Here is a 112083-nt window from a genome sequence, read left to right on the forward strand (position 1 = left end):
GGCAGTAGAAATAGCTTTCTAACTGGAGTCTGCTTCACATCTAGCATCCCGGCCAACTTGTTTAGACCCCTCCCCTGCACACTTTGCACCGCTGGCTCAGTCAGTGACCCCAGACGCTGAGCCCCCTGACAGCCCCTACCTTCACATGGACCTTGAGGTGAACATCATGGGACATCAGGGCGCTACCGCAGGCAGGCTGTGTGGAAATTATGACTCTTCTGCCCACTCTACCCATGCACCAACTTGCCCAGCCACAGGACAGAGATGCCATCATGCCAGCCCTTTGGTAGGATGAACCACTTCTCTAAAGTGTGCTGATCTACCCACCCCTGATAATTCTGAGTCCTGCCTGTCCCAAGTGCCAAGCTCCACCACCATCCACTCGGTGGGCTCCCACACAAAGCCGTTCAAGTGGTGTACTGTTGAGCTGGACAGTGTCTGCCGGCCGCTGCTGCTGGATACTGCTGCCTTCAAGTTGCTGCTTAATGAATAAACAGTTAGACGGCTCTCTCCACGACAACCAATTAAAGCAGGAGCAGAGGAGCTCTATGGTTATGGACGGACTAAAATTGGCATGGTGGGCACTCCCACTATACTTGCCAACCCTCCCGAATTTTCCGGGAGACTCCCGAAATTCAGCGCCTCTCCCAAAAACCTCCCGGGACAAATATTCTACCGATTTTCAGCCGGAGCTGGAGGCCACGCCCTCTCCAGCTCCATGCGGACCTGAGTAAGGACAGCCTTTTTTCACATCCGCTTTCCCACGATATAAACAGCGTGCCTGCCCAATCACGTTATTCCATACGAGGCGTCCGGCATACCGCCGATGAGCATGGTGCAGATGGAGAAGTTCTTCTCGGCGTCCGTGTTGGCGCAAACGTTGCCAAAGCCGACGCTGGTCAGGCTGCTGAGGGTGAAGTAGAGGGCGGCGATGTACGAGCTGCGCACCGACAGGCCGCCGACCGTGTTGTTGACGTAGGGCATCTCCAGGCGTTTGCCCAGCTCATGGAGCCATCCTTGGGGAAGAGACGTGAGGACAACAGGGTGACAAGAACTAAATCATCCAGACTAGAGATAAATTGTATTATTATGTTTATCTTACCTAAAAATAAATATATTTATTAATTTAAAAAAAGAAAACTAAATACATTTTTACTATATTTTGCTAAAAACATCAAAATTAATTGTATTTTTATTTGTATTTTTTCGGACTCCTTATTACATCCAGCCATAGAATTATACATTAAAATAAATATATTTGAAATAATTAATTTTAAAGGATCATAATAATTAATTTAAAATGACCATATTTAATTATCAAAATAATTGCTTGTTTATCAACAACTTTAGCATTTTATTTATTACATTTTGAAGCTCTAGGAAGCCAAGTTATGTTATATTCCTTAAGATTTATTTATGCAAGTTTGAAGTATCAATTATCTAAACACAGTTTTGTGTGCATATTTTTAGGATGTATATATATATATATATATATATATATATATATATATATATATATATATATATATATACATATATATATGAAATACTTGACTTGGTGAATTCTAGCTGTAAATATACTCCTCCCCTCTTAACCACGCCCCCAACCAAGCCCGAAATCGGAGGTCCCAAGGTTGGCAAGTATGACTCCCACCATCTCCGTGCGCTATAGCCCCAGAGCCCTCCCAGCATGCATTCACCCTCCAAGTATCTCGACACGGTGCTAACCTCCTGGGCTTTGGCCTCTTCTGCACGCTGGGTAGATAATACAGGCTCCAACATACTGATTGTGTTTACGCCATGGCTGCACTGTTCACCGGGCTAGGCCACATCACTGCTTTCAACCACCAGCCGCTCATTGAACCGGCCGTTTCCCCTGTCATTCAACCTCTGCAGTGTCTGCCCGTCGCCCTGCGTGATGACATCACGACAGAGCTGCAAAAGATGCTGGACGCGGCCGTCATCAAGCGAGTCAACACCTAACCCCGGATCTCTAATCTGGTGGTGGCACGGAGGAAAGATGGTGGCCTGCGTCCTTGCATCGACCTCCAGCAGGCAAACAGTGCGGTCATCCCGGACAAATACCCACCCTCTTCCCACGTCAGAAGAACTGTCTGCGAAATTCCACGGCTCTACAGTTTTCTCCAAACTGGACGTCCGCCAAAGCTACTTACAGATTCCACTACACCCAGACAGCTGCAAGCTCACAGCTTTTGTGACTCATTTGAGTGTGTTCCAATACACATGCATACCCTTTGGCCCCTAGCTGTTTTCAAAAAAATATTTCCACAATTTTTGCAGCCATCCCAGGTGTAGTGGTGTACTTGGACGACATTGTAGTGCACGGTGCATCGCCTGCTGTGCATGATGACCGCCTCTCCAATGTACTCCAGGTTCTCGCACACCACCATGAATGGTGAAAAATGTGCATTTGCTGCACCCGCCATTGAGTTTGTGGGGTTCCGTCTGACCGCTGCTGATCTGAGCCCCCCGAGTTCTCCTCCCCCGCACAACTCTCATCATTCCTGGGCATGACCGCATCCTACATGCGCTTCTTTCCCCGTTATTCTGACACCACCGCACCAGTCCGTGCCCTCTTCAAACAGGATGCGCCTTGGGACTGAAGACCCACATGCTCAGCTGCTGTTTAATTCACAGCTCACCTCTTACCCCGCGCTTTCCCACTTTTATTTACAGTGCCCCATGTTTGTGACCTGTGATGCCTCCAACACTGTAGTCGGTGCGGCCCTGTCTCAACTGCAGCAGAGGACTGAGCGGCCAGTGGCGTTTGCGTCAAAGGCACTCACTGCACATGATGTTCCTTAAATCAGTGTTTTTCAACCACTGTGCCGCGTCACACTAGTGTGCCGTGAGATACAGTCTGGTGTGCCGTGGGTGATTATCTAAATTCACCTATTTGGGTTAAAAAAGTATGTTTTGCAAACCAGTAATTATAGTCTGCAAATGATGTGTTGTTGTTGAGTGTCGGTGCTGTCTAGAGCTCGGCAGAGTAACCGTGTAATACTCTTCCATATCAGTAGGTGGCAGCCGGTTGCTAATTGCTTTGTAGATGTCGGAAACAGCGGGAGGCAGTTTGAAGGTAAAAAGGTGTCTAATGCTTAAACCAAAAATAAACAAACAGGTGAGTGCCCCTAAGAAAAGGCATTGAAGCTTAGGGAAGGCTATGCAGAACGAAACTAAAACTGAACTGGCTACAAAGTAAACAAAAACAGAATGCTGGACGACAGCAAAGACTTACTGCGGAGCAAAGACAGCGTCCACAATGTACATCCGAACATGACATGACAATCAACAATGTCCCCACAAAGAAGGATAAAAACAACTGTTCTTGATTGCTAAAACAAAGTAGATGCGGGAAATATCGCTCAAAGGAAGACATGAAACTACTACAGGAAAATACCAAAAAAAAGAGGGAAAGCCACCAAAATAGGAGCGCATGACGAGAACTAAAACACTACACACAGGAAAACAGCAAAAAACTACAAATAAGTCAGGGCGTGATGTGACAGGTGGTGACAGTACACCTACTTTGAGACAAGAGCTATATTGATGCATGCTTGGTTATGGTTTAAAGTCATATCCAACAATTGCGACAACGACTTTTTACTGTCAACTGAGTTTCTTTTTTTAGTGATTTCTGCTGGTGGTGTGCCTCCAAATTTTTTCAACGCAGAAAATGTGCCTTGGCTCAAAAAAGGTTGAAAAACACTGCCTTAAAGGGGTCATATTATAATTTTTTTCTACATTTAAAACACTTTCTTGTGGTCTATATAACATGTAATATTGGTTCTTTGTCAAAATTTTGCGTAGATTAAGAGGTGGCAACTTGTCCAGGGTGCACCCTGCCTTCTGCTCGAGTGCAGTTGGGATAAACCCCCACCCCCCCAAAAAAGCACTTCGGGTAAATTTCTACCATATCTTCATGGACTGTGACGGTGACGTCACAACTGGGAAAAACGTCAAAATTACAGCAAATTCCGAACGGCTCGTTTGAAGGAAGTATATAGGAAGGCAGGATTGTTTTAAAATTATTTTCATCATGCCTCCATAGTTTGATTTAAAATTTTTGAGGCTTATGTAGCTCCCAAATACACAAAAACAGGTACCAGGATGTAAGAAAAGTTGGTTTTGCATAATAGGCTCCCTTTGATGTAACTTTTTAAAAATGTCTAAAACACTTAAATCATAACTTTAATCAAATCACAGCCGAGAGACACTCTTGTCATTTGGCAAGACTATGCCCTCCTGGAATATGTAAAGCAGGGGTGTTCAAAGTGTGGCCAAGGGGCCATTAGTGCTTATTTTATGGACATTGTAGAAAAAAATAAACAAAAAACAACATAAACATTGAAAAATAGTGCAAAAAGGCATAATGTAATGGGAAATTGATGAAATAAATAAATAATTAATAAAGACACATATATTTTTCTTTAAATATATTATTTTGTCTTTTTATTATCCTATTTCATTGCAAATAACATGATGATGTCAGCAACTCCCACCCCTGTGTTGTCTTTTGTAGTTTTTACCCCCCAAAAATTTAAATCCCAATCGAACATCAAGTTTCCAAATCGTGCAGCCCTGCAAGCAGACAACCTTTATAGCTTTTAAACGTCAGTAAGCCTACCTCTATAAACTTGGGAGAAAAAACTAAGTAGTTTACAATGTCTGACAAGCTGACCTGAAATTATTGGAATAAATAATTTGGTATGAAATAACATAACAGCTTTTGATTTGTTATACTGCTGATATACTGCTGCTCTAGTGCACTACTATTAGTACTATTAGTCATTACATCACAGAGAAATGTTTACTTTATGTAATAATAGTAACATTTCACAAGTAAACATTTAATAATAATAATAATAATGGATTAGATTTTATATGGATCTTCTCTAATATATTTTTAAGACATTTCATGGTCGTACTTGTGACTCTTTACCAGATTTTGACAGAATTTAGGATTTTTTAAGGCTTTACAAATTACCGGAATTCAGACTACAACTTTTTAAGATGTTGTGATTACCCTGGGCTGACAGGCTTTATACCAGGGCTGTCCAAAGTGCGACCCACAGCTTGAGTTTTGTTGGCCCACACAATATTGTCAGGATAAAATCAAACAAAAAAGTAAAACAAATTTTTCTTTAAAAAGACTACAGTATGTAATAAGGGAAAAAAACATGTTGATACTAAAAGCTAATAATAACACGCTTTGTAAATTGTAACACGAAGATGACACAAAGTTAGTTTTTAAACATTATTTTACAAAACAATAACATTAAAATGGCCACTGCATGCTTTGACTTTTCAGTATGCGGCCCTCAGTTCAAAAAGCTTAGACATCCCTGCTTTAGACAAATCTAAGACAAAGTAAGTATTTAGTCACGAACACATAGAAAAAAATATCAAATATATTAATAATGGAATGTTATGACTGTAATATTGTATTCATTTATTTTTGTGTGTAGTTGTTATGGCTACCATTGGCTTTGTTAAACATTTAAAATATATTCTTCTCGTAAATATGATATTTAAATGACATGATGCTGTGAAAAGGAAAATATATTCTTGCCATGTATATGATCTACATATAACAATGTGTGAGAGCGTGTGTGTGGAGCAGGAATGTGCTGAACTGCACAACACACAAACGCGCACACACACATTGTTTGTTGGTGTGTAGGAAGAGGAGCACGTCTGCTGGTGAGTTCTCATATTTATAATTGGTTTATTTAGCAAATAAATGATATTTCAATTTTAGATCTGTTTAAGGTTGTTTTAAAATGTAAAGTGTTTCTCTTAATATTTGATGCAGATATACGTTTGACCATGAAAACATGACTTATGCCACACACACGTACACACACACACACACACACACACATACATACACACACACACACACACACACACACACACACACACACACACACACACACACACACACACACACACACACACACACACACGGCTGCTAATGGTGCCTGGCGGGTGATGATTTGTTCCAGATGGTTAAACAATTATGGCAGTGATAGTGGGGTGAAAGGTCAGCTGGGACTAATGAAGCTAATCGTTTTCATGAAGACATCAGGACAGTCTTTGTCCTTATAAAGCTTTCAGGGGTCTAAAATGATCTTTAGTGTAAAGCACTGGTGGTGTCATGTACATAATTATAATGTAAAATTAAATTATGTATACAATGTGTCTCTTTTAAAGTTGATAATTAGGTTTAAAAAATATAATAAATTATTTTAAAAAAAGAATTCAAATTAAATAGATGTAAAAAAAAATGTTAAAAATAAAACAAACATTAACTTACTATATGTATGTATTATATCTACATTCAAATGTATTGTTTAAAATATAGAATTGTATAATTTATAGATTTCTAAACATGTCCAGACTATATTTTTTGTCGTTTGATATTTAATACATGATAATAATCACACACAGCCAGCCAGCGTGACTTTTGACATGAAAACATTTGATGACTTTGCGGCGTCTTTGGGCCTTGTCGGCGCCGAAATAGCTCCGCCTCTACCAGAGGGGCGGTGTGTACATGGCGTGCATTATGACATCACTGCGGCGAGGGAGCGCTGAAAAACATTGGGTTCAAACGATGAAGGCGGTCCGTAACGTTGCGGTCCGACAGTTTTGGAGGCTGAGGGGGGCGCTGGAGGACTGCGGTGATAGGGCGGTGATAGGGCGGTAATAGTGTGGCGATAACGTGGTAGTAACGGGCTGCCGGGGGGGGGGCACAGCCAGCCATTGCAGGGTCCCGCCACCATCGAGCGGGTGGGCGGGCCTGGACGTTATCAGTATGTTGCAGAGGGTCACATGACCGCTGACTTTGATTGCTGCTGCAGCCGCACAAAGAGCGCCGCCTTTATCAGCAAACCGCACGCTTTTTAAAAAGCACAAATCCACCTGTCATCTGATTGGACCGCATAAACTCTTTCCACCAAAAACTCTTCCAGTGTCCCTGCCCAAGGGCCCGCAGCCAGGACCAGGACATGTGAGCGGCGTCCCGTGAAGAGTAGCCATCACCGACCTTCAGGTGAGAATGTTTTCGGGATGTAAGCATTTGTGTGGTTGCCGGGACGACGGCAGCAGCGACATCCCAGCTTCTGCATGTAAAACGCCTCTTTCAAGTTTGTCTGCACCTGAGGGGGACGATGCGGCTCTAAATGGTCATGATGGAGTACAACAACCCCCGTCCCCTGGGGAGGCTCAGCTGTGCGTCTGTCACGCTCTCTTACCTTCTCCTTCCAGCTGCTGAGGAAATCATCTGCTGTCAGGACCGGTCTGGATCAGGAAGTGAATCCGAGGACCAGCCATGCTATCCACCGCCGTGCAGATCCTGGCATTTGCCCTGGCTGTACTGGGCGTGGTGGGTGCCACCGTGGCCACGCTGCTTCCCAACTGGCAGGTGAGCATCAAGGTGTGGTCCAGCATGGTGGCCCCCATGTGGCACACACGGGGGCTGTGGATGGACTGCGTGTGGTACAGTGCCGGAGTCTTCAGCTGCACCATGAAGAACTCCCTCCTGTCCCTGCCCCCTTACCTGCAGACCACCAGGGCTGCCATGGTCCTGTCTTGCATTGTGGCGGTCTTTGGACTGTGCCTGGCCTCTCTGGGCCTCAAGTGCACTCGCTGGGGGGGAAGCCATCAGGCCAAGGGGCACACGGCTATCGCTGCGGGGGCCTGCTTCATCCTGGCCAGTGCACTCTGCATAGGCCCCGCCTCCTGGTTCACCTCGGAGGTCGTTGCCGCCTTCCTGAGCACCGACTTGCCCGACGGCAGCAAATACCAGCCGGGGGGGGCGCTCTGCGTCACCTTCGTCTCTGCCGGCTTCCTTCTGGCTGGGGGGGTTATCTTCTGCCTGTCCTGTCCGGGGCAAGGATCGGTCCAGCTGGACTACCCGTCCCCTGTGGACCCAGACAGATTTATTCTGACCCGAGAGAAGCGGCGCCGTCCAAAAACAACTGACATGACAGACATGACAGCACAGAAGAAGACCTATGTCTTTCTCTCCAAAGTGTCTCCCAAAGACCTGAAGGACAGTTACACCCTGCAGGAGTACGTCTGACCCACACCAAAGTCCTCCGGGACTTTCATGTTTTTTATGACAGAGACAAAAAACTGTGTGAGACGATTAAAGTTGCCTTCTATCCAGTCCTGACATGACAACAATCCCGAAAGCCATCCCGATCCCACAGCCTGCACATCCACATCCACATCCACTCCGTCTTTTCCTGAAGGCCCGGGAGGACACCAGCGAGGCGGCGCAGCGTGGAGGACGCTAATGATGCTATTTGCTTTCCATTATCTTCCGACACGCCTCTGTGCACACACACTCACACACACACACACACACACACACACACACACACACACACACACACACACACACACACACACACACGAGCATCAGTGAATGTTCCAGAGGACGTCTGAATGGGCGTTTTTTTTTCAGCTGAGCAGTCAATCACGCTGTCTCTCAGGAAACGACAATTTCAAAGCTAATTTTTTACTTTCGTGTTTGTCTCGTGCAGATATTTCACATAAATGTTCAAACATGTTTAAAGCTGAAAGAAAAATCTTGTTGATCAATTTAACAATGAAAACGAATGTGCTTCCTCTTTAAAGTCATTATGTTGTGCAATATCAACGACCTGCTTTAAACGCTGAAAAGTGATGACGTCATAGTTCAGCAAAAAGATGGCAAATAAATCATTGACCTCTCTTCCATGAGGAATACTTTCCTCCAGTTGAAACTCAAGCTGGGTGCTGCCCCCTGCAGGTAAGATACAGTCACTACGTCCATAAAACAATACAAAACAAGATGTTTCATATAATTAGAATGACTGTGTGTTATTATTTTAATGATGAGATGAAGCTTTCCATCCATCCATCCATCCATCTTCTTCCGCTTATCCGAGGTCGGGTCGCGGGGGCAGCAGCCTAAGCAGGGAAGCCCAGACTTCCCTCTCCCCAGCCACTTCGTCCAGCTCCTCCCGGTGGATCCCGAGGCGTTCCCAGGCCAGCTGGGAGACATAGTCTTCCCAACGTGTCCTGGGTCTTCCCCGTGGCCTCCTACCGGTCGGACGTGCCCGAAACACCTCCCGAGGGAGGCGTTCGGGTGGCATCCTGACCAGATGCCCGAACCACCTCATCTGGCTCCTCTCGATATGGAGGAGCAGCGGCTTTACTTTGAGCTCCCCCCGGATGGCAGAGCTTCTCACCCTATCTCTAAGGGAGAGCCCCGCCACCCGGCGGAGGAAACTCATTTCGGCCGCTTGTACCCGTGATCTTGTCCTTTCGGTCATGACCCAAAGCTCATGACCATAGGTGAGGATGGGAACGTAGATCGACCGGTAAATCGAGAGCTTTGCCTTCTGGCTCAGCTCCTTCTTCACCACAACGGATCGATACAGCGTCCGCATTACTGAAGATGCCGCACCGATCCGCCTGTCGATCTCACGATCCACTCTTCCCTCACTCGTGAACAAGACTCCGAGGTACTTGAACTCCTCCACTTGGGGCAAGATCTCCTCCCTAACCCGGAGATGGCACTCCACCCTTTTCCGGGCGAGAACCATGGACTCGGATTTGGAGGTGCTGATTCTAAGTTTAAATAAGTGGGTTGCAATCATTTGACCGAGAGGAACATCTGGGCACTTCCTGGTTTCAGGCAATGCTCGAGAGCCCACGCCACTGTTTATTTACCTGAATCAGTGCGATTTAGCTGTATTTTGAAAGGTTGAGAGGCAAGTATATAAGCGATCATAAAAAATAAAAAAAATAAATAAATGGGATGGAATTAAGCAATAATCAGTGAAAGATGATGTTGGACTTATTCGTGCATCTCTAGGTAACATATTTGATTGACATAAGTGGCGTGTTGCTGCGATCATAATGCGAATGAGAAAAAGGATACCTTTGTTTGCAGTTGATTTCCTGCTACAAATATTAGTCTGACATCTACAATTCATGTCTGCAGTTGTTTTTATGGTGTGAAGTTCATATTTTGTCTCATTATTTCGCTATATGTCACTGGTGTTCAGTAATGTTTGCTAGCGATATCAAGATTCAGTAAATGCTGTTGAGCCTATGAGAGATTTATTCATGTAATTCAGAGGTCCCCAAACTACAACCCGCGGGCCAGATACGGCCCGCCAGCGTCCAAAATCCAGGCTGCAGGAAGTCCATCCATCCATTTTCTACCGCTTGTCCCTTTTGGGGTCGCGGGGGGTGCTGGAGCCTATCTCAGCTGCATCCTGGCGGAAGGCGGGTTACACCCTGGACAAGTCGCCACCTCATCGCAGGGCCAACACAGATAGACAGACAACATTCACACTCACATTCACACACTAGGGTCAATTTAGTGTTGCCAATCAACCTATGCCCAGGTGCATGTCTTTGGAGGTGGGAGGAAGCCGGAGTACCTGGAGGGAACCCACGCAGTCACGAAGATGAAAAAAAAAATATATATATATATATATTTATTTATTTTTTATTTTTTATTTTTTTTCAATTATTATTTTTTTTTTTTCAATTTGTCTTTTTTTTTTTTTTAATCTGTCCTTTTTAATCCACTTTCTACCGCTTGTTACTCTCAGTGTCTCCTAGCGGCTCAGGCAAATCATATTGTCTATAAATGCATTTTCCCATCGATAACGTGACAACATTGCGCTTGTGCCGGAGTGTCGGGCGAGCGCGCGGCAAGTGCATGCTCTTGCAGTGAATTAGTGTGCGAGGCCCGGCCTCCGGCCAAATTGTTTTAACCCAATGCAGCCCCCGAGTCAAAAAGTTTGGCGACCCCTGATCTAATTTATCAATACTATTAAGAATATTTTCGTTAAGCTAATGAAGGCACTACAATGTGGTCATCCGTGTCGAATAAAGCACTTGGCTTTCCTGCACAACAACAACTGAGCTGTTAGTTTCTGTTATGAAAATAGACTAAAATATGGTGAATCGCAGCAACAATCACAGTATTTATTTCTAGGACTTAACATGACGTGAGTTTATTTGCATAACCAGGTCTTTGTAGTTATATTGAGGCTTAGCGACCACAAAAGAACAAAAAACTAATGCGATCTCTTGTCCTTTTCTCATGTAGAGTTCTGCTCTCAAACACTACTAATATAGAAGAGAATAAACTTGTTTGGATCACAGAAATGTTCTCAAACAAATCAAATGTTCAAAAAAACATTTTACAAAGTGATCACTGCAGTATTCCACAAGATGATGAAAGTGATATTTTAAGAGCCATTTCCTTCCACGCACTTTTGTTTACGTTTATTCCATGACTTTAACTTTATGACCCTCTTCTGTCTGACTTTATGAAAGCTCTTTCCTATCTCTCTATTTGAACGATTGGAACACCCAAGAACAGAACAGCAGTACAGCATTTTTTGCTCAAACTCTACACTCACTCTCACTTTGTTTTAATGCTACGCTCAAGCTGCTTGACCATCAAGTGAATTAAGTCGTGAAAAAGAAAAACAGACATGACGCCATATACAACCCAGCAATAACGTCACATCCGTTTTTCTTCTTCGCGGCTTAATTAACAGGAAGGTCAAGCCGCATGAGCGTTGCATTAAAACAAAGTAAGAGTGAGTGTGGAGTTTGAACAGAAAACGCTGTATTGCTGTTCTGTTCTTGGGTGTTCCAATCATTCAAATAGAGAGACTGGAAAGAGCTTTCAAAGGATCCTGAAAAAAGTGGTTCATAAAATTAATAAAGTCATGGAATAAAGGAAAGTGCGTCAAAGGAAATGGCTCTTTTAAAATACCTCTTTCATCTTGAGGAATACAATCGGACCATGGTTGTGTCTGCATCGATCATTTTGTAAAATGGTTTTTTGAACATTTGATTTGTCTGTGAAACTTTCTGTGATGCAATCGAGTTTATTGTGTTTGAGAGCAGAACTAAACATAAGAAAAGGACAAGCGATCACATTAGTTTGTGTTATTTTGTGGTTCCTATGCCTAAATATAACTACGGTTGTGCAAATAAACTAACGTCAAATCCTAGTAATAAATATTGTGATTGTTGGTCCAATCCACCACATTTTCATTGTCACTTTTCATAACATAAACTAAAAGCTTAGTTGTTGTTGTTGTTGTGCAGGAAAGCCAAGTGCTTTATTCAACAAGGATCACTACATTATAACGTCTTTAGTGGTATTTGTTGGCATCAACAAAATATCCTTAATAGTATTGATAAATTAGATGATTACATCTCTCGTAGGCTCAACAGCATATACTGAATCTTGATATTGTTGCAAACATTGCTGAACAACAAGTACATTTATAGCTAAATAATTAGACAAAATATGAACTTTACGTCATAAAAACAACTGCAGACATGAATTGTAGATGACAGACTAATGTTTGTAGCAGTAAATGAACTGCAAACAATATCCTTTTTGTCATTAGTGTCACGATCACAGCAGCCCGGTACTCTTATGTCAGTCAAATGTTACTTAGCAATGCACGAAAAAGTCCAACTTTGTCTTTCACGGATTAATGCTTCATTTTTTGGACCCCTCGGATGTAAAGACATGATGTGCCTCCTATCTTTTCTTCTCTAAATACCGTGAGTGTCAAATCAAGTGAGGTCGTAGCGAGCGGGAACTATTGGTGATGATAAATGTATTAAATGTTAAAAAATATTTTTCTTAAGAGTGTAAAAATCCACCTCATCCCATTTTAAATAATTTTTTCATGGTTGCCTATATATATTTGCCTTTCAAAATATGCCCAAATCCGTAGTGATGCAAGTAAATAAACAGTAGCGTAATGGGACTCTAGACCTTCGCTTGAAAGCCGGAAGTGCCTCTCGGTCACATGATTGCAACCCAGCAATTGTTTGTTATTTATAACTGCTCATTTAGCCACGTTAACTCAACTGCATTTCAGTGTGAAACAACTAAGAACATTAGCCTGCTGCTATGCTAAACTACGCGAATGCATAACTGGCTTTTTGTTGGGCTGAAAAGATGTCAACTGTCAAGAATCTGTCAACATGAGGACATGAGAGCTAATTACCTCTTTAAAATAATCATGCTAGAAGCTTCCATGACCTCCCGTCTTGTCCACTGTTGCGTGACATCAGTGGAAGAACATTTACGAAAAGCATAGAGTGACAATAGAGTGGATCCAAGATGGCGCCGTGAACGGTCTTACCTGCGGGAGCAGCATCTAAAAAGAATATAAACTTGCGAAAATGGCTCGTGTATGTTTGAAAAGAAACCTACGTTTCCCTATAGTCTCTAGTTCTTTTTGTGCTTCATTTGGTTGGACTTTGGAGGCTGTTCCTTTGAACTACGTCGTCGTCTTCTGGCTGGAAAAGAAAAGGTGTGGCGAGGAAAAGGCGGAAAACGCTACAACCGGGGCCTCAAACCTGCTAATTGAGAACTGCCATGACTGTTACATCGGTGAGGACAGCATGAAAATGTGTCTCATGAATGAAGAAGACTTTCCTTCCCTGCCAGTAACACCGGAGAAGCCTCCCACCAAAAAAGAAAAAGATGGAATGGACAATAGCGACATTGTCGCTAAACGCCAGCTCAGACAAGCTGAAGAAGTTGATCCAGGCCAACACCACTCAGATTGCCAGCGTGAGAGTTAAAGTGGAACAAGTCTGCAAACAAGTGAACGAGGTTATGGGGAGAGTTTCTGGACTGGAACTGGCTGTGGAGGGGGATAAGAAACTAATCAGTGAACTTCAAGAACGCATCACCGAGATGGAGAGATATTCAAGGCGATGGAACCTGAGACTGCATGGTGTGGCCGAGCATGTGGAGGACAGACATGTACGTGAAGAGGTTATCCGAGTTTGCCAGGCTCTGCTGCTGAACGGCTCCCAAATGTTAGAGACACCGTGCACCGCGTTGGAGTGAAGAAGCCAAAAGGTAACAGGTGTGTTTTACTGCAGTTTTCCTCCCGGGTGCACAGAGCTGCAGTCTGGGCCGCTACAAAGAATTTCTCTTCGCCGAGGATCTCTGTAAAGACGACAAAGAAGCAAGAATGAAGTTATGGCCACTGGTGGATGAAGCTCGCAAGGCAGGGACAATTGTCTACTTTGTAGGTGGTCGAGCATTTATTGACAAAAAAGAAATCCTGTGTCCTGTCTGAAGATACACCTTTCAGACATGAACTTACTCCTGACTTTATTTTGTTAAGAGGATGGATGGATGGATGGATGGATGGATAGATGGAGTTACAACGAGCCAGTTTTTGCCCCTTTTGAATATTAATATGATGTTGTTCCCCTAGCATCTAATTGCTAAACGCAAAGCATTTTCTAATTCATTTTGTTTAACCTTGTCTTTATCTATAGTTTCTCTCAACGCCAGGGGGTTAAGGCAGAACTTGAAGCGCAAAGCTTTATTTTTATTTCTTAAAACAATGTAAAACAGATTTATGTTTTCTACAGGAGACACATAGTATGTATGATGATGTAAAGTTTTGGAGATCTCAATGGGGTAATGAGATATATTGCTCTCATGCATCACAGCATTCTGGTGGAGTTGGCACACTTATAAACAATATGACAGGGGTTTTATTGCATCATAGTGACTATGATAAAAATGATCATTATATTTGCCAGGTTTTTGACATTCAGAAAACTAACTTTATAGTTGTTAACATTTATGGATATAACTCAGTGCCTGACAATAATATTTTATTTAGTGAGGTGTAAAATAGGATTCTACATTGGCTTGCCAAATTTCCAAATGCTTATACTGTATACTTGTAGGAGGTGATTTCAACACTGTCCTCGACAATTCACTTGATAGATGACCACCAGCTTCTCAAAATAGTGTCAGCTCAAATCTAAAACTACTAATGCAAAGGCTTGGTGTAATTGATGCCTGGAGATCTAAAAATCCTGATAAGACATCTTTTACCAGGTCCAATAATTCAAGCTCAAGAAAATCCAGAATAGACATGTAGTTAATTTCTAATGCAATGCAAGACAATGTTACTGCTAAAATTATCTCCACTTATTTGGCTGATCATAAGGCTATACAGATTCACATATCTCTACATCAGTTTCACAATTGTCCAAATAACTCATAATGGAAACTCAATAGTTTGGTTTTATGTAATGAAGCAGTTAAAATGAGGATTAAAGAACTAATACATTTTGGGGGGAATAAAGCCAAGACCCAAAATATTTATGGTAGTAATTGGGAACTCCTTAAATATGAGGTAGGTAAATTTATTAGAAAATATTGCAGTAATCTAGCTGAGAAAAAGCAATCTGAGAAAGAAAATGTGCTTTCCATCATTACGGCATTATCGTCTATATGTCCAGATAATAGGTCAGCAGAAGAAAAAGAAAGGCTCTTAGAAAATCAAAGTAGATTAGACAAAAGGTATCCATCAAAAGCAGAAGGAGCCTTTGTAAGATCTAGGAGACAATGGTTGGCGGAAGGTGAACAAAATTCTGCGTATTTCTTTCGATTAGAAAAATTGCAGGCTCAAAATAGCACCATTGATCAACTGAAGATAAATAAATGATAAATGGGTTGTACTTGTATAGCGCTTTTCTACCTTCAAGGTACTCAAAGCGCTTTGACACTACTTCCACATTTACCCATTCACACACACATTCACACACTGATGGCGGGAGCTGCCATGCAAGGCGCTAACCAGCACCCATCAGGAGCAAGGGTGAAGTGTCTTGCTCAGGACACAACGGACATGACGAGGTTGGTACTAAGTGGGGATTGAACCAGGGACCCTCGGGTCACGCACGGCCATTCTTCCACTGCGCCACGCCGTCATAAACTATATGGTTTGCAATGATGCAAACCAGATTGCAAATAATTCTTCTCAATTTCACAAAAAATTATACAATAGTCAATACCATGAAAGTGATGCTGTTTCGTTTATGGATACCTTAACTAAAACTAAATCAATCAGCACAGCTGACCAAGAATTCTGTCACCGTCCAATCTGTCTCAATTAATAGCTTCAAATATAACAAATCTCCTGGGGTGGATGGTATTACATCTGTATTCTATAAAATATTTTCAGAGGAGCTCGCTCCCATCTTACGAGAAGTATTCTGTAAAAGTTATGATAAAGGTGTCCTTCCTCCAACTTTAACACTACCTTACCCTTATACCCAAACCAAACAAAGATTTGCTAGTCATTGATAATTGGCATCCAATTATCCTTCTAAACAATGACTATAAGATTGTAGCTTTTATCAGTTTAAAACTGGTTCTGGAGGACATAATTGACGATACACAGTCAGGATTTATGAGAGGGAGGCACATATCGAATAATATCAGGCTTGTACTGGACATACTGGATTACCCAGAGGTCATTAATGATGAAGGCTTCCTTCTTTTCTTGGACTTCTACAAAGCTTTTGATTTGATCTAACATGAATTTATCTTCAAGACACTTGACTAATTTGGCTTTGGCTATTTTTTCTTCAAAACAATTAAGACTTTGTACTGTAATGGTAATAGCTCAAAAAAGTTAAACAAAAATAAAAGGTACATCTCCAAGGTTGGACTTAAAACATGAGATACGGCAAGGCTGTCCTATTTTTCCATATTTATTTTTGTTAGCCACCCAATTGTTATCCGTTCATGTAAAAACTAGTCATTTAAAAGGGATCTCCATATTAGACAGAGAAATAACTTCAGCCAACTGGCTGACAACACCACACTCTTTTTGAAGGACTCTTCTCAAATTCCTCTTGCCTTAGATGTGATTTGTGTATTCTCTTTGGCTTCTGGTCTCCATTTAAATGGAGCTGAGATAGGCTCCAGCGACCCCAAAAAGGGACAAGCGGTAGAAAATGGATGGATGGAAGTGTGAACTAATGGCTGTGAAAAGATGTGAAATGCTGTCTATATGTAAAATTCCAATTAAGGTGAGTATTAATTACCTATGAATAATTGTTACTAAAAATCAGAGTTCTAGATCGGTTTTGAACTTTACTCCAATTGTAGAAAAAAACAAGACAAGATTTGACCAATGGCTGCAAAGAGATTTATCCTTAAAAGGCAGACCATTACTTTCCAAACAGAAGGTATCTCTAGGTTTACGTATGCGGCTATTTATTTCGATGTAAACCAAAAAAATTGTAAGACTATTGACAAAATACTTGTTGACTCTATTTGGAAAAACAAGATTCATTATATTAAGAAATCTGTTCTAATGAACAATTACAGTCAGGGTGGTCATAATTTTTTTAATAGATTTTACTACACTTAACAGCACCTTCAAGATTAATTGGATAATACATTATTTGAGAGATCCTACCTCAATTTGGAACTTCATTTCTCATCATGTATTTTATAATCTTGGGAGGTCTAAAATTTTTGTTATTGTGTAACTACAATATTGATAGGATTCCTGTTATGCTTTCAAACTTCCACAAACAAGCCCTTCTGGCATTGTCTCTTCTCTGTAAACACAATTTCTCACCTACAAAATACTTCATTTGGAACAAGAGATATATGTCACAAAACAAAATCACTTTTCCTCAACAATTGGTTCAAGAATGGTATTATTTTGGTGAGTCAGCTTTTCAATAAGGAAGGTTAATTACCAATCATTTCTCAACCATTTTAAGGTCCCTGTGTCTCCCTAACAATTTGCCATTGTATTAGATGCCATTCCAACAGGTGTTATGTTGTAAAGGAGTTATTCAATTCCTCTTTCTGCTGTAACAATTGTGAATGATCCACTTGACACTCCTGTGGGGAAACTTTGTTTTGATCAGAAAAATAACAGAAACATCTGCAGCTTATTCCAAAATGATTGTGTGTCTGTCTGTCTCCTATGTAATTGTGCTCTGGAATAATGTTGTGAATGACATCTGCTGGGTCAAACCGTGGTCTCTTCCTAACAGGTATTTACTTACAAAGTCAAAGAGATTTTTTTCAAAATCATTCATGGTTATTACCATGTAAAGACTGTGATTTGTGATGTTACCTGCACCTTATGTAACATGCATTCAGAGACTGTTTACCACCTGTTTGGACTTGTGAAAGCACTCGATCACTATGGCAAGGCATCTGTCGTTTCATCTTGGACAACATTTATGACAAATTTGTGCTTTGGCTTAAAGACGTGCTATTTGAATTTACACAGTATGAGAAAATGTTACCTTTGCAACCTCATTATACTATTGGCTAAGTTTTATATTAATAAATGTAAGGTTCTCAATACCCAACCTCTTTTTTTGTGCCTTTAAAAAAAGAGAACTTTACTTTAAAACACTATCTACCTCTAGCAACCAAAAAGCTGTGAAAACTATGATGCTATGATTCAAATTTAAACTATTTAGAGAACTTGTGTGAGCCTATAACTTTACACATTACTACATATATATATTTTACATTCTACTAGAATTACATTATTGAATTAACAAACACTCACTATGACTCTTTATGTTCTGCTTGTTTAAAAAGTCTTAAGTCCAGCCCATGAGATTATTACTTAGGTTATAATGGTGTCACAGATGGTGAATTAAAATGTGAGGTTGAATCGTATTAAAAGCATATGAAAAGTTAATGAATTCAAGCCTGGCGGGTACAACACCAATTTCTCTCCTGGTGTTTAAAAAGCAAATGAAGCAAAGTGAGTCTGTGTTGAAGTTTTACTGTATCAGCAACATCATATATGAGCAACATCATATGAGGTTTGGAAAATTACATTCTAAAAATACGTTAATTTTAAGATTCTCATACATTAATTTGTAATTTCCCGTATGGCAACGCTGACCAAGGTACCAATAGCTGAGAGGAAAAGTGGGTTCAATTGGTCTGGTGGTGGGAGCCATCTTGATTGAATCCTCAAAATTACCCAATGTGCACAAACACGACATGTCCCCTTCTAATCAGCTTATTTAAAGTACACTATTCACAAATTCTAAAGAATTTGATGAGGTGGTGACTTGTCCAGGGTGTACACCGTCTTCCGCCCGAATGCAGCTGGGATAGGCTACATCCACCCCCACGACCTCGAGAGTGACAAGCGGTAGAAAATGGATGAATGGATGGATAATTAAACCCAAAAGCATTTTTGTTTATGAGGATCTTGTCAGTTGCCAGCACTTATTTGATTGTACAGAATGCAGCTAACAGCAAGCTTCACAAGCATGTATTGATATTCATGTATTCAATTAACATGAGTCAAATGACACGTGTCCAGTGTCCCCGCTTTGTCTGAGGGTCCCTGAAAGCACCAAACGTTCTCAGTTCAACTGGGCTGCGTTCCAACACGCTCACTTTAGTGCCCCTGTTACTTGGACTTAAAAAGCGACTCCAAGTCCTGCAGGTCAGACCCCGCCGCCCTGTCCGACTTTGGGATAGGCGGGAAGAAGGAGGCCATCTTGCATCTGAACTCAGACATCTGAAAGACAAAACATTTCAACATTGATTTTCCTTCCTTTTGCAATTTTCCATTTGGAAGTAGAACACGTACGCTGTGAACATCCAGAAGTTTCCACACGGTGAAGCTGAGCAGCCCCACGCCACACCAGGCGTACATAGAACCTCTGCCAAGAGCCCGCAAGGCAAGTGCTGCGCCGCTCTCAGGAAGTGTCGCTGTAACGCCCTGCAGTCAACACACACACTCAGTTAATATTAATAACTAGGGATGTCCGATAATGGCTATTTGCTGATATCCGATATTCCGATATTGTCCAACTCTTTAATTACCGATACCGATATCAACCGATACCGATATCAACCGATATATACCGGTACAGTCTTGGAATTAACACATTATTATGCCTAATTTGGACCTTATCTTCACCAGGTATGGTGAAGATAAAATAAAATAAGATGAATAAATTAAAAACATTTTCTTGAATAAAAAAGAAATTAAAACAATATAAAAACAGTTACATAGAAACTAGTAATTAATGAAAATTAGTAAAATTAACTATTAAAGGTTAGTACTATTAGTAGACCAGCAGCACGCACAATCATGTGTGCTTACGGACTGTATCCCTTGCAGACTGTATTGATATATATTGATATATAATGTAGGAACCAGAATATTAATAACAGAAAGAAAAAACCCTTTTGTGCGAATGAGTGTGAATGAGTGTAAATGGGGTAGGGAGGTTTTTTGGGTTGGTGCACTAATTGTATCTTGTGTTTTTTAGTGTATCTTGTGTTTTTTAGTGAAGTGAAGTGAAGTGAATTACATTTATATAGCGCTTTTCTCTAGTAACTCAAAGCACTTTTACACAGTGAAACCCAATATCTAAGTTACATTTAAACCAGTGTGGGTGGCACTGGGAGCAGGCGGGTAAAGTGTCTTGCCCAAGGACACAACGGCAGCGACTAGGATGGCGGAAGCGGGGATCGAACCTGGAACCTTCAAGCTGCAGGCACGGCCACTCTAACCACCGAGCCATACCATTTATGTTGATTTAATAAAAAATAAAAAAATAAAAAAATAAAAAAACATCTACCGTATTTTCCGCACTATAAGGCGCACCGGATTATTAGCCGCACCTTCTATGAATTACATATTTCATAATTTTGTCCACCAATAAGCCGCCCCGGACTATAAGCCGCGCCTACGCTGCGCTAAAGTGAATGTCAAAAAAACGCTGCGCTAAAGTGAATGTCAAAAAAACAGTCAGATAGTTCAGTCAAACTTTAATAATATATTGAAAACCAGCGTTCTAACAACTCTGTCCCAAAATGTACGCAAATGTGCAATCACAAACATAGTAAAATTCAAAATGGTGTAGAGCAATAGTAACATAATGTTGCTCGAACGTTAATGTCACAACACACAAAATAAACATAGCGCTCACCTTCTGAAGTTATTCTTCATTCGTAAATCCTTCGAATTCTTCGTCTTCGGTGTCCGAATTGAAAAGTTGCGCAAGCGTGGTATCCAAAATGGCCGGTTCCGTCTCGTAGAAGTCATCGGGAGTCAGTGTCGCTGTTGTTCTGTGAATCCTGCCTTCCGGAAAGCTCGGACCACAGTTGTGACCGAAATATCTGCCCAAGCATTTACGATCCACTGGCAAATGTTGGCGTATGTCGTCCGAGGCTGTCTGCCCGTCTTAGTGAAGGTGTGTTCGCCTTCGGAGCTGTGTGAAAAAAGCCACCCGGCCTCTTCGCGTAAACTTCCCTTAACCACTCGCTCATCTTTTCTTCATCCATCCATCCCTTCGAGTTAGCTTTTATGATGACGCCGGCTGGAAAGGTCTCTTTTGGCAAGGTCTTCCTTTTGAATATCACCATGGGAGGAAGTTTCTGGCCATTAGCATGGCAAGCTAGAACCACAGTGAAGGATGACTTCTCTTTCCCTGTGGTGCGAATATTCACCGTACGTGCTCCCGTTCCACAGTGCGGTTCAGTTGCTGTGAAATACGGTAGTAATCCGTGTGCGGATGGAGAGATTGCGTCTTTTTATGAACCGGATCGCTTAGTAGGAGCCATTTTGTGGTCTTTACAGATGTAAACAGGAAATGAAACGTACGGTGATATCCGCGCGTTTTTTCTTCTTCTTCCGGGGGCGGGTAGAAGAAGAAGCGCTTCCTGTTCTATGGGGGCGGGTGCTTTCCTTGGCGGTTGCTTGCGTAGAAGAAGAAGCGCTTCCTGTTCTACCGGGAAAAAAGATGGCGGCTGTTTACCGAAGTTGCGAGATCGAAACTTTATGAAAATTAATCGTAATAAAGCGCACCGGGTTATAAGGCGCACTGTCAGCTTTTGAGAAAAATTGTGGTTTTTAGGTGCGCCTTATAGTGCGAAAATACGGTAGATAAAAAAAACAAAAAACGATAACAATAATTTCCGATATTACATTTTAACGCATTTATCGCCAATAAAATTGGCAGGCCGATATTATCGGACATCTCTATTAATAATAGATCAAAAGTCAAGAGCCACATTAAACAGTTACATTTAATTACATTAAATAATGTCCATTCACATTCTAAATTAAACGCCTCGAGACAAAACAACATACACATTAAAACATTAATCACATTTATGAAAACCAAAAAAAAAGCACAAGTGTCCTAATGATGGAGAAAAGTTCTAAAATGTATTTGCGTAGCTGGTTGACTATTTCTACAATTTCACCGTCACACTGTAAACGGAAGTGACCTTGTCAAAGCAGGAAGTGGGTGGATATCAAAGCTGCAGTTTGCATGGGCAACCTTGTTGGAAGCAATGACAAACGTTTACCTTATTGAACCAGTCGGGGTTTTTCTTCTTGGCCAGCGCCAGAGTGGAGCCAAAGCCCGCGATGAGCCCCAAAGACGCCACCGTGCTCAAAAAGGCTGCACCTGCACACCGGAAGCACCAAATAATTATTTCCACACTTAGGCCAGCACATCTTGCCTTAACAGGTCAGTTTAGATAAGACACTACGTGTGTGTCGTTGATTTCTTCTTTAGATGACAGCGACATTGTCGTGACCTCCACACACAAAACGCCTCAACAACGAGCGAAAGCGGCTTGCATGTGTCTTTATTTGAACAAAAACACTTGTTAAAGGCTTACCTTTAATCATCTGCACTTTGTTGGTGTCATCATTTTGAGACACTTCAACGATGTCTTCGTCCGCTGGTAACATGTCCTGTTGTACCGTCCGTGTCACATGACCGGGCAGAAACAAGACCTCGGAAGGAAATACCATTGTGGTTTTATCACGACCGGAATTTGATGTTACGCACATATTTTTTCGTTTTTCATGCAAAAGATAAAATTGTAATGACAATTCACGTTAAATTAACCGGGAGGTTCTAATAGTATTGTTTATATGCCATTAATGTCAGCGTGTCTACGCCGTAATGGATCAAATATCGTCTGTTACAGCCAGTCTCACAATTAGGTTTTGGGAAGAAGAAAGAAAAAAGTATCCTAAAGCTGTTACATTAATATGTCCCCAGTCTCGTACTTTAACAAAACAGCACATTTTTGGTATGATAATTCGTGATCTAATTTGATAGTTAACGTTGTTTTGTGTCAAATGTACTGTTAAAAAAGGCTGAGGTTAATTAATGCTTTAAGAGTCCGATGTTGGTTTCTACCTGTAATTTAACATTAGGGTGTTTTGTAAGCATTTTGTTTTAGTTTTGTAACCTTTTTGTGCATTCGACGTCACCAAGTCACGTGAGTGTAAAGAGCCTTGTGATTGGTGAAACTGCCGCGACTCTCTTAAAAGGACAGTACAAGCTTCGCTCCTATTGGTTCACAGCGTTCCGGCGCCAAAGTTCCAATAAAAAGACGAGCGGCAAACTGAAGCCGATTCATTCTGTGTCCTTCGTGTGTCTTTGTGGTAGTTTAGAACGTCTGCATTATTTTATAACTATTTGCTTTTAAACTCATCTAGTCATTTTAATTGTCGAAATGCAGTCTGCTCGCTCGCCTCTTTCCGTCCGCAACGAGAACAAGCTGAGCGGTGACGTCAGCAACATGTCGCTGGATAAAGAAAACACGGTGAGCGCCAACAAACATCTATGATTGTCGTTCAAGCGTTCAAAGTTAGTCTTCTAAACGTATATTTTGTCTTGCAGCCTCCGAGCCTGAACACTGCGCGTATCTTGGCGTCGAAAACCGCGCGCAAAATATTCTCCGAGACTCCGGTAAGTGAGGTCAAAGGTTATTAAAGCCTCAAACGTTTGACCGCTTTGTTGCCTCCAAAATGTGTTTTATGGGGCAAACGTACGAAGCCGCGCGTTAACTTTTCTATTGTGTGTTGACGCGCTCCGCCACTTGAAGCCAGCCGTTGTAGCTTAGCATGTTTGATGCTAGCGCTACTTGCTAACTTGATGTGACGTCACCGTCCATGTTAATACACGTGCAGATTAGACAGTGAAGCCAGGAGGTCAATGAAATTAAGAAAAGGTGAGCATCATGGATTTTGTCTTGTCCCACAGAGCCAAGGCGTGAAGAAGAGTGGCGGCAAGGAGGCAGAGCCTCTGCTCAAGGACAACCCCCGCCGCTTTGTCATCTTCCCCATCCAGTACCATGACATCTGGCGCATGTACAAGAAGGCAGAGGCATCTTTCTGGACTGCAGAAGAGGTAAAGATGGCCGCCTGCTGTGTTTGTGTGAGTACTGTTGCATGATGGGATGTTGTGTGTGCAGGTGGACCTGTCCAAGGACCTGCAGCACTGGGACACTCTGAAGGAAGACGAGAAGTTCTTCATCTCTCATGTGTTGGCCTTCTTCGCCGCCAGCGACGGCATCGTCAACGAGAACCTGGTAAGTGCGTCACGTGTATGCCGGGCGTGCAGCTTTCCCACAGCATGGTGAGCGTCCACTGATGTGCCTGTGTCCGCCAGGTGGAGCGCTTCACGCAGGAAGTGCAGGTGACGGAGGCGCGCTGTTTCTACGGTTTCCAGATCGCCATGGAGAACATCCACTCTGAGATGTACAGCCTCCTCATTGACACCTACATCAAAGACCCCAAAGAAAGGTGAGAGACCCTGGCGTTCCCTCGCTTCGCCGTGCGCTCTGCAGCGTGATCCGAGCGTGTGTTCGATCCCCACAGAGAGTACCTCTTCAACGCCATCGAGACAATGCCGTGCGTCAAGAAGAAGGCCGACTGGGCGATCAACTGGATCGGCAACAAGAACGCCAGCTTTGGTAAGAGCGGGCGCCATGTGGCCGCCGTCCTCGTCTTGTGCCTTACTGAACGCTCACCAGCTGACCTCTGGTGCGTGTCTCTCCTCCAGGTGAGCGCGTGGTGGCCTTCGCCGCCGTGGAAGGGATCTTTTTCTCCGGGTCCTTCGCCGCCATTTTCTGGCTAAAGAAACGCGGCCTGATGCCCGGCCTGACCTTCTCTAACGAGCTCATCAGCAGAGACGAGGTGAGACTCCGCCCACTGAGGCGCCTCGGCGGGCTGAGGGTGCCAGCTGACCATCCGATGGTGTGTTTCAGGGTCTCCACTGCGACTTTGCTTGTCTGATGTTCAAGCACCTGCTCAACAAGCCTTCCGTCGACACTGTGACCTCCATCATCAGGAACGCCGTAGCGATCGAACAGGTGAGGTCACCCTGCTGACAACCCGGCATCATCGCCGCTCGGCTGAAGCCCTCTTCTGTGCTCAGGAGTTCCTGACTCAGGCGCTGCCCGTCAAACTCATCGGGATGAACTGTGACCTGATGAAGCGTTACATCGAGTTCGTCGCCGACAGGCTCATGATGGAGCTCGGCCTGGACAAGGTAACCTTTGATGACGCCAGGCGAGGGCGGAACGTGGCTGTGTGATGATGAGAAGCGCAGGGGTACGGACCTCAGCCGCTCATGGGGGCTGAGTGTTGCCGCATTCGCTCCTCCAGAAGACATGTGGTCTACTGGAGGACGGGCGGCGACACGAAACAGACGCTTGTCTGAACGCTCGCCCAGGCTCCGCCCCCAACTCTCGCTCTACTTCTCCAACCTTTTCACGCTCACTTTCTGTGTGTGTCTGTAGATGTATCGTGTGGAGAACCCCTTTGACTTCATGGAAAACATCTCACTGGAGGGAAAGACCAACTTCTTTGAGAAGCGTGTTGGCGAGTATCAGAGGATGGGTGTCATGGCCGCCACCACCTTCAACACCTTCACGTTGGATGCTGACTTCTGACCACGCCCACTTTTCTGCAGCTTATGGACTGTGTCCTTTTCTTTTATTGTAATTTGTAAATATCTTTTCTAATAAAATGTATTTATGTTTTAGGTAAATGTATATACCTTGGTAATGGATTGACAACTTTTTTTTTTAACATTTTAAGTTTATATGCTGTAGTGTCATGTGTAATAAAAATTGTCATCTTCTGATCATCATGTGCTGTTTTGAATATCAATTATGTCATAATAGACCGCTCCCAAGTCACATGACGGTAGTGACGTAGACGGAAGTAAAGTCGCAGGACACAGCAGCGAGCTAACATGTCGATTTCTCAAGCGAGACAAACGTTTTTAAAGCCGGTGAGTAAGTTCGTGTTTCAATGTTTACATGTACAGAGTGGAATATAATGTCATTTATTTTCGCACTTTTAATTCACTGAAGTGCGATTTGCGCTCGGTATTTTCTCTACAATTGCGTAACCGATAGACCATATTCCGAGTTAGAACATGTTAATAATTGCAATAAAACCTGTTTCAAAATAATCCTGACCTAAGTATATTTAACTCTAAAACAGGGATGTCCACAGTGCAGCTCGTTTTTCCACACTAAACACTTGCGCCGTGTATAAATAAAACAAACACTATCCATAATCTTTTTAGACAAACTTCAATGATCCACAAGGTAAATTGTTCCACACAGTAGCTCAGTTACAAAGGCTGGAAATGATAAAACAGGTATAAACTAGACAAAAGTACCGTAGTAGCAATATAAAATATAACTTATGTAATATTTAAATATTATATATACAGTATATGATATATTTGTATATAATATATAACAATTACCATGTACAATATTACAGTATATGTAACAGCTGCAGCACACTGAGCGAAAGTTTTGCGAGCAAAGAAAATTAGGCAGATCACTACATTTGTACACATTTTCTGCAAGATATGGTAAGCGAAAGCCTCAGTGTTTAGTTGTAACAATATTAGTGAAGAATAGTCAGAAAAAAATTTAAAATATCTCAGAGGGGTTTGATTAGAGAGTACACTATTTGCTTTGTTATCTATAACAAAGTTAAGTTGTGGATATTTTGTATCGACAGTTTAGCATATATTGATTGACGTAGTTTAGTTTATTTCTTTGGCCAGTGATCAACAAAATAAACAAACAGTTTTACATAAACAAACAGTTGTATACATTCATAAGTTGAAAATGTTGCAGACCGAAAGGATTTAGGCTGAAGTTCAATCAATCAATGTTTATTTATATAGCCCTAAATCACAAGGGTCTCAAAGGGCTGCACAAGCCACAACGACATCCTCGGTACGGAGCCCACATAAGGGCAAGGAAAAACTCACCCCAGTAGGACGTCGATGTGAATGACTATGAGAAACCTTGGAGAGGACCGCATATGTGGGTAACCCCCCCCCCCACACTCTAGGGGAGACCGAATGCAATGGATGTCGAGTGGGTCTGACATAATATTGTGAGAGTCCAGTCCATAGTGGATCCAAGGTAATAATAAGAGTCCAGTCCATAGTGAGGTCAGCAGGAAACCATCCCGAGCGGAGACGGGTCAGCAGCACAGAGATGTTCCCAACAGATGCACAGGCAAGCGGTCCACCCCGGGTCCCGACTCTGGACAGCCAGCACTTCATCCATGGCCACCGGATCTGTGTGTCTCCCCCTCCACAAGGGAGAGGGGGGAGCAGAGGAAAAAGGAAAAGAAACGGCAGATCAACTGGTCTAAAAAAGGGGGGCTATTTAAAGGCTAGAGTATACAAATGAGTTTTAAGATGGGACTTAAATGCTTCTACTGAGGTAGCATCTCTAACTGTTACCGGGAGGGCATTCCATAGTACTGGAGCCCCAATAGAAAACACTCTATAGCCCGCAGACTTTTTTTGGGCTCTGGGAATCACTAATAAGCCGGAGTTATTTGAACGCAGATTTCTTGCCAGAACGTATGGTACAATACAATCAGCAAGATAGGCTGGAGCTAGACCGTGTAGTATTTTATACTTAAGTAGTAAAACCTTAAAGTCACATCTTAAGTGCACAGGAAGCCAGTGCAGGTGAGCCAGTATAGGCGTAATATGATCAAACTTTCTTGTTCTTGTCAAAAGTCTAGCAGCCGCATTTTGTACCAACTGTAATCTTTTAATGCTAGACATAGGGAGACCCGAAAATAATACGTTACAGTAGTCGAGACGAGACGTAACGAACGCGTGAATAATGATCTCAGCGTCGCTAGTGGATAAAATAGAACACATTTTAGCGATATTACGGAGATGAAAGAAGGCCGTTTTAGTAACACTCTTAATGTGTGACTCAAACGAGAGAGTTGGGTCGAAGATAATACCCAGATTTTTTACAGAGCCGCCTTGTGTAATTGTTTGGTTGTCAAATGTTAAGGTGGTATTATTAAATAAATGTCGGTGTCTAGCAGGACCGATAATCAGCATTTCCGTTTTCTTAGCGTTGAGTTGCAAGAAGTTAGCAGACATCCATTGTTTAATTTGTTTGTGTTTGTTGAACACTTATGGCGCCTAACCCTATAAACAATGTCAAATACAAGATGGGCTTCCAAAAACTATGAAATTTCCTTTGCACAACATATTATAAATACACCTTGTACACAACATAAACACTTTTCAATTATATACACAGTAAAGACATGTGACATATCCTTGTACACATGTTAGTTAAACCTTTGTACCAATTATATACTATATACATATATAGTATATAATTGGTAATTATATACATATATACTATATACTTCCATTATTATTTACATCCCACATTTAGTTTGTAATTAACATTGATCATAGTATTAACTACTGTGTTGATTCAAGAGTGATATATTTTCCCAAGACATTGGTCTTAAAGTGTTTTTTAAATGTGTGAATGTGAGTGTGAATGTTGTCTGTCTATCTGTGTTGGCCCTGCGATGAGGTGGCGACTTGTCCAGGGTGTACCCCGCCTTCCGCCCGATTGTAGCTGAGATAGGCTCCAGCGCCCCCCGCGACCCCAAAGGGAATAAGCCGTAGAAAATGGATGGATGGATGAATGGAACTGGAACATTTTAAGGAATCATCCAAGCTGTTCCACAGATGAACCCCCCTGACAGAAACACATCTACTTTTTAAGCTCGTTCTTATGTTTGCTTTCTGAAAGAAAGCTGAACCTCTGAGGTCATAGGGACTCTCCCTAGGTTTGAATACACAAAATGTATTGAAGTGGCCACTACAACTTTATTTTTTTGTATGCAGCTCTTGATGGAAAAAGTTTGAACACCACTAGTCTAAAGTAAGTGTACTCTGTTGATGCCACAGATGGTTCCGTTCAGCTGGACCATCCAGGGTGGACTTGTTCCTGGCGAGATGGTTCTGATCCAAGGGTCGCTTCCGTCAGGTGCAGACAGGTTAGGACCGTGTTAGTTTTCTCGCAACTCTTCCTTTCTCATGCTGCTGGTCCTGCAGGTTCCAAGTGGACTTGACGTGCGGCAGCAGCGTGGCTCCAAGGGCCGACGTGGCTTTCCACATGAACCCCAGACTGAATAAGGGTTGCGTGGTGTGCAACACGCTGCACCAGGAGCGATGGGGTCAAGAAGAAATCCTTCCTCACATGCCCTTCACGACCGGCCAGTCCTTCGAGTTAGTCCTGCTTGTCCTAAAGGACCGCTTCAAGGTGGACCACGTTCTCGCTAGCCATGCTGAGATAAGGACAAATGTCAATGTGTTGTGTCCTTCAGGTGGCAGTAAACGGAGCACACCTGTTGGACTATGAACATCGACTTGAGCTGGAGCTCGTGGACACGCTGGCTGTTTCTGGAAAGGTCAAAGTTGATGCCGTGGCCGTCATGCTGCACGCTGTAAGTGGTCGGCTGTGAGTCACTACAACTTGTGTGATTGGATAAAGATCAGCGTGTGGTTTGTTGTTTGCAGTCAACATCTTTCTCGACTGCAGATGCTCCGACCAATCAGCACGCAGCACTCGGTGTAAGCTCGGCCTATTACTAAAGACGTTAGCATTAGCATGTAGCTTTGCTGACTTGTTTTTGTCTTACAGTCGATGGTCGTCTTGTCAGGTGACATGGTGCGTTGTCTCGGCCCACATCACTGCCATAACTTCAAGTACATCTGGTCTTCCACCATTGGGCGACTCATTTATTTTTAATATGGATATTAATTATTGCACTAGGTAGAACCTTTCAGTGTGTGTGTGTGTGTGTGTGTGTGTCTGTGCGCAGTGTGTTCCATTCAAAGGGGAGCTGGTGGGCGGTTTCAGTGAGGGGCGCAGCATCGCTATCAGAGGACAAGCCAATCAGAAGGCAAAGCGGTAATAGCTCCACCCTTTACAGACCATGTGACACGTGTTGTCACTATTACAACACAACTTGTGTTGCAGCTTTGCCATCAACCTGCGAGTGAGCGACAGCGAAGACATCGCACTGCACCTCAACCCTCGTTTCAAAGAGGAAGTGTTTGTCCGAAACTCTTTCCTGTCTGGTTGCTGGGGTGACGAGGAGCGCAAGCTTGCCTCCTTCCCATTTGGACCGGGACAGTACTTTGAGGTCAGTCACTTGACCTTATCTACAACTTTCCGACACTTAAAGTCTAACTGCACTTTTTTTAGGAATTTGTTAATATCGTTCACAATCATTATGAGAGACAAAAACATGTCCTTTTTTTTTTTTAAACGATTTAAATAATGAACAATGCTTGAAAGGTCCGGCTAATCGGAGTCACTGTTGTACCCTTTAAAACAACTTCAAAACCCTGCAGCAACGTTTTATATACACACTACAAGTCTATATATAATGTAATAACAGACACGTTCAAAACAATATGTAATATTTACCATATTTTGTACTCCGGCTTCCTCCCACCGCCAAAAACATGCACCTGGGGATAGGTAATACCATCCATCCATCTTCTTCCTCTTATCCGAGGTCGGGTCGCGGGGGCAGCAGCCTAAGCAGGGAAGCCCAGACTTCCCTCTCCCCAGCCATTTCGTCCAGCTCTTCCCGGGGGATCCCGAGGCGTTCCCAGGCCAGCCGGGAGACATAGTCTTCCCAACGTGTCCTGGGTCTTCCCCGTGGCCTCCTACCGGTCGGACGTGCCCTAAACACCTCCCAAGGGAGGCGATCGGGTGGCATCCTGACCAGATGCCCGAACTACCTCATCTGGCTCCTCTCGATGTGGAGGAGCAGCGGCTTTACTTTGAGCTCCCCCCAGATGACAGAGCTTCTCACCCTATCTCTAAGGGAGAGCCCTGCCACCCGGCGGAGGAAACTCATTTCGGCCGCTTGTACCCGTGATCTTGTCCTTTCGGTCATAACCCAAAGCTCATGACCATAGGTGAGGATGGGAACGTAGATCGACCGGTAAATTGAGAGCTTTGCCTTCCAGCTCAGCTCCTTCTTCACCACAACGGATCGATACTGAAGAAGCCGCACCGATCCGCCTGTCAATCTCACGATCCACTCTTCCCTCACTCGTGAACAAGACTCCGAGGTACTTGAACTCCTCCACTTGGGGCAGGGTCTCCTCCCCAACCCGGAGATGGCACTCCACCCTTTTCCGGGCGAGAACCATGGACTCGGACTTGGAGGTGCTGATTCTCATCCCAGTCGCTTCACACTCGGCTGCGAACCGATCCAGCGAGAGCTGAAGATCCTGGCCAGATGAAGCCATCAGGACCACATCATCTGCAAAAAGCAGAGACCTAATCCTGCAGCCACCAAACCGGATCCCTTCAACGCCCTGACTGCGCCTAGAAATTCTGTCCATAAAAGTTATGAACAGAATCGGTGACAAAGGGCAGCCTTGGCGGAGTCCAACCCTCACTGGAAACGTGTCCGACTTAGGGTCCGGGATAGGTAATAATCAATAGGTAATATCAGGTAATAATCAAATGTAAATAATCAAATGTAGATACTTTTTCTTATGCTTTCTGATCTCTCTCTCTCTCCATAACTTGCTGTACATATCCTGCTAAGTCAGACCTACACTGTTTCAATGTCCATTTCTTTGTTGTCAATTGTTGATGACTGAAGTGATGATAACCCCCCCCCCCCCCCCCACCCCGGATTGTAAATAATGTAAATAACTCAATGTATATACTCTGATGATTATCTTGTGTGATGACTGTATTCTGCTGATAGTATATATCAAGTTGAAAAACTTATTCGGGTGTTACTATTTAGTGGTCAATTGTACGGAATATGTACTGTACTGTGCAATCTACTAATAAAGGTCTCAATCAATCCATGAAAAGGTTGATTGGCAACACTAAATGGTCCCTAGTGTGTGAATGTGAGTGTGAATGTTGTCTGTCTGTCTGTGTTGGCCCTGTGATGAGGTGGCGACTTGTCCAGGGTGTGCCCCGCCTTCCGCCCAGAATGCAGCTGAGATAGGCTCCAGCACCCCCCTCAACCCCAAAAGGGACAAGCGGTAGAAAATGGATGGATGGATGATCATTTTAATAATTTCCAGGAATTTCTTCGGGGCATTAATTTCTGTTTCCATAGCAGCGCATGTCTGACTTCTGACAACTTGTGTTCCTACTTCCGTAATCAAACACGACTGTTTTCTAATCATGACAAGCTTATACTTTCAAAGCTTAGTATACTGCTGCTTATAGAAGCAAGCATGAAAGAAGAGTTGTTTGAACAGACAGAAACCCAGTAAGGTGAAAGCGATTTTGACGCTATAAATGTGAAACTTGGAGACGAGCTATTTCGACATAAATGGATTGTGTACCCAAAATCAAGAGGAAATGTCCCCGCCCAGCTGGACTAGACAAACCACTGTCCATTGAGTGAGTAACTTAAATATCGATCATGATACACGCAGCACGTCATGCGTGTTATTACAACTACAGTTCATACGCTGTCTGGCTAGCTCAGCTGTGTACAAACAAAACATGAAATGTGTGCCAATACTTCAGATACTGTAATGGTTGTTCATGTGTTTCAGTCAGTACAAACTGGCTCGTATCGCAGTGTTTTACATTACAAACTTAAACGCGTTTCGTGTTGTTGTAGAAGCTAGCTTATCTCGTAGTTAGCTTTTATGGCTTATACCGAAGCATGTTGATGTGTTTTGTTAGAAAAAGAGTTCCTTGGTAACCTGACTCTCGCCAGATCCTTGTCATTCGCTGAGCTCCACACAAGAATCTGGGAGTTCTCAATAGGAGATGTATTTCAGAAGGCTTGTATGTGATTGGATAAACCACTTGTCCGTTATCTTGAATGACGTGCTACTTCAACCACTCACATTAAAATCAACCTGTGACGCTGATGAGAGCGACGCTGGGAAATCCAAACCTGGTCGGAAGAAGAGCCAAAACATCCTTGCCACCAATAAATGCCTTCAAAACCGTTCTGTTCATCTTTTAAATAATATTTGATCGATGTCGCAAAACAGTTGCAATAGCAGAATCAATGTCAGCACACGACTCCTCGCTGCGCGCTGCCATTGTTTAAATCAAACAGTCGCTTCGGCACTACGTCACATCTATGAAATCCCGCCCGACGATCCTGATTGGTTCATTATTTTTTGCTATTTTAAAGGAGATTGCAATGCCTTCGAGCCCAGATCCTTGTGTGGAGCTCAGCAAACTACAAGGATCTGGCGAGACATGTTGGTTCCTCGGTGTTCGCTCTTACAATAGCAATGTCGCTACAGCTTGGTTAGTATTCAGGTTAGACATAAATGAAGTATTGTTGGTTTTTGAATGCATTTTTTAATTGATTTAGTGGTAGAATTTATTTCTCCCATTAGCTGCATTGCTAGCTACCTACAATGAGCTGATTATGTTAAAGTGAAAAAAACAAAAACATTTTGTCTTATTGTCTCTACAAATTCCAAAAAAAGGCAGTTCCCTTTAAGTGTAGAGCCATGTCATAACCTTTGGGTATCATTCTGATTAACACTGATATGTCACTAAGAGTATTAACTCATGCTCACTTTATCTTTGCACACATTTTCTTATTAAGATGTACTACATTGAATATAAGCACAGCCTACGAAGCTAAATTCCTTGTGTTACACATACTTGGCACATAAAGCCGATTGTTTTTTTCATAGATCATTATCGTCTCCGATGCACAGCAGTTTCTTGTCGCCGTCAATGGGATCCACCAAGTGGCTTACAAACATCGAATCCAGGACCTGCGATGCATCACAGAGCTGGAAGTGATCGGCGATGTCAAACTGATAGATGCCAGGCTTATGTGACACCAGTATGCCTACATGCTAACAAGCTCACATTCCGCTAAAGATATCAAAAAGCCATCAGTTATGTCATTCCATTACCAAGAAAGATACATTTACCTAAAACATAAATACATTTTATTAGAAAAGATATTTACAAATTACAATAAAAGGACACAGTCCATAAGCTACAGAAAAGTGGGCGTGGTCAGAAGTCAGCATCCAGCGTGAAGGTGTTGTCGGTGGTGGCGGCCATGACACCCATTCTCTGATACTCGCCAACACGCTTCTCAAAGAAGTTGGTCTTTCCCTCCAGTGAGATGTTTTCCATGAAGTCGAAGGGGTTCTCCACACGATACATCTACAGACACACACAGAAAGTGAGCGTGAAAAGGTTGGAGAAGTAGAGCGAGAGTTGGGGGCGGAGCCTGGGCGAGCGTTCAGACAAGCGTCTGTTTCGTGTCGCCGCCCGTCCTCCAGTAGACCACATGTCTTCTGGAGGAGCGAATGCGGCAACACTCAGCCCCCATGAGCGGCTGAGGTCCGTACCCCTGCGCTTCTCATCATCACACAGCCACATTCCGCCCCCGCTTGGCATCATCAAAGGTTACCTTGTCCAGGCCGAGCTCCATCATGAGCCTGTCGGCGACGAACTCGATGTAACGCTTCATCAGGTCACAGTTCATCCCGATGAGTTTGACGGGCAGCGCCTGAGTCAGGAACTCCTGAACACAGAAGAGGGCTTCAGCTGAGCGGCGACAAGGCCGGGTTGTCAGCAGGGTGACCTCACCTGTTCGATCGCTACGGCGTTCCTGATGATGGAGGTCACAGTGTCGACGGAAGGCTTGTTGAGCAGGTGCTTGAACATCAGACAAGCAAAGTCGCAGTGGAGACCCTGAAACACACCCTCAGGTGGTCAGTTGGCACCCTCAGCACGCCGAGGCGCCTCAGTGGGCGGAGTATCACCTCGTCTCTGCTGATGAGCTCGTTAGAGAAGGTCAGGCCGGGCATCAGGCCGCGTTTCTTTAGCCAGAAAATGGCGGCGAAGGACCCGGAGAAAAAGATCCCTTCCACGGCGGCGAAGGCCACCACGCGCTCACCTGGAGGAGAGACACGCACCAGAGGTCAGCTGGTGAGCGTTCAGTAAGGCACAAGACGAGGACGGCGGCCACATGGCGCCCGCTCTTACCAAAGCTGGCGTTCTTGTTGCCGATCCAGTTGATCGCCCAGTCGGCCTTCTTCTTGATGCACGGCATTGTCTCGATGGCGTTGAAGAGGTACTCTCTGTGGGGATCGAACACACGCTCGGATCACGCTGCAGAGCGCACGGCGAAGCGAGGGAACGCCAGGGTCTCTCACCTTTCTTTGGGGTCTTTGATGTAGGTGTCAATGAGGAGGCTGTACATCTCAGAGTGGATGTTCTCCATGGCGATCTGGAAACCGTAGAAACAGCGCGCCTCCGTCACCTGCACTTCCTGCATGAAGCGCTCCACCTGGCGGACACAGGCACATCAGTGGACGCTCACCACGCTGTGGGAAAGCTGCACGCCCGGCGTACACGTGACGCACTTACCAGGTTCTCGTTGACGATGCCGTCGCTGGCGGCGAAGAAGGCCAACACATGAGAGATGAAGAACTTCTCGTCTTCCTTCAGAGTGTCCCAGTGCTGCAGGTCCTTGGACAGGTCCACCTGCACGCACAACATCCCATCATGCAACAGTACTCACACACGCAGCAGGCGGCCATCTTTACCTCTTCTGCAGTCCAGAAAGATGCCTCTGCCTTCTTGTACATGCGCCAGATGTCATGGTACTGGATGGGGAAGATGACAAAGCGGCGGGGGTTGTCCTTGAGCAGAGGCTCTGCCTCCTTGCCGCCACTCTTCTTCACGCCTTGGCTCTGTGGGACAACAAGACAAAATCCATGATGCTCACCTTTTCTTAATTTCATTGACCTCCTGGCTTCACTGTCTAATCTGCACGTGTATTTACATGGACAGTGACGTCACATCAAGTTAGCAAGTAGCGCTAGCATCAAACATGCTAAGCTACAACCGCTGGCTTCAAGTGGCGGAGCGCGCCAACACACAATAGAAAAGTTAACGCGCGGCTTCGTACGTTTGCCCCATAAAAGACATTTTGGTGGCAACAAAGCGATCAAACGTTTGAGGCTTTAATAACCTTTGACCTCACTTACCGGAGTCTCGGCGAATATTTTGCGCGCGGTTTTCGACGCCAAGATACGCGCAGTGTTCAGGCTCGGAGGCTGCAAGACAAAATATACGTTTAGAAGACTAACTTTGAACGCTTGAACGACAATTATAGATGTTTGTTGGCGCTCACCGTGTTTTCTTTATCCAGCGACATGTTGCTGACGTCACCGCTCAGCTTGTTCTCGTTGCGGACGGAAAGAGGCGAGCGAGCAGACTGCATTTCGACAATTAAAATGACTAGATGAGTTTAAAAGTAAATAGTTATAAAATAATGCAGACGTTCTCAACGACAGCGCAGACACGGGACGAGCACAGAGTGAAGTGGCTTTTGTTTGCCGCTCGTCTTTTTATTGGAAGTTTGGCGCGGAACGCTGTGGACCAATAGGAGCGAAGCTTGTACAGTCCTTTTAAGAGAGTCGCGGCAGTTTCACCAATCACAAAGCTCTTTACACTCACGTGACTTGGTGACGTCGACTGCACAAAAGGTTACAAAACTACAAAAAGAGAAAACCCTTTAATGTTGAATTGATGGATTGTTTCCAAAGATACAGTTATGTTTTACGGTTTATAATTTATGCTCCGATTTTGGCATTGTACTGCTCTTTTTGCTTAATATTAAAGCATATAAAACGTTTTAAATTAGCATCGTCCACTTTTAAATTGTCAACTGATCAAAAAGGTTTTGCAGTCGTACATCTAAATAACATTATATAAAAAGCTTAAATGTGCCTATGTTAGTAGTTCCAGTACTCATCTCAGCCACAGAAGACGCGACTCATTCTTCTTCTTTTTTGGTTTAATGGCGGTTTGCTTATAGTGTGCATTACCGCCACCTTCTGATATGGAGTGTGGACCGAGATGGAACCCTACTCTATGTTCTTTTATTTAACCCAGTCTATTTTTTAATGTATGTAATGCTTTGTATCGTATTATGTGTTGTGAAAACCTTCTCTTTCACTAACTTATTTTCCAGTATTTCCCTTTTTCTATTGTATTTCCTACACTGTATTAAAACATGCCCTACACTTTCTATCTGATGACAATAGTCACACAGCCTGTATAATGTTTCCCTATCAATTTAACTGAACTATTTAGTGTGTGTATGTATGTCTTAATCTCATTCTCGTAATATTGTCTTCTTCTTTCCAGAGGTGGGACCAAGTCATTGTTTTGCAAGTCACAAGTAAGTCTCAAGTCTTTGCCCTCAAGTCCGAGTCAAGTCCCGAGTCAAGACAGGCAAGCCCCGAGTCAAGTCCGAAGTCAAGACTGGAAAGTCTCAAGTCAAGTCCTAAGTCCTGCATTTTGAGTTTCGAGTCCTTTCAAGTCCTTTTAACCACAGACTAATATATTAACACAGATTGTGTATGCTTTTCAAACGCTGTGTTTATTTATTAAAACAAGTGCATTTTAAATTGCAGGAAAGAAAATTGTGCTGACATTGCACTTTATAATAGCACTATTAACCAGTCATTTTAAACATTAACTCATTCCTTTACAGAACAAATACATTGAAAAATAAAGTGCAAATGTACTTATTTGTACAAAAGTGTTAACATTGAAAAAACATGACATATACGTGAACATAACAAAAAAGTTGTACTTTTTATATGTCAGGGCCCTATGCTGCATTGCATTTGCAAAAGACCAAATTAGCCAAGAGTCTGTCAGTCATTTGTGCACGATGGGGGCGTAGTATGATGCCACCATGGCTGAAAACTCGCTCCACTGGAGCACTGGAGGCAGGCACTGCCAAGACTCTCATGGCCACTCGGAACAGTGAAGGAAGAGTCTTCATGTTCAATGCCCAGAACAAAAGGGGGGGAGAGTTTTTTTGGGTTGGTGCACTACTTGTAAGTGTATCTTGTGTTTTTTATGTTGATTTAATTTGAAAAAAAAAAAAAAAAAAAAAAAAAAAATCTTGTGCGGCCCGATACCAATCGATCCACGGACCAGTACCGGGCCGCGGCCCGGTGGTTGGGGACCACTGAGGTAAACAACCAACAGTATGTCAGAAAGCTAGCTAAAACGGTACACATATTCATAATATAGTATACATTTTAACTGACCTTTATTTGACTATTTTTGTCTTTTTTTTAGGTGGCTAAAATACGTGGTGCTGCTGACCGCCGTCTAACGTTACGTGTGATATATTGACTAACTTAACCCTGCTTAAAAAAAATCACTGAACAAAAAGTATGAATAAGGTAGTGAACTGCAACAGATTCCCGTGTTTGCAATAACGTTATAACGTTAGCAGTGAGTTTACAGCCTCACTGATTTAACTACACAGCAAATAAAAGTCACGTTACTTAGCCAATAAACGTTATCTTACATTCAAAACTTACCGTTCTTTGTGCAACTTCAAATGCCAGACGAAGTTGGAAGTTGTTGCCTCTCCATCAGTAATTTTCGAACCGCATGTGTTGCATACTGCAAACCGTTTTGTGTTGACCACCTCGTAATTTTTATACCCAAACGAAATTATTTTAGGCATCATTTTTTGTTCACTGGCGTGTGGTTTGGACATGTCTTCTTCGTTGGTTGTCCTGCAATTTGATTGGATGAATGCTGTGTGATGAAAACAAAGTAGATCTAATTTGATTGGCTGTTGTACTGAGAGCACACCAGCTGACACACGCAACGCTGATAGAAAAAGTACACAATGAAAAATACGGAGCGCTCCCGAATAACTTTTTCATCTTTGGGTTTTGGGGAAAGTAGCAAGTCATGTCAAGTCATGTCAATTCAAAAGGCTCAAGTCCAAGTGAAGTCACAAGTCATTGATGTTAAAGTCTAAGTCGAGTTGCAAGTCTTTTTACATTTTGTCAAGTCGAGTCTAAAGTCATCAAATTCATGACTCGAGTCTGACTCGAGTCCAAGTCATGTGACTCGAGTCCACACCTCTGCTTCTTTCCTATTTATATTCCCTCCTCTCATACCAAAGACTATAAAAATGGGACACATTACCTCCCTGCTTGGAACTCAGCATCAAGGTTGGTTGATTTGCTGTACTTCTGTTGCCTGTTTCCTTATGATGCAGCCACCATAGCTGCTGTGTGATTCCATCCACAGTTATGTGACACCCACAAAAAGTTGTTATTGTGTATTTATATAATTTGTTTCAATAATATTCATGTGAATGAGAAGTAATGGTGACACTAGGATCTCAACAGATGTCTAAACAACAGCTAACTACTGACAGTAGGGGGCAGTGTAGGTCTGTTTCACCGTGGGAGTCTCCTGTACACTGACGTACTTCCGCCCAAACTTCACAATCCTGTGGAATTTGGGAAAGCGACAACACGTTTCAATTTGTGATCCTTGTGTCCATATTGCAGGTTAGTAATGACCTTAAATCAGCTATATTTGAAACACAAATAATTTAGTGATAAAGTGCAGTCACTGAGCTTTAGTTTGATGTGAGGATGATGACGGTTGGTGTTCGTTTTGGGACATTGTGATGTAGTGCAAGGATAACTATAAGCTGTAACCAGGTACCCAAGCCGGGACCTGTAACAGTTACAATACTTGATCTTTCATTGCTTTCACTTTGTCCATATTCATGCTCCCCTCCACACCTTCCACATCTCATCTTATCATGGCACACACTAGCTATGTGCCCATTGCATTGGCACTTGAAACAACGTACTGGGTGTGGTACGTAAGGTCTAACGTAGGGGTCGGCAACCCAAAATGTTAAAAGAACCATATTGGACCAAAAATACTGAAACAAAGAAATCTGTCTGGAGCCGCAAACAATTGCAACCAGTGATCGGACACCAACCGCCCCAGCCCCGTGGTGTCCAAGACAGCCAGACTAATACAGAGGACACGACCAAAAAAAAACCTTCACCATGTATCTCTCCAGTAGTAGCCTGTGCGAAACAGAGACAGAAAAATATAACCGCTGAATTGCCATCATCAGACCCACTGAATGCGAAAAATGAACTAGTTGCAAGACTAATTGGGAGAAAAGCGCTAATTCAATGTCACCTGAATGGGCTAGCTGTGAATGCTTTGTTGGATACTGGGGCCCAAGTGAGTATGATCGACCGGGCGTGGAAAGACAAACACTTCCCTCATCTTGTGACCCGGCCGCTCACTGAACTGATGAAAGAAGAGGATGAGCTGGGAGTCTATGCAGTGAATGGAGACCTCATCCCATTTGATGGTTGGGTAGCAGTAACAGTAAACCTACCTGGTAATGAAGACCCTAACCTGTTGATCAGTGTCCTGTTCCTCGTGAGTAGCATGGCTTTGGAGAGACCGCTGCTTGGTTTTAATGTCATGGAGGAGCTCATCCGGGGGCAACCAGAGAAACTCATCCCAACATTGATTACCTTACTCTGCGGGGCCATCTCCATCACAATTGACAAAGCAGAGGCCATAGTGAGCTGTGTATCCATCACAACACCCAGCATGCAACACGGACGCCTGAGGCTAGGCCAACATGACATGGTCATCCCTGCTGGTCAGGTTTCATGGATAAAGTGCAAAGTCCCACCCAGCATGAGTCCATCTACTAGCCCTCTCTTGTTTGAGCCAGACGAGTGCAGCGTGCCACTAGAACAACTTGATGTGGGTGAAGGCTTGCTCGAAATACAGAACCAGAAGCGACCATATGTGACGGTGCCAGTTGGGAACAATACTAAGCATGACATCACTCTACCTCGAAAGACTGCCCTGGGAAATGTTCAGACAATAGCAAAAGTATTTGAAACATACTCACCTGACAACACTGAAACGGACTGGTTGGGGGTCGACGTGAAGATAAACAGTGTCACCACTTCATCGGCTGATGAAAGTCCATCCTTGTGGGACCCCCCAGTTAATATCACCTACCTAGAAGAGAAACAGCAAGAGACAGTAAAGAAGATGCTGTACGAAGAATCGGCAGCTTTTTCACGAAACAGCGACGATATCGGCTGTATTCCAAGTTTGGAGATGGCGATCAATCTCAAAGACGATATTCCTGTTCAGAGAGCGTACTCTACCATCCCAAAGCCATTGCTCAAAGAGGTCAAAGAACACATCCAGGATCTCCTGGCCAAGGGGTGGAAAGTGAAATCCACATCCTCCTACTCGGCACCAATGGTGTGTGTTCGGAAAAAGGATGGAACTATGCGCCTCTGCGTAGACTACCGCCTTCTCAACCAGAAGACCGTTCCAGACCGACATCCGTTACCCCGTATCCAGGACCTAACAGACTCCCTTGGTGGCTATTCCTGGTTTAGTATATTGGACCAGGGAAAAGCCTACCACCAGGGGTTTGTGGAGCAGAGGTCCAGACACCTGACGGCCTTTGTCACACCCTGGGGGCTGTACGAGTGGGTACGTATCCCATTCGGCCTCACTAACGCACCCGCAGCCTTCCAGCGGAGCATGGAGGAGATGCTAGGCCCCTTGAGGGACGAGCACTGCATCCCCTACCTCGACGATGTCCTATGCTACGCAAGGTCATTTCAAGAACACGTGGAGACAGTACGCAAGGTCCTTAAAGCGCTCCAACAACATGGTGTGAAACTGAAGCCTGAGAAATGCGAACTGTTTCGTCGAGAAGTCCGGTATGTGGGGAGGCTGGTGTCAGCCAAGGGAGTCAGAATTGACCCAAAGGATCTGGAGGTAGTGGTGTCCCTTAAGACCAAGACTCCACAGACAGTGGGAGACATGAGACGCCTTCTTGGATTCCTACGTTACTACAGATCGTACATCCAGGACTTCTCGCGGATTGCCAGACCTCTTTATGAACTACTGCAAGTAAAGCCTGAGATGCAAGAGTCCCTGACACGCAAAGGGAAGTCCAAAGGACCGCAGCTATCCTCCAGAACTCCTGTAGAGTGGACAAGAGAACATCAGATGACACTTGAGCGACTCGTGGACATGCTCACAAGCCCTATCCCGACTTCAACCAGCCGTTCGTGCTGCATACCGATGCGTCCGAGCAGGGGCTCGGAGCGATCCTGTACCAGCAGCAAGAGGGGAAGTTGAGGGCCATTGGGTATGGTTCGAGAACATTAACCCCTGCAGAGAGAAACTACAACCTACACAGTGGGAAGTTGGAGTTTCTCGCATTGAAACGGGCAGTGTGTGAGAAGTTCAGGGACTACCTGTATTAAGCCCCTCACTTCACGATATATACAGACAATAACCCGCTCACCTACATCATGAGCAGTGCCAAGCTAAATGCCGTGGGGCATCGATGGGTAGGGGAACTGTCTGATTTCCGTTTTGATGTGAAGTATCGCCCAGGCAAGGTAAACATCGATGCAGATACGCTGTCACGGATCCCGCTAGACATTGATAGATATATGTCCGCTTGCACTGAGGAGTTAACCCAAGATGTGGTGTGTGCAACGTAGGAGGGAAACAGAGCGGCTCAGAGGAAAGATGTTGCCTGGATCGCTGCCCTACACATCTCCTCTCTGAACACCAGACAGCAGCTACCTGCACTCCTGCCAACGATAAGCCATGATGAGCTGGTGAGAGCACAGCGAGAAGACCCGGCTATTGGAGAGATTGTGAAGTTCAAGGAGACAAGTACAGCACTAACTGATGAGATGCGGAAATCAGTCAATGTACAGTCTAGAAAGCTCTTACATGAGTGGAGTAAGCTACACTTGGAGAATGAACTCCTGTACAGACGGACTGATTCCAGACAGCAGCTTGTCCTACCTGCAAAATACAGACCTGTGGCATTGAAACATCTTCATGATGAGATGGGACATGTTGGTACGGAGAGAGTGCTCAACCTGGCTAGAGAACGGTTCTACTGGCCCTATATGAAGAGGAAGATTGAGGGCTATGTTACCAGGAGGTGCCCATGCATCAAACAGAAGAAACCTGTCGCTCACATGCGGGCTCCTATGGGCAGTATAACGACAAGCTTCCCTCTAGAACTCGTCTGCATTGACTACCTACACCTTGAGACTAGCAAGGGAGGTTATCAATACATCCTGGTTGTAATTGACCACTTCACGCGATTTGCACAAGCGTACGCTACGAAGAACAAGTCAGGTCATACTGCAGCAGAACGCATATATAACGACTTTGTCCCACGTTTTGGTTATCCGGCCAAGCTGCACCACGACCAGGGCCGTGAGTTTGAGAACAAACTGTTTCGGACATTGCAGAAACTCTCAGGAGTTGGACATTCCAGAACGTCACCATATCACCCACAAGGCAACCCAGCAGAGAGGTTTAACCGCACCTTATTGCAAATGCTGAGAACGCTGGCAGACCGAGAAAAGGAGCGCTGGAAAGACCATCTACCACAAATGGTACATGCGTACAACTGTACCCGGCATGAGGCCACTGGCTACTTGCCACATTATCTGCTCTTTGGCCATCACCAACGCCTACCAGTCGATTTGTTATTTGGGTTGATGGAAGAAACAGACCCAGTCACACCGAAAGGGTATGCACAGAAGTGGGCGAAGAGAATGTCCGAGGCTTATCACATTGCAAGCGAGAACAGCAAACAGTCAAGTGCCAGAGGCAAGTCATATTACGACCAAAAGATGAAAGGATCTGCCCTGCAACCTGGAGACAGAGTGCTCGTGAGGAACCTCAGTGAACGAGGAGGTCCTGGAAAGCTAAGGTCGTATTGGGAAAGAGCCATATACCTAGTCAAAGAACAGGTATCAGAAAACCCTGTGTACGTTGTGTATCAAGAAAGTGGAGACAAGCAGAAAACAAGAACCCTGCATCGTAATCTGTTGTTGCCTGTGAGTGACCTACCTGTCGAAACTCTTCCTGGTCCAGTGAACTCAGCACCTGCGGGAAGACAGAGAAAAAGATGTTCAAGAGCTAGTGATGCAGAGCAACAGATGCTTGACAGTGACAACTCGGAGGATTCAGAGGATGAACAGAACACTGGACGCTATTGGCTAAGACTGCCTTTGAATAGGACAGAACGGAGAGACTCAGTCCATGAACCGACTTCAAGTCGAAGACAATCAGATAATGAACCTGTAATGGAGGGAATACTGAGTGAAGAAGAATTCGTACCTGGTAGACTCCAACAACCTGTGAGGGAAGAAAGACACCTACCTGATCCAGTGGGAGTACCTGGAAGGAAATACCAAGGACAACTACAAGAACAAAATGATGAAGAATACATGCCTGATCGAGTTCCATCACCTGCAAGAGAAGAACTGTGGCAATCAGAAGGAACAAATGATGATGAACACTTACCGCTAAACAGTGATGTCAGAAGATCGACCAGAGAGAGAAGACCACGACACATATTTACATATGATACACTTGGTCAGCCAACAGTAAACACAGTTGAGGCATACATACTATTATGGGGTACACCCTACCATATTCCACTAGCATACCCACCTGCACCTTACATGCCACAAACATGTAGTCCATACTTTGCACCCATTCATTGATTTCGAGTTTTGAAGAAACATTTGTATTGAATATTTTGAGACTGTCAGGAGCCATTTTTATTTTGTCGGGGAATGTGTGACACCCACAAAAAGTTGTTATTGTGTATTTATATAATTTGTTTCAATAATATTCATGTGAATGAGAAGTAATGGTGACACTAGGATCTCAACAGATGTCTAAACAACAGCTAACTACTGACAGTAGGGGGCAGTGTAGGTCTGTTTCACCGTGGGAGTCTCCTGTACACTGACGTACTTCCGCCCAAACTTCACAATCCTGTGGAATTTGGGAAAGCGACAACACGTTTCAATTTGTGATCCTTGTGTCCATATTGCAGGTTAGTAATGACCTTAAATCAGCTATATTTGAAACACAAATAATTTAGTGATAAAGTGCAGTCACTGAGCTTTAGTTTGATGTGAGGATGATGACGGTTGGTGTTCGTTTTGGGACATTGTGATGTAGTGCAAGGATAACTATAAGCTGTAACCAGGTACCCAAGCCGGGACCTGTAACAGTTTCTTGGGGGCTCGTCCGGGATCGGCGCCACCTACAGGCCAAGGTTGGAAGCTGATCCACTACAATAGATGACATCGAGAGCTTTGCGGCCGCTGCAATTGATGAATGCTGTGGAAGGAGGACAGGTGTGAGCATCACGGTGATTGTTTGACAGAAGTAGAGACTGTGTCGACTTGCTGGACTGTGTGTGTCTGACGTGAGGAAGAGGAACAATGGCTGACGGAGAAAGGAAGAGATTAATGTGGGACATTAAGAAGAGCCTGTTCTGCCTGTCACCAAACAACCTCTTTGACATTGCCAACAACGTGGGCCCAGTGCCAGGAGAAGAACAGCCAAAACTGGAGAAAGAAGATCACGAGGGTTGCTTTAATCACATCTGTGAGTTTATTTATAGCGAGCATCACATTAACAAAGAAGACGAAGGTATGACAGATTTGTTGCTTCTGAAAGATGTTGTTGATGCTGCATTGCAGTCTCAAAAAGTGGTAAAATTTGTAAAACCTGTTGAAAGTAATACCGTTGATGCTGATGCTAGTGTTCATGTGGGGCCAACTTATTCTACTCAGGCAGTGGTAACCAGTGCAGCCAGGCCTGCTCAGTCAAATGACTCCATTAACACTACTACTGTAAATACATACCATGTTACCCCAATCAGTGATAACATTGATACTGCTATGCCTGATTCAGTTGGTGCCGCACAAAATGTTGAGCTACAAAGAATGTTATTAAGCTATGCGGAGCTTGGGGAAAAACTTAAACAATATATTGACACACCTACCACACAGTCACTCACCTCACAACATTCACTCACACCACCAGCGGTACGGAACAAAGATTCATACACACCACACATTTCATCACACCACACACTCGCTACCAACTTGGACACAATACTCACCAGCCAGAAGAGAAGGTGGTCTCCCTCCGAGAACTCTCTTATCTTCACCGAAGAGAATTCAAAATTCAAGGGGATCAAATTGGCGATAACACATCAGACATTACATACGGTAATGTGTGCCGACAGATTGATGAGGGAATACAAGAGGGTTTCAGTGACCCTGACATTGTCAGGTCTGTGCTCAGGATTATTAAACCTGGCAGTTTCAAGGATATGTTGAGTAACAAAGATGATGTGACTGTGGAGGAACTGAAAGGGTTTTTGCAGTCCCACCTCAGAGAAAAGGATATCACTGAACTGTTTCAAGAGTTGATGTGTGCGAAACAGAATGACAATGAAACACCGCAGCAGTTCCTTTACAGAGTAATTGGCCTCAAACAGAAGATACTGTTTACATCACGCCTTCCGGATGCAAACATCAAGTACAGCAAAGAGACTGTCCAAGACATTTTCTTACACACAGTGTATCAGGGGCTGGTACACAGACACAATGACATCCGCCGGGAGTTAAAACCCCTCCTCTCAGACAACAATGTGAAAGATGAGGTGATCCTTAAGCATGTGATGAGAATAACCACTGAAGAGAGTGAGAGGCAACGGAGGTTGGGCTCAACACCCCGCCAAAGCCAAACTAAAGCCCACAGTGCACAACTCGAGGCAAATGCAGCACAAGCCCAAGGTGCTAAGCAGCAGAATGTTGAACAGGCAGTTGGAATGGACATTATTCAACAGCTGTCAGCAAAGATTGAGGCACTTACCAAAGTGGTTGACTCACTAAAACAACCAACACAGGTACAACCACCAGAACAGTCGTGTCAATGTCCGCAGAGGAAATCGACGACTGCTGGGAGAGAGAGGACTAGTGGCTGTCCTAAGTGTGTGGAGCAGGGCCTGTCACTTTGTCGCCATTGCTTCATCTGTGGTGAAGAAGGTCACAGGGCTGTGGGGTGTCTAAAAAGACAGAAGAACCAGGGAAACTGGAGCCGGTCACTGCAAGGGGGCAACCAGTGATCGGACACCAACCGCCCCAGCCCCGTGGTGTCCAAGACAGCCAGACTAATACAGAGGACACGACCAAAAAAAAACCTTCACCATGTATCTCTCCAGTAGTAGCCTGTGCGAAACAGAGACAGAAAAATATAACCGCTGAATTGCCATCATCAGACCCACTGAATGCGAAAAATGAACTAGTTGCAAGACTAATTGGGAGAAAAGCGCTAATTCAATGTCACCTGAATGGGCTAGCTGTGAATGCTTTGTTGGATACTGGGGCCCAAGTGAGTATGATCGACCGGGCGTGGAAAGACAAACACTTCCCTCATCTTGTGACCCGGCCGCTCACTGAACTGATGAAAGAAGAGGATGAGCTGGGAGTCTATGCAGTGAATGGAGACCTCATCCCATTTGATGGTTGGGTAGCAGTAACAGTAAACCTACCTGGTAATGAAGACCCTAACCTGTTGATCAGTGTCCTGTTCCTCGTGAGTAGCATGGCTTTGGAGAGACCGCTGCTTGGTTTTAATGTCATGGAGGAGCTCATCCGGGGGCAACCAGAGAAACTCATCCCAACATTGATTACCTTACTCTGCGGGGCCATCTCCATCACAATTGACAAAGCAGAGGCCATAGTGAGCTGTGTATCCATCACAACACCCAGCATGCAACACGGACGCCTGAGGCTAGGCCAACATGACATGGTCATCCCTGCTGGTCAGGTTTCATGGATAAAGTGCAAAGTCCCACCCAGCATGAGTCCATCTACTAGCCCTCTCTTGTTTGAGCCAGACGAGTGCAGCGTGCCACTAGAACAACTTGATGTGGGTGAAGGCTTGCTCGAAATACAGAACCAGAAGCGACCATATGTGACGGTGCCAGTTGGGAACAATACTAAGCATGACATCACTCTACCTCGAAAGACTGCCCTGGGAAATGTTCAGACAATAGCAAAAGTATTTGAAACATACTCACCTGACAACACTGAAACGGACTGGTTGGGGGTCGACGTGAAGATAAACAGTGTCACCACTTCATCGGCTGATGAAAGTCCATCCTTGTGGGACCCCCCAGTTAATATCACCTACCTAGAAGAGAAACAGCAAGAGACAGTAAAGAAGATGCTGTACGAAGAATCGGCAGCTTTTTCACGAAACAGCGACGATATCGGCTGTATTCCAAGTTTGGAGATGGCGATCAATCTCAAAGACGATATTCCTGTTCAGAGAGCGTACTCTACCATCCCAAAGCCATTGCTCAAAGAGGTCAAAGAACACATCCAGGATCTCCTGGCCAAGGGGTGGAAAGTGAAATCCACATCCTCCTACTCGGCACCAATGGTGTGTGTTCGGAAAAAGGATGGAACTATGCGCCTCTGCGTAGACTACCGCCTTCTCAACCAGAAGACCGTTCCAGACCGACATCCGTTACCCCGTATCCAGGACCTAACAGACTCCCTTGGTGGCTATTCCTGGTTTAGTATATTGGACCAGGGAAAAGCCTACCACCAGGGGTTTGTGGAGCAGAGGTCCAGACACCTGACGGCCTTTGTCACACCCTGGGGGCTGTACGAGTGGGTACGTATCCCATTCGGCCTCACTAACGCACCCGCAGCCTTCCAGCGGAGCATGGAGGAGATGCTAGGCCCCTTGAGGGACGAGCACTGCATCCCCTACCTCGACGATGTCCTATGCTACGCAAGGTCATTTCAAGAACACGTGGAGACAGTACGCAAGGTCCTTAAAGCGCTCCAACAACATGGTGTGAAACTGAAGCCTGAGAAATGCGAACTGTTTCGTCGAGAAGTCCGGTATGTGGGGAGGCTGGTGTCAGCCAAGGGAGTCAGAATTGACCCAAAGGATCTGGAGGTAGTGGTGTCCCTTAAGACCAAGACTCCACAGACAGTGGGAGACATGAGACGCCTTCTTGGATTCCTACGTTACTACAGATCGTACATCCAGGACTTCTCGCGGATTGCCAGACCTCTTTATGAACTACTGCAAGTAAAGCCTGAGATGCAAGAGTCCCTGACACGCAAAGGGAAGTCCAAAGGACCGCAGCTATCCTCCAGAACTCCTGTAGAGTGGACAAGAGAACATCAGATGACACTTGAGCGACTCGTGGACATGCTCACAAGCCCTATCCCGACTTCAACCAGCCGTTCGTGCTGCATACCGATGCGTCCGAGCAGGGGCTCGGAGCGATCCTGTACCAGCAGCAAGAGGGGAAGTTGAGGGCCATTGGGTATGGTTCGAGAACATTAACCCCTGCAGAGAGAAACTACAACCTACACAGTGGGAAGTTGGAGTTTCTCGCATTGAAACGGGCAGTGTGTGAGAAGTTCAGGGACTACCTGTATTAAGCCCCTCACTTCACGATATATACAGACAATAACCCGCTCACCTACATCATGAGCAGTGCCAAGCTAAATGCCGTGGGGCATCGATGGGTAGGGGAACTGTCTGATTTCCGTTTTGATGTGAAGTATCGCCCAGGCAAGGTAAACATCGATGCAGATACGCTGTCACGGATCCCGCTAGACATTGATAGATATATGTCCGCTTGCACTGAGGAGTTAACCCAAGATGTGGTGTGTGCAACGTAGGAGGGAAACAGAGCGGCTCAGAGGAAAGATGTTGCCTGGATCGCTGCCCTACACATCTCCTCTCTGAACACCAGACAGCAGCTACCTGCACTCCTGCCAACGATAAGCCATGATGAGCTGGTGAGAGCACAGCGAGAAGACCCGGCTATTGGAGAGATTGTGAAGTTCAAGGAGACAAGTACAGCACTAACTGATGAGATGCGGAAATCAGTCAATGTACAGTCTAGAAAGCTCTTACATGAGTGGAGTAAGCTACACTTGGAGAATGAACTCCTGTACAGACGGACTGATTCCAGACAGCAGCTTGTCCTACCTGCAAAATACAGACCTGTGGCATTGAAACATCTTCATGATGAGATGGGACATGTTGGTACGGAGAGAGTGCTCAACCTGGCTAGAGAACGGTTCTACTGGCCCTATATGAAGAGGAAGATTGAGGGCTATGTTACCAGGAGGTGCCCATGCATCAAACAGAAGAAACCTGTCGCTCACATGCGGGCTCCTATGGGCAGTATAACGACAAGCTTCCCTCTAGAACTCGTCTGCATTGACTACCTACACCTTGAGACTAGCAAGGGAGGTTATCAATACATCCTGGTTGTAATTGACCACTTCACGCGATTTGCACAAGCGTACGCTACGAAGAACAAGTCAGGTCATACTGCAGCAGAACGCATATATAACGACTTTGTCCCACGTTTTGGTTATCCGGCCAAGCTGCACCACGACCAGGGCCGTGAGTTTGAGAACAAACTGTTTCGGACATTGCAGAAACTCTCAGGAGTTGGACATTCCAGAACGTCACCATATCACCCACAAGGCAACCCAGCAGAGAGGTTTAACCGCACCTTATTGCAAATGCTGAGAACGCTGGCAGACCGAGAAAAGGAGCGCTGGAAAGACCATCTACCACAAATGGTACATGCGTACAACTGTACCCGGCATGAGGCCACTGGCTACTTGCCACATTATCTGCTCTTTGGCCATCACCAACGCCTACCAGTCGATTTGTTATTTGGGTTGATGGAAGAAACAGACCCAGTCACACCGAAAGGGTATGCACAGAAGTGGGCGAAGAGAATGTCCGAGGCTTATCACATTGCAAGCGAGAACAGCAAACAGTCAAGTGCCAGAGGCAAGTCATATTACGACCAAAAGATGAAAGGATCTGCCCTGCAACCTGGAGACAGAGTGCTCGTGAGGAACCTCAGTGAACGAGGAGGTCCTGGAAAGCTAAGGTCGTATTGGGAAAGAGCCATATACCTAGTCAAAGAACAGGTATCAGAAAACCCTGTGTACGTTGTGTATCAAGAAAGTGGAGACAAGCAGAAAACAAGAACCCTGCATCGTAATCTGTTGTTGCCTGTGAGTGACCTACCTGTCGAAACTCTTCCTGGTCCAGTGAACTCAGCACCTGCGGGAAGACAGAGAAAAAGATGTTCAAGAGCTAGTGATGCAGAGCAACAGATGCTTGACAGTGACAACTCGGAGGATTCAGAGGATGAACAGAACACTGGACGCTATTGGCTAAGACTGCCTTTGAATAGGACAGAACGGAGAGACTCAGTCCATGAACCGACTTCAAGTCGAAGACAATCAGATAATGAACCTGTAATGGAGGGAATACTGAGTGAAGAAGAATTCGTACCTGGTAGACTCCAACAACCTGTGAGGGAAGAAAGACACCTACCTGATCCAGTGGGAGTACCTGGAAGGAAATACCAAGGACAACTACAAGAACAAAATGATGAAGAATACATGCCTGATCGAGTTCCATCACCTGCAAGAGAAGAACTGTGGCAATCAGAAGGAACAAATGATGATGAACACTTACCGCTAAACAGTGATGTCAGAAGATCGACCAGAGAGAGAAGACCACGACACATATTTACATATGATACACTTGGTCAGCCAACAGTAAACACAGTTGAGGCATACATACTATTATGGGGTACACCCTACCATATTCCACTAGCATACCCACCTGCACCTTACATGCCACAAACATGTAGTCCATACTTTGCACCCATTCATTGATTTCGAGTTTTGAAGAAACATTTGTATTGAATATTTTGAGACTGTCAGGAGCCATTTTTATTTTGTCGGGGAATGTGTGACACCCACAAAAAGTTGTTATTGTGTATTTATATAATTTGTTTCAATAATATTCATGTGAATGAGAAGTAATGGTGACACTAGGATCTCAACAGATGTCTAAACAACAGCTAACTACTGACAGTAGGGGGCAGTGTAGGTCTGTTTCACCGTGGGAGTCTCCTGTACACTGACGTACTTCCGCCCAAACTTCACAATCCTGTGGAATTTGGGAAAGCGACAACACGTTTCAATTTGTGATCCTTGTGTCCATATTGCAGGTTAGTAATGACCTTAAATCAGCTATATTTGAAACACAAATAATTTAGTGATAAAGTGCAGTCACTGAGCTTTAGTTTGATGTGAGGATGATGACGGTTGGTGTTCGTTTTGGGACATTGTGATGTAGTGCAAGGATAACTATAAGCTGTAACCAGGTACCCAAGCCGGGACCTGTAACAGTTACAATACTTGATCTTTCATTGCTTTCACTTTGTCCATATTCATGCTCCCCTCCACACCTTCCACATCTCATCTTATCATGGCACACACTAGCTATGTGCCCATTGCATTGGCACTTGAAACAACGTACTGGGTGTGGTACGTAAGGTCTAACGTAGGGGTCGGCAACCCAAAATGTTAAAAGAACCATATTGGACCAAAAATACTGAAACAAAGAAATCTGTCTGGAGCCGCAAACAATTCAAAGCCTTATATAAGTGTTATAATGAAGGCAACACATGATGTAAGTGCCTATATTAGACTACTATCAAAATGAATAAATTAAATACACAGTGGACATAAGTAAAGGAAATTAAATGAACTCAAATATACCTACAAATGAGGCACAATGATGCAATATGTACATACAGCTAGCCTAAATAGCATGTTAGCATTGATTAGATTGCAGTCATGCAGCGATCAAATATGCCTGATTAGCACTCCAGCAAATCAATAAAATCAACAAAGCTCACCCTTGTGCATTCACGCACAGTATAAAATGAGACAAAGAAGGAGTGGCATAAAACACGTCTTTCTGTGGCAGCGTTGGGGAAAGTTCTACATGTAAACAAACTACGATGAGTTCAAAGATCGCAGAAATTAGTAGGACAAAACGGTGCATCAGTGAAGTATGTTTAATATAAACAGTGGGATTTTTAACAATTAGGAAGGTTTGTGTCATGTTAGTCCTGCTACAGAAAATATATTAAAACACATTCTATATATATATATATATATATGTATATATATCCATCCATCCATTTTCTACCGCTTATTCCCTTTGGTATCGCGGGGGGCGCTGGAGCCTATCTCAGCTACAATCGGGCGGAAGGCGGGGTACACCCTGGACAAGTCGCCACCTCATCGCAGGGCCAACACAGATAGACAGACAACATTCACATTCACATCCACACACTAGGGCCAATTTAGTGTTGCCAATCAACTTATCCCCAGGTGCATGTCTTTGGAAGTGGGAGGAAGCCGGAGTACCCGGAGGGAACCCACGCAGTCACGGGGAGGAGATGCAAACTCCACACAGAAAGATCCCGAGCCCGGGATTGAACCCAAGACTATATATATAATTTTATTGTTTATCTTTTTTCATTTTCACACATTTCTGAAAGAGGTCCATGGAGCCACTAGGGCGGCACTAAAGAGCCGCAGGTCGCTGACCCCTGGTGTAATGTAATAGCTTAAAAACCCGGTGGTCTTGTGGTTAGAGTGTCCACCCTGAGATCGGTAGGTCGTGAGTTCAAACCCCGGCCGAGTCATACCAAAGACTATAATAACAGGACCCGTTACCTCCCTGCTTGGCACTCAGCATCAAGGGTTGGAATTGGGGGTTTAATCACCAAAAGGATTCCCAAGCGTGGCCACCAATGCTGCTCACTGATCCCCTCACCTCCCAGGCGGTGGAACAAGGGGATGGGTCAAATGCAGAGGGTAATTTCACCACACCTATAGTGTGTGTGTGACTATCAGTGGTACTTTAACAAGTACAGATTCGCTCTCTTGTCTTTTCTCCGTTTCTAAATGCCATCAATGTCTTCATCATTGTGACAGTTGCCCCTTTTATTTATTTTTTCAAATCTTCAAAATTTTCTCCTCTTGGGATTCCTGTCACGACTCATCTAGTCCCCTTTTGTGCAGTCGCATTTCTTTTTTCTTTTGATCTCCATTTTTATATTTAATCAACAGGCTTCCGTCCCTTAGCACTTTCGCCATCTCCACCTCTCCAATGTCCTTCTTTAAGCCCTTAACCAGTGCCATCAAGCTAATATCGTTCATGTCTCTATGTGACTTAAATGTATATATAATCTTGCAATTTCATCATCTTCGTGCACTCGTTTAGCACTCGACTTTCCTTCATTGCCTCCTCTACACTTCTTTCCTCTCTCTCCTCTCCATGTCCATACCTTCCTCATACATGACGTCACTATCCGCTTCCATCTCGATCCAGTCACAAATCCGATTGTGCGAACCGCCAATAAGATTCAAACAATCGATACTCTCACAGTCAGCCATCGATCCTCGGTCCACTTCCTGTTATTCGCGACTGCAACCGGAAGCTGGTAAAGACGCCAACTCTGACTCCTCACGTCTTTGTTTTCTTATGAATGTCGGTCAGTAAGGCATGTGGGCGTGGCCTTGTCGGCATACAACGGCAATAGTCGTCTCCAATTGGTCACACCCCCTCAGTGCTCCTTCCCGATTGGCTGAGCGCTGTTACCAGGCCGCTGGTCGAGCAACGCTGACGTGTGACGTCACACGTACGCTGTCGTCGAGCGGAAGTTAAAAAGAAACAATTTTACCTTTGCAACCTCATTATACTTTTGGCTATGTTTTATATTCATAAATGTAAGTTTCTCAATACCCGACCTGTTTTTTGTGCCTTTAAAAAAGATTTAGAACTCAACATTAAAACACTCTCTAGCCGCTAACAACCAAAAATGGTTGTTAGAGGTTTAGATGATGCTCTATTCCAAATTTAAGTTATTTACTGAGATTGAGTGAGCCTATGGCTTTGCACTTTGTTTATTATATATATATATATTCCGCATTTTAGTTACATAGAATTTACAACCCACTGGCGCTGTTTTGTACTTTTTTTGTACTTACTTTGATTATTATTTTCAACTGTTTGTAAATGTTGACATTTATAAATAAAGGTTTATACAAAAAAAAAAAACTTCATGACACGATTAAACATTCATTCTTAAAAAAAAAAAAAAAAAAAAAAAAAAGTTAAAAAGAAACAAAACAAGTATTACAATTAACGACGTTAACAAATATTTCTACAAAACTGCATCATATTTTAAATTACACACAAAATAAAATGAACTAAAAAAAAATAAAAAATACAAACGGTCATGAATAATAACGTGTTTTTCTCGTACATTTTATTATAAAAAGACATATTCTTCATCACTTACAGGCAAATGTACTTATATTTAAGAATAACATGAGGTATTTTTCTCCCTGGCTATACTTAATCAACAGATATTTATGAAATAATAGTAGTAGGTAGTATCACAGTGAGAATATCAATGTTCTCGAGTCACTAGATGCAGAAAGACAATAAACAGTAATATACATCATGTATGTACATTGTTCACAAGCTAGCAAAACGCTCAGGCTTTGGCACAGAAATCAAAGGTGTGCTAAAGATGGAAAGATGAATTGAACATCAGCATACATATACTGTATGTACACATACATGGTCTTACAAAAACAAGTTTAAAAATGTAGTGCAATGACACCTTTATTGTTTGTTTGTGTCCGTGAATAAATAGCAGCCATCTTGTCATCCTCCAACAAGTTGCTGTTAAAAAAATCCTGAGCGAGGTGAGAAAAGTGATTGTTGTTGGGTTTTTTTTTTTATCGTTACAAGACCTCAATGAACAATTAGACAAGCTAACAGTAGCACACTGGTAAGTTTGTCCTTTCGTTAGCTCGCGGAAGAGCTACCGTTAGCAGAAAGTAGAAAAGTTAGCGTGTAATGATGCTAACGTTATCCTGTCTAAGCTAAGAGGTGATAAGTTGACTTTGGAAGTAAACGCTCATTTTAGAGTAGAAAAGAGGCGGGTCTGATTGTGTCCAGTGGCTACACCGCCATCTTTTAGTTTGTAGTCAAAAGGGCGGAGCCTCTGTCTTGACCTTTGTTGACCTCGACGGGCCAGGAGGTTGCCCTCTTTGCGCTGGTGTGTCTGCGCGTGTGTTTGGTCAGGTGGTCGCTGCGCATGAAGCGGCGCTCACACACGCTGCAGACAAATTTCTTCTCGCCCGTGTGCGTCCTGCGGTGGCGAGACAGTTCGTCGGAGCGAGCAAACTTCTTGTCGCAGCCTTCCCAGCGACAACTGAACGGCTTCTCCCCTGCGGGGGAAACAACTGTTAGCTCGCTGCTAACGGCTAGGTTGGGAAACAACAACTTGGCAACGCCCCTACCTGTGTGCGTGCGCAGGTGAGCCTTGAGGTGCGAGCTCTTGAAGTACGTCTTCTTGCATCCTGGGAAGTCACACATGTAGTTTCGTCTGCGGGAGAAGTCCAACGTAGCGACCCCGCTGGCACCTGACGGCACGTACACGGGAGCGGGGGCCAGGGGGAGGAGCTTGGTGTTGCCCAGCGTCATGACAGTCTGGGGGCTCGTCGGCGGGTGCGATACGGGCGGCACCACTAACATGACGGCACCCGGCAAGGCCGAGCTCACCAGTAATGGCTGAGACAGGATGGACCGGGCGCCGCCTGGAACCAAGGCCGAGATCAATCTCGGCCGCCCGCTGAGAGGGAAGACCTGACACAGGAGAGGTGAGGCCGCAGGGTGCGGCGAGGAAGATACTGATGTGGGAAGAAGAGGCGGTGCTTGCTTCCCGCGCTCACTGTCTGGACTTTGTGTGGGCAGGACAGGGGCAGGGAACGGCAGCGTCTGAGCACTCAGACTGTCAGCCGTGTGGCGAATGACGCTGGTCGCCATCGCTCTGGCAGCCACCGCCACGTCAAGTGGAAGCGTTGAAGTCACAACGGCATCTTTGGAGGCGCTGCGGGCGGAGCAGGCCTCGGCGAAGCTCGGACTTTGAGGCGGCGTCATGCACTGCAAGTATGGATCACATGATCAGTCCTGTTGATCGACGCTTGTTAGCTTAACACAGTCTCACCAGTGAGGACAGCGCCACCAGGTCCTTGGACGAGTCCCCGCTTTCCGAGTGCGGAGCCATCGAGTCACACGAGTCAGACATCGGCGTCAGTGGGCGGGGCTCAGGCGACCGCTGACCCCAGAAACTCATGCTGACAAGCGCCTCGGCCGCTTCCAGGTCCTGGACGCACGAGGGCGCCACCTGCTGGACAAAAAGCTCCATGTCTTCACTGGTTACTGGTTGGGTGACTAGGGCCGTTGCTAGGAATTCTTGGCCCCCTAAAAGAATATCAGTGCGGGCCCCTCTACCCCATTCATTGCCACCTTCAATGTTCTTGTTTTGCCAGTGTTGTTGATGCTGCCTGGTGTAATATAAATGATAAATGATAAATGGGTTGTACTTGTATAGCGCTTTTCTACCTTCAAGGTACTCAAAGCGCTTTGACACTACTTCCACATTTACCCATTCACACACACATTCACACACTGATGGAGGGAGCTGCCATACAAGGCGCTAACCAGCACCCATCAGGAGCAAGGGTGAAGTGTCTTGCTCAGGACATGACGAGGTTGGTACTAGGTGGGGATTGAACCAGCGACCCTTGGGTTGCGCACGGCCACTCTCCCACTGCCCAATATGTTTCCCTTTTTACAATTACAGACTTAACAAGTCAGAATATTATTATGTAAATTTGCTGATGACGTCTTTAAAGTCCAATTGTCGGCTTAGCTGACTTTCATTTGTCCGCCTAGCAAGGCTATTTAACCTCTCTTGGCTTGTTGTGGATCTGAGATAGTTCTTAACAGGTAATGTTATAATATGAAAGTAAGTGTAAACTGTCCCAAATTCTTAAATAGTCTTTTTTGTACTTTGTTGTTGTCAGCTATTACGGTGTCATTTATTTTGCAAACAACAAATCTTTGAACATTTAACTTTTTGGTGCTTAAGCTATTGAAATGTCCCACTGATAACACATTTTTACAAGACCACATTGAACACATAATTATAACATAACTGACCAAGGGTAATTATCCAGTAATTATTACTGTTTATTTCACGGAGTAGAACTTGAATACGTCATAATACAATTCAATGCAGCCTCTGATGGGCGCATACTGGAGCAGTGTCAAACAGTGATATGTGTGAAACACACTCACACTGTTGCTCTACAATAAACTGGCAACTTTCTTTTCTTTTAATTAACTGGCGAGTTGTAAAGAGTATATCTCGGTCAAATGACAGCTAACGTAGGCTTCAGAGTCCAGCGTACGTCCTGTCAAAGGTAATGTTACAGATTTTAAATGAACAAGTAGGCTCTTTGTTTCAGCCCTCGGTAGTTGACTCTCTCACCAAAACGTTTTTGAGGTCCTGGACCCCTGCTGTGATGCTCCCACCCCTGGCCTCCTGCTCAAATCTTTTCAGGTGTTCGGACTTGAGGATTTTGGGGGACATCCTAACTAGGGCTGGACGATATGAACCAAAAGTCTTATCCCGATATATTTTGGCTGAATATTAATATGATACATATTGCAATATGTCTTCCGGGAAGTGAATTTAGACAAAATCAAACCCAAATATGTGTGACAAGTTTTTTTATTGAAACAAACACTTAACGAGTAATTTTCTGGATGCATAGATATCATGCACATAAAATATTAAAGCCTTGAGAATGATATAAGAATAGTAAAGTACAATCTTCAATCTTATTTTACACATACTTTAATCTATGCTCAAATAATCAGCTAACAAAAAACACAAAATATAAAATAAAGTCCCATGCCTTAAGAGGACATTTTAAACATCAGCAGCAACTTGAAAGTAATTTACCTTCATCAATAGTTTGATTTAACTCAACATTTTAAAAGACCCTTAAAAATTGAAGCCAGGAACACCAAGCTGTGTGACAGGTGACAATATTGCGACTGCAGCTCAACACCTTTTCAGATTGTTCATACATTTGCTTTGGCAGTGCTTCTTCAGCAAAGTAGTTGTGACAAGGAAGCTCATATAATTTATTTTTATTTTCTGGCAGCTTCTAAATCCGTTTTTTCGTTGCGTTGTAATTGGGAACACGATGAGGATCAACATGTTTTTAAGTGGGGCCAATGGGGTTACTGACATAATTAAAATTGGAATACCGTATGACTTGTGGCTTTGTTTTTATTCGAATTAATTCGTGTGAATATATATTTACGACGGCCCCCAACGTTCAGTATTAAGCTCCGCCCCTTTATTGTCCTTCAACAATTACACGCAGAGTGGGAGTGGCTAGCGAACAACAGGAAGTCACATTTAAGGTGAAACGAGTTCATCCTTTAATAATCTAGACATTATATGAATACGCTCGTTGACGTCATTGATGCTGCTATATATTCCTTTGACCTAATTAATTATAAGGCATGTTGACGTCAAAGCTTTCAGAGCGTCAACATGTTGAATGGCGATGATGATGACGACGGAGCAGCGCTAGCACGCGAGGCAATGAGTTCACGTGACCTCAGATGAACTAGCCAGCCGAGCGCGAGACAACAATCGAGGACGTCTGGACCTGAGCGGCTCGGCACACAGGACTCACCTGGCGGGAGATGAGCATGGCGGGAAGCCGAGCGTGCCACCGGAGGAGGATAGACGCGGGACAGCAGCCGAGGTTTCGCGGCAAGCTTCAGCTCAGGCGCCAAAAAAAAAAACAAGACGACGACAAAAAAAAAAACAAGAAAGTGAGCGGCGGAAAGACACAGCCAATCGCGCGCAAAGGTGTAGCGGGCCTCGGCCGATAGGAGGCGAGGCGGTGCGTCATCGCGACATGCCGACACGCCATTGGCCGGCGGCCGGGGCGTACGTCTGTCGGGGGCGGGGCCAAGGAGTCAGCGGTGTCAGAGTAAACCCACTGAACCCGGTGAACTCTGCGCGTGCACGGCTAGAGGAGACGGGACACGCGCGCTGGCTGCTTGCACAAAATACTTAGATCTTTTATAACTGTATGTACATCATACTGTCAATATTACTACATAATATAGTACTACCATTACATGTAATTTAAACATTAACAACCATACAACAGAAAGGATAAGATCCCACACCTAACTGTCACTGCCCACTCGTGTGTGTGTGTGGAGGTAGTAAACAAGCCTTCGTTGTCAAAGTACAGGGGGATCAGAGTAGGGGTGAGGCTCCTTTGTTGTCACTGGAAGTAAACAAAAGTGTCCATCACAGTCCAGGTGACACATCTTCCTGTTGAGGGGGACAGACAAAGAAACAAGTTCATTCTTTGCCACTTCCTGTGGCGAGGGGCCATGAGGCGCTGTCTGCCTGTGTGACTGACAGGAGGTGGCCTCAGTTTACCCGCGCATGTGCAGGCTGCAGAGAAGTCAACACTTGCATTCACGCTCACACAAAAGGACAAAGCCAGAATTACAGGAGGGGGCAGGTGCTCGGGTCCCAGTTCACGGAGGTCGTCAGGAAGAGGTTTGGATGTGTGTGACCAATCAGCTGTCACAATGGATTCTAGCCTAGCTTAGCTTAGCAATAATGATGGTGGTTTACTGCAAGATTTGCATAGTATAGTTAGCAGTTCTCACAGAAAGAACATCAGCACACACACAAATTCAGCAGTAGAGTGAACTGTCTGTTGCCATGGCTACCGTCACTTTATTAAAAGGCTCCATGAGGTAACGTAATGCGAGTCAAACGAGGTGTCTTTGTTCAGGCTGCAGTGTCCTCATTTGGCCGGCTGAGGTCTTTTCAGGAAACACTCGCATGTTGCCACTGTTGCTAGGCAACAGTGTTGGTCTGTTGCCATGGTGATACTACACCGCGGCATTACCTCACATGACCCTGTGCCGCATTCACAAGTTTCCTTCCTCTGAGCCGTGACTTCCTGGTTGTGGGGGCGCTTCCGCCCGAGTGTTGACCAGGTGGCGTCTTTCTGCCGAGGAGGCGCCGCTCTACACTCAGCACTTCCTGATATAGGTGGGCGAGGCTAACCTGCAGCAAGAAGCTGAAGAGCTTCAGGAGCCACACAAAGGAGCGCGGAAGTGTCGCCTCCACCGCCGAATAATGACTGCCACAATTCCTGTTGACGACACCACCTGATCAGGACAACCGCAGCTTCATGTTAGTATCAGGAGGCCGGGCGGGGGCTTACCGGGGGTCGCAAGGCCTGAGGGGCAGGTGCCAGTACGTCAAGTTAACAGGCGTCAGCATTTCCTGTGACTGGGTGACAGCAGCTTTCAGTGTGTTACGATGCAGACTGGGGCCATCAGCGCCGTCCTCGTCCCCCCAACAGAACTTAAATGTGGACGAAGCAGCAGTGGGGGCGTGGCTGGGCTGAGATGACAACTTCTGGAAACACATCTGGAGCTGCTCCGCTACTCCTGCAGAAACATGCATACGTGACCTTTATGAGGTTCTTTGTTGACGTGCTAAAAAACATTTTGCGTCTTACTTTTCTTTTTTGCCACCACACGTTTGTACTTCCTGCTGGTGCTCGTGCAAAGGGGTGTGGCCTTCCACTGCTTCCTGTTGGACATACAAAACAAGATAATCGTAAGGACTGAGGCGGCAACGGATCAAAAAACACTGTTCGGATCGTATCACGGTTTTGAGTCACGGATCAAATAATTTTTGGGATCAGCACAAAAGAGAGAAGACCAGACAAATAAGACTGTCGTCCTCTTTTATTTTGTAAAACCCTTTTGTCCATTAAATACTAGCAATATTCCACTCAAAATGTCCAATAAGGGCATTTAAATGACATGAAAACAACTTAAAGTGCAATATAGGGCCGACTACCATTTTCTTTTTAACATGAACCATGAATTTAAAAAAACAATTTAAAAGTGGGCAGCACGGTGGGAGAGGGGTTAGTGCGTCTGCCTCACAATACGAAGGTCCTGAGTAGTCGTGAGTTCAATCCCGGCCTCGGGATCTTTCTGTGTGGAGTTTGCATGTTCTTCCCGTGACTGCGTGGGTTCCCTCCGGGTACTCCGGCTTCCTCCCACCTCCAAAGACATGCACCTGGGGATAGGTTGATTGGCAACACTAAATTGGCCCTAGTGTGTATATGTGAGTGTGAATGTTGTCTGTCTATCTGTGTTGGCCCTGCGATGAGGTGGCGACTTGTCCAGGGTGTACCCCGCCTTCCGCCCAATTGTAGCTGAGATAGGCTCCAGCGCCCCCCGTGACCCCGAAGGGAATAAGCGGTAGAAAATGGATGGATGGATGGATTTTAAAAGTGCACTTTAAGGAATGGATTGAAAGCTAGCGTATGTACACATCATTGAAAAATAAAAATGTACCTGAATTTATCATATTCAACTATTTTTCAGAAAAATAAAGTAGTCCAAATTGTCTGGGTAGAGTGTAGACCTATTTGCAGCCACTACATTATGTCCCCTGCTGTAGAAAACACCCTCTGTAGAAAGCACCCAAAAGCAAGGCACAGCAAGATATAATTTTGCCATCATGCGAGCGTATTTACAGTTGTGACTGGGATATTAGTATTGGGTCTATCTAACTTCCACTCAGCCACTGCTTTTGTCAGTGCCTGGAGCAGATGTGTGCCTGGGCATGTCTGCAGCAAGGGGCTCCCTTACCCCTCACTCCGCAGTCATGTAGTGAGCAGTGAAAGGTACAAAGCTTTCCATTGCCCTGTAAGTCCACCAGTCTGTGACGAGCGCAATTCTTGTCTTTTCCTGCTCATAAAGACTTTGCATGATTGTGCCAATGAAGTGGGTTCACGACGGAATTTCATAACATGACTTAAGAACATTCAGCATATATTTAAACCCGTCCTCTTGCACAACAAAATATGGCATCATGTCTTTAGCCTTTGTTATAGCTTTAGCCCGGTCGGATGCTATGGCAAAGGGCTGCTTAAACACTGTGCCGATTTGCAGCTGTTCAACAGCCAGGGTGATGTCGCTTCAAATGTGTTGCCACACTCGCTGTTTTCCCAGTCTCATACGACTTTCTCATGCCACAATGCCTACGTATTGTAGCTGTTTTGTCCACCAACCTACGCCCATCATCACTGTTTTTCACAGGAACACCAAAATGCTCCCATACATGTGATTTAAATGATAAATGGGTTGTACTTGTATAGCGCTTTTCTACCTTCAAGGTACTCAAAGCGCTTTGACACTACTTCCACATTTACCCATTCACACACACATTCACACACTGATGGAGGGAGCTGCCATGCAAGGCGCTAACCAGCACCCATCAGGAGCAAGGGTGAAGTGTCTTGCTCAGGACACAACGGACATGACGAGGTTGGTACTAGGTGGGGATTGAACCAGGGACCCTCGGGTCGCGCACGGCCATTCTTCCACTGCACCACATTATTTATTTATTTAAATGATGAAGGTTTCTCCAGTTCCTCCGTTTGCCATGACTACCACTGCGTTTGATTATTAGTAGGTGTGGCTTGAACACGCAGCCTTGACGTGAACACGCACAACCTTTTTTTCGTCAACCAATCCGCTGACCACGTGCGAACCGAACACTGGAGAGGCATCCGTACGGATCAACGATGATCCGTTGCATCACTAATAAAAACAAAAACAATGTTAAAGTCGCTCACGTGACAAGGCCTCGTCTCACCTGGCGGCGTCCTGTTGTTGCGTGTGCTCAGCTCGGAGCAGAGCAGCGTTCAGCAGCCGGTACCACCGCCTCAGGTTGAAGTGGTCATGTGACACGCCTCCTTCAGCCGTGAGGTTGGTTTCTTTGATGCTAGCGTCGTTTGATAACTCCCTGAAGGGTGCAGAAAAGTCAGCGTGTTAAATGACGCAAATAAAAAGTGTTTAGCGGAGGAAACAGGAAATGGAATCACCACTCTGTGCGGTCGTCCAGGCCGAAGACAAGCTTCATGGTGACGATGATGAGGACGGCGGCCTGGACATCGTACTGAGGCAGCGTAAAGCGGCGCGAGGGATCCAACGTATGCAGCGCCGTCTTCGCCAAGTCGACACGCTCCATCAGAACACACACCCATGGGTGGAGCTCATCTGGGGAGAGGGGTTTATGTTGACAAGTGAGATGCTGTTGCTACAATTAAGTGATGTAACACTTTTTTAAGTAAGCACGTTAGCCCTAGCGCAGATGTACCAGGCAGGTTGGCGTCTCTCAGGTAGCGCAGACTGAGCACCGCTGGATGCAACAGGTCCCGTCGGCTAATTGGAGGAAAAGCAGGAAGTTGCAGGAAGCGTGCGAGTGCCTCCGCCTCCTTGTGCAGACATTGGTGTGAGGGGACACCCTGCAAGGAGATGAGGGGCCATCAGGATAACAGCGACAGACGCAGGAAGTAAAGAAAACACGCAGCTGCAGACCTGGACTCTGAAGATGAGCGCATCTGGGCCATAGAGCTGCATCTCCTCAGGAAGGTCCTCGTAAGCATTGATGTATGGCACGTGTCCTTCGCTCACTAGCCTGGAGACATCATCAACACTTTCTTAATGTTCCAGAACCTTCGGGGGCTCACGTGGCATTACCTGAGGAGGTCGCCGAGTGTCAGCGCCTGGCGACTCCAGACTAACGCCAAGTGGATCAGAGCCAAAGTCTTGCTCATGCTCATGTGGCCGCGTTGTGGCCTCAGGCGAGACGTCAGGTAGGCGGCGCCGTCCAGCGAGCATGTTGAACTATCTCTGCAACTATCTGTGGATTTGAAGGTCAGACTTTACTTTGGTGTTACATTAAAGTTCAGGCGGCTCAGACTTTTGTGCAGACCTGTAGTGTTGGGCGGATCTGTCTCGCCGTCGGTCTCGCTGGCAGACAGGATGGACGACGCGGCAGCGCTTTCCGAGTCAGACGTCGTGGCTCGCTAAAGATTAAAGGTGAAACGTCAACGATGAAGCCTGCTGTTCATGTGACGTGGAAGTCGCCTCATCACCTTCAACTTGGCTCTCCTGACGGGATTGTTGGTGTAAGCCAGCTGGCTTGTCTGCAGGAAGCGCCGCCACAGTGGCCACAACACCTCGTCCTTAAATAGCGGAGCCACGCCAAGCTCCAGCAGTGCACTCGCTTGCTTCCTCAGGATAAACTGGAAGGCTTCACATGTCATCCACTGACGACCTCTCTCTGGATACACACATGCACGCCAAACATGGATAGCAGTCAGAGAGCTGCCGGTCAATGTGGCATTCAAAGCATCACATGACCACAAGGTACTGACCATGCGTATTCGCACGGCTCCCTCGGCGGATGGTGACGACACGGGACGATCCCGACGCCGGGGCCACAATTAAGTCCACCTCCCGGGTTTTCTGAGCAAAAAACAGATCGGATGAGCAGAGCGACACTGCCCTCTGATGGACAACAAAACACACTGCAGTTATTTTATTTGCGTGTAAGCTCACACAACATGTCCTCATGCACTCATTCAGCATCACCCAATCCCTCCACCTTTTTGGACAATAAAATGCCTTATTTTGCGGCACCTTTTTAAAAAAAGTTTTGGAAAGTTTTTCCTCGGAAGAACGCTTAGTCTTGAAATATTATTCAGTGTTTTCATATATTTTTTTCATAGCAGACTGTCATAAATGTGGGTTTGGCGCTTCTGGTTCACCCTCGCTCATTAACAAATAATAGATGTGTGTCAGTGTAGCATAACTGTAGGTCGGCTTCACGACACACATCATACGCGCTGGTTTGCCTGAGAATAGGACGTACCAAAAATTATCTGTGATGCACTTTAGCCACTAGAAGTACATATTAAAAAAGTGAAAGAGAAGTGTATTTTGCGTCATGCATTTATTCGCTAATCCAATACAAGTTGTCCGAAAGGTTTCGCCGTGCAACTGAGAGCAGATTTTCGCCACCACAAGCCCATGGAGACTATTACCACAGCATGCAGAAAACCTCCAGAAGTATGCAACCCAACATTTATTACATGGAACGTTGTAGAAATAAAATAAACGAAAAAACCGTAAACATTTTAAATTAGAGCAAAAATGCATAACACAATGAGAAAAGGCTGTAATGTTTACACTATAGAGGAAAAGGACAAAGATGTCTTCAAAATATGTTTTATCCTTTTTTATTTTCCTATTACATTACAAATGACCATGATGTCACATCACAGTATTGAAAGAATATTATTAACAGTATTGTCTGTTTTATTGACATTAATGCTTTACAACACTGCTGTTCTATTTAGTATGTAAAGTAGTTGACTGTTATTTACTTTCATATTATAAGCGCATACAGTGCCCTCCAAAAGTATTGGAACAGTGAGGCGAATTCCTTTATTTTTGTTGTAGACTGAAAAGATTTGGGTTTGACATCAAAAGATGAATATGAGACAAGAGATCAACATTTCAGCTTTCATTTCCAGGTATTTACATCTGGATCTGATACACAACTTAGAAGATAGCATAATGGAACACAACATTTTTAGGTGAGCAAAAGTATTGGAACATATAAACTTAAAAAAGATAACAGTGAATCAGACTTAATATTTAGTTGCAAATCCTTTGCTTTCAATAAGTGCATCAAGCCTGTGAGCCATTGACATCATCAAACTTTTGCATTCTTCATTTGTGATGCTTTTCCAGGCTTTCACCGCAGCCTCTTTCAGTTGTTGTTTGTTTTGGGGGGTTACTCCCTTCAGTCTCCTCTTCAGCAGGTAAAATGCATGCTCTATTGGGTTTAAGTCTGGAGACTGACTGGGCCAGTCTAAAACCTTCCACTTCTTGCCCCTGATCAACTTCTTTGTTGTTTTGGTCGTTATCTTGCTGCATGATGAAGGATCTCCCAATCAGCATCTTTCTTTAAATTAGCAGACAAAATGTTTGTGTAGACTTCTGAGTTCATTTTGCTGCTGCCATCATGTGTTACATCATCAATGAAGATGACGTCCCAGAAGAAGCCATGCAAGTCCAAGCCATGACATGATATTTCACAGATAAGCTTGTATGTTTGGGATCATGAGAAGGTCCTTTCTTTCTCCAAACGTTAACCTTTCCATCACTTTGGAAGAAGTTAATCTTTATCTCATCATTCCATAAAACTTTTTCCCAGAATTGTTGAGGCTCATCTCTGTACCTTTTGGCAAATTCCAGCCTGGCCTCCCTGTTCTTCTTGTTAACGAGTGGGTTGCATCTTCTGCTGTAGCCTCTGTACTTCTGTTCATGAAGTCTTCTGCCAACATTAGATTGTGATACCTTCACTCCTGCCCTCTGGAGGTTGTTGCTGATGTCACGAACAGTTGTTCTTTATAGCTCTCACAATGTTTCTGTCATTAACTCCTGATGTTTTCCTTGGTCTACGTGTTCCACGTCTGTTGCTTAGTACACCAGTGGTTTCTTTCTTCTTCAGGACATTTCAAATGGTTGGCTATGGCCAATGTTTGTGCAATGGCTCTGATTGATTGTCCATTTTCTCTCAGATTCACAATTGCTTCTTTTTCACCCATAGACAGCTCTCTGGTTTCATGTTGGTTCCATCTCTAAATGCAGTCTGCACAGGCAAAACCTATCCTACCCAATCTGAAACTGAGCTCAGACATTCAATGCTATTTATTATATGAATAATCAATGTAATTTGGAGACACCTGGGCAACAAAACACACCTGTCATTCACATGTTCCAATACTTTTGCTCTCCTGAAAAATGGGTAGGTTCAAGCAAAAAGGTGCTATCTTCCAAGTTGTGAATCAGATCCAGATGTAAATACCTGGAAATAAAAGCTAAAATGTTGATCTCTTGTCCCATATTCATTTTTTGATGTCAAACCCAAATGTTTTCATTCTACAACAAAAATAAAGGAATTGGACTCACTGTTCCAATACTTTTGGAGGGCACTGTAAATGTTTGTATTAATACTGGGAGATTATAGAACACCACCATTTAAATTCTGTGCAAAAAGATGTTGAACCACAGTGATTTAAACACTTGACAATTTCAAACACTTTTCAATAAATTAATTATTCCCATTAAAAATACATATTAAGTATTGGTCGTATCGTCATTGACGGAGCATTTCCATCTCTCAGTTAGTAGTAGAGCAAATAAAACAGCACCTGTTGTCTGCCTTATCATTTCTGTGTCCTTTACATTACCACACAACATAATCTGTCAATGGGCCTCACGTCGCTTTACTGCTACATATTCCATTTGCTGCCACTTTTTATAACTGTGACTGTGATGCAGGTGTGTTATTTTATGGGTGGGATGGATGGATTTTATTTTTAAGGCCTAACTTTACGGCTGTTGTATGCCGAGGTTGGTCGAGTATTGCCAAGCGGACCCAAAGAGTTGCAGTTGCCTGGAGTTGTTAATAACCAATGCATAGTTTGCAAAACACACACCACCAAGAATGTTTAATTGTCCACTGTTTGGTCTGTCATCCACAAGTTGCAGACATTCTCCACGCATGTTTTATGGTTAAAAAGTGCTTGTTGTTCATAAACTTTACGAACTGTTAAGAGTGATCTTCAGTAATTTTTGTTGGTAAACGAGAGCGGATGAGAGACAAGAAACGTGGGTGGGCAATGCGTTTGGTGTGCAACTTTAAACGCTGCTTAAAGTTGGTACATAAATTAGGATTTTCTAAATCATAAGCAATTGTTTTTATCTGTTACAGACCCCAAACACAAGGATAGAAAAGCATCAGGCATTGAGCTGTTTTGATCATTATGTGTATGGTGCGCAACGATCATGTCAGCGCAGCACACTAGACACGTTGCGAGCTTGAGGTGATTTTTTAAAAATGTAGATAATGGCTGCTGTTTTATTAGCTTGGTAGACCTCCTGCTACAATTGTGTCAAAGCAGTTTATCCATCCATCCATCCATCTTCTTCCGCTTATCCGAGGTCGGGTCGCGGGGGAAGCAGCCTAAGCAGGGAAGCCCAGACTTCCCTCTCCCCAGCCACTTCGTCCAGCTCTTCCCGGGGGATCCCGAGGCGTTCCCAGGCCGGTCGGACGTGCCCTAAACACCTCCCGAGGGAGGCGATCGGGTGGCATCCTGACCAGATGCCCGAACCACCTCATCTGGCTCCTCTCGATGTGGAGGAGCAGCGGCTTTACTTTGAGCTCCACCCGGATGACAGAGCTTCTCACCCTATCTCTAAGGGAGAGCCCTGCCACCCGGCGGAGGAAACTCATTTCGGTCGCTTGTACCCGTGATCTTGTCCTTTCGGTCATAACCCAAAGCTCATGACCATAGGTGAGGATGGGAACGTAGATCGACCGGTAAATTGAGAGCTTTGCCTTCCGGCTCAGCTCCTTCTTCACCACAACGGATCGATACAGCGTCCGCATTACTGAAGATGCCGCACCGATCCGCCTGTCGATCTCACGATCCACTCTTCCCTCACTCGTGAACAAGACTCCGAGGTACTTGAACTCCTCCACTTGGGTCAGGGTCTCCTCCCCAACCCGAAGATGGCATTCCACCCTTTTCCGGGCGAGAACCATGGACTCGGACTTGGAGGTGCTGATTCTCATTCCAGTCGCTTCACACTCGGCTGCGAACCGATCCAGCGAGAGCTGAAGATCCTGGCCAGATGAAGCCATCAGGACCACATCATCTGCAAAAAGCAGAGACCTAATCCTGCAGCCACCAAACCAGATCCCCTCAACGCCTTGACTGCGCCTAGAAATTCTGTCCATAAAAGTTATGAACAGAATCGGTGACAAAGGGCAGCCTTGGCGGAGTCCAACACTCACTGGAAACGTGTCCGACTTACTGCCGGCAATGCGGACCAAGCTCTGACACTGATCATACAGGGAGCGGACCGCCAAAATCAGACAGTCCGATACCCCATACTCTCTGAGCACTCCCCACAGGACTTCCCGAGGGACACGGTCGAATGCCTTCTCCAAGTCCACAAAACACATGTAGACTGGTTGGGCAAACTCCCATGCACCCTCAAGGACCCTGCCGAGTGTATAGAGCTGGTCCACAGTTCCACGACCAGGACGAAAACCACACTGTTCCTCCTGAATCCGAGGTTCGACTATCCGGCGTAGCCTCCTCTCTAGTACACCTGAATAGACCTTACCGGGAAGGCTGAGGAGTGTGATCCCACGATAGTTAGAACATACCCTCCGGTTCCCCTTCTTAAAGAGAGTAACCACCACCCCGGTCTGCCAATCCAGAGGTACCGCCCCCGATGTCCACGCGATGCTGCAGAGTCTTGTCAACCAAGACAGCCCCACAGCATCCAGAGCCTTAAGGAACTCCGGGCGGATCTCATCCACCCCCGGGGCCTTGCCACCGAGGAGCTTTTTAACTACCTCAGCAACCTCAGCCCCAGAAATAGAAGAGCCCACCACAGATTCCCCAGGCACTGCTTCCTCATAGGAAGACGTGTTGGTGGGATTGAGGAGGTCTTCGAAGTATTCCCTCCACCGATCCACAACATCCGCAGTCGAGGTCAGCAGAACACCATCCTCACCATACACGGTGTTGATAGTGCACTGCTTCCCCTTCCTGAGGCGGCGGATGGTGGTCCAGAATCGCTTCGAAGCCGTCCGGAAGTCGTTTTCCATGGCCTCCCCGAACTCCTCCCATGTCCGAATTTTTGCCTCCGCAACCGCTGAAGCCGCACACCGCTTGGCCTGTCGGTACCTGCCCGCTGCCTCAGGAGTCCTATGAGCCAAAAGAACCCGATAGGACTCCTTCTTCAGCTTGACGGCATCCCTCACCGCCGGTGTCCACCAACGGGTTCTAGGATTACCGCCACGACAGGCACCAACTACCTTGCGGCCACAGCTCCAATCAGCTGCCTCGACAATAGAGGCGCGGAACATGGTCCACTCGGACTCAATGTCCAGCCCCTCCCTCGTGACATGTTCAAAGTTCTTCCGAAGGTGGGAATTGAAACTCTCTCTGACAGGAGACTCTGCCAGACGTTCCCAGCAAACCCTCACAATGCGTTTGGGCCTGCCAGGTCTGTCCGGCATCCTCCCCCACCATCGCAGCCAACTCACCACCAGGTGGTGATCGGTTGAAAGCTCCGCCCCTCTCTTCACCCGAGTGTCCAAAACATGAGGCCGCAAATCCGATGACACAACTACAAAGTCGATCATGGAACTGCGGCTTAGGGCGTCCTGGTGCCAAGTGCACATATGGACACCCTTATGTTCGAACATGGTGTTCATTATGGACAATCTGTGACGGGCACAAAAGTCCAATAACAGAACACCACTCGGGTTCAGATCCGGGCGGCCATTCTTCCCAATCACGCCTCTCCAGGTTTCACTGTCGCTGCCAACATGAGCATTGAAGTCCCCCAGTAGAATGAGGGAATCACCCGGGGGAGCACTCTCAAGTACTCCCTCGAGCGAATCCAAAAAGGGTGGGTATGTACTTCTTATTGTACTTATTCTTGTTTTATAGCGGGGCACTCAGCTTTAAAGGTGCATTACCACCACCGACTGTTAGTGTGAACCAAATTTGCTGCTTAGTACCCCTTTGAGAGTAACCTCCTTCTGTCCATGTCTCCTAACTTCCTCTCTTAGTTTTCTCCTTTCTGTATTGTATTTTCCATAATGAATGATTGCATGTTCCACTGACTCTACCTCATTGCAGCTGTTACATAATTATGTTGGGTGTTTGTTAATAAAGTGCTGTGTCTTATTCAGTCTGGTGTGTGTGTGTGTGTGTGTGTGTGTGTGTGTGTGTGTGTGTGTGTGTGTGTGAGAGAGAGCTGGGACCCATAGGAACCTTACGCTGGTATTCACCCTCTCAATCCTGAACAATATTTCATATTAATCACATTAAATATATATTGTCTGCTTTGCAACATAACATTTTTAATATAGCTTAACATTGACCTTGAGTCAGAGCAGACCATCACCTTTTTTTAGCTGTGACTTTTCTACCCACTATAGAGCTGGTGTGATTGGCAAACGCTCAACTATAAACACTGCCAAATAGTTTATTGCTCTTTCTTTAACTGAAATTCAGAGCCTTGGTACAGCAAAAGCAAAGCATGTACTTCTTGTAGTTGGATCTTTCGATCCGTCCGTAAATATTGGAGTAAAACTGTATTTTGTAATCAAACATTCTTCGGCCATCACTGCCACACTTGTACACAGGCCTTGACCTTTTCGCTTTTGCTGAGGCCATATATCCACTGGGAACCAGTGGGAGCCACAGATAACAACCATGGAGGAGTCACTGTTAAAGGTCCTGATAAAGAGAACTGCATTTGTGTAAAGCTGTTGCTATTTTCCTGTCCCTTCATGCAAAACAATATGTTTTAGTTCCCTCACTCTCACAGCACAGTAACTTCATCCTTCTTGTTGGGTGCTGCATTTCATAGTGACCTCCGAGACAAACCCAGTCCTGCATAGTCAATTGTTTATTTCTCAACTGCAATAGCTCTCTCCCCCATCTGTACATGTAGTGTAGAAAGAGTAGTCCTGAAAGCTCCACAACACAGTCTCGGTGCTTGTGTCTGAACTGGTTCCAATTTCTTTACCACACTTTTTGCTGCTGACCCATGTTTAAATACATCCATTCTCTAAAATCACCCTTGCCATAGCTATATAAAACCACACATCTCATCACATTTAATATTGTTTTACACCTGGAAAAGATGCTGGCAACACGTGCATTCCATGTTAGTCTAGCGTTCATCCACATTCCCAAAAACTTAAACTTGTTTACTCGTTCCTTTACCTGGCCATACAATGTAACAGAAGAAAGGACTCTACTTTTCCGCGTGAACACTATTGTTTTTGTCTTCCACACTAAAAACTTAAAATCCCACCGAAATGACCATTTTCCCACCATACTTAATGCCTCTTGAATTTTATTTGTGATATGAATTGGCCCTAGTGTGTGGATGTGGATGTGAGTGTGAATGTTGTCTGTCTATCTGTGTTGGCCCTGCGATGAGGTGGCGACTTGTCCAGGGTGTACTCCGCCTTCCGCCCGATTGTAGCTGAGATAGGCTCCAGCGCCCCCCGCAACCCCAAAGGGAATAAGCGGTAGAAAATGGATGGATGGATGACAAACATTTCCACCATGCTTTTATAAAGCTGCAACATCTACAAATAATGTACACCCAATACCGCCTTCAACATGCTCAAAGATATCATTGATCATAAAAGAAAATAAGATTGGGCAAATCACACTCTTGGGGAGGACTATTTTCCACTTGGTACATTCTCGACAGCTCGAATCCAACTCTAACCTGTACTATTCAGTAAAAAATATTGAATCCATCTCCAAGTGCGACCCGAGATACCCATCAACCCTAACTTAATTAATAATCCCTCCTTCCAAATCATGTTGTAAGCCTTCTCTACATCAAAAAATACTGCTGCTTACTTTCACCTCTGAGTCTCCAAGACACAAAAAAAAATCTCCAATATAACCAGGAAAAGTCAGTAGATTTGTCGCTAGTACCTTTAAAAAAAATAAAAGTCGCCAGGAGGATTAGCAACACTGTCAGCGCCATCCTCGAGTACGTGTTCCGCTTTAAGATGGTATTTTAAACTTAAAGGGGAACATTTTCGCAATTTCAGAATTGTTAAAACCATTAAAAATCAGTTCCCAGTGGCTTATTATATTTTTCAAAGTTTTTTTCAAAATTTTACCCATCACGCAATAGCCCTAAAAAAAGCTTCAAAGTGCCTGATTTTAACCACCCGTCCATTTTCCTGTGACGTCACCAGAGGTGGGTAGTAACGCGCTACATTTACTCTGTTACATCTACTTGAGTAACTTTTGGGATAAATTGTACTTCTAAGAGTAGTTTTAATGCAACACACTCTTACTTTTACTTGAGTATATTTATAGAGAAGAAACGCTACTTTTACTCCGCTACTTTTATCTACATTCAGCTCGCTACTCGCTACTAATTTTTATCGATCTATTAATGCACGCTTTGTTTGTTTTGGTCTGTCAGACAGACCTTCATAGTGCCTGCGTTTCAACAAATACAGTCACTGGTGACGTTCACTCCGTTCCACCAATCAGATGCAGTCACTGGTGACGTTGGACCAATCAAACAGAGCCAGTGGTCACATGACCTGACTTAAACAAGATGAAAAACGTATTGGGGTGTTACCATTTAGTGGTCAATTGTACGGAATATGTACTGTACTGTGCAATCTACTAATAAATGCTCCAATCAATCAATCAAAACTGTGAAGGAAAAAAGACAATTTTTATTTCAACCGTACATCCCATCAAAGCCTAAAGACTGACTGCACAGTTCCTGTCTTCACAATAAAAGTGCCGCTCCATTGCGCCTGCGCTTTCAAAATAAGAGTCTCCGAAAGCCAGCGCAAACAAGCTAGCAAGCTACGGAGTTTTCCGCCAATGTATTTCTTGTAAAGTGTATAAAAACGAATATGGAAGCTGGACAAATAAAATGCCAAAAACCAACCACTTTCATGTGGTATTAGACAGAAAGGAGTAACTTTTTTTTTCCTCCATTTGAAAATGTGGACGTTATCAGCACTACTGTCTGATTACAATCAATGCAAGTCATCAGAATCAGGTAATACACCAACTTATATTCTTGTCTTCATGAAAGAAAGCAATCTATATGTGTTTAAACATGCATGTATATTCATTAAAACACCTTTAACATGTAAACAAAAGCGGCAAAATAAATAAATATAAATTATATATTGTATATATCAATGTATGTATATATATATATATATATATATATATATATATATATATATATGTGTGTGTGTGTGTGTGTGTGTGTATATATATATATATGTATGTGTGTGTGTATATATATATATATATATATATATATATATATATATATATATATATATATATATATATATATATATATATATATATATATATATATATGATATGTGTGTGTATGTTACCCATCAGTTACTCAGTACTTGAGTAGTTTTTTCACAACATACTTTTTACTTTTACTCAAGTAAATATTTGGGTGACTACTCCTTACTTTTACTTGAGTAATAAATCTGTAAAGTAACAGTACTCTTACTTGAGTACAATTTATGGCTACTCTACCCACCTCTGGACGTCACATAGTGAAGCCAACACAAACAAACATGGCGGAAAGAACAGCAAGCTATAGCGACATTAGCTCGGATTCAGACTCGGATTTCAGCGGCTGAAGCGATTCAACAGATTACGCATGTATTGAAACAGATGGTTGTAGTGTGGAGGCAGGTAGCGAAAACGAAATTGAAGAACAAACTGAAGCTATTGAGCCATATCGGTTTGAACCGTATGCAAGCGAAACCGACGAAAACTACACGACAGCCAGCGACACGGGAGAAAGCGAGGACGAATTCGGCGATCGCCTTCCAACCAACGATTGGTATGTGTTTATTTGGCATTAAAGGAAACTAACAACTATGAACGAGGTTTACAGCATATGAAATACATTTGGCAACAACATGCATTTTGAGAGTGCAGACAGCCCAATTTTCATCAATTAATATATTCTGGAGACATACCCTCATCCGCGCTCTTTTCCTGAAAGCTGATCTGTCCAGTTTTGGAGTTGATGTCAGCAGGCCAGGTAAGCTAGGATCGATAGGGGGTTTAGCTCGCTCGTCTGCGGGAACAAACTGCCGCCATTGCTTGCCGTGCTACCGAGGTTCTTTGTCCCTGAATTGCTCACACACTCCGGCAGATTCAATGGGGGTCTGGCGGCAGATTTCTTTGACTTTATCGTTGGAAATGCATCTGCTTTGAGTGTCGCAGGATATCCACACATTCTTGCCATCTCTGTCGTAGCATAGCTTTCGTTGGTAAAGTGTGCGGAACAAACGTCCAATTTCTTGCCACTTTCGCATCTTTCGGCCACTGGTGCAACTTGAATCCGTCCCTGTTCATGTTGTTACACCCTCCGACAACACACCGACGAGGCATGATGTCTTCAAGGTACGGAAAACAGTCGAAAAAAACGGAAAATAACAGAGCTGATTTGACTCAGTGTTTGAGAAAATGGCGGATTGCTTCCCAATGTGACGCCACGTTGTGACGTCATCGCTCCGAGAGCGAATATTAGAAAGGCGTTTAATTCGCCAAAATTCACCCATTTAGAGTTCGGAAATCGGTTAAAAAAATATATGGTCTTTTTTCTGCAACATCAAGGTATATATTGACGCTTACATAGGTCTGGTGATAATGTTCCCCTTTAATGTGCGCGGATGATAAAAACCTTACCAAAACCAAGTTACCCTAGTTTTATTCAAAGTTCTGTTTTGAAGAGAAATGGGCCGCCTCGCTCAATCATCTTGCTTCTTTATTGGCCACTTTCTGTAGCTTGTCATAATTCACACTGCGATGACTTGGGAAGCCTTGGTTTTACCAACAGACATGAAGAGTTTTAGTCGTAAATATTAAAGTTAAAAAGTTAAAGTACCAATGATTGTCACACACACACTAGGTGTGGCGAGATTATTCTCTGCATTTGACCCATCACCCTTGATCACCCCCTGGGAGGTGAGGGGAGCAGTGGGCAGCAGCGGTGGCCGCGCCCGGGAATCATTTTGGTGATTTAACCCCCAATTCCAACCCTTGATGCTGAGTGCCAAGCAGGGAGGTAATGGGTCCCATTTTTATAGTCTTTGGTATGACTCGGCCGGGGTTTGAACTCACAACCTACCGATCTCAGGGCGGACACTCTAACCACTAGGCCACTGAGTAGGTTATTATTATTATATTATTATTATTATTATATTATTATTATTATTGAACACATTTAATATTTATGTTTGTCGGCCGAGATCCGTTTTGGAGCTGATTAACGGGATAAATTCACTCCTAACACACCTCAGTCCACAGGACAATCTTATAAGAAATAAGATAATCGGGTGTTTGCTGTCTTTGGTCAGAAAATCGAGACAAAAACAGCCTGGTTGTCTTTATGTCTGTACCCCGCGTAATGGACAAATTGGATGGTTGAAAATGACGACGACTGGCCGAAATGTGCCGGGGAGTTGCGGGGAAGGGACAAAGTTGCAAGACAGTGCATCATTCGCAGGGACTGTGATCAGATCATGTGATCATGCTGTGTCTAGAATCCTGCCACAAATTGACTGGCCAGTGGGCAGAGGTTCTGTCATCTGGACACTGAGAATCTCCAACATGCCTCTACTTATCAAGGCAACAGGTGGTGGTTGCTTACCTCAATGACATTGTGACATGACCTGCAGAAGAAGCGGCCTTCATCTGATACACCCCAGTCCACACATGAGCACTGTGCACACGCCTCGCTGTAGCCCTCCTGAAAACATATACAAGTGCATTTCATTCATCGAACCATCCATTTTCTACCACTTATTCCCTTTGGGGTCACGGGGGGCGCTGGAGCCTATCTCAGCTACAATCGGGCGGAAGGCGGGGTACACCCTGGAAAAGTCGCCACCTCATCGCAGGGCCAACACAGATAGACAGACAACATTCACACTCACATCCACACACTAGGGACCATTTAGTGTTGCCAATCAATCTATCCCCAGGTGCATGTTTTTGGAAGTGGGAGGAATCCGGAGTACCCGGAGGGAACCCACGCAGTCACGGGGAGAACATGCAAACTCCACACAGAAAGATCCCCAGCCCGGGATTGAACCCAAGACTACTCAGGACCTTCGTATTGTGAGGTGCACTAACCCCTCTTCCACCGTGCTGCCCTGCATTTCATTCATTCATTCTCAAAATAATCTTACTCATCTCATCATATGAAATATAACTTCACCAATTATTATGTATTTATATTACGATTTCTTATGGAGTATATTGTGAATAAATTGAGCAGGAAGTGAACAAAAGTTTTTGCAACTGTTATGTAAAAGAAAATGGGTAGGATTAAATAAGCTCTGCTTCTTCCTACTCCTTTTCGACCATGTTGAAAAGAGAAACTGGAAAGTGTGATGTATCATGTTGTATGCTTGCATGTTCGAAATAAACTCAAACTTAAACTCAAATGATATCCACACATGCATTCATTTTGATCATCCAACTTACACTTATTTAGCAAAAAGATAATGAAGTAAAGTTTGCTTTGAATGATCATCTAATTATATTTAGAGGTAACAGTGAGACAACGGAGATGCATCAAAATTAAATAAACTTAACTACCGACGACAAAGCGTTGAGCGGGCAGCGTGAGAACTACAAAGCCCAACAACAACGACGAATCAGAAATAAAACGTGTTAAATACCGTATACTCGTCGTCCATTTGACAGCAAGAAAACGTCTGTAAGACATCAAATTGGCCGCTTTTAACAGTTTGTTTTCCTCACGTGGGATTGCAGGTTTTCTTCTTTTATTGTTTTAGTCTCTCAATAGTCACGGGAGGTGCTGCCACCCAAAGGAAGAAATATGAACTGCAGACTTGTTTTCACTTCGAAGGATTCTTATGGAAATAAATATGTATAGTCTATTTTTTAAATAAACATATACTCAATTAATAAGCTATTTTATAATTGATGCTTTTTTATAGACACGTTAAAAACTGTATGTGTGAAAGAGGTCTTTCAAAAATAATATTGTTGATATTGCTGTGTTATACGTTGAATAGAATGGGGAGTAAAAACAAGAAGACGTTGCAGCAATGCAATAAGTAGAGATCGAAAGCTGACTTGTAGCTTTTGCAGCTAAAAGCGGATTTACATGTTAAAAATAGATCATCCAGATGTCGCTGACCCAAGATGGACGACGACTGTTTATTTCACTGTCATTTTGTTCACCCGACAATTGAAGTGGCCTTCAAACGTCTTCTATGGACCTCATTGATAAAATAAAATTAATCGTAGGTATGCAAAAAACATTTGTTGACTTGACTCAAACATTTGACAACGCACACATAACCTAATTACGACACAGATTTCCAAAATAAAAAGTAAAAACCGAGTCATAGTTTTAAACATGAATAAGACAGGCTATCTGCTAAGTTTTGGTTCATCAAAAGCAATTGTGCAATAACGTGTTACGAATGACGTTGTTTTATTTTGATGACATTTATTTGTCCTTCTCGGAAAATGCTTTTGTTATGAATGTGGGTATGCACACTTCCGCTTTGGCTGATCCTGACTTTTTGTGGTTAACTTGTCAGCTGTGCGTTTTCCTGGTTTGTTAATGGCTTTGCGCTCAACAAAAGCCCAACGAAACCGGGACACAAAATACTGAAAATGTAGTCTCAGTCGTCTTTTCACCACCTAAAACAAAAGTGACATTTTTTTTACAAGCAACAACAATCAACATGTTGCTCTTTTTTCTTTTGCTTTTTACGCAAAGTGACGCATCGCCGAAATCAGAAGACCCACAACTCTGTAAGTGTTTACACAACTTGTACTTATATTTAAAGCCCTATAAGTGTTATTAATGAACTTATACTAATCTGAAGTTTGTTTAACTTATACTTTAATATTCAACTCTCTATTTGTAACACAATGTATATATGAAACGCTGTATGTGTTTTTTAAACACAACTTATATTTATATATAAAAATGTGTTTATAAGCAAACGTGTACTTGTTTATATATAAACCTGTATTTATAACACAATGTATACATGTAAATATGATGATAACACCACTTATAGCATTTTATATATTTGTATTTATAGCACACTTTCACTTACATAAAAAAGTGTATATGTATAATCTAACAGCAGATTAGGAAGCCATCATTTTATTAATTATTTTTGACATGATGGTGTTCATGTCACGTTTTGCTATGCTAACAACAACATATGTAAAAATATATATTCATATCAACAACTAAAAGAAAGTCTTATGAACATGAACTAACTCACAAACAGTACATACAAGGTAACATTGTATTTTTGCTTCATTCCTGTGAGAATCCTGCGGGGCCATCCAGGACTAGCTGCAGTGTGCTCAAACATCCACCAGATAGCATCTGTGAGAACATAATACTGTATCATCGCTTTCTCCTTCAGACTTATGACGTCGGTACTGCATTTTTCATGCATTCCTCACTCACACTTTAAACGAGGGATGAGGCAAAAACTAACCCAGACCCAGCGTTAATAAGTTGGTTATCGTAAAGAAGTACTTCCTGTTTGCGTCACTTAAACTTCCTGTCCCACAGCCTCCCTCAGGTCCATGTTGGACGACTTTGATGTGCTGACGCCGTCGAGTGTTCAGGCTCACTCGGTCCGCCGCCGCGATCTTCTCACCAGTCACATGGAGAAAGAGATCAGCTTCCATGCTCTGCAAAGGTGTGCAATCATTTACTTTTTTTTTTACAAGTATTAGTATTCATAATTATATTATTGCTTAGTATTGATTAGAGATGTCTGATAATGGCTTTTTTGCCGATATCCGATATTCCGATATTGTCCAACTCTTAATTACCGATTTCGATATCAACCGATACCGATTTATATAGTCGTGGAATTAACACATTATTATGCCTAATTTTGTTGTGATGCCCTGCTGGATGCATTAAACAATGTAAAAAGGTTTTCCAAAATAAATCAACTCAAGTTATGGAAAAAAATGCCAACATGGCACTGCCATATTTATTATTGAAGTCACAAAAGTGCATTATTTTTTTTAACATGCCTCAAAACAGCAGCTTGGAATTTGGGACATGCTCTCCCTGAGAGAGCATGAGGAGGTTGAGGTGGGCGGGGTTTGGGGGTGCAGGGTTGAGGTGGGGGGCGGGTGGGTAGGCGGTGGGGGGGGGGGGGGGGTTATATTGTAGCGTCCCGGAAAAGTTAGTGCTGCAAGGGGTTCTGGGTATTTGTTCTGTTGTGTTACGGTGCGGATGTTCTCCCGAAATGTGTTTGTCATTCTTGTTTGGTGTGGGTTCACGGTGTGGCGCATATTTGTAACAGTGTTAAAGTTGTTTATACGGGCACCCTCAGTGTGACCTGTATGGCTGTTGACCAAGTATGCGTGCATTCACTTGTGTGTGTGAAAAGCCGTAGATATTATATGACTGGGCCGGCACGCAAAGCCAGTTCCTTTAAGGTTTATTGGCGCTCTGTACTTCTCCCTACGTCCGTGTACACAGCAGCGTTTTAAAAAGTCATACATTTTACTTTTTGAAACCGATACCGATAATTTTGAAACCGATACCGATAATTTCCGATATTACATTTTAAAACATTTATCGGCAGTCCGATATTATCGGACATCCCTAGTATTGATATTAATACCTATATTGTTGTGTGACATGGCTTGTGCAGACACTTCCGTCTCTACCTGAGGACCAACGAGCACATCTTCACTGAAGACTTTCGTGCGTTGGTGGTGGACGCTGACGGAGAGCACGATTACCACGTCAACAGACAACACTTCTTCACGGGACACGTCATTGGTAACTCCTCAGCCAGGAGGTGCTGCTCGTCATCATCTGACGCATCTTTCTCTCCTGTCCTCAGGAGAAGAGAACTCTCGCGTTCAGGCGCACATGGACGAGCGCGACTTCTCCGCCCACATCGTGACACAGGGGGCAGAGTTTAATGTGGAGGTGAGGCTGACTTTAGTTCCGAAAATCACACATTTTTTCTGAAAACTTCTTCTTGCAGCCTCTGTGGAGGTTCACGGCACCCTCTGATGGACGTCTGCTCATCTACCGCTCTGACCACATCCGGAATCTCAGCCGACTGGGGCGGCCATCCGTCTGTGGCTACGTGAACTCTGACCCTCGCCACCTGCTTCCTGAAGGCGTGGCCGCCATGGAGGACGAGGAGGAGGAAGGTGCGTGTTAGCTACATGCTAACAGGAATCCAACCAATGTTTTAATTATTATTCAAATGTCCTTGGACAACAAAAGGGCCAAAAGGTCAAGGCACTTTCAGTCAGGTCGCTGCGATGTCACTTCCTGTCATTCAGAGTGCACGTGGAGGGCAAGACGCAGCGTGCACGAGCACCAGAAAAACACCTGTCCCCTGCTGCTGGTGGCCGACTATCGCTTCTTCGAGCACATGGGGCACTTGGAGGAGAGCACCACCCTCAACTACCTGGTGACCTACATCCTGCACCTTCGCACCTATTGGCCACGCCCCTTCACATGGCCTTAACGCACACACATCTTTCAGATCGAGCTCATCGACCGCGTGGACGACATCTACAGAAACACTACGTGGGATGACGAGTTCTCCGGCTACGGCGTCCAAATCCAGCAGGTCCCTTCTCGATGCACACACGGTGACCCCCAAACTTTCACTTAACGTTTAACGTGCACACACTTGTTTGCTTCAGATCATCATCGAGAAGACGCCCACCGCTGTGGAGCCAGGAACGAGCCACTTCAACATGGCTGGAAGTCCAGTGGCAGGTCGAGACGTGTGGGACGTCAAGCGTCTTTTGGAGGTAACGCTCTGACATGCGCAACATCGACTATGGCGTGGGCTCACTGCGTGCATGCATGTGCGCTTGCAGCAGTTCAGCGTGGACGTGGCGGAGAAGGCGGCCAACGTGTGCCTGGCGCACCTTTTCACCTACCAGGACTTTGATGAGGGCACGCTGGGCCTCGCTTACGTGGCCCCCAAAAAACCCGACATCCCAGGCGGTCTGTGCTCCAAAGGTGCGTTTTCACTGCCGTCTCCCCTCTGCCGCAACGTGAAGGGGTCTGTGCTCCCTCCGCAGGGTGTCCGTCTTCCAACGAGCGCGTCATCTACCTCAACACGGGTCTGACCAGCACCAAAAACTACGGCAAGACCATCCTGACAAAAGTGAGCTCTCACCTTCCCGCCACGTTTGAAGATCGCCCTCGTTCATCTTCATGTCGCCACAGGAAGCCGACCTGGTGACCACGCATGAGCTGGGACACAACTTTGGGGCCGAGCATGACCCGGACAACGTTCCTTACTGCGCCCCCCGGGAGGACCAAGGCGGAAAATACGTCATGTACCCCATCGCTGTGAGTGGCGACCACGTCAACAACAAGGTGCCACTTCCGGTTTTCAGCTATTCGCTTTCTGACCACCATCCAGAACGTTCACGTGTTTGCATGTGTGTGTGTGTGTGTTTAGGTCTTCTCCAACTGCTCCAAGCACTCCATTGTGAAGCGTCTCCGGTCCAAGGCGGCATCCTGTTTCAAAGAGAGGACAGTCAACGTGTGCGGGAACTCGCGTGTGGAACACAGTGAAGAGTGTGACCCGGGCCTGCTGCACATCAACTCCGACCCCTGCTGCACCGCCGAGTGCCGCCTACGGCCTGGTGCAGATTGCAGGTCAGAGGTCAAACAAGGTCTGACGGCGGTGTGCTAGCTTAGCATGTAGCTAACATTAGTGTGTGTCTCGCAGCGACAGGAACAGCGCCTGCTGTAAGAAGTGTCAGCTGGAGGCGGCGGGCGAAGTGTGCCAGGAGCCCATCGACGCCACCTGCAAGGGTCACTCCTACTGTACAGGTCAGTGCACAGGTCAAAGGTTGTAAGCTGGTGGACCAAAATGAAGCCTCTGTGTCCATAGGGTCCAGTAAAGACTGTCCTCCGCCGCAGAACGCTCCAGACAAAACGTCCTGCTTGGACAGCGGCGAGTGTCAGGACGGCGAGTGTGTCCCTTTCTGTCTCGCCGTCCTCAAGCTGCAGCCCTGCGCCTGCAATGGTACGCTTACACCCCACCCACTCGCCAGTGTGCCCGTCCAAGCGAGCGCTGCCGTGTCGTTGCAGAGACCAATGCTTCCTGTAAGGTGTGCTGTCGCAGAAATGGCGGCATGTGCGCTCCCTACCGGGACACGGCGGGTAATTTCCTGTTCCTGCGTAAAGGCAAACCGTGCACGGTTGGCTTCTGTGACGGAGCGGTAAGAAGAGCACGCTCTGATGGCGTTGGCGTGTTCGAGGGCGTGCACGTGACATGCGCTGTCTGCAGGGGAAGTGCATGAAGCAGGTGCAGGACGTGGTGGAGCGTCTTTGGGACTTTATCGAAAAGCTGGACATCAACACCTTCGCCAAGTTCCTGGCTGACAACATCGTGGGCTCCGTAGTGGCGTTCTCCCTTCTCTTGTGGATCCCATTAAGTGTGCTCGTGCACTGCGTGGTGCGACCTCGTGACCCCAAGCGTCACAGTGCACTTGTTTGGGTCTTCTTTGATAACGTTGTGTTCTCCCTCAGGACAAGAAACTGGATCAGCAGTACGCGCAGACCACCAAGTCTCTCTTCTTCCCCAGCGTAAGTAAACACGCCCCTTTAAGGTTCTTCCCATTCCCTTTAACAGGAACATTTTGACAGAACGCAGAACTCCTGAGCAGCCTGGAATGTGCTTCCGTGCGGATCTTCAAACCTTCCAACCCGACTTCTGGCGGCCCACGTTTCCGAGCATCCAGCCCTGCCCCCCCGGACAGCCCCCGCATGGCCACCATCGAGGAGTACCCCAGCTTTGACGAGGAGGCGCTGCAGGAGGCGTTTGGGCGGCCGCAGAGATCAGTGCCGCGTTCCTTCGAGGACCTGACGGAGCCAAGTGTGGCGCTCGGAAAACTAGGAGAGAAGCGTCACGTGGACTCCAAGGAGACACAGTGCTGAGCAGTCATTTAGAGATGTTCAAGTTAGCGGTGTTGCCATGGTAACACACAAGCTTATATTAAAAGAAAGACAAAATGTGTGGTTTTACTTTATTCAACAAAGTAGAAACAAAACGTGAAAAAAAAGTCACATGATATCATAGGTGGTCTCTCAGAGGGTGGGGCAAAGTGCGTCGTAGAGCCGATGCACAGCGACTTCCAACATCTCCCTCAAAGACTCGTCATCCGTGCACGTTACAACCTGCGGGTCAGCGTAGCTTGGCTTAGCATGGACACTGGAAGCAGGCTAGCTAGCAGCTATTGACAACTTAAACACTGACACTCACTCTGCTCTCTGGATCGATGATCGCTGACACGCCGTCCACACTTATCGTTAAATTTTTCTCGTCTTTGACATGTACGCAGTCGTCTCCAAACATGTCGCTACAAAAACAGTCATTGGTTCATTTGTCATCAATAAACACTTGACAACATCCTGTATAAATGTTCTTTTGAATTTATTTTACTATGATTAGGACCAGGTCAAGGACAAGACTTACTGCAGCATGAGTTCCAGCCTCTCCATGAAGATTTGCTGCTCGAAGGTTTCTGGCCGAGCTTCCAAAACTAAGAAGCAAGGAAAGGTTTGGGGTCAAAGGTCAGGCAGGTGCCAAAGAGTAAAGTACTGCCCTCACTGACATTTCTGAGCGTTGGGGTTGGACTGAACCTCCAGAACCACCGTGGTCACCACGTCAGCATACATGTCGTTTAGCGGGTTGGCGAGCCACTGAGGAGATGAAACAAAAGTTGATTGACATCTGCAATGACATCATCATGCTTCCATGTTTAGGGCTGACCTCCAGCAGAACCATGCCACCTTCATAGATGAGTGTAATGTTCTTGAAGATCCTGAAAGTGAGCTTCTCTGCTGCCTCCAGCTGTTCCACATCACCTGAACACATCGTGATGAACCACTGGGATACAGACACACAAACACAGACACACACAGACAGAGGTGTCTCACCAGCAAGGCATCTGAGTTGTGTGATCAGCAGTGAGATAGGTCCGGTGTAGGGGATGGCTTGTGTTTGTGTGACGGTACCAACATTCAAGTCTGTGTACTCTAAAACAACATTTCAAACATGACAATCCACCAGTAGCTAGCTATAATAACATGTTGATGATCCACGAGCACACAGGTGTCAAACTCAAGACCTGGCGTCCAGATCTGGCCCACCACATCATTTTTTGTGAGCCGCGAAAGCCTGGAAATAATATGCATCTGATAGAAAAATAATTTCATATCCTTTAACTTTAATATTTTCTAATAACGTAAGTATTACACTCATAAATCTGCTTGCATCATAATTTTAAAAGTTATCCATCAAATTGCACACTGTAAAAATTAAAATAGTTTTTATGGTAAAAAACAAACAAACGAGCAGCTCAGTCACCAGAATTTTACCTTGAACTGTGGTACGTTTTCCATTTACAATAAATGCTGGAAAAACTGGCGAATGAGCTGCCAAATCTATAGGGTTATTTTCACAGTGTAGGTAAAAAATATACACAATACTGTAATCAAACGTATAGGCAACTGTGTAACAAGATCACAAAGCAAATCCATATATTTATATTCATATATGATTCATTGTTCATTATTCAAACAGCCCTCTGAGGACTGCCATGGTTGCCCTCAATGAAAGTGAGTTTGACACTTCTTTACTAGCAGATAGCTACATTCACATGTTGACGAACCATTAGCATGCTAATAATCTACTAGCATCTACAGGAGCTACTATAGCATGCTGATAGAATGGAACAATTACAGACACGCACCTGAAAGGTCAGAGGGTGTGAGGATGTGATAGTTGAAGTTTCTCTTGACCAGGATGCCAGACACGCGCTGACCTTGAGCACACTTCTTGTCCGCCAGCGAGCCCATCACCTGCAGCAAAGCATGCTGGGGTGTTATTGAGTCCTCAGGAAGACACTGTGATCATCAACAACCAACCTTGGCAAGTTTTTCTCCCCTGAAGTTCAGTGTGACAGCCTCTGTGTTTCTCGGGTTGTGGACCTCGATGTGAACCTCATCATTGTCTTCGTACTCGCGAATCAGTGCTGCTTTCAGACGCGCCATCTCGTTCTGCTCGCCGTGGACCAGGATCTGGGAAAAAAACTCTCGTTAGCACGTCAACATGTGGCGAACGCACATCGTTATTAATACAGCGGCGGATGTTTACAACATGCGGCGGCTTGAGCGCTCGGATGAACTCGCTGGTCTGCTGGTAGTCTGTGTGCGCCGAGAAGGAGATGTAATCCACTGACATCTTGAGAGGAAGCTTCTGGCCTGACATGGTGTTGATCTCCTCAGGCTCCGTCATGATGTGCTGTGAGTGACAAGGAGGCGAGGATGACGACGGCGTTTTCTTCATCAATGGCTGAAAGGACCCACCTTGGCCAGCGTTCCCTCCACGCAGTAACCGGCAATGATGACACCATTCCTCTTGTCCGTACACCAACTCTCAAACAGCTCTCTGGACAAACCGCTCTGCATCATTCCAGGAGACGCCATCACCACGCTGGGTCCGATATCGTCAAAATGGTCCATGCTCTATGTAACGCACACAATTTAATAATCTGATGGCGGCATGCCATGTTTAATATGCTGCTTTGCTAGATTGGATGTGATTAACGCCAGACGGGAGTCTTTTATTTTGTCTTCCTGTATGAGGGCGCACACACTGACCTTCAAGTTGCTGATGTGCTTAAAGACAAAGGGGTTGTTGACGTTGATGGCTTTGCGGATCTTGTCGTTCATGGCGTTGATGTACGTCTGGTAGACCGCCATACACTTTCTGGCCAGAGATGAGGCGTAGTAGATGGGAATGTCATGAAGCTCTGGGTGGTTCTGCCAGTACTCGTCTGGATGCGTGGGAATAAACGAGGTGTTAAGAGGCCGTAATAGCGACATACAACCACACACATACACACACACACACACCGAGGATGAGGAGAAGCTCCTGAGCTCTTCCCAGAGCGAAGACAGGTATAAGACAGCGACCTTCCCTGTTCACAATGTCGTGGACCGTGTTGCAGAAACGCGCTTCGCGCTCCTCCCTCTTCTCGTGAATGTGCGTTCCGTAAGTGGACTCCTAAAATACAGCGCATGTGACGTCACCACAGCGAACATCGCAAGCACGTAAGCATGAGAAACATCAGCTGACCGTGATGAGGATGTCAGGTTTCACGCTGGGGATCTCTGCTGCCATCAAGTGTCTGTCCTCTTGACGTGAGAAGTCCCCTGTGTACAACAACTGCACACACAAACACACAAGTGTGAATGTTTCCGGGCCAAACAGCGAATAAGAAAGGTCACATGACCCGCTACCTTGACGCCAGCGATCTCAATCATGAACATGGCGGCGCCCAGCACGTGTCCAGCATGGTAGCACCAGAACTTGATGCCAGCCACTTCCTTGACCTCGTGGAAGTTGATGGTCTCGATCTTGTCCATGCTCTCTTCCAGGTCCGTCTCCGTGTACAACATGTCGTCGGCCGAGATGTTGCTGTGGGCACAGGTCGCGTCACCTCGGCGCTTTATTCAACACCACCTCTCCCCACCCGCTACGACAGCGCTGCCCACCTAACTTTGACGTAGTCCGACAGCAGCCAGCGGTAGATGGCCTTGGTGGCGTGCGTCATGAAGGTGCGCCCCTTGAAGCTGGTCTTCTGCAGGAACCAGGGCAGAGCTCCACAGTGGTCCAGGTGGAAGCTGAATGCAAAGGATGACATCATCAAGTAGCTAATCCAATATCCACCAATAACAATCAATACATTTCAATTATGAATAAGTGCAACTAACTGGCTGATGAGCAGCAGGTCCACCTCGGCGGGGTCGATCAGGTCGATGTAAGGCAGCGCGTCCATGCCCTCCAGACCTGGGTGGATCCCACAGTCCAGCTGCAACGCAACACTCATCAATGAAGTCACATTATGTCACGTGATGACCAAAAAACAGACTAGTCGGTACCATAATTTTTCTTCCTTTAAATTCCAAGATGATGCAGGACCTTCCCACCTCTTGCCCTGCTCCACTACACACACACGCATAAATATTGAAAAAGGGCTCACATTTATTTAGGGAAAACATACATAAATGAACATGTGACTCGGAAGTCGTTAATCAAATAACACATTGGAAAAATAACATTTAAATTAACGGAATCCTTGTACTCAAACTGAGAGAAAGAAGACAAAGAAAACTTTTGGACTCACAGCGGACGAATAAGCAGCTGATCACTTTCCTCGGCAGGAACTATTATCTCCTGTTTGCGTTTCGTTGCCATGTTTATTGCAGTAAAATGATGAACAATAACATGAATTCAACACTTTTATCGAGGCACGATTCCGCCACAAATTTAGCTCTGCGCTACTTCCGCTGTTTTTCTTCTTCTTTGGTGGTGCCCTACGCGCTTGCCACCCCGTGGACACAATGGCTTCCTACATGCTCCTGTCAATGAGTCGTGCCATGATCAATGAAACAAAAGAAAACATGTTGTCTTTTGTCGTGCTTTGTCTTCTCTACTAAGACAAAGACGAGAGATTAAAGTGAAGGTAATTCCAGGCTTTCGTTGGACGTCAAAGTTATGTGAAGTGAAAGGCTGTGGGCGTGGCCTACAGATTTCGGTCTCTTGGGAAGTGAAGCCGAGTGAGACGTCTCGCTGGCAGCGAGCACGGAGGGACGTGACGGTGCACGCGCCTCACCTGGACGGAAATACACCTGAGGAATAATCGGGAAAAAAATAATTGGGAACCCTTAGTCAAGTATCCTTTGTGTGTGTGTGTAAGTGTGTGTGTGTGTGTGTGTGTGTGTGTAAGTGTATTGTATGTGTATGTAAGGGGAGAGTCCAGGTGTTCGCGCCCCACCTGGGGCTGCTCTCGTCACTTCTCTTTTCCGGGTTCGAACTCCCTACTCCACCATGCCGGACGTGATCAGCGTCACCGAGTTCGTTGGTGAGTGCAATGAGGACTACAAGGCCCCCACCACCTCCAACTTCTCCACGCGGATGTCCCACTGCAGGAACACCGTGTCTGCTTTGGAGGAGGTAAGAGGACAGTGGCGCTCTGCGCATTGGTCAGGACGCAGAGGTCAGAGGTCATGCATGTAAACGTGCCTGACAATGTTAAAACTTCACAGGAAGTGTCATGTGATGATAACCATGTTACATCGCAACAGGAAGTACAACTTCCCCATCCTGTCTTATGCTGGGAAGAAGCACTTCACTCTTCTGTCCACTTGTTTTCTCAGTGTGTGTGTGTGTGTGTGTGTGTGTGTCTTGAAATGTAAGTGTGTCTGCATGTAAGTGTGTTTATATGTAAGTGCATGTAAATGTGTTTATATGTAAGTGCATGTAAATGTGTGTAAGTGTGTTTATATGTAAGTGCATGTAAATGTGTGTAAGTGTGTTTATATTTAAGTGTGTTTAGAGCAATGGTTCTTAACCTGGGTTTGATTGAACCCTATAGGGGTTCGGTGAGTCGGCTTCAGGAGTTCGGCGGAGCCTCCGCCACGGAGGTCAAGACACACCCGACTCATTGTGTAAATAAAAACTTCTCCCTATTGGCGTATTATGGATACCCTCAAACAATGTTCCCTCTAATTTTCCATATGCCCGAGCAAATGCAAAAACTCCTTGAGTCTAAATAACAAATTAAATGTTTTATTATTATAATCAAATGACAGTTGTCATTTCCATGAGATTATTTTCTAATATAAGTGTTTTGGCCCACTTATAACGACAATAACAAAAAATATTGTTTTTCATGAGCTGTGTACTAGTATTGTATGTCTGGGTGGAAAACGAAGAAAAGGAACAGATTTTGCTGTGAAAATAAATAAATAAATAAATTATTTTATTTTATCATTTATCATGTAAAATGACATGAGAGTGGCACTTGCCAAGGTGAAGCCACGCATATCTGAACTGGTCTCTCAAAGGCAACAGCAGAAGTCACACTGATTTGCTGGTGTGTAATTTGTGGTGAGTTCATGCACTGTGTTGGTTTTGTTCTTTGAACAAGGTGATGTTCATGCACGGTTCATTTTGTGCACCAGTAAAAAAACATAACCTTGCCTTGAATTTGAAAAAAAAAACATTTTATTTTTTTACTAAAGAAGGGTTCGGTGAATGCGCATATGAAACTGGTGGGGTTCGGTACTTCCAACAAGGTTAAGAACCACTGGTTTAGAGATATGGTGTGTATGCATGTGTATATATAAGTGGATGTAACCCAGCAGGCACGAGACATTGATACAAAGTTGATTGTACATACATGTCCTTTAAAACTTACTTTGAAACAACGTTGCAAAATAGTTGTATTAGTAAATTGAGACAACGTGGATGCAGCTGAGATAGGCTCCAGCACCCCCTGCGACCCCAAAAGGGACAAGCGGTAGAAAATTGATGGATGGATGGACCCCGACTTAAACAAATTGAAAAACTTATTCGGGGGTTACCATTTAGTGGTCAATTGTACGGAATATGTACTGTACTGTGCAATCTACTAATAAAAGTTTAAATCAATCAATCGTTAATTTCCAACGTTGGATCCTTGTTGGTTGTTGGGAAATGACCAAATTTCAGGGGTCGAATCAACATCACAACCTGACATTGAATAAACGTTGTCAAAAGTATGTTGTTTCAACGTAGTATTTGTGTTGTAGAATTTTGGTGTGGAAATGACCAAAATGTAATGGTCAAATCAACGTCAGAACCCAACATTGATTGAACGTCGTCAAAAAGCATGTTGTTTCAACGTTATGTTTGAGTTGCTCAACGTCAGGACCTAATTCAACAAGTTCTCAACGTTGTTTTAATGTCTTGTGCCTGCTGGGAAGTGTGTTTGTATGTAAGTGTATTTATGCGTAAATGTTTTTAAATGTACTGTATACATACGAATAATGGTGTAAATGTCTGTGTTTAAATGTAAGTATGTAGATGTCGGTGAATGTAAGTGAGTTTGCATGTAAATGTGTTTACATGTAAGTGTGTTTTAAATGTAGGTAGATGTAAGTGTTTACATGTAAGTTTGTTTAAATGTGTGTATTTTAATTTAAGTATATATGTTTTAAATGTAAGTGTATGTATAAGTAAGTGTGTTTTAAAGTGTGTATGTAAGCATATTTAAATGTAAGTGTATTATGAAGTAAGTGTGTATGTAAGTGTGTTTAACTATGTGTGCGTGTGAATAAGCCAGTGCGAGGTGACTTGATTACAAAGATAAAAGCCACATGACTGTGTGTGTGGTGTGTGTGTGTGTGTCTTCAGGTTCTGGATGTGGAGCGCTCGGTTCTGTCCAAACTGAAGAAGGCAATGAAGTCTGTGTACACATCTGGTCTGAGTAAGATGCTCACCTAATCCTCCATTTTTACATATATATAAGTTGCCATGACAATAGCATCAATACACGCACGCATACTTGTTAGGTGTGCTTCCAACATGGCGGGCAGGCAGCGTCTGGCCTGTAGAACATTCCCATCATACCTGCTCATGTCCCAGCATGCTAAGGGCACAGCTTCCATCATCACAGCAAATGGGAATAACCGCTTGTGTGTGTGTGCGTGTTTCGCAGCACATGTAGAGCACGAGGAGCAGTACGTGCACGCCATGGAGAAGTTGGGTGACAACTGTGTCTGCAACGAGGATACAGAGGTTGGCTCCGCCTTCATTAAGTTTGCCATTTTCACCAAAGAGCTTGCAGCGCTCTTCAAAAACTTGGTGAGGGTCTACAAACCGCCCACCCACACCACTTGCTGTCATCATGGCAAAGCTCGGACGTTACTGATGAGACTTACTAATGGCAGATGCAAAACATGAACAACATCATCTCCTTCCCACTGGACAGTCTGCTGAAAGGGGACCTGCGGGGCGTCAAGGGGGTGTGTCCTCTTAATGCTACATGCTAAAAGGATGCGCTTACCTGATGATTGAGCTCATGTGACATGTTTCCTCAGGACCTGAAGAAGCCTTTCGACAAGGCCTGGAAAGACTACGAGACCAAACTGTAAGCGCCACGCTGCTGGCCTTTTATCTTCACTGTGGGATTTTATTGTGAAAGTGCTGCTCATCTTGACCTCTGACCATTGCAGGTCCAAGTTGGAGAAGGAGAAACGCGAACATGCCAAGCAGCATGGCATGATCCGCACAGAATTCAGTGGCGGAGAGATTGCCGAGGAGATGGAGAAGGAACGCCGCATGTTCCAGTTGAACATGTGTGAGGTGAGGTCAGAGGTCACTCTCAGGAACTAACAGGAAGTGACATAGAATGCTCTTCTCTAGTACCTGCTGAGAGTCAACGACATCAAAATGAAGAAGAGTGTGGACTTCCTGCAGAACCTCATCAAGTATTTCCACGCTCAGTGCAAGTATGATGTCAACCATGCTGTCAATGATCTGTCACTCATCCTGTGTATGATCCTGTCACTCATCCTGTCAACGATCCCGTTAATAATTCTGTCAATGAACCTGTCAATTGTCATGTCAATCTTCCTGGAAACCTTCCTGTCAATTGTCTGTCAGTCATCCTGTCAATGGTACAGTCACTCAACCTGGCATCCATCCTGTCAATCATCTTGTTAATGATCCTGTGAATAATCCTGTCAATTAAGCTGTCAATTTTCATGTCTATCTTCCTATCAACTATCATGTCAATCGTCTCACCAATCTTCCTGTCAGCCATCTTGTCAGATATCTGTCATTCATCCTGTCAATCTTACTGGCAATCATCCTCTCTGTCTTCCTGTCAATGATCTTGTCAATTATCCGTCACTCATCCTGTCAATTTTCTGTGACTCATCCTGTCAATAAGCCTGGCAACCATCTTGTCAATCCTCTTGTTAACCATTCTGTGAACTATCCTGTCGGTAAATCTGTCAATTGTCATGTCAATCTTCCTGTCACTCATCCTGGTAACCATCCTGTCAACCATCCTGTAAATGAACCTGTCAATGTTCATGTCTATCCTCCTGTCAACTATCCTGTCAACTATCTTGTTATTTGTCACTCACCCTGTCAATCTTACTGGCAATCATCCTCTCAGTCTTCCTGTCAAAGATCCTGTCAACTATCTGTCTCTCATACGGTCAATCTTCCTGTCAATCTTCTTCTAAATGATCCTCTCAATCATCTGGTCAATCTTTCTCTCAACGATCCTGTCAATCTTACTGTCACTAATCCTGTCAATAGTCCTGTCAATCATCTGTCACTAATTCTAGTATCCAATGAGCTTTATTGTCATAGCAGCCCACATGAGATGGCTCAAAATATAGTACACAAGGTCCCAGATTTAGGTAATAGGTGATAGTAATAGATTATAAATAGAATATAATAGACAGAAAAATGGAATCGATTGTGATGCTGACCCTGAAGTGCAAATATAATATAAAAACAATGACAGCAATCCAAGCCAAATAAAAGACCAGTTTAGCACAGTTGGTACACATGTGCAAGTTAAGTGTTCCTTGTGCAGGAAGGAATCGGAGTTCTGCAGTCTCACAGTCTTAACATTGATTCTCTTATCCATTCCACTTATCCTATCAATGATCTGTAATTAATCACTGTCAATCATCTTGTGACATTTACATGTCGGGCTCAGTTTTTTCCAGGACGGGTTGAAGGCCGTGGAAAGTCTCAAACCATCCGTTGAGAAAATGGCGTCCGAGTTGACGGCGGTGAGGATAGTGCCATCATATTTATTTGGCCTTTAACTTTTGTCTGAGGTGTGTGTTTTCCCGTCCAGATTAAACAGACGCAGGATGGCGAAAGGAAACAGCTGAGTCAGCTCAGAGATGTCCTTAAGGCAGCGCTGCAGTCGGAAACCAGAGAGGTGGCTGCTTTGGATTGATGTGCAAGCCAACAAATAGCAGCTCACGTGGGCACTAACCCCTGTGTGTGATTGACAGGAGACCCCTGCCAAGCAGAAAGCTGGATACAGTCTTCACCAGCTGCAGGGGAACAAGGCTCACGGAACCGAGCGCTGCGGAGTCCTGTACAAGAAGAGCGATGGGTGCGTCACCACGCGCGCATGCCATAATGCAGCAGCCAATATGGCCGCCTTTAGCGTGCTCATAAAGTTGCGCTGTGTCGTCTAGGTTGACGAAAATGTGGCAGAAAAGGAAGTGCTCTGTGAAAAATGGCTTCCTGACCATCTGCCACTCCACGGTAAGCCCCGCCCACTAGCTACTTTGGTCGTTTGATGTTTTGCTCAAATCAGGAGGAGCTTAAGGCACGTCTTATAGAAATATTACTATTATTATTATTATTATTGTCACAATGTAACAGTGGGCAGAGTTTTACTTTGATTGACACCAACGAGTGTTTGCTCTTTCAGACAAACCGTCCACCTGCCAAACTCAACCTGCTTACCTGTCAAGTAAAGAAGAACCCGGACGACAAGAAGAACTTTGACTTGATCTCACGTGAGCACCAAACACAGTTACAACATGACTAGAACATGACCAGAGCACCGCTAAATCTGGAATACTGCTTTCACACAACTGGAACACATCTAGAAAACCGGACACTAGTGGAAATCTGGAGCACAACCAAACGCTGCTAGAATATGGCTTTCACATGACTAGAACACCGTTTAGAACAGGAGTAGAGCAAAGCTGGAGAGTAGAACACAGTACATAGTAGTGCTGGGAAGGTGTCCAAGGTGTGTTTGGTGTCCCCTCAGACGACAGGACGTATCACTTCCAAGCAGAAGACGAGGCTGATTGTCAGATGTGAGTATCCTGAAGTTTGACACTTGACCTACGACAGGCCTGACCTCTGACCTGTGAGGTGTTGCATATTGCAGCTGGGTGTCAGTTCTTCAGAACAGCAAAGAAGAGGCTCTGAACAAAGCGTTTAAAGGAGACCAGGACGAAGAGGACAACATCGTGCAGGAGCTCACCAAAGCCATAGTGCAGGAAGTGAAGAAGATCAGCGGCAACAACGTCTGCTGCGACTGCAGCGCTCCTGGTGAAGACCATGCTAGCAACGCTTGCTCTAGTACTTCTTTAGATCTAGAACCGAGCTTAAGTACTAAAAAGACTTCCATAAAAAGGTGAAAGCCTAACCAACATTTTTAAAAGGCTGATTTCCTTCCTGCAGATCCCACGTGGCTATCCACCAACCTCGGGGTGCTGATCTGCATTGAGTGCTCAGGGATCCACAGAGAAATGGGAGTCCACTACTCCAGAATCCAGAGTCTGGACCTGGACGTCCTAGGAACGTCCGAATTGCTGGTGACTGTCTCCATTTGTCCAACATTTGAATCATGAATTATTGATGAGGCTATTGGTGAGCATAAAAGTGTGGAGACCCCCTCCTAAAAGTGAACCTGTACTGTATCAGCTGGCCAAGAACGTGGGAAACACCAGCTTCAATGACATAATGGAGGTGGCGCTTTCTGCAAAGGGCGTGTCCAAACCTGACCCGTGTAGCGACATGTGAGTGAGCGTGCAGCGTTCCAAGAATCCACGGATAACTGGACTATTCTGCTTGTGCTCCCCATCTGCAGGCAGACTAGGAAGGACTACATCACCGCTAAGTACATAGACAAGCGCTTTGTACGTCCACTATGTGCTGATGCCGAGACCCGCCTAGAGGTTCTGTACCAGGCCGTCCGGAACCGAGACATCCTGTCCCTGATCCAGGTTCATGCCGAGGGCGTGGACCTGATGGAGGCGGTTCCGCAAACCAATGAGCATGTAGGCTCCATTTTTCCCAGTCTGTCTTTCCCAGTCGTCTGTAGAGATGATAATTGTGGTCCATAAATGTGACAACAGGAGTCTGGAGAGACAGTGCTTCATCTGGCAGTCCGCATGGTGGACAGAAACTCTCTTCACATGGTTGACTTTCTTGCACAGAACAGGTAGATGGGTCACAAGATGACTTATTCTGTCAGTAATAGTGCTAACAATGACAACCGGGTTTGTGTAGCACCAGCTTGGACAAGCAGACGTCCAAAGGAAGCACCGCGCTTCATTACTGCTGCTTGACAGACAACAGTGAAAGTCTCAAACTTCTACTGCGAGGGAAAGCTGCCGTAAACATCAGTAAGTGTGCCAGCACCATGCTAACCCTCAGTGTCTAATGTTAGCGTTACGTTAGCCTTACGCTACTGTGTGTGCAGCCAACGAGGGCGGTGAAACACCGCTGGACATCGCCAGACGACTTGGACATTCGCAGTGTGAAGACCTGGTGAGTCACCACCAGAATCAGAATCAGAATCAGAATCAGCTTTATTGTCATTACGCAAGGTAACGAGATTGAGGCCATTCCATACAGTGCGATGTGTGCATGCTAGAAAAACAATGTGCAAATATATAGAAATATAAAAAATGTAGAAGTGCAATGAATATGGTGTGAAATGAATATATACATGAAAAAACAAAACAAAAACAGGGTGGTTGGTGGAATGGGTTATTGCACCGAAGAGAAGGCAGTTATGAGGGACAATGGGGCAGTCCGTTCAGGATGGTTATGGCCCTGGGGAAGAAGCTGTTCTTTAGCCTGTTTGTTTTGGTTTTAATGCACCTGTAGCGCTTCCCAGAGGGCAGCAGGTGGAACAGGTCAGAGCCAGGGTGGGTGCTGTCCTTGATGATGGCACTGGCTCTGTTGAGGCAGCGGGAGGTGTAGATGTCCGTCAGAGAGGGGAGAGGGCGGCCGATGATCTTCTGAGCCGTCTTAACCACTCTTTGCAGCCTCTCCCTGTCTGCTGTAGTGCAGCTGCCGTACCATACCGTAATACAGTAGGTCAGCAGGCTCTCGATGGACGAGCGGTAGAAGGTCAGCAGCAGGTCAGGCTTCAGGTTGTACTTCCCGAGGACTCTAAGGAAGTGTAGCCGCTGCTGAGCCTTCTTGATGATTGATGTGGTGTTGACTGTCCAGGAGAAGTCATTAGAGATGTGGACTCCAAGGTACCTGAAGGTGTGGACCCACAAGCTAAAGCTAAGTTAGTTAATGACTCAACAATGCTAAGGTTAAGCTAAGCTAGTTAGTGACTCAGCAAAGTTAAGCTAAAGCTAAGCTAATTAGTGACTCAGCATGGCTTATCGAAAGTTAAGGTATAGTCACTCAGCAAAGCAAAGCTGAAGTTAAGGTTGTTAGTGACTCAGCAATCCTAACTTTAAACTAAGATAGTTAGTGACTCAGCAATGCTAAGCTATAGCTAAGCTTGTTGGTGACTCAGCAATGCTATGGTAATTAGCAGAGGTGTGGACTCGAGTCACATGACTTGGACTCGAGTCAGACTCGAGTCATGAATTTGATGACTTTAGACTCGACTTGACAAAATGTAAAAAGACTTGCAACTCGACTTAGACTTTAACATCAATGACTTGTGACTTCAATTGGACTTGAGCCTTTTGAATTGACATGACTTGACATGACTTGCTACTTTCCCCAAAACCCAAAGATGAAAAAGTTATTCGGGAGCGCTCCGTATTTTTCATTGTGTACTTGTCTATCAGCGTTGCGTGTGTTAGCTGGTGTGGTCTCAGTACAACAGCCAATCAAATTAGATCTACTTTGTTTTCATCACACAGCATTCATCCAATCAAATTGCAGGACAACCAACGAAGAAGACATGTCCAAACCACACGCCAGTGAACAAAAAATGATACCTAAAATAAGTTTGTTTGGGTATAAAAATTATGAGGTGGTCAACACAAAACGGTTTGCAGTATGCAACACATGCGGTTCGAAAATTACTGATGGAGAGGCAACAACTTCCAACTTCGTCCGGCATTTGAAGTTGCACAAAGTACGGTAAGTTTTGAATGTAAGATAACGTTTATTGGCTAAGTAACGTGACTTTTATTTGCTGTGTAGTTAAATCAGTGAGGCTGTAAACTCACTGCTAACGTTATAACGTTATTGCAAACACGGGAATCTGTTGCAGTTCACTACCTTATTCATACTTTTTGTTCAGTGATTTTTTTTAAGCAGGGTTACGTTAGTCAATATATCACACGTAACTTTAGACGGCGGTCAGCAGCACCGCGTATTTTAGCCACCTAAAAAAAGACAAAAATAGTAAAATAAAGGTCAGTTAAAATGTATACTATATTATGAATATGTGTACCGTTTTAGCTATCTTTCTGACATACTGTTGGTTGTTTACCTCAGTGGTCCCCAACCACCGGTACCGGTCCGTGGATCGATTGGTATCGGGCCGCACAAGAAATAATTTTTTTTTTTTCTTTTTTTAATTAAATCAACATAAAAAACACAAGATACACTTACAAGTAGTGCACCAACCCAAAACAACTCTCTCCCCCATTTTGTTCTGGGCATTGAACATGAAGACTCTTCCTTCACTGTTCCGAGTGGCCATGAGAGTCTTGGCAGTGCCTGCCTCCAGTGCTCCAGTGGAGCGAGTTTTCAGCCATGGTGGCATCATACTACGCCCCCATCGTGCACAAATGACTGACAGACTCTTGGCTAATTTGGTCTTTTGCAAATGCAATGCAGCATAGGGCCCTGACATATAAAAAGTACAACTTTTTTGTTATGTTCACGTATATGTCATGTTTTTTCAATGTTAACACTTTTGTACAAATAAGTACATTTGCACTTTATTTTTCAATGTGTTTGTTCTGTAAAGGAATGAGTTAATGTTTAAAATGACTCGTTAATAGTGCTATTATAAAGTGCAATGTCAGCACAATTTTCTTTCCTGCAATTTAAAATGCACTTGTTTTAATAAATAAATACAGCGTTTGAAAAGCATACACAATCTGTGTTAATATATTAGTCTGTGGTTAAAAGGACTTGAAAGGACTCGAAACTCAAAATGCAGGACTTAGGACTTGACTTGAGACTTTCCAGTCTTGACTTTGGACTTGACTCGGGGCTTGCCTGTCTTGACTCGGGACTTGACTCGGACTTGAGGGCAAAGACTTGAGACTTACTTGTGACTTGCAAAACAATGACTTGGTCCCACCTCTGGTAATTAGTGACTCAAGCAGTGAAGAGCAATGCTAAGCTTAGATCGGGGTGCAGGCCCGGCCCTAACCAATCTGGCGCCCTAGGCAAGATTTTAGGTGGCGCCCCCCCCACATCGGCAGTGAAGTGTATATACTCACAAGAAACCGAATAGCTTTGTCTTTGACCTTTTTTTTTTACTTACAACTATACCTAATATATAAAGGGGTGGAAAAGTGACTATTACCTGCAGGGCAAACATTAGCTAACCAGAAGGCAATAACAATGTAAACAAAAAACACTTGCTTAAAAGATCTAATACAAATGTCCCAGAGGAATGTAGGTGGGAGTACTGTAATTACCTAACGTTACATTATTATTTTCCATAACAATTTAGCCCCCTCCACAATATTAACCCGACGTTAAAACAGAACTAGCTATTTATTGATTAGCAATTGCCGACTCATGTAACATTAGCTTAATGCTAAAAAGCCAGGTTACTATCACATTCTGTAACAGACAAATAATTTCATGTAGGCTAACGTTACCTACTTGCTACCTCTGTCTTTTCTCGTTTCTCCTCCTCTTCTTTTCTCTTTTTTCTTCCCTGGGCACCTGACAGTTTTGGCCGTTTTGACATCTTGTGTTGATTTTTTGATGTGGTGACGTCCAAAAAGAGTCATGATACGGGAAGGGAGGGGGCGCACCGTGCGGGGGGGGGGGAATGTTGTAACAAATAATATTTCTATTAAATAGGCTTTACTTTGCATTTTAATTAACGTGGGATTATTTTTTGTATTTAGAAATAATAGTACCACCTTTTTTTCTCTTTTTTTTTTTTTTTCTCTCCAACATTTGTGGCACTTGCGTGGCGCCCCCTGATGGACGGCGCCCTTAGCATTTGCCTATACGGCCTATGCCACGGGCCGGCCCTGTCGGGGTGTCAGAAGTGCAAGCCAAAGGCCATTTTCAGCCTGCGAGCGTTTTTTTTAAATTGGCTATCGACCTGTTCTGAAAATTAAATGTATTCAACACTAACAACTGGTTTGTCACATATAGCTCAAAAGCGAATCAGTTGTTTTATTTCAAATATCTTAGCATATATGTACCTTTAATTGTTTTTGTTATTGTTTTGTACAAAATGTATCAAAGTAGCCTCTGCGTTGTTACATTTTTTAGTATGTGTATGGAAGTATTATTGTAGCAAAATTATTTGCAAACATGTATTTCAACCTGTACGTGTGTAATCCAATTCACGTGTGTTATAGTGTGCATCAACCTGTCTGTATATCAATCTCTGTGTGTGTAATCAGATCTGCATGTGTGTGTTTTAAGTTGTCTGTCTGCATTATGATTTGGCAAGTGTGTAAAAAAATATCTGTATTTTGTTCGGTGTGTGTGTAAAAAAAAAAAAATGTTTTGGCGAATTTAGACGTGTGTGAAGCAGGAATTACCCTATTGGCTGTCTTTCTACTTCTGCCATGTACGACTTGTCAGTCTACTGCGATTTGAATGTGTAAAATGATTTGTCTGTTACTCCCTCTTGCCTTTCCTTATACTCACCACTAGTCGGCGCCTTGCAGCCACACACACTTGTGTTGTGGTTGAAGCCAAGATGGATTTTTCGTCACTTGCTGTAAATAAAAGTTTTTTTTTTTTTTTAGCAGTGGCTTAGTTGTCAGAAGTATTTTTTGTATTTAAATAAGTTATCATACAATTATATTGAGTATTGAGTGCTTCTTTAGATAATCCACCTCATATTAGGAAACATTTATTAAGAATCCCATCCCGTATTAGGAATTAAACTGCAATGCTCCACTCACAGAACACCAGTGAGAATGAACATCCAATTTTTTTCTCTATCCTCACGTCAACGGGTCAATCGTCACCCACTTTTTTTATACAGAACACAAACAATTCAGTATGTTTTTTATGTTATCAAAATAAACAAAGGTTCACTCTGACCCAAAACTTCACCCTGTAAACCGTAGGTAAACATTACCCATTATAACTGATAAGACATAACAAATCTAAAACTTTTTATTATATATATATATATATATATATATATATATATATACTTTTTTTAAGTGCCAGACAGGCTTTTCACTTCATAACAAAGTCTGTCAGTTTCTGTGGCAGCTTGGCCTGCCGTCGGGGTCTGTCACATCTTGCAGGTGTTGTAGGTTTAGGCGTGGGCACCATAGCGTGATCCTCTGTCTTGGACTCCGTGTATGTCTTGTTTCTTCTCATTCTCCGACCATGTCATTTGTGTTTTGATGGAGGATTGTGGAGCTGGCTCCTCAGTGTAGTGCTTCCTGACGAACATGGTGTTCCTGAACAAGGTTGCTCCACTTGGTGATTCAACAACCACATGGTTGCTGTCCTTGCTGATCACTGTGTGGTGTTTTGTGGAAGGTTGTTGTGAATTTGTCAGTTTTCAGTTTTCTTGTCTTAGTAGGACTGAGGATCCGAGTATTTTGCATTGTTTTTGATGTCTGTGTAGATTTTTGACTGTCCTTTTCTCTCAGCATCAGCATCTTTGACCTGCAGGTCTCTTTGTGGCGTCATGATGTCTGGGAGCTTTCCTATGATCTCTCTCTTGAACAGGAGCTCTGCATGACTCTTCCCCGTCATGTTGTGCTCAACAGATCGATAAACTGTCACATACAAACCCCAAAACCAATAAAGTTGTCACGTTGTGTAAATCGTACATAAAAACAGAATACAATGATTTGCAAATCCTTTTCAACCTATATTCAATTGAATAGACTGCAAAGAAAAGATACTTAACGTTCGAACAGGAAAACTTTATTTTTTGCAAATATTAGGTCATTTGGAATTAGATGCCTGCAACAAGTTTAAAAAAAGCTGGCACAAGACTGAGAAAGTTGAGAAATGCTCATCAAACACTTATTTGGAACATCCCACAGGTGAGGCTCATTGGGAACAGGTGTGGGTGCCATGATTGAGTATAAAAGCAGCTTCCATGAAATTCTCAGTCATTCACAAACAAGGATGGGGCGAGGGTCACCCCTTTGTCAACAAATGCGTGAGCGAATTGTCGAACAGTTTAAGAACAGCATTTCTCAACGAGCTATTGCAAGAGGGATTTCACCATCTATGGTCCGTAATATAAAAAGATTCAGAGAATCTGGAGAAATCACTGCACGTAAGTGTGTATCAGTGTGACATCAGTGTGTAAAGGAAATCACCACATGGGCTCAGGAACACTTCAGAAAAACACTGACAGTAATTACAGTTTGTCGCTACATTTGTAAGTGCAAATTAAAACTCTACTATGCAAAGAGAGCCATTTATCAACACCCAGAAACGCTGCCGGCTTCGCTGGGCCCGAGCTCATCTAAGATGGACTGATGCAAAGTGGAAAAGTGTTCTGTGGTCTGACGAGTCCACATTTCAAATTGTTTTTGGAAACTGTGGACGTCGTGTCCTCCGGACCAAAAGGAAAAGAACCATCCGGATTGTTATAGGCGCGGGTCCCTATCTATAAACTGTACGCTTCTATGGATTACCTTTTTTTTTATTAACAAAATAAACAATAATGTAATAAAAAAATGTCTAATTGGTAATGGGCCTAGTAGGCCAGTGGCTAAGTCCTGCCACGGCCAATCTGGGAGTGCTGTGGGTCTCAAAGGTTCAGGCACATCTGGCCTTGACACTATTTGGCACCCGTGACATGACTCTGCAGCTTTATCCATACCTGGCCACCACTTCTTACTCCTGAGGTGTTGCTTAGTGCCCACAATGCCCAAGTGTCCCTCATGAGCCAACTCCAGGGCCCTGTTTCTGAGTGCATGTGGCAGTACAATGCGTTTCCCTCTTAATACCAACTGTCCAGTGACACAGTTCATACGCGATTCACGCGAACACTTGGCACTTGTCAGAACATCCACTCTGTATAGCACATCTCAGATCCCTGAGTTCAACTTCTGTTGCAAAGGCCTCCTCGATCTCTCTGGTGGTCAGTGCTTGTGGAGTAGCCTGTGTGGCAACAAAACAAACATATTCCTCTGCTCCATGCTTATAATGCCCTTCTGTCGTGCTCTCTCCCAGCAATCGCGACAGAGGATCTGTAATGTTGTCCGTGGATTACCCTGAACTCATATGGTTGAAGTCGCAGCACCCACCATTCAATACGGGCACATGGCTGAGCGGTCGGACTGTAGATGGCCTCCAAAGCCTTGTGATCCATCACTTGGTCAACTTTTTGCCATAAATGTAGGAGTGTAGCCTCTCGCTTGCTCAAACCTAGGCGAGGGCTTCTCGCTCAGTTTGTGAGCATCTCCGTTCACAGTCAGACAGGCTCCTGCTTACATAACATATGGGCACCAATCGCTGTCGTTGCTGCTGTACTAAGACTTCTCCTATTCTTACTGGTCCTGCATTTGCTAGTAGGGGCGTCTTTGTCAGAGTATGCCAGCGTGCCAGCCTGAGCCAACTTTTCCTTCAGCACTTTAAATATGTGTTTTTGCTCTTGCCCAAATATGAAGGCTGTCTCCTTCTTGGTCAGCCTCCGCAGTGGCTCGGATATGCTAGCAAACTGTGGTATGAAACGGGACGAATATCCCGCTCGACCAAGGAAACTTCGAGTTTCAGAGGCGTTCTCAGGCTCTCGTGCCTCTGCTATTGCTCTCACCCTTACAAGGGTGGGGCCTATGCCCTTCTGAGAAAGTAACCTGCCCATGAAAACAAGCTTGTCCATGTTGAACTGACACTTCTCCTTGTTTAAAGTCAGTCCACAGCCCTCCAACCTTTTCAGAACTGCGTTTGTCATGAGTCTCCGAGTCTGGGGCGTGAGCAATGTCATTTGAAATATTTTCCACCCCCTCACTGCCCGCTGTGGCCGTTGCAACTTCGCGTTGATACTGTTCACTGGCAGATGAAACACCCATTATGAGTCTCTTGTACCTTTATATCCGTGTTCACTGCAAACGTAGTGATAGCCCGGGACTCTGGCGTAAGCTCTAGTTGGTGGTAGCCCCATTTCAGATCTAATTTGCTGAAAATGGCAGACCCGTTTATTCCCTGCAAAAGCTCATCCACCGTGAGGATTGGATATCTCCCCCTAATGTATTAGCCTTTCTCATGTCAAGACACATTGTAATGTCATCCCTATTTCTTTTTGGTGTCACCACCAGAGGGTTCAATTCAGGGTTAATTCCTGCTTTACACACAATTTTTTTACACACACACGCCATTAGAAATACGGACAGACAGAAATATTTTTACACAGAGACAAATCCTAATACAGACAGACGTATATATTTTTTTTTACACACAGACAAATCATAAAACTTAACACACACATGCAGAGATTGATATACGGACATGCGCATTAGACATGTGAATTACACACACACAGATTGAGATACGTGATTGCAAATAATTTTGCTACAATAATACTTCCACACCCCTGGCTTAGATGGTTATGGTTATGATTTATTTGTTTTAGACATGTTTACCAAGTTACAGTTCATTAAGGAACAGTCGTTCATGTCGTTACATTTGCACAGTTCAGCACATCTAAAAAGGAGTAGGAAGAAGCAAAGCTTATATTTAATCCTTCACCTTCTTCTCCTTGTCTTTTACTGACAGTTCATTCACAACATGACATTAAACATTTTACATTAAGTTCACTTTCTGTTTTAAAAAAGTGAATATGCTGGGGGAGGAAAATAACACATTTGTAGAATCTGTTATTTTTGTAGTTGTTGGCTTCATATGCCAACAAGTACTGTTGGTGACTCATTAAATTAAGAGTGAAGATAAACTAAGTTAGCCTTGTGTTTGCATGTCAGCTGACTCAGGCTCAGACAGGAAAGTTCAACGTGCACGTGCATGTGGAGTACGAATGGCGTCTTCATAACGACGACCTGGATGAGAGCGAGGACGAGCTGGAGGACAAGGTGAAAGACACCATCGGCACATCCCACGCCACGCGACGAGGGTCTTGACACCCTCTTTCTCATCACCTAGCCTATTCCTTCCCGGCGTGAGGAGCGTCCCATCAGCCTGTTTGTGGGCGGAGCTCGCGCGGTGCCGGGGCGGGACAGACACAGGCCTCAGATCCCCAGCATGATGATCAGCAATGAGACCTATGGCGCCGTACTGGACCTCCACCTGCCCCCTGGACCCACCCCTGCTCTGCCCCCTAGAGGTCCCGCCAGAGGTCAGAGTGCTACACTCATGTTTGTTTTCTCACAGCAGCTATCATGAAATATAATTGCACCAAGTAACTTACAGGACATGGCAAAGATGTTCCCATGGAAACAATCGGAAGACAGCGGTCTTTGTCCGACCCCCCCAATCCAAACAGTGCTGAGAGAAACACTTCCGTGTACGGTGAGTCTCACTTCCTGACCACAAGCTACTCTCACGTCACGTGATTTCTAATGTCGCCACCCGCAGTTCTCCCTGCGGTTCCTGCCCCTACTCCTAAGGCACCACCCGCTTTTCCTCCACCCCCACCCCCACCCCCCGCACACAAGCACGACACACCTCCAGGACCCACATCATCCAGCAGGTAGGTTCTAGTCATAACGAATCTGAATTGGTTCATGCTTGTGCGTTGTGTACTTTGTTCATAGTGGTCTGGACTGGTCTTATGTGTAAATGAAGTGTTGATTTCAGGGCAGGTCCAAAAATGGTACCTTTTAGAAGAGCACACAAAGGAGGTACACACACGCACCAACACACACATTATGTAGATCGCATGTGTGCTTCAGTGTCATGTGATCTTACATCACCATTATGTCATCATTTAGCTTCTCAGGCCCAGTCCCCATTGAGCTCTTCCCCCCCGACACCCAAACCAAGGACTACCTTCAGTGTGAGTACTCACTATCCCCATTATATGTGTGTGTGCGCTTCTAACAGTGTGTGTGTGTGTAGACATCTAGACCCAAGCGGGTCCGGGCCATCTACAAATGTTTGGCGGACCACGCAGACGAATTGACGTTCGAGGAAGGTGAGGTGATCGTTGTGGAGGGTGAGGAGGACAGCGAGTGGTGGGTGAGTACTTAGCCCCGCCCCATCGAAATTGAGACCGGAAGTATTGGTGTGACCCAAGTCTCTAACTGAACACTGTTGTTGTCCAGGTTGGACACATAGAAGAAGACCCTGCCAGACGAGGAGTGTTTCCTGTCACCTTTGTGCACTTCATCACAGAGTGACCACATCCTAGTCCTTCTGGTCATCCAGTCTTACTAGTCTTTTTAGTCCTTCTTACTAGTCCTCCGATCCTACTAGTCTTTCTGGTCCTTTTTCTGGTCCTCCTGTTTTACTAGTCTTTCTAGTCATTTCTAGTAGTCCTCCAGTCTTACTAGTCTTTTTAGTCCTTTTTTACTGGTCCTTCTGTTTTCCTATTTTTTCTGGTCCTTTCTATTTGTCTTCCAGTCTTACTAGTCTTTTTTACTGGTCCTCCTGTTTTACTAGTCTTTCTAGTAGTCCTTCAGTCTTACTAGTCTTTTAAGTCCTTTTTACTGGTCCTTCTGTTTTACTAGTCTTTCTCGTCCTTTCTACCAGTCTTCCAGTCTTTCTAGTCCTCTAGTCCTAATATCCTACTAGTCATGTAGTCGTCCTCAAGCTTTTCTCTCGTCTCCTGCTTGTTAGCATTAGCGCAGTTAAGATTTTGGTGTTGTCCGTGAGGAAGTGCTTCAATAAAGTAATACAACTTTTATTATGTGTCCTGTAAATACATGTTGCACATCACAATGTTGATGACAAAAATAATGACAACTTCATTGGCTGTAGCGCCCCGAGTTGTCAGTTGACAGAACATCAAGTTCTTCATGCCCTCAATTATGTAACTTTATATTTCTATTACATATGTGAAAAGCACATATCTACTTGACAATTTACTTCTACTGTATATTAGTTATATACTGTATGTTACATAGCATGTTCTCTGTTAGTTATATATAATGTAATATATATTGTCCATCCATTTTTTACCGCTTATTCCCTTTGGGGTCGCGGGGGGCGCTGGAGCCTATCTCAGCTTCAATCGGGCGGAAGGCGGGGTACACCCTGGACAAGTCGCCACCTCATCGCAGTACAAATACAAATATATATTGTAATATATTATATCAGTTATGTAGTAGTAGATGTATAATAAAACAGTATTAGATGTAATATAGTGTGTGATATAGTACTGCATTTGATATAATATATTATCAGTTATATAGTATCAAATCCAGGCTTGGGCAATTATTTTGACTCGGGGAGGCAAATTTAGGGAAAAAATTGTGTGTGTATATATATATATATATCTTTGTATGTGTATATATATATATATATATATACATATATATATCTTTGTATGTGTATATATATATATATATATATACATATATATATCTTTGTATGTGTATATATATATATATATATATATCTTTGTGTATATATATATATATATATATATATATATATATATATATATATATATATATATATATATATATATATGTATGTGTGTGTGGGAAAAAAAATCACAAGACTATTTCATCTCTACAGGCCTGTTTCATGAGGGGGTTCCCTCAATCATCAGGAGATTTTAATGGGAGCATTCACATACCATGGTTTATATAGGGCACAGAGTGGGTGGGTACAGGCTGGCGTAGGGGCGTGGTGATTGGCTCATGTGTTACCTAGGAGGTGTTTCCGTCTGTGGCGGCATGCTGTTACAATTTCGCTGCGCTTGTTGAGGGATGACAGGTCTGGACGGTAAATAATAAACAGTTTCTCTTTCAAGCATAGGTTGCATCTTTTATTACCACTATTGTAAGGTGTGCTGGATGCAAGAATTTGCCATGTTATTGAATATTCAACATTATTGTCTTTGAGGTCCCAAATGTGTTTGCTGAGTTCTGTGGTATTCCGCAGGTTTTGGTTCCTGAAAGAAGCCTCAGACTACGACTCAATCACAGGCAACGAAAGAAACATCATCATCCACGCAAAAAACTCCATTCTCATCCACAACAGTACACCATGGCAAAAAAAGAACAATGCAACATTTGACGTCACTATGGGAAGTTTTGACGGAGCAGAAACGTGTGAACTCGTTGGGAGTTTCCTCCTCTCCCAGCTCGCTAGCCTCAATCTGAACCTTGGTATTTACCGTGATGACGGACTGGCAGTGTGTCGCGCCTCGCCAAGGAGCAGCGAGAATACCAAGAAGCGCATATGCCAAATTTTCAAAGAGAACGGCCTACGGATCACGATTGAAGCCAACAAGCAAACCGTCAACTTCCTTGACGTCACTTTCAACCTGAGAAATAACAGCTACCAACCATTCACGAAACCCAACACAACACTCCAATACGTGCACCATGACAGCAACCACCCACCCACCACCACGAAAAGAATACCTACCGGAATTAATAAAAGGCTGTCATCTAGCAAAGCTGAATTTGACCAAGCAACCCCCCCCGTACCAAAAAGCCCTTGATGAAAGCGGATACAATTTCACCCTCACCTATGAACCCACGCCAGGAAACCAACCAAAAAAGAACAGAAAACGAAACGACATCATCTGGTACAACCCCCCATACAGCAAAAACGTCTCAACTAACATTGGACACAAATTCCTCAATCTGATTGACAAACACTTTCCCAAAGACAACACCCTAAGAAAAGTATTCAACAAGAACAACATTAAATTGAGCTACAGCTGTATGAACAATATACGACAAATTATCTCAAACCACAACAAAACAATTGCAAATGAGCCGTCGGCCCCCGGACAGAGCGACTCCAAAACCAACAAAGACTGCAACTGCCGAAAGAAACCTGATTGCCCTCTCAACGGGGGGTGCTTACAAACATCAGTTGTCTACCAATCTAAGGTAACACGCAAGGACATTAACACATCCGACACATATGTAGGATTAACTGAGGGAGAGTTCAAAACCAGATGGAACAATCACAAGGCTTCTTTCAGGAACCAAAACCTGCGGAATACCACAGAACTCAGCAAACACATTTGGGACCTCAAAGACAATAATGTTGAATATTCAATCACATGGCAAATTCTTGCATCCAGCACACCTTACAATAGTGGTAATAAAAGATGCAACCTATGCTTGAAAGAGAAACTGTTTATTATTTACCGTCCAGACCTGTCATCCCTCAACAAGCGCAGCGAAATTGTAACAGCATGCCGCCACAGACGGAAACACCTCCTAGGTAACACATGAGCCAATCACCACACCCCTACGCCAGCCTGTACCCACCCACTCTGTGCCCTATACAAACCATGGTATGTGAATGCTCCCATTAAAATCTCCTGATGATTGAGGGAACCCCCTCATGAAACAGGCCTGTAGAGATGAAATAGTCTTGTGATTTTTTTTCCCACACATACATATATTGCGCTCTACTACGGTATCGAGCACTATTTTTTGGATAACCTTATTAAGACATATATATATATATATATGTATATATCTTTGTATATATGTATATATGTGTGTATATATATGCAAAACACGCTTGACTGTAGACAATGACACCTGTGTTCCAGCAGCTTCCAATTCATTGCAGACCTGCTTTTTGGTGGTTCTCGGTTGACTCTTGATCATCCTGACCAATTTTCTCTCAGCAGCAGGTGATAAATTGCGTATTTTTCCTGATCGTGGCAGTGACGAAACTGTGCCATGCACTTTATACTTACGAACAATTGTCTGCACATTTGCTCTTGGGACCTTAAGCTGCTTTGAAATGGCTGCAAGTGATTTTCCTGAGAAAATGCCTTATTGCTGTTCTGTTCTTGGGTGTTCCAGTCATGCAAATATAAATATAGGAAAGAGCTTTCATAGAGTCCTAAAAGAAGTGATTCATTCAGGTAATAAAGTCAGGGGGAAAAACGGAAGTGTATTGAAGGAAATGGCTCTTAAAAATATCACTTATCTTGTGAAATACAATTGGGCCATGCTCGTGTCTGCAGCGATCACTTTGTAAAACGTTTGTTTGAACATTTGATTTTTTTGGGAAACTTTCTGTGATGCAATCGAGTTTATTCCCGACTATAGTTGGTGTGTTTGAGAGCAGAACTAAACGTATAGAGAGGACAATAGATCACATTAGTTTGTGTTCTTTTGTTGTTGCTATGCCTAAATATAACTACAAAGACCTGGTTGTGAAAATAAAATAACGTCATGCTAAGTCCTAGTAATAAATATTGTGATTGTTGGTCCAATACACCGTATTTTCATTGTCAATTTTCATAACAGAAACTAAAAGCTTAGTTGTTGTTGTGCAGGAAAGCCAAGTGCTTTATTTGACACGGATGACCCCATTATTGCACCTTTGATGATATTTGTTAGCATCAAGAAAATATCTTTCATTTGATGAATAAATCTCTTGTAGGCTCAACAGCATGAGTCTTGCATTTCGCTAGCAAACATTGCTGAACACCAGGGACATCTACAGCTAAATAATGAGACTTAAATATGACCTTCACACCATAAAAACAACTGCAGACATTAATTGTTGATGACAAACTTATATTTGTAGCAGGAAATTCACTGCAAACAAATTATCTATTTTCTTATTAGCGCCATGATCACAGCAGCACGGTACTCGTTATGTCAATCAAGTACGTTACTTAGCGATGCACTAATAAGTCCAACTTTGTCTTTCGCCAATTAATGCTTAATTTGTGGACCCCTCAGATGTAAAGACATGATGTGCCCCCAATCTTTTCTTCTCTAAATCCGTGTGTGTCAAATGAAGTGAGGTCGTAGCGAGCAGTAACGTTTTGGTGATGATAAATGGTTTAAATCTTTCAAAAAAAATATTTCTTAAGATTGTATAAATCCATTTTATTCCATTTTAAATATTCTTTTCATGATTTCTTATATATTTGCCTTTAAACCTTTCAAAATACACCCAAATCTGCAGTGACGCAGGTAAATAAACAGTAGCTTAATGGGACTCTAGACCATCGCCATAGCTTGGTGTTTCTTGTTTAGCTTGTAATTGCATGATCCTTGTGCACTTCCTATAGGCATACTTGCCGACCCTCCCAAATTTTCCGGGAGACTCTCGAATTTCAGTGCCTCTCCCGAAAATCTCCCGGGACAACCATTCTCCCGAATTCTCCAGCTTTCCAGCCGGACCTGAGTGAGGACAGCCTGTTGTCACGTCCGCTTTTCGTGCCGGCCCAGTCACGTTATAACATCTACGGCTTTTGTAGCTCAGTGCGCAACTACACACACAACAAGAAGGAGACTATTATATATGTCTCCGTTATCCATAGGTTTATCTATAACCCATAAAGTAGGCAGGCTCGGAGCTATTGCTCAGCATGTGTTTATTCCAGCCGGCTCGTTAATACACTGACACACAACATCCGTATTCCCATCATGCATTGCTTCAAAACTACGGCAAGTAGTAATGTCCAAACAAAGATAGTGACGGAGAATAGAACGAGGACGGACAATTCAACCCTAAACTCACTCTTTTCCTGCAAATTTAATTTCACCTATGCTCCTTCAAAGGCTGTGCTACTGGCTGCAAAGCATTGCACTTTCATATACAACAATGAGTAGAGAGAAGTGTTATGTGTGTGTATATGTGTAAATAAATGAACACTGAAATTCAAGTATTTATTTTATATATATATTCGGAGGTCTCAAGATTGGCAAGTATGCCTATAGGGTGTATTTGTCACGTGACTTTTGAACGGTGGGCCACCATACCCATATGGCTGCTGGGCAGCAAACTGAGTGCAAACTATCTGAATACGCAAGGGGTCTAGATCTTATCATTAAAAGCAAATATGAGAAAGAAAATCTAACTATGCAATGAAATCTACTTCTATACTTCATCAAAAAAAAGATTTGTCGAGTGATATCAAGGGTTATCGGTCGGTGGAGTTCCAAGACATATCGAACTATCGTGCTCCAGATGTCATTCTACACGACAAAACAGATGAAAACTTGGAAAAGCATGGAGGTTTACAACTTCTTTGTGCGTGACTGGGTCAAGGAAATTCGTATCA

At 44.3% G+C, this 112083-nt stretch overlaps 11 protein-coding genes and 2 non-coding genes across 15 annotated transcripts; 7 read left to right on the forward strand and 6 right to left on the reverse strand.

Moving 5' to 3' along the window:
* Positions 1 to 6824: 6824 nt before the first annotated feature.
* Positions 6825 to 8471, forward strand: LOC133576423 (claudin-20-like). The gene is made up of 2 exons (XM_061929627.1): positions 6825 to 7078; positions 7294 to 8471. The coding sequence occupies exon 2, from the start codon at positions 7358 to 7360 to the stop codon at positions 8108 to 8110; it is 753 nt and encodes a 250-aa protein (XP_061785611.1). The 5' UTR covers positions 6825 to 7078; positions 7294 to 7357; the 3' UTR covers positions 8111 to 8471.
* A 10226-nt stretch (positions 8472 to 18697) lies between these two features.
* Positions 18698 to 23219, reverse strand: tmem242 (transmembrane protein 242). Its single transcript, XM_061929628.1, has 4 exons — positions 22550 to 23219; positions 22232 to 22332; positions 19497 to 19628; positions 18698 to 19424 (listed from the first exon to the last, which is right to left on the reverse strand). Exons 1-4 carry the CDS (start codon positions 22722 to 22724, stop codon positions 19314 to 19316), a joined length of 519 nt encoding a protein of 172 aa, XP_061785612.1. The 5' UTR covers positions 22725 to 23219; the 3' UTR covers positions 18698 to 19313.
* Positions 23220 to 23239: 20 nt separating this feature from the next.
* LOC133576414 (ribonucleoside-diphosphate reductase subunit M2) lies at positions 23240 to 25816 on the forward strand. The gene is made up of 10 exons (XM_061929612.1): positions 23240 to 23488; positions 23566 to 23634; positions 23929 to 24075; positions 24140 to 24256; positions 24337 to 24470; positions 24546 to 24640; positions 24730 to 24863; positions 24935 to 25039; positions 25105 to 25218; positions 25469 to 25816. Exons 1-10 carry the CDS (start codon positions 23399 to 23401, stop codon positions 25619 to 25621), a joined length of 1158 nt encoding a protein of 385 aa, XP_061785596.1. The 5' UTR covers positions 23240 to 23398; the 3' UTR covers positions 25622 to 25816.
* On the forward strand, positions 25257 to 25394 carry LOC133576630 (small nucleolar RNA SNORD94). Its single transcript, XR_009811664.1, has one exon. It is a non-coding gene; the product is annotated as a small nucleolar RNA SNORD94 (small nucleolar RNA).
* A 66-nt stretch (positions 25817 to 25882) lies between the features above and the next one.
* LOC133576416 (galectin-8-like) lies at positions 25883 to 34009 on the forward strand. Its single transcript, XM_061929614.1, has 9 exons — positions 25883 to 25965; positions 28951 to 29039; positions 29098 to 29305; positions 29370 to 29489; positions 29563 to 29616; positions 29687 to 29713; positions 29868 to 29956; positions 30026 to 30191; positions 33712 to 34009. The coding sequence occupies exons 1-9, from the start codon at positions 25927 to 25929 to the stop codon at positions 33859 to 33861; spliced, it is 942 nt and encodes a 313-aa protein (XP_061785598.1). The 5' UTR covers positions 25883 to 25926; the 3' UTR covers positions 33862 to 34009.
* On the reverse strand, positions 33959 to 36764 carry LOC133576415 (ribonucleoside-diphosphate reductase subunit M2). The gene is made up of 10 exons (XM_061929613.2): positions 36180 to 36764; positions 36034 to 36102; positions 35590 to 35736; positions 35411 to 35527; positions 35197 to 35330; positions 35027 to 35121; positions 34804 to 34937; positions 34628 to 34732; positions 34449 to 34562; positions 33959 to 34198 (listed from the first exon to the last, which is right to left on the reverse strand). Exons 1-10 carry the CDS (start codon positions 36267 to 36269, stop codon positions 34046 to 34048), a joined length of 1158 nt encoding a protein of 385 aa, XP_061785597.1. The 5' UTR covers positions 36270 to 36764; the 3' UTR covers positions 33959 to 34045.
* Positions 34273 to 34410, reverse strand: LOC133576631 (small nucleolar RNA SNORD94). The gene has a single exon (XR_009811665.1). It is a non-coding gene; the product is annotated as a small nucleolar RNA SNORD94 (small nucleolar RNA).
* A 4886-nt stretch (positions 36765 to 41650) lies between the features above and the next one.
* Positions 41651 to 45964, forward strand: LOC133576409 (uncharacterized). The gene is made up of 2 exons (XM_061929604.1): positions 41651 to 44783; positions 44940 to 45964. Exon 1 carries the CDS (start codon positions 42607 to 42609, stop codon positions 44443 to 44445), a length of 1839 nt encoding a protein of 612 aa, XP_061785588.1. The 5' UTR covers positions 41651 to 42606; the 3' UTR covers positions 44446 to 44783; positions 44940 to 45964.
* A 9336-nt stretch (positions 45965 to 55300) lies between these two features.
* On the reverse strand, positions 55301 to 59405 carry LOC133576622 (Krueppel-like factor 11). 2 transcript variants are annotated; one of them, XM_061930001.1, is made up of 4 exons: positions 59263 to 59405; positions 56709 to 56888; positions 56002 to 56644; positions 55301 to 55929 (listed from the first exon to the last, which is right to left on the reverse strand). In XM_061930001.1, exons 1-4 carry the CDS (start codon positions 59278 to 59280, stop codon positions 55676 to 55678), a joined length of 1095 nt encoding a protein of 364 aa, XP_061785985.1. In that variant the 5' UTR covers positions 59281 to 59405; the 3' UTR covers positions 55301 to 55675. The 2 variants fall into 2 exon arrangements, with proteins under 2 accessions (XP_061785985.1, XP_061785984.1); XM_061930000.1 differs by having other exon boundaries at positions 56709 to 56891; positions 59263 to 59342.
* Positions 59406 to 60306: 901 nt separating this feature from the next.
* taf1b (TATA box binding protein (Tbp)-associated factor, RNA polymerase I, B) lies at positions 60307 to 77973 on the reverse strand. The gene is made up of 13 exons (XM_061929998.1): positions 77823 to 77973; positions 76787 to 76885; positions 64858 to 64948; positions 64576 to 64763; positions 64413 to 64506; positions 64178 to 64340; positions 64016 to 64115; positions 63795 to 63942; positions 63520 to 63694; positions 63291 to 63440; positions 61132 to 61205; positions 60832 to 61060; positions 60307 to 60759 (listed from the first exon to the last, which is right to left on the reverse strand). The coding sequence occupies exons 1-13, from the start codon at positions 77838 to 77840 to the stop codon at positions 60507 to 60509; spliced, it is 1782 nt and encodes a 593-aa protein (XP_061785982.1). The 5' UTR covers positions 77841 to 77973; the 3' UTR covers positions 60307 to 60506.
* A 722-nt stretch (positions 77974 to 78695) lies between these two features.
* Positions 78696 to 84583, forward strand: adam17b (ADAM metallopeptidase domain 17b). Its single transcript, XM_061929996.1, has 18 exons — positions 78696 to 78933; positions 79718 to 79847; positions 80823 to 80953; positions 81018 to 81106; positions 81165 to 81336; positions 81472 to 81602; positions 81678 to 81764; positions 81841 to 81951; positions 82021 to 82165; positions 82228 to 82313; positions 82376 to 82528; positions 82614 to 82813; positions 82887 to 82990; positions 83052 to 83186; positions 83252 to 83382; positions 83451 to 83618; positions 83693 to 83749; positions 83810 to 84583. The coding sequence occupies exons 1-18, from the start codon at positions 78864 to 78866 to the stop codon at positions 84098 to 84100; spliced, it is 2391 nt and encodes a 796-aa protein (XP_061785980.1). The 5' UTR covers positions 78696 to 78863; the 3' UTR covers positions 84101 to 84583.
* On the reverse strand, positions 84176 to 89138 carry cpsf3 (cleavage and polyadenylation specific factor 3). Its single transcript, XM_061929997.1, has 19 exons — positions 89008 to 89138; positions 88357 to 88861; positions 88112 to 88175; positions 87944 to 88041; positions 87725 to 87853; positions 87470 to 87647; positions 87306 to 87395; positions 87083 to 87233; positions 86828 to 87003; positions 86534 to 86692; positions 86322 to 86468; positions 86093 to 86245; positions 85918 to 86026; positions 85103 to 85201; positions 84936 to 85030; positions 84778 to 84865; positions 84639 to 84705; positions 84426 to 84522; positions 84176 to 84340 (listed from the first exon to the last, which is right to left on the reverse strand). The coding sequence occupies exons 2-19, from the start codon at positions 88425 to 88427 to the stop codon at positions 84251 to 84253; spliced, it is 2061 nt and encodes a 686-aa protein (XP_061785981.1). The 5' UTR covers positions 88428 to 88861; positions 89008 to 89138; the 3' UTR covers positions 84176 to 84250.
* asap2b (ArfGAP with SH3 domain, ankyrin repeat and PH domain 2b) lies at positions 88800 to 106758 on the forward strand. Of its 2 annotated transcripts, none has more exons than XM_061929994.2 (28): positions 88800 to 89186; positions 91410 to 91482; positions 91714 to 91859; positions 91946 to 92020; positions 92096 to 92145; positions 92231 to 92360; positions 92421 to 92506; positions 93736 to 93811; positions 93880 to 93966; positions 94043 to 94146; positions 94232 to 94301; positions 94471 to 94558; positions 94819 to 94867; positions 94942 to 95105; positions 95238 to 95371; positions 95481 to 95575; positions 95647 to 95836; positions 95915 to 96000; positions 96069 to 96184; positions 96262 to 96329; positions 104879 to 104986; positions 105057 to 105249; positions 105324 to 105422; positions 105489 to 105603; positions 105699 to 105754; positions 105845 to 105909; positions 105972 to 106091; positions 106178 to 106758. In XM_061929994.2, the coding sequence occupies exons 1-28, from the start codon at positions 89061 to 89063 to the stop codon at positions 106250 to 106252; spliced, it is 2844 nt and encodes a 947-aa protein (XP_061785978.1). In that variant the 5' UTR covers positions 88800 to 89060; the 3' UTR covers positions 106253 to 106758. The 2 variants fall into 2 exon arrangements, with proteins under 2 accessions (XP_061785978.1, XP_061785979.1); XM_061929995.2 differs by having other exon boundaries at positions 105711 to 105754.
* The last annotated feature ends 5325 nt before the right edge of the window (positions 106759 to 112083 follow it).

Source organism: Nerophis lumbriciformis, linkage group LG34 (genome assembly GCF_033978685.3).
Source record: "Nerophis lumbriciformis linkage group LG34, RoL_Nlum_v2.1, whole genome shotgun sequence".
NCBI lineage: Eukaryota > Metazoa > Chordata > Actinopteri > Syngnathiformes > Syngnathidae > Nerophis > Nerophis lumbriciformis.

Coding starts and splice junctions, on each gene's coding strand:
- LOC133576409 (XM_061929604.1), top strand. CDS start 42,607: ATGCGGAAATCAGTCAATGTACAGTCTAGAAAGCTCTTACATGAGTGG.
- adam17b (XM_061929996.1), top strand. CDS start 78,864: ATGTTGCTCTTTTTTCTTTTGCTTTTTACGCAAAGTGACGCATCGCCG. Junction 81,107..81,164: donor GGGCAGAGTTTAATGTGGAG/GTGAGGCTGACT, acceptor TTCTTCTTGCAG/CCTCTGTGGAGGTTCACGGC. Junction 82,991..83,051: donor GGGTCACTCCTACTGTACAG/GTCAGTGCACAG, acceptor CTGTGTCCATAG/GGTCCAGTAAAGACTGTCCT.
- LOC133576416 (XM_061929614.1), top strand. CDS start 25,927: ATGTCGATTTCTCAAGCGAGACAAACGTTTTTAAAGCCG. Junction 29,490..29,562: donor TGGCCGTCATGCTGCACGCT/GTAAGTGGTCGG, acceptor TGTTGTTTGCAG/TCAACATCTTTCTCGACTGC. Junction 30,192..33,711: donor GACCGGGACAGTACTTTGAG/GTCAGTCACTTG, acceptor TTTTTTTCATAG/ATCATTATCGTCTCCGATGC.
- LOC133576415 (XM_061929613.2), bottom strand. CDS start 36,269: ATGCAGTCTGCTCGCTCGCCTCTTTCCGTCCGCAACGAGAACAAGCTG. Junction 35,737..36,033: donor AAATATTCGCCGAGACTCCG/GTAAGTGAGGTC, acceptor GTTGTCCCACAG/AGCCAAGGCGTGAAGAAGAG. Junction 34,733..34,803: donor AGCTCATCAGCAGAGACGAG/GTGATACTCCGC, acceptor GGTGTGTTTCAG/GGTCTCCACTGCGACTTTGC.
- asap2b (XM_061929994.2), top strand. CDS start 89,061: ATGCCGGACGTGATCAGCGTCACCGAGTTCGTTGGTGAGTGCAATGAG. Junction 92,021..92,095: donor ACCTGCGGGGCGTCAAGGGG/GTGTGTCCTCTT, acceptor ATGTTTCCTCAG/GACCTGAAGAAGCCTTTCGA. Junction 105,423..105,488: donor GAGAAACACTTCCGTGTACG/GTGAGTCTCACT, acceptor CGCCACCCGCAG/TTCTCCCTGCGGTTCCTGCC.
- taf1b (XM_061929998.1), bottom strand. Junction 64,764..64,857: donor GAGCCGTGCGAATACGCATG/GTCAGTACCTTG, acceptor GTGTGTATCCAG/AGAGAGGTCGTCAGTGGATG. Junction 60,760..60,831: donor CTCAGGCCTTGCGACCCCCG/GTAAGCCCCCGC, acceptor TGTCGTCAACAG/GAATTGTGGCAGTCATTATT.
- tmem242 (XM_061929628.1), bottom strand. CDS start 22,724: ATGTGCGTAACATCAAATTCCGGTCGTGATAAAACCACAATGGTATTT. Junction 22,333..22,549: donor CAAAGTGCAGATGATTAAAG/GTAAGCCTTTAA, acceptor TCCGGTGTGCAG/GTGCAGCCTTTTTGAGCACG. Junction 19,629..22,231: donor ACCCCGACTGGTTCAATAAG/GTAAACGTTTGT, acceptor TGTTGACTGCAG/GGCGTTACAGCGACACTTCC.
- LOC133576423 (XM_061929627.1), top strand. CDS start 7,358: ATGCTATCCACCGCCGTGCAGATCCTGGCATTTGCCCTGGCTGTACTG.
- LOC133576414 (XM_061929612.1), top strand. CDS start 23,399: ATGCAGTCTGCTCGCTCGCCTCTTTCCGTCCGCAACGAGAACAAGCTG. Junction 23,489..23,565: donor CGCTGGATAAAGAAAACACG/GTGAGCGCCAAC, acceptor TTTGTCTTGCAG/CCTCCGAGCCTGAACACTGC. Junction 24,076..24,139: donor CTTTCTGGACTGCAGAAGAG/GTAAAGATGGCC, acceptor TTGTGTGTGCAG/GTGGACCTGTCCAAGGACCT.
- LOC133576622 (XM_061930000.1), bottom strand. Junction 56,645..56,708: donor TGGTGGCGCTGTCCTCACTG/GTGAGACTGTGT, acceptor CCATACTTGCAG/TGCATGACGCCGCCTCAAAG. Junction 55,930..56,001: donor TCACCTGCGCACGCACACAG/GTAGGGGCGTTG, acceptor TTTCCCCCGCAG/GGGAGAAGCCGTTCAGTTGT.
- cpsf3 (XM_061929997.1), bottom strand. CDS start 88,427: ATGGCAACGAAACGCAAACAGGAGATAATAGTTCCTGCCGAGGAAAGT. Junction 88,042..88,111: donor TTAAAGGAAGAAAAATTATG/GTACCGACTAGT, acceptor GTTGCGTTGCAG/CTGGACTGTGGGATCCACCC. Junction 87,396..87,469: donor TTGAGATCGCTGGCGTCAAG/GTAGCGGGTCAT, acceptor TTGTGTGTGCAG/TTGTTGTACACAGGGGACTT.